Source organism: Mixophyes fleayi, chromosome 6 (assembly GCF_038048845.1).
Source record: "Mixophyes fleayi isolate aMixFle1 chromosome 6, aMixFle1.hap1, whole genome shotgun sequence".
NCBI lineage: Eukaryota > Metazoa > Chordata > Amphibia > Anura > Limnodynastidae > Mixophyes > Mixophyes fleayi.
This window is the reverse complement of record NC_134407.1, coordinates 203,454,416-203,561,978: the sequence shown is the minus strand read 5'-3', so window position 1 is coordinate 203,561,978 and position 107,563 is coordinate 203,454,416. Positions and strand designations below refer to the sequence as shown.

At 43.5% G+C, this 107,563-nt stretch overlaps 5 protein-coding genes across 5 annotated transcripts; 4 read left to right on the top strand and 1 right to left on the bottom strand.

Annotated features, from left to right (window-relative positions):
• Positions 1–1,982: 1,982 nt before the first annotated feature.
• On the bottom strand, positions 1,983–10,527 carry LOC142095232 (manganese-dependent ADP-ribose/CDP-alcohol diphosphatase-like). Its single transcript, XM_075178129.1, has 4 exons — positions 10,336–10,527; positions 8,984–9,591; positions 7,112–7,228; positions 1,983–4,844 (listed from the first exon to the last, which is right to left on the bottom strand). Exons 1-4 carry the CDS (start codon positions 10,347–10,349, stop codon positions 4,489–4,491), a joined length of 1,095 nt encoding a protein of 364 aa, XP_075034230.1. The 5' UTR covers positions 10,350–10,527; the 3' UTR covers positions 1,983–4,488.
• Positions 10,528–15,296: 4,769 nt separating this feature from the next.
• Positions 15,297–18,071, top strand: LOC142160556 (E3 ubiquitin/ISG15 ligase TRIM25-like). Its single transcript, XM_075215421.1, has one exon. It carries the CDS (start codon positions 15,473–15,475, stop codon positions 17,042–17,044), a length of 1,572 nt encoding a protein of 523 aa, XP_075071522.1. The 5' UTR covers positions 15,297–15,472; the 3' UTR covers positions 17,045–18,071.
• Positions 18,072–24,729: 6,658 nt separating this feature from the next.
• LOC142160555 (E3 ubiquitin-protein ligase TRIM39-like) lies at positions 24,730–26,328 on the top strand. The gene has a single exon (XM_075215420.1). It carries the CDS (start codon positions 24,828–24,830, stop codon positions 26,079–26,081), a length of 1,254 nt encoding a protein of 417 aa, XP_075071521.1. The 5' UTR covers positions 24,730–24,827; the 3' UTR covers positions 26,082–26,328.
• Positions 26,329–40,090: 13,762 nt separating this feature from the next.
• Positions 40,091–41,656, top strand: LOC142095428 (E3 ubiquitin-protein ligase TRIM35-like). The gene is made up of 3 exons (XM_075178373.1): positions 40,091–40,361; positions 40,446–41,267; positions 41,553–41,656. The coding sequence occupies exons 1-3, from the start codon at positions 40,091–40,093 to the stop codon at positions 41,654–41,656; spliced, it is 1,197 nt and encodes a 398-aa protein (XP_075034474.1).
• A 17,536-nt stretch (positions 41,657–59,192) lies between these two features.
• On the top strand, positions 59,193–62,094 carry LOC142095231 (nuclear factor 7, brain-like). Its single transcript, XM_075178128.1, has one exon. The coding sequence runs from the start codon at positions 59,243–59,245 to the stop codon at positions 60,830–60,832; it is 1,590 nt and encodes a 529-aa protein (XP_075034229.1). The 5' UTR covers positions 59,193–59,242; the 3' UTR covers positions 60,833–62,094.
• The last annotated feature ends 45,469 nt before the right edge of the window (positions 62,095–107,563 follow it).

The following is a 107,563-nucleotide window of genomic DNA, read 5'->3' as shown; positions in this document are numbered from 1 at the left end:
CACGATTCTGTGCCAGCCGTAACTGTTCCCGCACAACCCATTCTTGTATATCTACCACATGCTGCTTGTATGTATAATTGTTATTATGCTTACTGTATTCATGATTGTCATTTCTGTATGATGATGTCTTTGGAGCCCTGTGAATAAACATTGATGATGACAATGACAAGTAAATGTGTAAGAGCAGTAAGATACGATTTTTTTTAGGTGCAAAGTCTAAACTAATGCTATTTACTTTGTGTGTAGATCTAATAATTCTTACAAATTACAATATATGGGGGAGATTTACAAAGGTTTTGCAAAACCGCTCACAGTTTGCCCATTTAATGTGTGGTTTGGAAATCGTGAGATTTGCTTAAAGGCGCCAAGCAGCACATAAAATCTCATGTTTTGAAACGGCACAGTTTGAAACGGACGCCCCGATATTCTCAAATGGAAAATATTGAAAGTGAACGATTTATTGAATTGCAGTTTGCAAAACTGCTAGTTTGAGCTATCTCCCCTTTCAGTACAAGTAAAATAAATGCATAAATGGGAGACAAAAAAAAACTTCCATCTTCTACAAGCCCAATGCTACTATGGAAGTGCCAGCCTTTGGGAGACCTCATAGCAATGAAATATTGATCTAAATAATTTTTTAATAATTCATATTCATGTTTTGAATGCATCTGTGTATAAATTTATGCTCAGGTGAGTAAATGTATTTTTATGGTCCTATGAGGTTTGAGAGAAGAATTATTTCAGGCATAAGATTCCCAGCCGACACCGACCTCTTATAGTAACCTCACAGTGAAGGGGGCTGAAGTGACATGTTTAAAAAGTCACTATATGTGATTAAAAATAAATAAAAATTCTTGGGATAAATTTTGCTATTGAGGACCTGTTCCATATTTCAGCTTGGCCCAGCAATAATGTTGGTTGTAAGAAACTTGTTTGCATAATTGCATATTACTGTGTGTCATTATATTGTATACCTTAAGAATTGGGATATTTTTTCATCATACTAAGTTCCATTTAATGACATTCTGTCTTTGTGTTATTAAGGAATTCACATGCTACATAGTTTTGCTTTTATAAGCACTACATAACTGAAATACAGAGAATTGCTTGGTTTTACGATAACTGTGGTTAATTTAAGTTTTGATTGTAGTGCCTTATAAATTATGAAAAGAAAAAGGAACTTCCACAAAGTGTTAGCTTTGGAATTAAATATTGGTGGTGGCAGTATTGGGCATGGAACATAATGTAGAGCAGAGAGGCTTTGAATTGGTCCTCTGAGCTCTGTCTACATTGTGAAATCCTCCTTCTTTCCCCTCTGCCATCACTTGACATACTGAGAACTGTGAGCCTGTGTCTGTGTAGCAGATTGACTGTGTCTGTGTCTGGCAGCCATTTTTTGTTTACCAGGGAGCATTTAGAAAGGAGTTCATGATTTGTAGGAGGATAGCTAACAAATGCATGCTTAACTTAAAAGGTACTTATTTTGCTATTTAAAGAAAAAAACAATCTTCTATGTGGCATTGCCCCATTAAACTTATTTATTATTTGACACATTAGTGGAACTGAAAGCCAGCTTGCGTATGCGCATGCGTACAGTGGCCTGATGAAGCAGTAATGTAACCCTTACCATTCTAGGCAAGTATCACTGGAGAAGCAATGTTTTTTGGCTAAATTGCAGCTATAATTACAGACAGTAAAAAAAATCTGCCTTAGTACTGTCTATTGATAAATAGGCCCTGTGACTTCTTTCACATGACTCGGATCATCAACTGGGGCCTGCACATGTTGTTCACGGTGATAGTGAGATCCCTGGGTGTGAGCTACACAGCACAACATGTACGATTGTCTGTCCAGTCGGTCTATTCTGTGGGTTTTCCTACCCCACGTGTGATCAATGTTGATCTCAGAAAGCCCTAAAGATTATTGATCAATTGTAGAAAAACAAGAAAATTACACATCCGCGCTGACGCTTTTGGAATATATAAACAATGTCTTTATTGTGTACAACATTGAAATAGAATGTTAAATGTTAAAACAAACATGTTAAATATTAAAACAAATATTTTTACTGTAAATAAATTATCTGTAGTGAAACTCTGGGGATCAACTAAAAATGTTTAGTATGTAGTAAAGTGCTTATTTTGTATGGGAACCAGTGGCATATAGGTAACAAAGAGAAAATTAGGCTGTGTCTCGCTTTCTAGAGAAGATGTAGATAATCTTTGGCTCCCGGTCTGCTGGGAAACTACAAGTTCCGTCATGATCTGGCTGTCAGACAAAGGCATGCTGAGATTTGTAGTTCCACAGCAGCTGTAGTGTCACGGTTTGTCTAAGCCCTGTTTAGAGGACGAGTTTTGCCGGAACACTTATGTGGGAATTTCTGACCTAGAAAATTTAATAGTTAAATAATCAGACAGGGAATGGGCGTATTTCACATAAGGAGGAGTGGCGGATCACAAAACATCACAATAGATTCTATAGCTGTCACTGAAAACTCCATGTTAACTCACGACTAAGCCTCACCCTTATGTGTATGTCCAGTGCATCAAGTAGTATTATCAATATAAACATTTATTATTATTATTATTATTATTATTATTAACATTTAATTGTATAGCACCAGTATATTTCACAGGACTTTACAACTGGAAAGAAATATTGCAATAAAACAAGACTGAGTATTAACAAACAGACAAAGAGGTTAGAGGACTTGGCTCGCCAGCTTACAATCTTATAGGAGTATATATTATTATATTGTTACGTTGGAACATCATACACAAGACAAAGGGCTAGATTTACTAAGCTGCGGGTTTGAAAAAGTGGAGATGTTGCCTATAGCAACCAATTAGATTCTAGCTGTCATTTTGTAGAAGGTACTAAATAAATGACAGCTAGAACCTGATTGGTTGCTATAGGCAACATCCCCACTTTTTCAAACCCGCAGCTTAGTAAATCTAGCCCAAAGTCTGCTGACAACATGTGTGTTCTGTCTATGTCACTCCCTATAAGAAGGGTTAATGCTTTTTAATATACCACTTACGTTCTTGCTTCACTATTTTGCGATATAATGGTGGTTGAATTATCTCTACTGATGGATTATGCGGATACCTTTGGTATAATGACCCAATTGACTTTACAGCAAAATATAACAAATAAGCATCATCACTTATAATGGCTGGTTTCTAAACTTATCACATGGGTATAACCAGAAGTAACCTAGCCAGTAGAGATTAGCCTATTTTTGCACAAATCGAGCTTTGCGATAGGACAGGCCATACCGCAGAGATGCGAAGTACCGGTGATACAAACTTCCATTTCCGTTTTTGCTCACCATTGCGCGGAGTTTGTAAATTGTAGACAAATGGTGGCTTTTTCAGTTAATATAATTTTTTGTTATGCAGGTAAGTAGTCAACGGTACTTTAATAGTGGTTAATAGAGCTGAGTAGCTCTGCAATTAGGACAAAGGTCTTCTACTCTTTCATTATTTTCATAGTACACTTCTTTAATTGTGCACGGCGGTGGCAGAAAGTTTGTGAAACCTGTAGAATTATTTGTAATAGTTTGACCTAAGTGCTCTGATTTTTCTTTAAAGGTTTGAGGACAATTTAGTCTACAAGAACTAAACTGGAAAAAAATGTGTTGGTCCAAAACACATTTTCATCATTCGGATAAAAATATGAACAGGACTGTTGTAAAACGTATTCAGATGATGATCGTATTTCCCAACAGTCTCTATTTTCGTGAAACAGCCTCAATTTTCAGAGACCAAAAGGGTGCAGCCTGTCAGAAAAGCAGTATAACCATACTGAGAATTGGAGGTATATTTACTAAACTGCGGGTTTGAAAAAGTGGAGATGTTGCCTATAGCAACCAATCAGATTCAAGCTGTCATTTTGTAGAATGCACTACATAAATGACAGCTAGAATCTGATTGGTTGCTATAGGCGACATCTCCACTTTTTCAAACCCGCAGTTTAGTAAATCTTGTCCCTGGTGTTCACCTTGACTGATCAGATTACCAGCCAACAGTGTTACAGGAATCTCACATTACTGCTCTATGATGTTAATGTTTAGATTGTCGAATAGGCTACATGTTGCCCTTCACACATCAAACTCACCTACACACGGTCATGCCGGACTTAGCTGAGGTGAATTGCTCTGTGCTGCTGTTAACATTCTAATGCTGTGGTTGGCTAATGATTGTTCTAGCCCCACCCACTTCATATACTGCATGTCCCTGTGTTTATCCCGTCTTAGTGATTGGTTGTAATATGTGCTCTGACCCTAGACAAACACACTTAATAAAATAAATAGACCCTTGCGTCACACCTCTGACATTTCCCCTACATTTTGGGTATATTACAATGTTTTCCAACCTTCAGCCTGCTGCATTATTTATTACCACCATCCACCAAGTGAATAAGAGATGTGTAATTAAAACTTCTTCAACGTACTTGTCATGAATTACACGAACCAAAACTGAGCTCTTATCCTTCTTCCCCAGTGGTAGAGGAGCAAGAACATTTAAAACAATCATCCCTTTTTTGAGTGTGCCTTCGGTATGGAAGGAGTCTCTCTTTCACTCTGCCGCTTCCTCGAAGGACCATAAAATCTTCATACACATAGACCGTCCCAAACGCATTGGTGCCAGGTGGTGACTCGATGACCCCCTCCATTGTGATATGGTGTATCCCATGTGAGTCCAGGTAGTATCCCCCACTGTGGTCATGTCCAGCTAGATAACACACCACACACTCGTGTGACCGGATGACTTTGAGTATATCATCATAGTTCCATGCCAAGCAGTAACTGCGTTTAGCTGCTGGGTGGATGGGAATGTGGCCTGTAATGATATTTTGCCAACAAGACAATGTCATTGCTTTCCAAAAATAATATACATTTTATTTTACACTTATGTAAGTCTTAGACAGTATCTGAAATTTATTTAACACACAGCCAACCCTACAGCTTAATGTGAGTACCAGGCCACAGGGACAGTGTCCACCTTGAATACACATGTAGTTGGCCAAATTGGAGGGGATACGGCAGTGTAACTCCTTGGGCCGAGTGCCTAAATCACGCCAGCATCCTTGGGTTTAGATAGTGCGGACAACAGATAACCACAGACACAGGCCAATGGTGCTGATTTTCGGTCGTCATCCAACCACATTTACCAGCATGCCCTATTGCCTTATTGATTTCAAGCAACATCAAGGACATTTCCCAGCCACGTATGATGCGATAACGGGCCAATTACCCCACATCAACTGTGATATCACATTGTGTGACCAGCATTACAGTTCTATCTATATGTGCACATCGAGCCCAGAACTTTGTAGAAGCTACTGACGACCGTTTTTGAACATGTCCCGGTCAGCATTTGTACTTTTACTGAAATTTTCAATTTGTAACAAAATTATGTTCGCGCCACTAATTCCGCAGCGCTGTCCAGAGAACTCATTCACATCAGTCCCTGCCCCATTGGTGCTAAGAATCTAAATTCCCTAAAGTACACACACACAGACCGAGAGAGTCTAAGGGCAATTTAATAGCAGCCAATTAACCTACTAGTATGTTTTTGGAGTGTGGGAGGAAACCGGAGCAAACTCACACAAACACGGGGAGACCATACAGACTCCACACAGATAAGCCCATGGTCGGGATTTGAACTCATGATCCCAGTGCTGTGAGGCAGAAGTGCTAACCACTAAGCCACCGTGCTGCCCAAACTATTGGATTTATGTAGGCAAGTCTTTATTTTAGATTTACTTTTGATGTTCGATCCATATAAAACCAATATTTTTATGTGACCAAGAGTTTTTTGGGTTTTTTTTTCATTGTGTTGAAAAATATTTACTATCAATCACGAACAGTGTGAGAAATTCCAGCTAATTTTGCCTCATATTGATTGCATTCGGTGCAGGTTGTTACAGTAGAGGATGCGCACCCCAAATCATTTTGGTTTTGCACTTTAGATGTGCATGGTGCAGAACAGTAAACATTATTGTAAAGTCCATCCATCTACCAGCTTACAACCAAACTCTTCGTTAATTTAGACCTATAGGGCCTGATTCATTAAAGAAGGTAAAGCCGAAAAATGAGTGAATGTTCTCTAGGACAAATGTTACAATGCAAGGGGTGCAAATTTGCTTATTATTTACTACATAAGTTAAATACTGGCTGCTTTTTCATGTAGCACACAGATACTAGATAGCTTTAATTTTACATTGAAATTTAAAGTTGATCTAGGACATGCTCTACCCCAACTATAAATCTGCCATCACATTTTAAATTTACCTCCCCCTCCAATGCAACATGGTTTTGCCCAGGTACAAAGTTACTCCTTTTTTTTGCCTTACTTTCCTTAATGAATCAGGCCCGTAGACTTCTCTTCTAAAATACTTCTCATTTTAGCCTCATTTAAGGCACATATTATTCACAACAGATATTTTTTTTTGCATATTATTTTCTGCATATTAACTTTTGTTAATATGCAGAAAAACATTCAAACACACGAAAGAGAGACATTTAATAAAACCAGTCCAATTCTTATGATTAATAAATTAGACTAAACTAAGTAGTAATTTAGCAAGAAGAAAACTTAAAAGTTGAAATGAATGAAGGCTTACTCATATAGTGGCAGGAGGATGAACTTTGATTTGATGTATTTACCCATACTTGCCTACTTTCGGTAAGGTCTGTCTGGGAGAGGGGCACGGCCAAACGCGTCATTTTGGCCCCTGCCCCCGTGACGAAAAATGCCAGTTTGTCGCGGGGGGTGGGGCCAAAATGACGCGATTCACCGTAAATCGCGTCATTTCGGGAAGACAGTTGCGAAATGCGGGAGACTTGCCTGCTCTCCCGGGAGTCGTTGAGGCCGACCCGAATTTCGGGAGTCACCCGGACATTCCGGGAGAATTGGCAAGTATGTATTTACCATAACCACCAACCTGGAAATGTATGCACAGACCCCATTCCCAGGTGTGGTTACAGACATCGGATAAAGAGGGCTTGCACCTTAACACGCATTTAGCAGCCAGGTGTACTAACAAAAATAAAAACACACGCATTCTTTGCAGTTCGTAAATGAGCCTTAGAATGAGTACTTACCAGCAATTATTACTCTCTCGTTGTTTTGGTCAGAGTATGTGAGGACATTATCCAGCCATGCCAGCTGCTCTCTGCCCATCCCTCCATTAAACTCTTGCAAGTGTCGTTCGTCGGAGCCTACGTGGAGAATAATGCACAGTGACATTCACATGTTCCATATATAGAATTACAAGAAGTCATTGTTTTCTGGTGCAAATCCTTAGCCCCGTGTGGTGCATGGTGGTGGTGGTGGTGTTGGTGAGTGCGGCACTAGCAGGTAGTGGTGTTGGTGAGCGCGGCACTAGCAGGTGGTGATATTGGTGTGTGCAGAAGTAGCAGGTGGCGGTGTTGGTGTGTTGCAGCAGTAACACATTACCGTGATGGTACGTGCTACGGGCGGTGTGTGGCAGTAGCAGGTTATGGTGCTGGTGTGTGTGGCAGTAGCTGGTGGAAGTTTGCGGTGTGTGACAACAGCAGGTTATGGTGCTGGTGTGTGTGGCAGCTGAGGTGCAGGTTATTGTGTGTGCAGCGGTAGCAAGGATTAGTAAATAGTGGTGGAAATACCCTTTTTACTTACTTCTGACATTTGGCACTTTGCCGTAATATCATTATTGATCCCTCCTGTCAAATATACAGTGTTAACAGTATAATCATAGATGTATCATGTAACTAAATATTTCTTGCAAAAAGATTATGTCTGTCATTACGTGTTTCAGAGCAGGTCATTAAACTGTTTAATTAGGTATTATTTCAGCTGTTTCACTTCTATATAGCTTATGCTACTGTATTACACAAGTAACTACCAAATAAAGGAAACACTATAAATGAGGGATACAAAACAAACAAACAATCAAAATATACAAACAAACAAAATAACTGAGGGATACAAAAGTATACTAACAACAGTTTGTTTCCATCGGTTTTGGCTTCCCCTTTTTTGATGTCTAGTATAGAATGTGAACTACTTCCTGATGGCTAATATACAGTTCAGACATCTTTTTCTGGCTAGTGTAAAATATAGGTGCTTCTCCTCAGGGCTGCCACCAGACACTGCAGAGCCCAGTACAAATGTCTACACAACATTTGGCTCCCTACCCTGGTTCTATCTAACCCCTGCAGTAGTGTTACTTACCTCTCTGCTTCTCTTCTTCTTCTTGCTGGCTCCTTTCGTCTCCTCTTAGTGACACTGTAGGCTGCCTCTCTACCTTATTGCGGTTCTCGTTTTTGGATCTGGGAGCCTAGCGCTCTGGAATATGCGCACCTGGGGGATTAGGACTGGAGCGCTGTGGCGCCATTTCACATCTTGGGAGTGGAGGCGGATACGGTGCCTACAAGAGGACCCACTGCCGCATCCATTTATTTAGCGTGGAGACCCCCCCCCCACCCCTTCGCATTTCAGGAGCAGCTGCTGCCTAGGAAGAGAGCCCGCCTACTCCCTTAATACACCGCAAAGGCCCCTAATAAATGTGCTTGGTCCAGGGCTGGTCGGGCCCCTAACTGCAGTCAGGCCCCATACTACTTCACTGCATGTACCCACCCTTCCCCTGATGGCAGCAAGTGCCTCTCCTGGTAGCTAGTAGAGACTACAGACTCTTATTGATGGCTAGTCTATAATACAGATATCCTTCTCTAAAGCATGATATGCAGAGCCCAATACTCATTCTCTGTTGGTTAGTATAAATTAATAAAAGTTCACTGGTGGCTAGTGTTCAATACAGATTTTCTTCTTTGTACATAGTGCAGCCTGGGCACTGGTCCTCTTGTCTACTGCTAAAGGGGAGAGCAATGTGGTTACGTTTTGTTAATATTCTCAGTACAATTTGCCCAATATGCAGATTTGCCCATTTTATTTTTCATTGCTTAGCAAATGTGACATCTACCTTGCGTACATACCATTGCTGTTTGTTAGATATCCGCCGTCTAGGAAGGCTACAGATTCTTGTAGTACAGGGCAGTCCTTTGATCTGCCAAGTACGCTTAAATCGTAAGTGTCGATTAGAATGAAGCGGAATTTAGTGCAAGGACTGAAGTGGTAGGCATAATAATCATAGCCATCTGGACTTCCTCCATGGCTGGCTTCATTTTCACTATCTTGTAGCTTGTCCTGCATCCAAGTCGTATTTAATTTTGTGTCTCTTAAATAATCCCGATTGAAGTTATAGAACTCATGATTTCCCCAGATGTGGTGGAAAGGCATATTTGCATTCTTAATCTCATTTAAAACGGCGTCAAGTGATTTTTGAGATGTAAATAACCTATTGTTGGAACCGTCGATGATATCTCCAAGTTGCAGGACAAACTTGGGTAGAGTAACCTCCGCGTTCCACTGTTCGATGGCACTTCGCAGATGGAGGCAACTTTGCCTGTAGTATCTCATGGTTCTCCAGCCACTAAGCCCATCATCTCTATCCGCATATTGAATGTCTGCTATGACCCCAAAACTAAAATACGGTTCTTGGTTCTGGTAGCAGCTTGCCATATCTTGACGCGTTTCCCCAATCCTACAAAGCAAGATTACTATAAATGGTAAGTATCTCTATAGCAAAACAAACATCATAAATACTCTTAAATCTCATTATACAATGGTTATTATGTGAAATGAAAGAACTGCCAAACCTTAAATTCAAGTAGCCTTATATAAAAGATCAACTAGTATCATTCACCAACACGAGATGCTTGACGTTATACTTACATTTAAATATAATATTAAACCTGCCTCTCCCCTAGGAGCAGAAGACTAGCAGAACCCTTGTCTGACGTACTGACCCCTTGCCATTTGGGAGATACCCCAGGCACCTAAGTAATTCTCCTGTCGCAACTGGAAGGTGAATTTGGAGCTCTGCAGTCTGACGCATTCGGATATAGATATCTTCCACAATAATCCAGAGGCGTCAGGGTGCGTGAGTATCACCTAAATGGCCAGGGTGCTGTACATCCATCATCCATCCTTCTGCTAGTCAGGGAAAGGTTACATTAACTTTTAATATGTAAACATCTCCTTTAATACATAAAATAACCGTTAACCCGAGTCATCTCTGGCTTTTACACCAACTTAAAACAACAAGCGGTACATACAGAATCTTCATCATACAGGGGTTAAAATTGATATGTTCTAAAAAATCTGTAGTTTTGAAGTAGTATTTAAATGATATTAACTTGCTTTGTGCATATGTGTTATTGAGTTTTAGGTTTTGTCTGCATATATTGCTGTACACTCTCCAGATACAGACTATAGAAGTACGTACCTCTTACATGCCATCTCAGGAACTATCAGCTGTACTCTGATACGATGACTTCAGGCTGCGACAGTCACTCACTAAACTTCCTTCTTCATACACGACATGACACACCCATGCAGCAGAGAGGAGATATTTAAAGGGGAAGCGCCACGAGATTGAGAAAAAACTAACAGAATGGAACAGAGCGTCCTATTAAACATACATTGCAATTCCACCTCAAGAGATCTGCAGTGGAATTTATTTCCTTTTTAGCGAAACAGAATTAGGTGCGCTTGTTTAAATGAATGAAATGTGTACAAGTTAATAAAATCATTTGAGAAAGTGCAACCAGGACAATTAAGACCGCTGTGTATGTCGTTTTATCCCGATATAACTATATCCTCATCCTCATTAACATTTATATTGTACACAACATTCTATTTATGTATACGCTGACACATAGTGATTTATATTAAAATGCTTAACGGTTGAACATAACCATACACCCTTTGGTCTTAACCTTGACCTTTAGGTAATATAATAAAATACACCACACAATGGCTTGTTGGCAAATAAATCTTATCTATTTAAATAACCATTTGCTGTTATGGTGGCGGGAGAACACTGTACTCAGCCTTGTCTATACATAAGCGCACCCTAGTATCTGCACGTTAGTGGGACAACCGTCGCCAGGCATCCTGGAACCCTCTGGGCTAATCATAACGCACCGCAAGCCAGCCCAGAGGAGCTGTACTTGCAACGAACCTAAGTCAACTCTTCGAAGGGAACGAGTTCCAAACGCCTGACTACCATGAATGTGCACTTCACCCACCTTGCTTATCCTGTACCAGCACACTCGTACCATACCACGGCCTGCGCTCCAGGTTGGTCCAACCAAACTACGGGGCTGATCCAGCACACCCGTACCATACCATGGCCTGCACTCCATATTGGTCCAACCAACCTAGCGGGGCTGATCCCGCACACCCGTACCATACCACGGCCTGCGCTCCAGGTTGGTCCAACCAAACTACGGGGCTGATCCAGCACACCCGTACCATACCACGGCCTGCACTCCATATTGGTCCAACCAACCTACGGGGCTGATCCCGCACACCCATACCATACATGGCCTGCGCTCCAGGTTGGTCCAACCAAACTACAGGGCTGAACCGGCACACCAGTACCACACCACTAGCCTGCGCACCAAGTGGCTCATCACACCTCCGTGCCTGTACCAGCACCTGTAGTTTACAGAACCGGGCCTGCACATCAAGTAGTCACCAAAATTTGGCCCCTGCCATATTCTGTGTTAATGAATAAGGAAGGGCGGAGATGTGAAAGCTTAGGCAGCTATGAGGTCTATGTTCTAGGGCTAATATGGAATAAAGAGCTGTGCATATTCACTCTTCTCTCCATATTCACACAGCTGTCTAATGGAGGCGTTCCTGGAGGAAGAGATTAGTGGAGAAAGGGGGTGCACTCCTGTTAATAAGATTAATCATTATCATCATTTATTTAAAAATGATTAAAGATGTTCACTGACCCCCATGTTTTGGTTTTGGATCTGGATTAACTTCATGTTTTGGTTTTGGTTTGGCAAAACCTGCCTTCGTGTGTTTTGGTTTTGGGCCCCTATTTTTTTCTAAAATCCCTATATTTATTCTAAAATCACATCATTTGGCTCTTTTTTTGTTCCTACATTATTATTAACCTCAATAACATTAGTTTCCAGTCAATTTTTGTCAAGTGATAACAACACTGCTACCTCTCCTGTTTCTGTGTGAGAAATGGCACTGAGCAATGTCACTGGAGACTGGAGAGTGACAAGAACACTGCTACCCCTGTTTCTGTGTGAGCAATGGCACTGAGCAATGGCACTGGAGACTGGAGAGTGACAAGAACACTGCTACCCCTGTTTCTGTGTGAGCAATGGCACTGGATCTCCTGGGGAGGGAGGTACTTATGGAATCCAAAACCTGTGAGATCCGACAACGCAACAATGACGTTTTGCCTCCATTCAAGTCCGAGGAAGTGCAAAAGTACCGCAAGCATACTTGGATCCCCTAAGTTCGGGTGGGCTCGGTTTTCAGAAAACCGAGCCCGAGCATCTCTATAAATGATGCATAAAGGCCACAGGTTTCAACTTTGTTTTGTAAATAAATGAACAATGCGTTATTGTCCACTATTGCACCATGTTCCAGAAAACTACCATGCTCACTGGTCTTAGGTTTTATGAAAGTAAAGGGAACTGAAACGATTGTTGTTGGGCAGGAAATGTTTTGTAATGTATCTTATGCTTTGTTTACTTCTTTATTAAAATTATTTTGTATTCTTTGACTTGTTGTCGCTGGTCTGTTCATTTTATTTGAATAATTGAGGATCTATATATATATATATATATATATATATATATATATATATATATATATATATATATTATAGATAGACATTTATAAATATAAATGTATACACATAGATATATATGTATATATTGTATATATAGATATATAGATAAATTGCAGTTATTGCGGTTAGAATATGATGAACCCAAAAGAGCCACGATCACTCAGTACAAGATTGTATAATGCCTTACCAGAGGAGGGTTTCAATATAAACAAAATATTTTTTTTTCTTTATTTATGATAGTCCAAATGAAGTAAGAAAAATATAAGCTAAAAAAACACAAGCCATGAGAAATGACCTATCAAAGTAGAGATTGCCCGGGACTTCTTTTCATTGCCAGCCAATCACAAGCATTTTCCCATGCTTACTGGCAGTGTAGAGCATCCAATTACCTCCAAGTTACAGGGCAGTTGTTTGTTGTGGTTTTTGGGGGGGTGTTTTTTAATGGGAATTCTTCCCATTTTTGGATTTTCTTCCCAATTGAACTATGACGGATATAAATTTAATTTTATACTTAATAAAGTGGCAATTAGACTGGGACCATTGGGATGTCAATGGGCCAATCCAGGCATCACAATCTTAATTATCCTGGCACCCCCAACCCTGGGAGGAAGAGGAACTCTGCTGGGGTTTTTTTGCACTGCTGGGGTTTTTCTGCTTCTAAGCTTTCTGTGCATATTTCAAGAAATTAAAGATGTTTGTAATGGTTTTTGCTCCATTGTGAGTTATACACATTCAGGTACAATATTAAATTTCCTTGTTAGGCAGTAGCTACGGTCACATTCTGCTTGTATTGTTTCCTGTTACACCTGTCTGGTGGAATTTTACTCCATGTGTGTCAACACGTACGGGTATTTAATCGCTAAGGGCAAGGTCACATGGTCGATTTAGAACATGAAGATTTTCTTACCAGGAAACCGCAGTGTTCCAAAGTGCTGATGCTCATTGAGTGTAACATTAAAGGGAGTGGTAGGTTAAAAGACGATGAACAGCACTCAGATAATAAATGTCAGCATATAAAAGCTTACACATGTATCCAAATCTCAAGCATATCCATCTCTTTTTCAATGCAATATAAGACATAGTATTGGGCACATATAGACATTGTAACAACAACTGTGTTCACATTGGAAGCATGGTTATTATGACACAAATGGGCTAACAAAAGAAATGCTAAAAATAATAAATACAAATGTTTTAAATAAAAAATACATGAAAGTAGTAATAATAGTAGCCCAGTTAATTGTTATCTGTGCCGGATCCTCCTCACCTGTGTTCCAGGACGCTGCAAGAGCAGGAAGCAGGCGCCCTACTCCTTGCGCCGCTGGCTGTCTTCAATTGGCAAAATGCCACCGCAAGACTAGATTGCTTTTCACTGATGGTATGGAAAGGGCGGGCGGGCGGGTGTTGCGCCCCCACTAGGCATTGCGCCCTGGGCGGTCGCACCGCACGCACCGCCGTTGTTACGTTTCTGGTAAAAGGTATACTCAAGGGATCGGACTTTTGTAGACTTTTGTGTTCGAAATGGTAATTTAGAAGTGCCGGTCTGATAATTTTACAATGAAGGCGGCAGGAGAGGTTGGTATAGCATACCAGCCCACTACGGACAGTCATAATATATAATATTTATCTGTATGTATATATGGGTAAGTTGGTGTTTTATGTATTCAAGTATTATATTCCAAATTAAAACAATGATAACAGAATCGTGGAGAAGGTCAGTGGGCAGTGGTTTGTTATGTGTTAACAGAATACAGAAAATAGTATAAACAATATGCAGTTGCTTAACAATTAGTGAGCAGGAATATGTTCCATTTGTACACAGAATTAAAAACATTGATCAATGAAATATAATAAGCGTTTAAGTTTAAAGCAACTTTTCAAAGTAGAAAAGTCAATTGAGGAGTGTAATATAGAATAATGAATATGTTAAATCATGCTTGCCTACTCTCCCGGAATTTCCGGGAGGCTCTCGAATTTCGGGGAGTCCTCCTGGACTCCTGGAAGAGTAGGCAAACCTTCCGGATCCTATAAAATGTCAAAATTCATGGTATTGAAAAAAGGGGGTGGGCTTAATCCTGTCATTAAGCACCGCCCCCGATATTCAAAACCTTGAATTTCTATATTTGTTAGTGAAGGTGGGGCTTAAGTGACGTAACAATGTCGTCACGCCCCCTCCTACCCTTTGTCACATGACCTGTACTCCGGTACAGAGTTAAAAAGTAAGCAAGTGTGTGTTAAATCAGCACAGGATATTATACTTACCACTATATGGGAAAACATATTTGCAAAAGAATTCATCATGGAAATGCATACTGTACCTGTCAACCTGACACCGTTCCACAATGACATAATAGAGTAAAAGCAAGAAAGAGAGCACACACATAGAAAAGGAGGTTTCTGGGCATGTAAATGGCTAAACATTGTAGCTTGCTATTATATACCTAACTGTAGTAAAATGCATGCAGTTCATAGTTAAAACTTGGAAGCTAAAGGGTGTAAAATAAATCTACAGTAAGATAACACACCCAGTTGTGACACTAGAGATATTTAAGTTTCGTTTCCTAACAATGACAGAGCCGTAGCCCTGACACTAGGATATAGACTCATTCCTGCTCACTAACTCTACCCTGCTAAACCTTACGATCTAGGATTTCAGTTTCAAACTATGAACCTTATTTGCTGAGTAAATCACATGTACTAGGAATTTGTCACAAGCTTGAAAAAGAAATAGATTTCATTTCTTCCTGTTGTAGCCATGGCATCTGCAACTATGCAAGAAAAGCAGAGCTGCTTAATCTGCGAGAAAATCTGCTCAGACCCTGTAACTCTGAGATGTGGACACAACTTCTGCCGCCTCTGTATTGATTGTCAGCTGTATAGACAGGAGGGATCTGGAGATTACACCTGTCCTGACTGCACAGAAGATATCCCAGAGGATCCTGCACTAAGTGAGAACATAACTCTGTCTGATATAACAGAACATGTCCTGTATACTCAGCCAAAGCAGGAGGAGAATCCAATATTCTGCACAAACTGTATTCACTCTCCTGTTCCTGCTATTAAAACATGTCTACTGTGCGAAGCTTCTCTGTGCGATGATCACCTGAGAGTACACAGCAAGTCAGCAGAACACGTCTTAGCGGAGCCCACATCTCTCTTCCACAACTTAAAATGCTCTGTCCACAACAAAGTCATGGAATATTACTGCTACGAAGATGCTGTCTGCATCTGTGTGTACTGTGTGGCTGAGAAGCACAGGACACACGAATTGGAACCACTGAATGAGGCCAACAAGAAGCGAAGAGAGGAACTAAGGAATGTTCTGAACAAACTGACTTCAGAGAGAGAATGGACCGAGGAAAGAGTCCAGAGTCTGATGGAACGTAAGAATGAAATCCCCAGCAAAGTAGCTGTTATAACAGGAAAAGTCAGTGCCTTGTTTAGAGACATCAGGAGACAGCTGGAGGACCTAGAGAAGAGAGTCCAGAGTGAGATCTTCAGGCAAGAAGAGCAGGTTTTATTCTCCATCTCTGACCTGGTCCAGCAGCTGGAAAAAAAGAAGGACCAGTTGTCCAAGGAGATGTGTCACATTGAGGAGCTGTGTAACATGACTAATCCAGTGACTTTCTCGAAAGGATCGGCAGCAGACATGTGCGATACCGCAGAAGGAGAGAATGACATCAAAGAGCAAGTAGACAACAACGTCCACAATGCTTTGGACGTGAATGAGTTTCTAATTGCTCTTACTTTACATGATGGCTTAGACAATGTTGTTACTAAGACAAGGAAAGACTTTAATGTGCCTGAAACATCAGATGTATTACTAGATCTAGACACGGCTGCCAGTAATGTAGCCGTTTCAAGAGATTTGAAATCGGCATATTGGTCGGTAATAAACCAACGCCGTAAGGAAACACCGGAGAGATTTCAACAATATCAAGTTCTCAGCATAAAGGAATTTTTGTCAGGACAACATTATTGGGAAGTGGAGACCAGTGAATTGGAATACTGGATGGTGGGCATGACCTATGCCAGTACGAAAACCAAAGGGGAAAAGTCTTGGATTGGAAATAATAATAAGTCTTGGTGCTTTTGCAGATGGTATAATGAGTATTCAGTTAGACATGACAGTAAAGACATTCAGCTGCTTTCTGAAATGACCTGTAATAGATACGGAATATATCTGGATTACGAGGCCGGGCAGATGTCCTTTTATGAGTTGTGTCACCCGATCAGACACTTACACACCTTCAATGCCACCTTCACTGAGCCCCTCCATGCTGCATTCTGGGTAACAGATAATGGGTGGATCAAAATCAGACGATAAAGATACTGTATGGTGAGATGTATGGGTTATAATCAGGAGGTATGAACACTGTATGGTAGGATGTCTGGATGATAATCGGAAACACTGTGTATTAAATTCAATTTGATTTCAAAATGTTATTGGTATTAAAAATATGATACCTAATGCATTTTTTTTTCTTTTCAACAGTGATGGACAAATTTTACTATGAGCCTGAATAATGGGTTCCCAGTATGTTTTGTTCTGTATGGATGTATGCCCATCAATAACAGAAACGGCCTCACCATAGGCAAAGAGTACTAGCCTTATCTGTCAAGTACTTTGTTAGAAAATTGAGGAATTCATGTATTATCAGATTGTAAAGTTTGACAATGAAACACTAACGGGTATATTTACTAAACTGCGGGTTTGAAAAAGTGGAGATGTTGCCTATAGCAACCAATCGGATTCTAGTTCTCATTTATTTAGTACATTCTACAAAATGACAGCTAGAATCTGATTGGTTGCTATAGGCAACATCTCCACTTTTTCAAACCCGCAGTTTAGTAAATATACATATAAATCTTCAGATACCAACCATGGAGGACAGTTACAACCATGCAGGACAATTACATTTCAGCGTTAACCTGATGTTATAATGCAGCTCTGTTAAAGGGTAAATTGTAACCTCGCTCCACTAGAGAGAACTGAAACTTCTCCCACATCTTTAGGACAGGGTCCTGATGGGGTCAGAAAGTTGAGATTGCAGTCATTTCCGTTGCTGTTACATTACTGTCCTCCCCTGTGTATGAATCAACAAATCCACAACGTACTTTTCCACAAAGCAAGACTGCCAAGTCACTCTCACTCTGCCTGCTCTGTTACAGAATCTTCCTAACATTCCAACTTGTTCCAGGTTTGTGAAAGAGAACATAAGGAACATAGTTAAGTATAAATGCTCCAGCTATTTCAGGTATATTATTCAGCTCAGTTATACATAATCTCTGGTATATATCAATGTCAAATTGTGATTTTATGTTACCTTCCAGTTTTAATAAAATAATGTTGTCAAATGTTTGTCAATCTGCTATGGGTTTTATATTTGTAGCATTTGTAATATTTTTTAATTCTGTTTTATATATATATATATATATATATATATATATATATATATACTTTCCAGTGCAGGTGGTTATGGGGGGGATCCTTGAATGATCCCTTTGAGCAGCACGGTGGCTCAGTAGTTAGCACTTCTGCCTCACAGCACTGGTGTCATGAGTTTGATTTTCGACCATGGGCTTATCTGTGTGGAGTTTGTATGTTCTCCCTGTGTTTGTGTGAGTTTGCTCCGGTTTCCTCCCACACTCCAAAAACATACCAGTAGGTTAATTGTCTGCTATTAAATTGCCCTTAGTCTCTCTCTGTCTGTGTGCATGTTAGGAAAGTAAGACTTAGTTAAATTCGTAGAAAGAAAGCTTTCTTTACTTATATAAAGCATTTTTTTCTAATCGGAATAGGGACAAAATAATAACATTTTTTTTAAAATATTTTTTTACATTTTTTTGAGGGGTAGTGGAACCGGAAAAAAAGGACATGTATGCACAGATGTACCAAGACTCATCTTGACACTGCCAGCCAGTATCCCTCCGGCAATATTTTCTTGGTTAAATTGCATTGATAACTGATTTTCTATTGCTGCTATCAGTCGCAATAGAAATGGAATTGTTTGCCCTACCCACAAGCTAGCAAAGGCAAAAGAGACCATAAAAGGCCACCATGAACCCTTCACATTAGCATTAGCAGAGGATAACCAGGTAAGGATCTTTTCTTACTCTATCTGTGGATCAAGCCATGGAATCTTGGTGGGGTTGTAGCCTTTGGTGGGAGTAAAAAAAAGTATTTAAAAAGATAAAATAAACTACAATAACATGACACAACAGAGGAAATCCGGTTGTACATAAACAGCTGTATTTTTGTTACAAGGTCAAAATAATTGATAAACAGCTCCCTCTAAACAAAATGTCTACATCCACCCATGACTGCCATTCATAGCAGGGGGGAATCCAGTGGAAGTCCTTATTGATGTAGTCAAGGAGTCCAGGCCCCATGAGCCCAAGGGACCTGTCATGATTGCAATTTTCGCCAATAGTTTTATGTGTGTGAACACAAAGACAGTGTCCACATAGACTGTGTTGTTTGCCTAAGTACAGGTGTAGCAGTTAAAGGGAAAAAAAATGACACAAAAGTATTGTGGATAAAAACAGATGTATGTCTTAATTTCAAAGTCTTAAGATGTCATAAGATAATTCAATCTCCTCACTTCCTGCACTAACTGTAGCCTACCATTGTAGATAGCAGTTCCAAATTAGCTAAACAGCAGTGTTCCATAACACTTTACATAATGAGTATTACCGTTTATTTATAGGACACCACAAAGGGTCTGCAGCGCCGTACAGAGAGCATAGAACAAAACAGAACATAATACATTAAAAACAAAAGAATACAAATACCAAACATACTGATTAAACAAATTACACACAGATAACTTGGTAATGCAGATCAAGTTATTACAGGACAGTGAGTGAGAGTGATGGTCATTTCTGGAGTTGAGAAGGCCAAAGAGAAGGAATTTGAAGTTATCAAGGTGAGAGATTATGAGGCAGAGAATAAGAGTTTTGGTGGCTTCCATGGTGAGAAAGGGCCATATCTTGGATCTAGGTGTAGGTGACAGAAATTGGAGAGGGATTAAATGTGAGGTTTGAAGAAGAGGGAAGAGTTGACGAAGACTCCTAGGCAGTGGGCTTGAGGGACAGAAAAGTGGGTAGTGTTAAAAACAGAAAGAGAGATGGGGGATGTGAGGGAGTCCTGGAGGATGGGAAGAAGAATATTTCACTCTTGGAAACAGTGAGTTTAAGAAAAGGAACATACAAAATGAGATGGCTGAGAGACTGCAGGAGACACAAGACATAACCGAAGGAGGGAGGTCAGGGGAGGAAAGATAGATTTGGGTGTCATCAGCATACATGTGGTACTGGAGGTCAAATGAGCTCATGAGGTCTCCAATGGCGGAGGTGTAGAGGCAGGCAGAAGAGATGGGAGCCAAGAACAGATCTTTGGGGAACTCAAACAGGTAAAGGGAAGAAGGGAGAAGTGGAGTCGTGTGTAAAGACTGAAAAGGAGCGGTTGCTGAGGTAGGAGGAAAACCAGGAGAGGACAGTGTCACAGAGGCCTATAGATTGGATTTGGCAAAGAGAAGGTCGTTAGTGACCTTAGTGATGGCAGTTTCTGTGGAGCAGAGGGAGCGAAATCTTGATTGGGTTGGGTCAAGGAGGGGGTGAGATGAGAAAAAAGGAGGTGAAACAGTTGTAGACAACCCATTTAAGTAGTTTGGAGGCAAAAGGAAGGAGGGAGATAGGGCTGTAATTAGAGAGAGGAGGGCTCAAGCGACGCTGTGACAGCACCTGGGCTGGTACATCTGACGTCTTCCTTTAGATCAGGGTTGCTGTGGATGGTTTCCCCTGGTCTATCACATTGGCCAGAGCTGCGGGGTAGCAGACAGAGCGTTGGTACTGAATGCTGGGTTCCAACCTCAGAACAGCTGGATAACCGATTAGATTGGTCTAATCTGTAGGACACAGGACTTACAGCAGGTAAGTAGCCGTCAAAGCAGGACCTTGAAGCAGTGCTGTTTTATTAGCTCAAGTAGTCCCAATAAGGACAATTATCTGCCAGTTTATGGTACTAGTGATCTTTCCAAGAGTTACAGGTGGAATAATACATTACACGGTCAAAAAGAGCTCTTTTTATACAGATTCTGACACAAATGCTGGCAGGGGGTAATTCAGCCCACTGATCCAACCAGGCAGTGAAACGTCTGATATATTACATCAGATAATTTAACATCAGGATGTAATATATTTTCTAATCTTGCATTTAAACCCAATTTAACTTACAAAATTCACATCAATCTGGGATTTCCTAAAACTTACTGTCTACATTGTTCAGATCTTTCCTGTCTCTTTAACAAGGCACAATAACGGGTAACGGCCCCCTGCTGTGCTTTCAGGCTAGAAAGACGTGTTGGTCACTGAGATGTAAGGTCTAATTAACAAGATATTACCCGGCCTTCAGACAGCGTCAGAAAATACATTTCCTCCACACATATGTCTAATTGGGATATCCTCTAGAAAAGTTACAAAACCAAATCATGACGTACTGTCTCAGAAATAAAATCATTTCCATACAAAATACATCCCAATACAAAAATCAGTACATTTGTAATTATATAATTTGGAGCACTGCACTATTAATTTAAATAAATTTATACCATAAGTTATTTATAAGTGATCCAGCGGCAGGTGCCTTTTTAGTATAGGGGAAAGGACAGCATGTTTGAAGGAGCAGTAGAAAGCATCAGAGAGGAGGAAAAGATTGAGGAGGTGTCCAAGGTGGGAGTAGGCCAAGAGAGAGAGGGAGCGGAGAAGGTGAGAGGGGATGGAGTCATGTGGGCAGATGGAGGGGGGTGAGGAGGAAAGCAGGGTGTAGACTTCATCTGCAGATACCAGAGTGAAGGAAGAGAAGGTGGGTGGGCTAGCAAGTGGGGATGACAGGAGCAAAGTGTGCATATAGCATCCACAGAGGAGGGTTGGATGGGGGACAAGGTGGGTAGGGAGGGGGGAGAGTTTGGGACAAGAAGGGACTGATGGGAGATATTATGAAGCATGGACTCAATTTTGGAGGTTAAGTGGGAAGTAAAGTCGAGAGCAGAGAGTGAGGAGGGGAAGGGAGGGGAGAGGAGGGAGGTGAATGTGGTAAAAAGGCAATGGGGCCTTGAAGTAGAACTGTTTAGAGAGTGTTAGGGCAGAACTGTAATAGGAGAGAATGAACTTGAAGTGAAAGAAGTTAACATGTAAATGTGATTTCTTCCACAGCTGTTCCGTGCTATGGGAGCATTTTTCTGAACAAAGTGGGTAAGTTTGAAGTGCCAAGTTTGAGGTAGTTCCACACATTCTCAAATTCTTCTTTTGTGTCCTCTCAGCCGTACTCATCACTTACTTGACTCTGGTGCAATCTCAGGTACACTCTCAGCTTTTTCACTCATCCCACTTCTGTGGGGGCTATGTCCACTGGGATCCGGCACTTAGTGCAGTTCTCACAGTCACAACTGCTGACCCTCTGCTTTCAGGACATGCAGCGACCCCCTTTGGTGTATTTCTCTCTTTACTGCATGGGATCTTTACCCTTCTAAGGACTCTCTCTTGTCCTCCTCTTTCCTGGGTATTTGAAGAGCTCCTTCACCACTCAGTGCTGTCAAACTTCCATATGCATTGGTCCTCTCTCTCTCTCAACATGGCTCTCCCTTCTTACTGAAGGGACAGTAAGGTTGTCTTCACACAGCTTTGCCGCAAACCCAATCCTGGGCAATGCCAGGACGTTCTCTCCTTCGTCCCAGGTCCTAGACTATTTCATCACACCCTCTCATGCAGAAAAATGGAGTCTTTATAGAATTATATATTTATGATCCTATCATTGGCACTAGGCACTTTCACACCATGCTACTCGACTGCTCCCACTGACAGTGACACGGCTGCCATTGCAATCTTATCTACATTCCAGGGTATTTGCTCTATCTTGTGCTCAAATTTTTGTTCCAGAAACCATGCTCAATTTCTGGTTCCAAGTACCGTGAATTTCCTTTATTCAGAGGCTGTGCTCAGATACCTTAGTTCAGAGATCGTGCTGAATCTAGATGCAGAGATGTTATTTATTCAGTGCTCCAGTAACCTTGCTTCCATCTTACAATATTGTGCACTTGCTGCCATCCTGAAACTACTACCAGTGTTTCAGTTCCAGTAACCTTGTCATCACTGGGCTATACTGTACTGGAGAGACCACGACCAGTGTTTCATCCAGAGTTCCAGTAACTTTGTCATCACTGTGCTATTCTGTACTCCAGCAGGAACCGACTTGGACTTTAATTTTTATTTTTATTTTTTTTATTTTTTTTTTGGGGGGGGGGGTGATTTTGCATAATCACGTCCCTCCTTTACTCTGATTGGCTGGCCTACGTTTGGTCACGCACCTGTCTGTGAATGTCCCCATCCCCTCCCTATTTTGATCGGCATCTAGGGCCCAATTTAAAGATAGGCTTTCTGCTGCTGGGGGGGGTGGGGCGATTGCCCCGATCGCTGCCTCTGGATCCGCCACTGTACTCCAGAGACTACCACCAGTTCTTCTTCCAGAGTTTCAGTAACCTTGTCATCACTGTGCTATCCTGTACTCCAGAGACTACTACCAGTATTTCTTCCAGGGTTCCAGTAATCTTATCATCGCTGTGCTAACCTGTACCGGAGCTACTACTACCAGTGTTTCATCCAGTGTTCCAGTAACATTGTCATCACTGTGATATCCTGTACTGCAGAGACTACTACCAGTGTTTCTTCCAGAGTTCCAGTAACCGTGTCATCTCTGTGCTATCCTGTACTGCAGAGACTACTACCAGTGCTTCTTCCAGAGTTCCAGTAACCGTGTCATCTCTGTGCTATCCTATACTCCAGAGACTACTACCAGTGCGTCTTCCATGGTTCCAGTAACCGTGTCATCTCTGTGCTATCATGTACTGCAGAGACTACTACCAGTGTTTCATCCACTTTTCCAGAGATTTTGCTGCTAGTATGTATATAATACTTCAGAGACTGGTTACTGGTATTTTACTTTGTGTTCTTGACAACTACTACCCCCAACATCAGGGATGATTCCTCCAAGAAACTGTTTCTAGAATATCTTGTTTGACATTACAGATGGTTATTCTGGAGGCCATGAGAACTCAGTGTAGGGATTTGCACAATAGGACAAGTACAGTATATGACACAAAATCCATGTTTTCTGTGTCCCAAAAGCTGTCACTTCTTCTGGATTTTTGTGTGGCCCTAACATTTTGATGGCAGAAAAAAACCCTTAACTTTTAGGCCACAAAATAAATTTATTTGGTTAAAAGTTATTACTCCAAGTAACCCACAAGTGGCACACCCGTTGTGTTGGTTTATCTTTTACTCTTTATACTGTGATGAATGTTCATGTACGTGAAATCCATATATGTAGTGGATGTGATTGACCTAGGGATTAAGGGCTATAGACAATTATTTTAGAATGATATACTGGATATTATTTTTCAAGCAAGTCATCAGATGCATACATTCAGTAACAGCTGTTTACAGATCAGATGAGCAATTTGTGTTGAAAGCCTTTATTGTCTAGTTTGCATAACCACAGCCCACTTCTACGAAACTCTATGGGAACTTCAATGACTGTCTCCAAACCGCTGACATTATATTCTGTGAAGATAAAATATGATCAATTTAAGTGAAGCAAAGCAAAGCTAAAAAAAAATAATTTAAACTATCAAGTTTTTTTTTTTTCAAGCCAAATAGTCAGGAAGTTCCAAGGTATGTTAGTGTTAATAAGTAAACGAGACATTTAGTTTCATTTCCTTCTCCTGTAGTCAGTAATGGCGTCTGCTGATCTGAGAGACGAGCTGAACTGTTCCATCTGTCTGAGCCCTTACACGGATCCTGTCAATCTGAGATGTGGACACACCTTCTGCCAGGTCTGTATTAATCATTTTCTGGATCAAAAAACAGAATATGGAGAATATAGCTGTCCTGTATGCAGATTCGAATTCAAGAGGCGTCCTGAACTGCTGAAGAATATAACTCTACGTAAAATTGCAGAGCGTGTTCTGAGTTTACATCCAAAGCAGGAGAAGACTGGGATCTCCTGTACATACTGTATTCACTCTCCTGTACCTGCTGTTAAATCCTGTCTGATGTGTGAAGCTTCTCTGTGTGAGAATCACCTGAGAGTACACAGCAAGGCAGAAGAACACGTCTTATCTGATCCCACCACTTCCCTGGGGAACAGAAAATGCTCCGTCCACAAGAGAGTCCTGGAGTATTACTGTGCCAAAGATGCTGCCTGTATCTGTGTGTTTTGTAAGCAAGATGGAAAGCACCGTGGACATCAGGTGGAGCCGATATATAATGCGTCTAATAAAAAGAAGGAGAAACTAAGGAAGATTCTCAGACAACTGACCTTAAAGAGAGACGAGACTGAGAAAAATGTGCAGAGTCATCAGAAGAACAGAAAGAAAGCAGAAGACAAAGCAGCCGGTATAACCGAGAGAGTCACTGCTGTCTTTAAAGAGATCCAGGAAAAGCTGCAAACTCTTGAAGCCCAAGTCCTGGATGACATAACCAGAGAAGTAAAACAGAATACAAACCCTATATCTAACTTAATCCAGCAGCTGGAGATAAAGAGGGATGGACTATGCAGTAAGATCTGTCACATTGAGAAGCTGTGTAACGTGACTGATCCAGTGACTGTGCTACAAGAACAGGAATCAGGCAGAGGTGACTTTTGTAATGTTGAGAACAGTGATCACAAAACTGTCCCTGCTATAGCTGACATGAATGAGATTTTGCTCTCATTGAACTTGCACAATGGATTGGCTGATATTGTAGATAGCGCAAAGAGCCGACTCTACGTTCCAGAGAATTCAGAGATACTACTGGATAAAGATACAGCTGCTAGTAATGTAGTTGTGTCAACTGATTTAAAAATTGCATATGGCACAGAAACAAATGATGATATTGATGATACAGATAAGAGATTTGAATCTTACCAGGTCTTAAGTGAAACAAGTCTTTGCTCAGGACAACATTACTGGGAAGCTGAGATATATGGTTCTAACTACTGGAGGGTAGGACTGTCCTATGACAGTATAGTCAGGGAAGGTGTCGATTCAGTGTTTGGGAACACAGCAGAGTCGTGGTGTTTAGTTAGAAGCTATAAAGATTATTCATTTCGGCATGATGGTGGTCAAATTGTTCTTTCTCAGTCATTTTCTCTTAAGCAATCTATGCGATTGGGTATATATCTAGATTATGAGGCTGGACAACTGTCTTTTTATAATTTAGGTACCCCAATTACACTCTTGCACACCTTCAGTACTACCTTTACCGAGCCTCTCTATGCCGCAATCCGGGTGGGGTTGGGTGGTCAGGTGAGAATCGCTAAGTGAAACTAATAATATTATGTAATTGTTGGGTTAAAATTATTATCTAGAATCATTTAATACTGCTAAGTTTAAATCCAATTATGTTTTTAATAAGTGTGAGAGGATATTTCGGAATGTTCTGTGTTACATTTGTCACATTTCTACTAATCCATACACTTCTGCTACGAATGTTTGCAATCACACCTAAAATATATTCTGCATTTTATATATATATATATATATATATATATAGAGAGAGAGAGAGAGAGAGAGAGAGAGATAGAGAGAGAGGGGGAGAGAGAGTGATATATATATATATATATATATATATATATATATATATACATATATATATATATATATATAAATTGATTATATATTATGTAGTATATGTAATAATTGGATGAGAATCAGGAGCTAACTGATATAGTCACTGGGGCCGAAAATATAGGAAAACATTATTCCACCATTCCTAGCCTCAAGACTACACTTCACCACGTGATGATAAACAATTGCTTCTCATTGTAATTCTACAAAATGTTTTATATTCCGTCTTTATTATGTGATCAAAGGTTTTCAGACATCAAAACAATACTGTTATATACATATTGTGCTCTGCTTCTATCATATGATTTGCTGCTTTAGTAATGAATAAAATAAATAAATAAAAGATAAAGCGTAGACCAATGTATGATATCATCATAGAAAACAAATGTTTAGTGCTAGCAAACAATACGGTCATTAGTATAACTCAGAAAATATTTACAGGCAAAGTACAAGCTATATACAATATCTACATGGTCCTGGCAGGCCAGATACTGTTACAGAAATTCAGTCATTTAGTGACGTGTATGAAGTTTCTTAGGAAAGGTGGAGGACACAAACGTTTTAAGGACCACATCAAGTCTGTGGCCACTAGTTGGACAGTCCTGGTCTTACTTGTAACTGGATGATCAAAACTTATTATTGATTGGTTGCTATCGGTTGCTGTTTGCACTATGTTAGTAAATAAGGAGATAGCAATGGTGTCAAAGTCTAAAGGAACTGAGTCTTATTGTACTTGAATACAAATGAAATATTCTACATTTCAGACCACAGCTTCATCATAAATGTGTACTACAGCAGAAGGCTATTGCAGAAACCTATATAATATAGAAAAGTGAGACTCCAGAACGGTTTCGAATGAAACAAGAAAGTGTGCTATTTTAAAGGCCACTTTTTAAAATTGATTTTAACCTGGAAACCTCAATTAAACTTCTTCATGCTTCCACATGTGGAAATGTATCTCAGTATTTTCCATAGAGGTTATCTTTCACCCCATCGCAGACATAGAATAGTCTTCTCTAATGACATGACTGCCCCAAATGTGGTGAACCCCAGGCGGATTTGTTCCACTGTCTTTGGGCCTGTCCCATTATTATGGGCTTCTGGACCCATGTGTGGAGATTTGCAATGGCAGAATTGGTCATTTATATACTGTTTACACCCGAATGGGCAATTCTGGGTATTTTGGCAGATGAGAGAATGTCTCTGGGGAGCAAGAAATTACTAAAGGAGATATCAGCAGCAGCTAGAAAATGTATTCTCCACATGTGGATCCAGAGAGCTCTCCTCACACATTTATTTAAAGAAAAGATGTTTTATTTTCTGCAGATGGATTGGCTGGAAACATCCAGGGGCAGGCTGGGCTGGGGGGGGGGGGGGGGGGGGTGGGGCATCTGCCCCCCTAGCTGGTCCCATATTGGGCTACCATGGGCTGTGTCTCTGGGTCACCTAAATTTTCCTCCTTTAAAATATTCTTAATAGGCTGCTGACTTGAGTCTTGTTCCCTGGACTAAAATTTGCCAGCCCTCCCCTGGAGGTGTCTCTCCAGAAGCAAAAGTTATCTCGAAAGCTATATCACTACTTTGTCCACTCCCCTGAAGGGACAGCTTTATGAATGCTTCTGCCAGACGATTTTCTATGAAAGTAGAGTATTACTACAGGATTCTCAGATTTGTCTTTAATTGGTGTAGGTTTTCTCCCCTTCTGGTCTCCCTGTGCCTTAGGACTTTGGGTCTTTATTTGAAACTGCATGAAATATCTTTCCTTTTATTTCCTCTGTGACACTGAATTTGTGTTCTCCGTAAAATAATGTTATGGTTCTTATATTATGTCTATCATACTCTTGCTCGTTGCCTTCAATGGTAAACGTTAGCATATAAAGAATGATTTTACATCGCTACGCTTATATCTTTTGCTATTGTAATGAAAATTTATACATGTTTTACTTTACCTGCGATGACCCCTTTTATTTGTAACTACGTAATTTCCAATTTGTACTAATCTAAAGTTCTTCAATAAAAAATTTGGGAGAAAGAAAAAAATTGATTTTAAATGAAATAAATATATTTTACATTATTATTATTGCAAATAGTGGCAACATAATTTACATAACATGGTAGTAAAAAGTGTACATATTTTAGATATAAATCTAAAATCAAAACAAATATAGGCAGGTACAGAACAATGGTAGAAGAGTTGACATTATACATGCTCCAGCCTCAATCCAAAAGAGGCGAAGGTAGTCCCCATATGATACAACCACAGCAACACCGATAACATACAGCTTGTCACGACTCTGAGTGGTTTTGTAGATCCCTTGCCTCTGTCTATATAGGACTTGCCCAGGATTACGGAGTCTAACGGATAGGAGGTATTCACCAGGGATCCCCGCAAGGGGATATGGACTCCGCAGCTCCTATTCCGCAGGTTGCGGTCTCCCAGGCAAGGACTGAGAGAGGATAGTGGAGGCAACACACAATGACACGGTGGATGATGTAACACAGAGTAAAGAGTTCAGGATTCACAGGCTTCAGCAATAGTAATAATAAAACACTGGAGATGGTAGTAATGCTGTAAAATAGTATATTGACTGATGGTACAATGGAAATGGAAGAATTTAATATATATATATATATATATATATATATATAACGGCAGATATTGAATACACGGCAATTAGGACACAGACAGGATGCAGATCACATTATGCCACTTCATAATTGGTAACTCTTGACAACTGCATGGGATGAGTAAACAATAGTTCTAACATAGGATGACAAATGGAGAATGCGTGGATCCAATAATGTAACACACGGCAGATAGATGTGAATCACTGGTCAACAACAGTTCCAAGAGAATGAGAATGTAGAACTGTTGATCCGAAGATAAAGATGATTCTATGTAGCAGGTGGGTTACAGGTATCACGATAATTCTCAGAGTAGAACAGCAATAATCGTTGAACTAATGCAGATGACTGATGTCTTCCAATAAACATATCAATGAAGAAAACAGCACTGTTGGGTTAGCCGGGCAAAAGCAGAAACTTGAACCGTAGAACTAGCCTGAAGTGCAGCGGACAATTCACAGGAAAAAGTTCAACATGCAGGTATCAGCGAAGAGGAGCAAACGATGAGGCCACTGTGGAGTTGCAAGTGACAGACACCCTTAGCCGCAGGCCGTAGTAATTCAGCGGGTAGATTAAGCACAAGGAAAGTCTCAATAGAACCCAGCATGAAAATACAACAACAGGTGTGCAGGTTTAACCACAGGTGCAGCAATCAACTCCCAGTGGACTTTCAACATGAAGCTTGATAGCAACCGAGGAGTTCAGCAGACCAGCGTGGAACTACAGGTACCAGGTACAGTGGAGGTAGATTGCAGAAGCCCAGCGAGCAGGTAACAGCAGCGAGAAATTCAACGGGACAGCGTGAAACTACAAGTACCAGGTACAACGGTTGTAGATGCAGAAGTCCAGCAAGCAGGTAACAGCAACGAGAGGTTCAGCAGGAGACGAAACGGGAGGTCAAGTAGTGGCAGCCAGGACCAAGGCAGACTGAGTAACACGAAGAACAGGCAATGAGCCAAGGCCCATGGGTAGTTTAAGTAATACTGCAGAACCAATGAGAATCGAAAGGAGGTCCAAACAAAGCAGACAGGAACACCTGTGTAAAGGTAGTATCTTAGAAACAGGAATAGGCTCAATCACAGTTCCCAGAGGCAAGTCACAGTGCCGGCACCTATCTATGGGACCGGCGTGTGACACAGCTATAGTTACATACGTGACAGCAATATTGATGGACAAATCAGAACAAATAGGAAACACACCTGATCTGCGTCATTTACTCACTACCCCATCCAGGGCCGGACTGGGACTAAAAATCAGCCCTTTTATTTAAAGTACACAGGCCCACCTCAGTTCCAGTAGGAAATAAACTATGTGCCGCCGCTGCGTGGCGCCGCCGAAGTGGGCGTGGCCACATTGTGTTGTGGGTGTGACCAACATGGGGCATTGATACATACATTATAATAAAACATTACATTTATGAAACAGTGACCCAAATTCAGGACTGCCCCACCAGATTCAGCCCCCCTCCCCAAAATCAGCCCCATATTCAATTAATAGCCCTAAACCACCCCAGCATTAAATGAAAGGTTCCTTCCCCTCACTTTAAATAATTAGCCCCCACCTACACTCCACCATTAAATAGCCTACCTCCCACACTATATTAAGATCCTCCCTTTCCTCACATATTATATTAAAAAACTGCGCGCACACATACACGCACACTCTATGAACATGGGGCCACACAGACACACACTGTAGCCACACACACACACTAAGTAAAATGGTTCCGCGCTACCTTACCTAGTGTACATTGCTGCCTTTGGGAATGGTGATGGGGTGCGTCCCAATCCCCAAGAATAATAAATGGTAGATAAAAGATTATTTCCAAGGCGCAGAAGTAAATTGCTGAAATGTTGCATAAAATAAATTTATTTTAAACCAGTGCACTGGATTTGTTGAAACTAATCTGCATAAGCATATAAACACAATCTAATTGGAAGTGTGTGTTCAGCCACAATGTAGTATAACCCAAAAGAGTTGCTCCATTAAATAATACAATACAGCAAACAATCTCTAAGCTGATTAGTGGAATGGATTAAACTCAGACTAGTACACTTTGAAAAAGTCATCCAATGCTGTGAATGTCCGATATACACACACACAAAACGTAGTCAATAAACTGGTGCATAAGCAATACTGTTTGTGAGTGCCCGGTACTGTTCAAATTTCGAAAATCCCAAAATAATGCAAGTTACTGGTGTGCACATTACCATGCTGACAACCGCATGACAAGTGGCAATACATAACACATCCACTGTGTTGCCTATAAACTGCTATATCATACCTCAATAACTTTGTATGACATTTTCTGAGCACATCAATCAGTACCACACTATGTAAGGATAGTTAACAAAGGACACATCTGCACGCGTATAATGATCTACAGCAGTGGTTTAACAGACAAAATATACAAAAAGTGGGATAAACCGCGCTTCCTAAATGGTAGTGTGAAATGCTGCCTTAAATGGAAATACCTTGTGATAAGGGGGGATCCCTTCCCCTTTAGAAACAGATATGGCAAAATGGTTTAACCTGGCGCAAAAATGGAATATGAAACAGATGTAAAAGATACAACAAAAATGTATTAAAAATGATATATTACAAATGGTTATACCATTTTGCCATATCTACAGCAGTGCTTAGACTTTTTTTAAAGGTTACAATGTTTTCCTAAAACGAGGTACCCTCGTTAAGTTATTGCCTATGTGCTGCTGTTAGGTTATTCAATGATAGTACCCCACTCCCGTTGCACACTGTAGCCACAGACACACACTGTAGACATATACTACAACACTTACCTTATTACATCCTTCCTGCGCGCTGCTCGGCGGACGAAGAGTCAGTGACAGCCGCCTATGCAAGTAATCACATGGGACGGCACCTGTCACATGATGCCGTCCCATGTGATTACTCGCATTGGCGGCTGTCACTGACTCTCTGTCCGCCGAGCAGCGCACAGAGTGTTGCTGCTCGGCGGACCGGCCCATCTGACTATCGGCCCTTCTGGCATTTGCCAGAAGTGCCAGATGGCCAGTCCGGCTCTGACCCCATCTATTTAAGAGGAGGCCATGTCCCTTTAAGGTGCTAAACAGTGTTCTGGAAAAAGTCAGGGCTGCATGCAGATACATAGCTACAGTGGCCCACATAATAATATATAGCACAGTAGTACACAGTATAATGCAATATCAACCATAATGGGAAATGAGAAAAGGGGGGTGGTAGATATATGTATGTCCCCCAAGACAATTATGAGTGTTCTCTTTAAATCAAAGAGTAATCAGAATTGTACCTCCATGGAACAGTAAAGGTAAGTAGGTGAAGCTGCACTAACCCTTGATGAGGGGATATTCAGAATTTAAATAGAAAAGATTTCATACCATAAGCAAAAACAGATATATTAACCATTAAACGCAGGACTTTCAAGTAATAAACACTAAGGGGGTTATTCAATTGAGGGCGTGATCGCCGAAAATCGAGCGCTCGAAAAATATTACCGTTGATACGGTAATCTGCGCGTAAAAAACGTTAATACGGTAATTTACTCGCTGGGAGCTGCGAGCTGAAATTCACCGAGTAATTACCGTATTAACGGTAATATTTTTCAAGCACTCCATTTTCGGCGATCACGCCGTCAATTGAATGCCCCCCTAAATGACCAGTCAAAATGAGACAGTCCTGATCAACGCAATATAGAACCTGTGTCTTCACTCTGGATGAGAAAGAAAATTATCACCACAAAAGGTTATCACATCCGCAATACATAATTATATTAGTATCTTGTCAGAATTATATTAATGCTTGGGTGGTGCTCCCAGAACATTAGAAGATACATGTTCAAAAAAGAAAAAAAGAAGAATATGTTCTATATGGGGCACTCAGTGAACTAATTAATAATTGGAATAAAAACTTGAATTTTATTATTATTATTAATTAAATTCTAATTTGAATTAATAATAATAAAATTCCAAGTATTAATTAGTTCACCGAGTGCCCCATATAGAACATATTCTTTTTTTTTTCTTTTTTGAACTTCGCTCTGAAAGAGTCAGACTCGGACCAACTCAAGTTCAAAATAGTGTTTCATTATGTCTCTCTTTATGTTGGATTCAAAGTCTCCGCTCCTTGTGTAGATTTATGACTGTTTGTTCCTCTGAATCGTTTGTCATTTCTCACTTGGGTTGAATGCCAGTGGTTCCAGGTTTGAGTATGACTAATGCCAATCTGTTAAGGGGACTTGTCAAATGGTTTAACTGTCAAAAAACTGGTTTAATTCTGAAGATCTGTATAAAGTGACTTATTTTCCAGTATGTATAGCCTGGATGCAAAGAGGAAATCCCTAGCTAAATTTTATGTTTTTGAGACCAATGTGCAGAGTGCTCTGGAAAAGTTCAGGTTACGGCTCAAAGCCAATGACGACAAAACCTCTCACCAACTGAGACCATTGTCCCAGGGGAGGGCGTCCGCATCCAGACCCCAGTCGGGTTTGACAGAGTCAGGACTGTGCAAGTTTCCTCCAACAGGCCCAACAGTTACGTGGTGCAATCTGACGGTGCACTGTATGAGCGCAACAGGCGTCACTTCCTAGGGGTGTGTGAGCGAGCACCCCAACCCCACAAAATATCACCTGAGGGTGTCATGCTGTCTCATCAGAGTTTGTTAGGAGTTTATTAGGACACGTGGATGACACAAACATTTTAAGGACCACATCAAGTCTGTGGCCACTAGTTGGACAGTCCTGGTTTTCATCATCATCATCACCCTTTATTTATATAGCGCCACTAATTCCGCAGCGCTGTACAGAGAACTCATTCACATCAGTCCCTGCCCCATTGGGGTGTAGAGTCTAAAATCCCTAACATACATGCAGACAGAGAGAGACACACAGACAGACACAGACTAGGGTCAATTTGTTAGCAGCCAATTAACCTACCAGTAGGTTTTTGGAGTGTGGGAGGAAACCGGAGCACCCGGAGGAAACCCACGCAAACACGGGGAGAACATACAAACTCCACACAGATAAGGCCATGGTCGGGAATTGAACTCATGACCCCAGTGCTGCAAGGCAGAAGTGCTAACCACTACGCCACCATGCTGGTTTTACTTGTAACTGTATGTTCAAAACTTAATGTTGATTGGTTGCTGTGTTTGCACTATGTTAGTAAATAAGGAGAAAGCAATGGTGTCAAAGTCTAAAGGAACTGAGATTTATTGTTATTAAATACAAATAAAATACTCTACATTTCATACCACAGTTTCTTCTTTATTGTGTACTGCAACCGAAGGCTACTGTAGAAACCTATATTTAGTGCATGATAATTCTACTACATGATATAAAAGCAAGACTCCAGAAAAGTTCGTAATGAGATAAGAACGTGTTATTTTAAGGGACACTTTTATAAAATTGATTCTAAATTAAAAGAAACATATTTTTAAAGTTCAATTATTATTATTATTATTATTATTATTATTATTATTATTAATAACATTATTAGTATTGTTATTATTAAGTATTATACAGCTTACAAAAAGTGACAACATAATATACATAGCACGGTGGTAAATGGTGTACGTACATACTTTAGATATAAGTACAAAATCAAAACAAATACAAGGAGGTATAGAACATTTGTAGGCGATTTGCCATTATATATGTTTCACCTCCATTGGTGAAAATGGCTGGGAAAAATCAGACATATTACATATTATATAGTCACAGTGACCCACATAATATATAGCACAGTAATACGCAGTAATGTGCAATATCAACTATAATGGCAAATGAGAAAAGGGGGGTGGTAGATATATATATATGTCCCCCAAAGCAATTATGAGTCTTCTCTTTAAATCAAAGAGTAATCAGAATTGTACCTCCACGGAATAGTAAAGATAAGTAGGTGAAGCTGCAATTAACCTTTATGAGCGGACATTCAGAATTTTAATAGAAATCGAAAAAAGATTTCCCACTGTAAGAAAAATCATATATATTAAACATTAAACACAGGGGGGCATATTCAATTCGGATCCCGATCCGCGGGATCGCGCCGGAACGGCCGCGAACCTAATCCGCGGTACCGCAATAACGTGGATTTTCGTTCGCAGCCCATAGGGCTGCGTACGAAAATCCGCATTATTGCGGTACCGTATTACCGGCAGTACTGCGCATTTTTCGCGGTAACGCGCGTTATCGCGGATCGGATCGGAATTGAATATGCCCCAGGGAATTTAAATAATAAACACTAAAGTATCAGTCAAAATGAGAGATAGTCCTAATCAACTGAGTATAGAACTTGTGTCTTCGCTCTGGATGAGCCAGACTTAGACCAACTCAACTTCACAATAGCCTTTCAATATGGACCTCTTTATGCTGGATACAAAGTCTCGGCTCATTTTATAGATCTATGACTCTGTTCCTCTGAAATGTTTGTCACTTGTTACTTGGGATGAATGCTGGTGGTTCCAGGCTTGAGTATGACTAATCATAATCTGCTAAGAGGACTTGTCAATAAAATGTCATCAGGACTTGTTCTCCAGTATGTGTAGCCTGAGATGGGTTTTGTGCTTTGGATATCTTTGATATAAAGTTGTGAGGGAAACAATTTGTGATTCTAATGGAGCTTTTTTCAGTTTTTTTTCTAGCAGAAGTCAAGTTTACCTTCCCATAGAACTTAAGGAGAATTGTCTTGGTTGCTATTGAAAGAAACAAACTTTGAGTAGACTTTGAGATGGTGGTTATGTGTTTCTGTTTAAGTAGTAGGGTTTCATCAAGTCTCCACTTCGAAGGGGGAAAGAAGAGCTAGGAGTTGTACAGGTCCTCAGTAGCAAAGAGAATTTCTTAGATACCTGGGAAGAGCTCAGACGTAGGACGGAAACACTAGAACAATCATGTTTGGTGTCCAAAGTAGTATTAAAGGCGCCTCCTATTATAATTTTACCCTGAGCCGCGCTAGATCATTGGTTAAAAAATCTGTTAAAGGAACTTGACTAAGGAGAAATTATTTAAATCCTCTCAACAGTACAAAGGTTCTGCAGATCGTCACCCTAAAGTGGTTCCAATTCTACACCTTGGGGATAAGGTATGTCTCTCCACCCAGAACCTCAGGCTTCGGGTTCCTTCCATGAAGCTGGTTCCACACTTTATTGGACCCTTTAAAGTTATCCAAGTCATCAATTCCGTGACCTACAGGCTTTGCCTCCCTCCTTCTCTTAAAATCCATAAGACCTTTCACATATCATTGCTTAAACCCCTGGTGCTCAACAAATTCTATCGAATTCCCTCCCACCCATCTCCCATTCTGACTACAGCTGACAATGAATATGAGATTAGCCACATCCTGGACGTTCGCTGCTTTCATGGGCGCTCACAATACCTGGCCCATTGGAAAGGCTTTGGTCCCAAAGAGAGTTCTTGGGTAGATGAGGAAAATATCCACCCTTCCCCATCTTCTGGCTGGCTTCTTGTAGAGACAATCCTTGAAAGATCCACCTACTGTCAGGCACCATCCACGCACCTCCGTTAAGTGCCAGGCATGGTCCCTTCTCCGTCTGTGCAGTCGCGTCACACTGCCTAGAACAGGACACTTCTCTTCCTTCCGGCCGGGCGTCCTGTGGGCGCATGCGCACTACGGCCGTGTCTCCGTTGCTAGGCAATGGAACTCTATTCAACTCTCCTGTTCCACTGCCCACCAAACTCTGCACCCCCTAGTTTAGCAGCGTCAATACCAGCAAGTAGACTTCTGTCCAAGCAAGCTCGTGACATAAGTGAAGAAAGTTTTAAGCGTGCGTGACAGCCACCAGAGATGTTCCACGTTTTAAGAGCATTTTTAAACATAGCAGGTTTGGAGTTCCAAGGTTGAGGTGGGGACAGACAAAGCTTGATAGTGATGACAGAGTCAAGTGCAGTGGTAAGGGTATGATAATAGAAGAAGACAGCCTGATTAGGGCAAGAAAGGCTGTGAAATTCACAGTTTACAAATTAAGCAATTCAATTGCATATCTCAGTAAACAATACGATAGCAATTACAGCAAAATCACTGCTCTACATAAGGTAATTCAATGCATACTTAGCTTTTTTAAATTAGTTATTTTAGCAAACATAATTACATTTGTATGCACATCATTTTACGTACAACATTATCCTGGGCACTGTAGTCCTCACGTTCTAACATTCTTCTTTTGTATCCTCTCAGCCAGACTCACCACTCACTCTGTGGGGGTGATATCACTAACTTGGCTCTGGTACTATCATAGGTGCACTCTCAGCCTTTTCACTCACCCATCCTCTGCGGGGCAATGTCCACTGGCATCTGGTAATTCTTCACTGTGCAGCTCTCAGCCCTTATAGGTCACATTCACAACTGCAACCCCCTTCCGCTGGCGTCTTTCTCTCTTTACTGCATGGGACCTTCCCCTTTCTAGATACTCTCTCTTGTCCTCCTTTTTCCTGGGTAATTCAAGACCCCCTTCCAGAGCTGGATTTAGACCTCATGGGGCCCTAGGCAAGGTACTGGTTTGGGGCCCCCTCCCTGAAAAAATCCATAGCACTATAGTTTTTTGCATAACATATACCCCTATTCAGGGGCTGGCTGGCAGACTTTAGCCCGGGGGGGCAAGCAAATAGCACTGGGAGGGCTCTCTGGGGACCGCTGGGCCCTAGGCAATTGCCTAGGTTGCCTAGTGGTAAGTCTGGCCCTGGCCTCTTCCACTTTTAGTGCTGTCACGTTGCCACATGCATCGGTCCTCCCTCCCTATTGCGAGGACTCTATTTAAATTGGGCTCTTCCCCTTCTTACTGAGGGGACAGTAAGGTTTGTCTTGAGGCAACGTTGCTGCAAACCCGCTCCCAGGCATTCCTGGGACCTTCTCCCCTCCATCCAGGGTCCTACACTGTTACATCACTCCTCCTAATGCAGGAAACCTGGAGTCATTACCCACAAGATCCTCCTATCACTAGCACTGGGCACTTTCACACCATACCACTTGTCTGCTCCCACTGGCAGCGACAAGGCTGCCTTTGCAATCTCACCTACATTCAGGGCCGGATTAAGGAAATGGAGGCCCCTGGGCCAAGAAGACCTCCATTCCCCTGTGAGGGCCCCCCCCGTGATCTGAGCCACCCTCCCCCCCCCCCGTGATCTGAGCCACCCTCCCCCCCCCCCCCCCGGTGAGCCGAGCCGCCCCCAAGGCACTTACCTCCTTCTCCTGGCATTGCAGTCCTTCCCCGGCACGCTGTACGCTCTTTACTGAGATCTCATGAGAGTGAGACTCACGAGATCTCCTCAGTAAGGGGAAGGACCGCAGTGAAAGTGCTCAGCCCGACCAATCAATACTGCTGCTGAGCACTTTCAAGGGCCCCCTGGATTCCTGAGGCCCCTGGGCTGTAGCCCCGTTAACCCTAGGGTTAATCCGGCCCTGCCTACATTCCAGGGACTTTGCTTCATCTTGTGATCAAATCCTTGTTCCAGGTAATGTTTAATTTCCCTGATCCAGAGACTGTGCTCAGATTCCTTGGTCCAGAGATCGTGCTGAAATCTAGATGCAGAGACCTTGTTTATTTAGTGCTCCAGTAACCTTGCTTCCATCTTACAATTTTGTGAACTTGTGACTTTGCTGCTACCCTGCACTCCAGAGACAACTACCAGTGTTTCAGTTCCAGTAGTCTTGTGATCATTGTGCTATCCTGTACTCCAGTAACTACTACCAGTGTTTCAGTTTCAGTAGTCTTGTGATCATTGTGCTATCCTGTACTCCAGTAACTACTACCAGTGTTTCAGTTCCAGTAGTCTTGTGATCATTGTGCTATCCTGTACTCCAGTAACTACTACCAGTGTTTCATCCAGAGTTCCAGTAACTTTGTCATCATTATGCTATTCTATACTCCTGTAACTACTACCAGTGTTTCAGTTCCAGTAGCCTTGTCATCACTGTCCTATCCTGTCCTCCAGGGACTACCAGTGTTTCAGTTCCAGTAGCCTTGTCATCACTGTCCTATCCTGTCCTCCAGGGACTACCAGTGTTTCAATTCCAACAACCTTATCATCACTCTACTGTCCTATAGTCCATAGACTACTACCAGTGTTCCATCCAGAATTCCAGTGACCTTGTCATCACCGTAGTGCCATCCTGCATTCCAGAGACTATTATCAGTGTTTAATCCACAATTCCAGAGATTCTGCTGCTAGTATAGTACTTCAGTGACTGACTACTACTGATTACTTTGTGTTCTTGACAACTACTACCCCCAACATCAAGGACGATTCATGTAATTGTTTTCTAGAATATTTATCTGGTTGGATATTACAGATTGTTTACTGTTCATTATTGTTACCATTTTGGTTCTGCTCTCCAGCCATTGGGTCTCCTCTATGCTATTATAAAGATTGTTGTATTTAGAGACTTCTTAACACTTGTGATAGCAGTAACACATAGCTTTGTGACAGAGTGTGAGTAATTTGAATTCTATTCTGGATGCTTTGGGAAGCCAGTGTAGTGATTTGCACAGTGGTGAGAGTACAGTATGTTACTCAAAATCCACGTTTTCTGTGACCCAAATGTTGTCACTTCTTTAGGATTGTTGTGTGGTCCTGAAAAAACATTTACTTTTAGGCCACAAAATAAATTTGTTTGGTTTAAAGTTATTACTCCAAGTAACCCACAAGTGGGACACCCGTTGTATTGGTTAATCTTTTTCTCTTTATACTGTGATTGTTGATGCACAATACCCTGAGTATGTAGTAGATGTGATTGGATTAGCAGGGTTAGGGATTAGGGACCATATTATAGTCTGGGTAATTATTTTATGACATGCTGGATATTATTTTTCATGCCTTCATTGACTATTTTGCATAACCACTGCCTACTTTTGCAAAACTATATAATGACTTCAAAGACTGTGTTCAAACCGCTGACATTATATTCTATGAAGATAAAATATGATCAACTTAAGTGAAGCAAAGCAAAACTAAAAAAAAATCATTTAAACCATCAAGTTTTTTTTTCAAGCCAAATAGTCAGGAAGTTCCAAGGTATGTTAGTGTTAATAAGTAAACAAGACATTTAGTTTCATTTCATGCTCCTGTAGTCAGAGATGGCGTCTGCTGATCTTAGTGACGAGCTGAACTGCTCCATCTGTCTGAGCATTTATACGGATCCTGTCAATCTGAATTGTGGACATAACTTCTGCCGGGTCTGTATTAATCGTGTGCTAGATACACAAAGAGGATCTGGAGTTTATACCTGTCCTGAATGCAGATCAAAATACAAGAGGCGTCCTGTACTGCAGAGGAATATAGCTCTATGTAACATAGCAGAGCGTTGTCTATCTAGTCAGCCAAAGCAGGAAGAGACTCGAATCTTCTGTACTTACTGTATTCACTCTCCTGTACCTGCTGTTAAATCCTGTCTGTTGTGTGAAGCTTCTCTGTGTGAGAATCACCTGAGAGTACACAGCAAGTCAGAAGAACATGTCTTATCTGATCCCACCACTTCCCTGGGGAACAGAAAATGCTCCGTCCACAAGAAAGTCCTGGAGTATTACTGTGCCAAAGACGCTGCCTGTATCTGTGTGTCTTGCAAGCGAGATGGAAAATATCGTGGACATCAGGTGGAGCCGATATATAATGCATCCAATAAAAAGAAGGAGAAACTAAGGAAGATTCTTGGACAACTGATCTCAAAGAGAGAAGAGACTGAAAAAAATGTGCAGCGTCATCAGAAGAACAGAAAGAAAGCAGAAGATAAAGCAGCCGGTATAACAGGGAGAGTCACTGCTGTCTTTAGAGAGATCCAGGAAAAGCTGCAAACTCTTGAAGCCCAAATCCTGGATGACATAACCAGAGAAGTAAAACAGAATACAACCCCTATATCTGACTTAATCCAGCAGCTGGAAATAAAGAGGGACGAGCTATGCAGTAAGATCTGTCACATTGAGAAGTTGTGTAACATGACTGATCCAGTAACTGTGCTACAAGAACAGGAATCAGGCAGAGGTGACTTTTGTAATGTTGAAAAGGGTGATCACAAAGCTGCCCCTGCTATTGATGAAGTGAATGAGATTTTGCTATCATTGAACTTGCACAAAGGATTGGCTGATATTGTGGATAGTGTTAAGAGCCAATTTCCAGAGAATCCAAACTTTCAACTGGATAAAGATACAGCTGCTAGTAATGTAGTTGTATCCACTGATTTAAAAATTGCATATGGCACAGAAACAAATGATGATATTGATGATACAGATGAGAGATTTGATGCTCACCAGGTCTTAAGTAATACAGGTCTTTGCTCAGGAAAATATTACTGGGAAATTGACATATATGGTTCTAAAAACTGGAGGGTAGGACTGTCCTATGATAGTATAGACAGGGGAGGGGTTGATTCAGTGTTTGGAAATACAGCAGAGTCGTGGTGTTTAGTTAGAAGCTGTAAAGGTTATGCATTTCGGCATGATGGTGGTGAAAGTTTTCCTTCTGCTGCACCTTCTCCTAAGCGATTTAGGCGATTGGGTATATATCTAGATTATGAGGCTGGACAACTGTCTTTTTATAATTTAGGTACCCCAATTATACACCTGCACACCTTCAATACTGCCTTTACCGAGCCTCTCTATGCCGCAATCCGGGTGGGGTTGGGTGTCTGGGTGAGAATCATTAATTAAACCCAATATAGGTTTGGAGTCTGGGTGAGAATCATTAAGTAAAACTAATATACTATGTAATTGTTATCCAGAATCATATGCTATTGCTAAGTTTAGATTCACTTATGTTTTTAATAAGTCATGACAGTGAATGGATATCGGGACTGTCTTTATTTTGTGTCACCATGGCAACATGCTAATCCATGCGCTTCCACTACAAATGTTTGCAATCATATCTAAATATACAATATATTATACATAAAAATATACATAGTTATATATTATCAAAAAGGGCTGAAATTTGGTAGGGCTCAAACTCATTTTCGTGAGGTAATTTTACCTCATGAACACACATGTGTAGAGGCGTTAGAGGCGTTAGTGTGTGTGTGTAAAAAACTATTTTCTCAGAAAGGGCTCATCCAATTGACCTGAAATTTGGTATACTGACATTATTTGACAAAAAAATTAGAATAGTCAAGTCAGTTAACTTCCATCATCCCCCCTTCCCCCCGTGGGAGGGGTAGTAAAGGCTAAATTTATGAGTTGAGGGGTCAAACTCATTTTCGTGAGGTAATTTTACCTCATGAACACACATTAAAAAGGCTGCTTGCGTCGGGAAGTAACGCTCTTCCCCTGAGGAGGCCTGGGCTAGGTCCAAATGCATGACAAGAACCTTTTTAAGACCTTAAGTAGCTTGATTTGACTAGAATGCATGAGTATCATGCATGGGTTAACTTGTATAGAATATGTAATCACTGGGTGAGAATCAGGAGCTAACTGTAGCAATCACTGGGGCTGAAAAATTACTATCCTCAACATCAAACTTCACCACTTAATATGATGATATGCAATTGCTTCTCATTGTAGTTCTACAAAATGTTTTATATTCATTATATATTATGTGATCAATGGATTTCAGTCATTAAAGCAATATTGTTATATATATATTGTGCTCTGCTTCTATCATATACTTTGCTGGTTGAGTAATGAATAAAAAAAAAATAAAAGATTAAGCATAGACCAATGTGTGATATCATCATAGAACCCAATTGTTCAGTGGTAGCAAAACAATGGGGTCATTAGTATAAGTCAGAAAATATTTACAGGCAAAGGGCAAGTTATATACAATATCTATATGGTCCTGGCATGCCAAATACTATTACAGAAATGTCATAAAATAAAATGTATGGAGTTTCTTAGGAAAGGTGGAAGGCACAAACTTTTTAAGGACCACTTCAGTCTGTGGCCACTAGGTGGACAGTTACTTGTAACCAGTGCTTTTTTTGTAAAAAAAAAGGTGGTGGAACTCACATCTTGTTAATATTTTAGGAAAAAAAAAATTATATATTAATGTCTAAACATACCTTTAATGTATTGTATTTCAGGCAAATGTTCATAGTAAATTCCATAGTGAATTCCAAATTCCCCGTTACTAACGGGGGACATAAAAATTATTAGGGGCACTGGCACAGGATGAACACTAACGGGGGACATAAAAATTATTAGGGGCACTGGCACAGGATGAACACTAACGGGCCGTTAGTGTTCATCCTGTGCCAGTGCCCCTAATAATTTTTATGTCCCCCGTTAGTGTTCATCCTGTGCCAGTGCCCCTAATAATTTTTATGTCCCCCGTTAGTGTTCATCCTGTGCCAGTGCCCCTAATCATTTTTATGTCCCCCGTTAGTGGTTATCCTGTGCCAGTGCCCCTAATAATTTTTATGTCCCCCTTCAGTATTCATCCTGTGCCAGTGCCCCTACTAAATTTTTGGTCCCCCTTGAGTTTTTATGCTGTGCCCCACTAATTTTTATACCCCCCCCCCCTTCCCCCCACCCTCATGCTGGCCTTTTTAATTATTTCTTTCACCATTTATTTTATTGTCCACTTTCTTTTAAACGGCGCCCCATTTTTCCTTTAACTTACCTCTATTGCATCCTTTTTCCTCTTCACTTCTTTTCACTTTTCTTTTCTGGCGTGGCACTCCTCTTCTTAGGTTGAATATGCTCCTCAGCTCACACCTCCGTGAATGAAAGGCGGGCGCGACATGCATGATGACGTCGCGCCCGACAGTCATAGCAAATAGAGAAGGGAGGAGGGCGCAGCCGCGCCGGAGAGATGTCATTTTTTTTTTTTTGTTTTTTATTGTTAAAGGCCGGCTGAGAAGCCACCGCTATTAAAAAAAAAAAAAGGTCCCGGAACGCCGTTCCCAGCGTTCTATGGGAAAAAAAGCACTGCTTGTAACTGGATGATCAAAACTCATTGTTGATTAGTCAATGGTGTCAATGTCTAAAGGAACTGAGATTTATTGTCATTAATTACAAATAAAATACTCTAAATTTCAGACCACAGTTTCTTCATAAATGTGTACTTCAACAGAAGGCTACTGCACAAACCTTTATATTTACTGCATGATAATTCTTCTACATAATATAAAAGCAAGGCAGAATGGTTTGTAATGAAACAAGAAAATGCGCTATTTTATGGGACACTTTATTAAAATTGATTTTAAATGAAAGAAACTTATTTTTAAAGTTTTATTATTGTTGTTGTACGTTAGTAAAAAAATATACATAGTTTAGATATCAATACAAAATCAAAACAAAGACAGGCAATGGCAGAAGAATTGCCATTATATTTGCTTCACCCTCAATCCAAAAGAGGCAAAGGTAGTCCCCATATCATACAACCACAGTGACACCCACAACATACAGCTATAGTAACATACATGGCAGTATTATTGATTAAAAAATGTTAAAAAATAGGAAACACACCTGATCTGTCTAATTCCCGTCCCTACCCTGACTATTTAAGAGGAGGCCATGTCCCTTTAAGGTGCTAAACAGGGCTGGTTGTAGACATATTACATATTATATAGCCACAGTGGCCCACATAATATATAGCACAGTAGTACACAGTATAGTGCAATATCAACTATAATGGGAAATGGGAAAAGGGAGGTGGTAGATATATGTATGTCCTCCAAAACAATTATGAGTCTTCTCTTTAAATCAAAGAGTAATCAGAATTGTACCTCCATGGAACAGTAACTCTTACCTTTAATGAGGGGACATTCAAAATTTTAATAGAAAGATTTTTTCATCAGTCAAATTGAGAGACAGTTCTGATCAACAGAGTATAGAACCTGTGTCTTCGCTCTGGATAAGTCAGACTCGGAACAATTCAAGTTCACAGTAGTCATTCATTATGCCTCTCTTTATGTTGGATTCACAGCCACGGATCTTTGTGTAGATTTATGACTGTTCCAGGCTTGTCAAATATCTTGTGTCAAAAAAGTGGTTTAAATCTTCAGGACTGTATAAAGTGACTTGTTTTCCAGTATGTGTAGCCTGGATTCAGGGAGGAAATCACCAGCTAAGGTTTATGTTGTTTTGTTTGAATTCATTTTTGGCAGCACAGTGTCCTAGTGGTTAGCACTTCTGCCTCACAGCGCTGGGGTCCTGAGTTCAATTCCCGACCATGGCCTTATCTGTGTGGAGTTTGTATGTTCTCCCAGGGTTTGCGTGGGTTTCCTCCGGGTGCTCCAGATTCCTCCCACACTCTAAAAACATACTGGTAGGTTAATTGGCTGCTATCAAAATTGACCCTAGTCTCTCTCTATCTGTCTGTCTGTCTGTGTACGTTATGGAATTTAGACTGTAAGCTCCAATGGGGCAGGGACTGATGTGAGTGAGTTCTCTGTACAGCGCTGCGGAATTAGTGGCACTATATAAATAGCTGATGATGATGATCATCTGTGGGTGGCTTCAGCATCCGTCTCTGCTGAAGAGTATCCTAGGATGACTCCTGAAGTATCAAGACCATAAGACCATTGAAATCTATTCTTTCCAGTTTCTTCAGTCTCCTAAGGATTTCTTCTCGTGCTTTATGGTAATGTAGTCTGCATATGATATGATGAGTCACTTTGAAATCTATGAGCCCAATAAGCTCTATCCAATATAACTTGTGATCTTGAGTCTTACTTCAGTTTTCCATTATAGATTTTCGAAAGTACATCTGTAATATTCTATGTTCTCAGGAATGCCCTTTAACCTTAAGTTATTTTACGGACCCCGTTGTTTGGGCCATTTAAGCAGCATTGAACTCAGGGTTTTATGGTGCCCTTTTTTTGCGTCACCTTCTTGTACTTCCGTTAACAAGCCATAGTGTTACAGATGACATCAGGGCTGATGCAATGTTTCTTGTCATCCTGGGCAAATGATCAACCATCCAACCTCCTCCCCCAATACCCACACTAGACTTTTGTAAAATAAAAACAATAACTTGCCTTCTCCTGGCTGGCAGGTAAGGCTGCAATTCAGGTGCACTGATGTCTGATGCAGAACGCTGGGGCGGGACAACTGTAGGGGGGAGTGGGTTTCAAATGATAGATTTCAAAACAAAAATAAATAAATAACTTATGACAATAAGCTGGCAACAACCCCACCCCTCACCCCACACATTACACCAAAACCACCCCCACCCCTCTCCCCCACACATTACACAAATACCTCCCCTTCCACTACTACCCTTGCATAACAATAATACCACACCCACCCCTCTCCCCACACATTACACCAATATCACCCCCACCCCTCACATTACACCAATATCACCCCCACCCCTCACATTACACCAATATCACCCCCACCCCTCTCCCCACACATTACACTAATACCACCCCCACCCCTCTCCACACACATTACACCAATACCACCCCCACCCCTCTCCACACACATTACACCAATACCACCCCCACCCTAATCCCCACACATTACACCAATACCACCCCTACCCCTCTCCACACACATTACACCAATACCATCCCCACCCCTCTCCACACACATTACACCAATACCATCCCCACCCCTCTCCCCACACATTACACCAATACCACTCTCACCACCACTACTCACACATTACACCAATACAACCCCCACCCCTCTCCCCACACATTACACCAATATCACCCCCACCCCTCTCCCCATACATTACACCAATACCCCCCCCCACCCCTCTCCCCACACATTACACTAATACCACCCCCACCCCTCTCCACACACATTACACCAATACCACCCCCACCCCTCTCCACACACATTACACCAATACCACCCCCACCCTAATCCCCACACATTACACCAATACCACCCCTACCCCTCTCCACACACATTACACCAATACCATCCCCACCCCTCTCCACACACATTACACCAATACCATCCCCACCCCTCTCCCCACACATTACACCAATACCACTCTCACCACCACTACTCACACATTACACCAATACAACCCCCACCCCTCTCCCCACACATTACACCAATATCACCCCCACCCCTCTCCCCATACATTACACCAATACCCCCCCACCCCTCTCCCCACACATTACAGCAATACCATCCCCATCCCTCTCCCCACACATTACACCAATATCACCCCCACCCCTCTCCCCACACATTACACCAATATCACCCCCACCCCTCTCCCCACACATTACACCAATATCACCCCCACCCCTCCCCACACATTACACCAATATCACCCCCACCCCTCTCCCCACACATTACACCAATATCACCCCCACCCCTCTCCCCACACATTACACCAATACCACCCCCACCCCTCTCCCCACATATTACACCAATATCACCCCCGCCCCTCTCCCCACATATTACACCAATATCACCCCCGCCCCTCTCCCCACACATTACACCAATACCACCCCTACCCCTCTCCACACACATTACACCAATACCACCCCCACCCCTCTCCCCACACATTACACCAATACCACCCCCACCCCTCTCCCCACACATTACACCAATACCACCCCCACCCCTCTCCCCACACATTACACCAATACCACCCCCACCCCTCTCCCCACACATTACACCAATATCACCCCCACCCCTCTCCCCACATATTACACCAATATCACCCCCGCCCCTCTCCCCACATATTACACCAATATCACCCCCACCCCTCTCCCCACACATTACACCAATATCACCCCCGCCCCTCTCCCCACACATTACACAAATATCACCCCCGCCCCTCTCCCCACACATTACACCAATATCACCCCCGCCCCTCTCCCCACACATTACACCAATATCACCCCCGCCCCTCTCCCCACACATTACACCAATATCACCCCCGCCCCTCTCCCCACATATTACACCAATATCACCCCCGCCCCTCTCCCCACACATTACACCAATATCACCCCCGCCCCTCTCCCCACATATTACACCAATATCACCCCCGCCCCTCTCCCCACACATTACACCAATACCACCCCTACCCCTCTCCACACACATTACACCAATACCACCCCCACCCCTCTCCCCACACATTACACCAATACCACCCCCACCCCTCTCCCCACACATTACACCAATACCACCCCCACCCCTCTCCCCACACATTACACCACTACCACCCCCACCCCTCTCCCCACACATTACACCAATACCACCCCCACCCCTCTCCCCACATATTACACCAATACCACCCCCACCCCTCTCCCCACATATTACACCAATATCACCCCCGCCCCTCTCCCCACACATTACACCAATATCACCCCCACCCCTCTCCCCACACATTACACCAATACCACCCCCACCCCTCTCCCCACATATTACACCAATACCACCCCCACCCCTCTCCCCACACATTACACCAATATCACCCCCACCCCTCTCCCCACATATTACACCAATATCACCCCCGCCCCTCTCCCCACATATTACACCAATATCACCCCCACCCCTCTCCCCACACATTACACCAATATCACCCCCGCCCCTCTCCCCACACATTACACCAATATCACCCCCGCCCCTCTCCCCACATATTACACCAATATCACCCCCGCCCCTCTCCCCACACATTACACCAATATCACCCCCGCCCCTCTCCCCACACATTACACCAATATCACCCCCGCCCCTCTCCCCACATATTACACCAATATCACCCCCGCCCCTCTCCCCACACATTACACCAATATCACCCCCGCCCCTCTCCCCACATATTACACCAATATCACCCCCGCCCCTCTCCCCACACATTACACCAATACCACCCCTACCCCTCTCCACACACATTACACCAATACCACCCCCACCCCTCTCCCCACACATTACACCAATACCACCCCCACCCCTCTCCCCACACATTACACCAATACCACCCCCACCCCTCTCCCCACACATTACACCACTACCACCCCCACCCCTCTCCCCACACATTACACCAATACCACCCCCACCCCTCTCCCCACATATTACACCAATACCACCCCCACCCCTCTCCCCACATATTACACCAATATCACCCCCGCCCCTCTCCCCACACATTACACCAATATCACCCCCACCCCTCTCCCCACACATTACACCAATACCACCCCCACCCCTCTCCCCACATATTACACCAATACCACCCCCACCCCTCTCCCCACATATTACACCAATATCACCCCCACCCCTCTTCCCACACATTACACCAATACCACCCCCACCCCTCTCCCCACACATTACACCAATACCACCCCCACCCCTCTCCCCACACATTACACCAATACCACCCCCACCCCTCTCCCCACACATTACACCAATACCACCCCCACCCCTCTCCCCACACATTACACCAATACCACCCCCACCCCTCTCCCCACACATTACACCAATACCACTCTCACCACCGCTACTCACACATTACACCAATACCACCCCACCCCTCTCCCCACACATTACACCAATACCACTCTCACCACCACTACTCACACATTACACCAATACCACCCCACCCCTTCTCCCACACATTACACCAATACCACCCCCACCCCTTCTCCCACACATTACACCAATACCACCCCCACCCCTCTCCCCACACATTACACCAATACCATCCCCATCCCTCTCCCCACATATTACACCAATACCACCCCACCCCTCTCCCCACACATTACACCGATACCATCCCCATCCCTCTCCCCACATATTACACCAATACCACCCCACCCCTCTCCCCACACATTACACCAATACCATCCCCATCCCTCTCCCCACATATTACACCAATACCACCCCACCCCTCTCCCCACACATTACACCGATACCATCCCCATCCCTCTCCCCACATATTACACCAATACCACCCCACCCCTCTCCCCACACATTACACCAATACCATCCCCATCCCTCTCCCCACATATTACACCAATACCACCCCACCCCTCTCCCCACACATTACACCAATACCACCCCACCCCTCTCCCCACACATTACACCGATATCTTTGTTTTATCGCGGCCTTAATTTTCTTCACCATTTCGGCGGACAGAAGGGGATGGCAGGTGGAGCGTGGAGGGGAGCGCCCCTCTACCTTGCCTACCCTGCTCGCCGAGTCTGGGGGGGCCCTCTGGGGTCCGCTAGGCCCTAGGCAGTTCACTAGCGGTAAATTCGGGCCTGGTACCACCCCCACCCCTCTCCCCACATATTGCATGAAGGCAATGGCAAATTTTAATCTGGGGGCCAAGCACACAGCAGCGGTCCATCGTAAGTAAGCCCCAAATCCTCAAAAATGACCCGTCATGATAATTAACCACCTTCATCAATCAATCCTGTCATTAACCTCTTCAAAATCATTAAATGTCTCATCATAATAGCCACTTTATCAACAGTAATCTCCTCATCATTAATTAACCCACATTACAAATGATCCCCCTTATAACCACTAATTCCCACATTATCCCCCTCAGAGTCATTAATCCTTTAGCATCATCATAACCCCTTCAACATCATTAACCCATTTATAGTCATTAACTCCCTCATCACCATAATTCATTTACATAATCCCTTAATTATTAACTTCCTCAGCCTCATAAAAAGCACCCCATTAATCCTCTCACCCTCATAATTAACTCCCTCATTATGCCTAACCCCCTCAACATCAACTTCCCGCCAAGTACATTAAATCCCCCTCCATCCCCACTTACCTGTTGCTGCTCTGTCCTCCCTATAATAGTCAGAGGGGAACTGATCACCTGTCAGTTCCCCTCTGTGAGCTTTCTGTCCCACAGCGCACCCTGCAGGTCAGAGGTGAAAAGGCAGCTGGGGACAGATAGGAGCAATGTGATCTGTGCCAACTGCCTTCCGTGCACTCCTTCACCTATGAGCGAAATTTCTTCTTTCTGTGCGGCAATAGAGCCCCAAAAAGCCCGGCGCCCTAGGCAGCTGCCTAAAGCTGCCAAATGTTAGTATCGGGCCTGGATGATTAGCTTTGATTTTAGGAGTTAGCTGTCAGAAATCATTTCCCATATATAGCTTAGAGAAGCTTCATATTCTTATCTGAATGTACCATGTTGATGTAGTTTCAGAGCGTGAATAGCAATGAAAGAGATTTGAAGGCTTCACAGATCCTGTGAGGCCCTCTAGTGGCTGCAGAGAGAAATTATTATGGTGGAAATGTATTCTCTTGCACCTTTTAGATTTTAAATGAGCAAGTCTCAAATATATTCCTGAACTCACAAAAGATGTTGAGCATGTTCCCTTATTGCTCTCTTATTATTTACTGTGCAAACTGGACTCCTCAAAATGGAGCAATGTGCCAACATAGATGTGGCATAAGTGTTCTCTCCCAAAATAACATTTGAATACACTCACCACTGTTAACTTGAGGAACAAATGGGGTTTGTGAATTGAAGTCAGACCTGTCACTGCCTTTCAGAGAGGCCTGGATGTATCTTTAACTCTGAATAAGGTGTATATATACGCATGCATTTGCGTGCAAATTTTTCAATCAAATAGGAAATCCATTTTTTTCTTCTTCTTTTGACTATATACAGGATAGTACAGCCTAGAGGTCTGTTATACATTGGCCTACAGTGATTAGTTGTCTGCTCTATACAGGCTAGCACAGACTGGAGTTATGAGGCCTGTGCAAAATAACAGTAAGTGGGAGTCCCAAAACGTCTATTCCATCTAGAGCCCCATTCGGTCTTAATCCAGTTTTGCTTATTGCTGTAAATGTTGTACAACACTGTGGTACTTATGTTTAAATAAAGTTGGATAATCCAGTTTTATGTAGTTCAGCCTGCGGCAGAAGCCTAACAAACATGGATGCAGGGGGGAGTGGTGACTATGAAACCCAGAAGTGATGGGGGTCGGCAATGCCAAATTGACCCCACCTTTGAGGCCCCCACTCCCCTCACACTTAATGAGGTCTGATTTAATTATCACTAATAGGGGGAAAGTTTGCTGCATAAAGTTAATTATACGGTTTGGTAATGTATATTCAAAGGTATTCTTTTAATTTTTTACATCAATAGTTTTTATTAGTAAAAAAAAAGGGGAAAGGAACCTCAAAAGGACAAAAATGGGGATACATAATGGGGGAAGTACACAATAATATTCATAATGCAAAATGGACAAATATAGCACCATAAATCAAATGATACATAGCAAAAATTAAATGTAGAGACCTAAGGCGAGGAAGTTCCTGGGGATGCCTGATAACAATGTAGTCTCATACAGTCAGCCACGAACTCGTGTCAAGTAAACCACTTTATTAAGGGTGAAGATGCTGCGGTAGAGTAGGGATCTCCCCAGTTCTCCATCTCAAAGCTGAGCTGAACCTTAAAAATTATCTTGTGTGAGGAAGGGAGTGTAGACGTCTTCCAAGATGGCGGCATGAGTGGTGATACAGATATGGCCAATCACATATCTGTCAGCAGAGTGGATTTGCGGAGGGAAGAGGTGAAAAGTCAGGGAATAGAGGGAGAGCATGGTGGGTTATGCCCTAGCTAGGTTGAAAACTTCTATCCATAAAGAATAAGCCACCGGGCAGCTCTAAAAGACGTGGACGATGTCCCTAATCTCGCCACAATTACACCAACAATACTTGGAGAAATGTGTAAAAGTCATGAGCCAGTAGGTGGTATTGGTTTCGCAACTGGGCAAAAGACATAAGATCTTCCGCGGAATAAAGATGTTTGAGAGAGGTTATACCGTTATTGGACCAAGAGGAAATACGGAGATCTGGGATAAGTTTGGCCAGTGCTAGCAGCAAAATATTAGACGTGGGGAGAGAGGTGTCTTTATCAGCCTCAATGGCTTTATCCTAAATAGCTAAGGAGTCTCTAGTAAGTTTAGACAAAGCGGCGGTAGGGGGGTCACCATTCTTTAGGAACCCACAAAAACTCTGCAATGGGAAAGGAGGGATTGAGGGCCTTCTCCAAGTCCACCCGGGGTTTATGGGAAACAGGCAGAGACCAATCTCTCAAGTTGGGCTTGTAAAGATGCCTCCTGGTATTTAGCCAATGGTGAGATGGCAAGGCCATCTAGCTTTTTCTGTTAAATCGTGAATCTTATTGCAGGGAAGATTCAGATCTAAAATTTCAGATTTGTTAGAATTGATTTTCTAATTAGAAAGTTTGTCATGAGCTAATTCTGATACCAGATATGTCCGGGTTTTACAGCTAAAGGCTCTGGGTCTGATTCATTAAGGAAAGTAAAGCAAAAAATTATTAAGTTTTTTCCTGGACAAAACCATGTTACAATGCAAGGAGTGCAAATTAGTTTATTATTTTGCACATAAGATAAATACTGGCTGTTTGTTCATGTAGCACACAAATACTTGATAGCTTTATTTGTACACTGAAATTTAAAGTTGATCTAGAACATACCTTATCCCAATTATAAATCTGCCATCACATTTAAAATTTGCAAAGTTACTAATTTTTTTTGCTTTACTTGAATCAGGCCCTCTATCATCAGAGCAATGATTAAGGGAGACAGCCTTGTCCAGTACCGTTACGTTTCTGATAAGCAGAAGATTTTTGTCACGCACCAGACTCTCAAGTCCTGTTACTTAATCCCCTGCTGTCTTTCTAAACTGTCCCTGTGGTCTGCTGGTCTCCGATGTCTCTGCAGGATAGCACTCTCAGAGTTCCCTCCCCAAACAATGCCTGGGCGCAGCCATCTTGGATCAAATCACCTGATCCCTCTCAGCCAGTCAGAGTGCTGCTTCACATCAGCTGACCACAGCCCCCAATTAGCGGACAGCAGTTACCATAAAAAGACTTTCTGAAGCCCTAACCTGTAGCCAGTGCAACGTTGATTACTCAAACACCAACCTGTCCTCTAGCAGTCTGCAGTCTACTCAGTTTCTTCTGCCCAGACAGCGCAGCCTGCGTTTCGGTTCCAATCCCAACATTCCGGTTCCAGCATTCCAGTTCCAGCGTCCTGGTTCCATTCCGGTCTCAGGATTCCAGTTCCAGCATTCTGGATCCAGTCCGGTCCAGCATTTCGGTTCCAGTCCGGTCTTCTTTGCTAATCTGATCACCAACTTGCTACTCTTGACTTCTTTCCAATCTCCGGTGCCACTCATACTTAGTAATCTCCTGAACTCTCAGCAACCACCACCTACACTTGCTTTTTCCCTCTCATGCAAAAGGACATAATCGGGCCAGCCAGCTTTGTGCACGTAGCCACCAGTTCAGCTCCAGAGACACAACCCAGTCCGGGCACAGACAAATCCCCAGGTGTGACAATTTAAAATCATTAGTAAGGATTGACGCTGTGGGGTTGAAATAAACAGCAGCTATGCCTCTAAGAAAAGGGCTCCCCTTTAGCGGCCCTGCGATCCTATATCTGGTTTATTGCCCGGATGGAACAGATTACATACCACCTGCATGATAGGGATGATAAATTCCACCAGATTTGGGCTCCTTGGCTTTACTTATAACCCCATACCTCTTGTACCAACTCCTTCCTCTTAAAAAGACTCCCCAGGTTCATAGGTGGCTGATTCTTGACTCTCGATGCTGTTTCCCTTCCCAGAGAATCTAAGTAGTAATCTCCTCTGAAACTTTTGTTGCCCCTCTTTTATTTATTTGTGCCCTCCCTCCCCCTCACATTATATTGTTATAAAATGGTATAGTTCCTTGAGTATTCTGGATTACAATTGTATACTCACCTGCCTGTTTATTGACAACCTCTGGCTATTTTATATATTTGCTACTCAAATATTTTCATTTTCATTGACATATGCCCATCACATGTACTGTTCTCTGTTTTTGTCTCTTGCCCTGCAAATGTACTAATTGTTGATTCTTATCTGTACATGATTGCTATTTTTCAAAATAAATAGTTAAAGAAAAGGGCTCCCCACAGTTGCTAGTGTTTGGTGCATGCAGTCGACCATCATTTCTGCATCTAGAGCTACCATCAAGATTGAAAGTTTTTGCTTATTAGCGATACATATATTGTGTGTGTGTGTGTGTGTGTGTGTGTGTTAGGGAATTTAGACTGTAAGCTCCAATGGGGCAGGGACTGATTTGAGTAAGTTCTCTGTACAGCGCTGCGGAATTAGAGGCACTATATAAATAAATGGTGATGATGATATAGAGGGTATTCAATTAGTTTTCCGGTTCGTGAAGGCACTGCAATAACGTGGATTATCGTGCGCACCCAATAAGGTTGCAGAGGAAAACCCGCGTTATTGCGGTACCGTATTACCGCCAATACTGCGCACTTTTCACAGTAACGCGCGTTACCGCGAATGGGAAAGCTAATGGACTATGCCCCATATTGTCTATGGGACATCAGGTTTTACCAGAGACCTGTCTACCAGGGATAAATCCCACTTGGTCAGGATAAACAAGTGTTGTGATTCCTTTGTTCAGTCTGATAGCTAAAATTTTTGCAAACAGTTTAAGATTCGTATTTAATAAAGAGATCGGTCTATAGATGCTACAACAATCAGAGTCACAACTCGCTCTTGTGGTAACTGGATCAAATTTACGGCCTGTGAGGACAAAATTTAATCACCACAACATCACGGGAATGAGCTAGGATGAGAATCTTTTATAATGTATAAGAGTGAGTCCGTCCGGACATGGTACTGAAGTTCTTGGATAGTTTCATTTTTTAAACCGTAATATCTTTGTTTAAGAAGTCATTCTGTGTTGAAGACAATTTGGGGATTGGGATCAAATCTAAGAATTTTTGTATTCGTAAATTTAAGCAAGAAGGGTCTGTTGTAGGCGACTCAATATTATACAGTGAGGCATAAAAGTCTCTAAAAGACTCGCCAATTTTTTTTAGAATCTAATATCAGGTCACCTTTAACAGGTCATAATAGGACTAACGAGATATCTAGCTCATTTCTCTCTTAGGGCTAGATTTACTAAACTGCGGGTTTGAAAAAGTGGAGATGTTGCCTGTAGCAACCAATCAGATTCTAGTTATCATTTATTTAGTACATTCTACAAAATGACAGCTAGAATCTGATTGGTTGCTATAGGCAACATCCCCTCTTTTTCAAACCCACAGTTTAGTAAATATACCCCTTGGTCTGTCTGCTCCGTCTCCCTTTTTCATAATACTTTTGCTGTTGCCACAGCATAGTTTTAGCAGCTTTTTTTCAGATATTATTTGGATAACTTGACTTTTGAGAGCAACGAGTCTGATATGGGTTTTGCGCTTTGGATATCTTTCATATAAAATTGTGGGGGAAACAATTTGTGATCCTAATTCAGCGCCTTTTCAGCTTTTTTCCTAGCAGAAGATAAGCTTATCAGTGTGCCACAAATAGTGGCTTTGTAGGCTTCCCATAAAAATATTGAGTATAATTTGAGATGGCGGTAAAGTGTTTCTGTTTAAGAAACAAAAGAAAACACTTCCTGGCGCTTAACAGGCTATGGTTCAGAAAATCACCAATTGTATGGGGTCTGCACTCCCCCTAAAAACAAGTATCAATGTAAAAAATAAAGTGCAACAGTGACTGGTAAGCAAAACGACACCTCTAGCTTGTTTTAAATGTGTTTACACTGAGGAATTTGTTTGCTAATGAGATTCTGAACTCACACCGGTTTGTATAACAACCTACTGGTTAATCTTTGACTCGGACTTTGGAGAATTTATGTGCTGTTCGTTTGACTGATCTCAGCTTCATTTTGGATATATTGCATATATGATGGGTTTTATTTGATAACTATTTACCCTGCAATTATCTAACAGCTAGGTGTACTATTGTTTATATCTAGTCGTCAGATATACAACAACACACCATTATCTTGACTAGCAAGTGATATCTATTTATATATCCAGGCTTATATATTTTATGTTGAACAGAATCTGTTTTAATCAGATAAATATGTGATGTTTTATATGTACTTGTGCTAATAAATAGTTTGCTTTATCCGTAGTTCACTTTTATGTCTGGTGGTCCTTAAATCACTGTTACACTTTATTTTTTACATTGATTTCTATTTAAGGAGTAGGGTTTCATCAAATTGGGGAAGGAGAGCTAGGAGTCGTACAGGGCATGAGACTTCAATTGCGAAGAGAGTTTTTAGATTCCCAGAGAGAGCCCATACGGGCTTGGGGTCATATTTGGGGTCCAATGTGGTATTAAAATCGCCTCGTATGATAATTTGACCCTGGGCCGTGCTAGATAATTGGTTAAAAATATCTATGACACTCTGTCCAGCATTTGGGGCATAGACAGATGCTATTGGAACGCTTAGTCGAATCTAAGGTACCAATAATTCTAATATTTCTTTACTGAGGCTGAGCTATAGTGATATCGACTAAAAGATGCGTTTTGCTGTGTATGAGTATAGCAGTAGCTCTATGTTTGCTGTCAGTTGATGTGTAGAAAATTTGTAGGTAGACTTTGTTATTCAGCTTGGGGTATAGGATCTTAAAGTATGATTCCTAGAGAAGGGCTATATCTGCACAATATAGTTTAAAGTGCCAAAGAGCAACTGTAATACAAATATAACTGTAATTAAGGCCTTTAACATTAAGAGATAAGATTAAGAGACATGGAGGATTATAAAGACAAGAGTGATTCATTGATGGATGCGACTCCATAGGGAAAAGGTGACGGTAAATAAGGGAAGTCGAGTTGAGCCTCCCTGTGAAGGGGGCAGGTCCATACAGAGTAAATGGTGTACAACAAAGGTACCGGAAGTCAGGGGGGTACTCTGCGGTCTCAAGTATGAGGAGGAAACCAAAATATAACCAAATATCTATATGAGGCAGAAGGGTTCAAAGTTCAAAGGGGCATGGTATGAGGTAGATTGAAAACAAACACTATGGGCTAGATTTACTAAGCTGCGGTTCTGAAAAAGAGGGGATGTTGCCTATAGCAACCAATCAGATTCTAGCTGTCATTTTGTAGAAAGTGCTAAATAAATGAAAGCTAGAATCTGATTGGTTGCTATAGGCAACAGCCCCACTTTTTCAAACCTGCAGCTTAGTAAATCTAGCCCTATAGGTTAACTATGTTGAAAATAGAAGTCAGCAAAAAATCAAAACAGATAGAAGAATAACCTAATGGGTTGTTTTTTTTTACAAGAGGCAACAAGGAGGAGCAGCAGTAAGTGGCAAATATAACTCAATTCTTTAATAAAGCTTGGTTAGTAAAAAAAAAAAAAAAACATAACGAGATGTGCACAGTGACTCTGGAATGATTACTACAGAGGAGCCCAAACTGGATATTATTTTTCCTGCTAGTCAGGAAGTCCATAAACTCAGTAACAACTGTTCACAGATGAGCAGCTTGTGTTGAAAGCCTTCATTGGCTATTTTGCATAACAACAGCTCACTTTTGCAAAACTATATGTGGACTTCAAAGACTGTCTGATTGCAACCTGCTGCCCTTATCCCTTACGTAACCCCCTGTCACAGTGTGTAGTGCTGAGGTGCATAGGTTAGGCCAGTGTTGGCTAACCTGTGACACTCCAGGTGTTGTGAAACTACAAGTCCCAGCATACCCTTCCAGCAATATGCTGCTATTTTTTTAAAAAAATTTTTGCAAAGCATGCTGGGACTTGTAGTTTCACAACACCTGGAGTGTCACAGGTTAGCCAACACTGGGTTAGGCAGTGCACCCCCTGACTAGCCTGCAGGGCTACTGGCTAGTTTGTGGGCATGTGTGTAAATGACCAGGGGGTCCCCGCACATACAGTATATGTTGTTCAACAAAGTGTCTTTGATAGTGGAGACACACAGGTCTAGTAACTTTGTGGTGCAATGCTATAATATAATATAATGGTCACCAGACCAGCTCTATATTTCAAAATAAACTATTTATTTATACTCCTCTTCTCTGCTGCATATTCTTAGTTGGCTGCTGCAAGTCAATATGTACATTTCATAATATATACACTGTTAATAAGTCCATTCCTACATCCAGGGCTTTTCTCTCATCTGCAGTCCTGACACAATCTATATGAACTCCTCACTGCATCTCACCCCTCCTCTGCAGCAGTAATACCTCACTTGCTCCGGCCTCTGACACTTTCTCTCTCCTTTTCCCACACTTTTCCTTGATCCTCCCACCACACAGATCTCCTCCATTCCTCTCAGTAACATTCCTCCTGTGTCTCCCTCCTCTGGGTCCTAGTGTTGGGCTCCACATTCAGTCAGGGTGAGGTATGAACAAGGGACACCAGAGGGAGCATTACATTCATTCTAAACCATGAAGGGGTTTGGTTTTTTTCAAGCCAAATTTGCAGGAAAGGTAGGAAAGTGTTAATAAGAAAACAAGACTTTTAGTTTCATTTCCTGCTCCTGCAGTCAGCAATGGCGTCTGCTGATCTGAGAGAGGAGCTGAACTGCTCCATCTGTTTGAGCATTTACACCGATCCTGTCAATCTGAGATGTGGACACAACTTCTGCCAGGTCTGCATTGATAGCGTGCTGGATAAACAATCAGAATATGGAGTTTATAGCTGTCCTGAATGCAGATTAGAATTCAAGAGGCGTCCTGAACTGCAGAGGAACATAACACTACGTAATATTGCAGAGCGATTTCTGTCTGCTCAGCCAGAGCAGGAGGAGACTGGGATCTTTTGTACATACTGTATTCACTCTCCTGTACCTGCTGTTAAGTCCTGTCTGATGTGCGAAGCTTATCTGTGTGCGAATCACCTGAGAGTACACAGCAAGGCAGAAGAACACGTCTTATCTGATCCCACCACTTCCCTGGGGAACAGAAAATGCTCCGTCCACAAGAGAGTCCTGGAGTATTACTGTGCCAAAGACGCTGCCTGTATCTGTGTGTTCTGTAAGCAAGATGGAAAGCACCGTGGACATCAGGTGGAGCCGATATATAATGCATCCAATAAAAAGAAGGAGAAACTAAAGAAGATTCTTGGACAACTGATCTCAATGAGAGACGAGACTGAAAGAAATGTGCAGCATCATCAGAAGAACATAAAGAGGGCAGAAGACAAAGCAGCCGGTATAACCGGGAGAGTCACTGCTGTCTTTAAAGAGATCCAGGAAAAGCTGCAAACTCTTGAAGCCCAAGTCCTGGATGACATAACCAGAGAAGTAAAACAGAATACAAACCCTGTATCTGACTTAATCCAGCAGCTGGAGATAAAGAGGGACGAGCTATGCAGTAAGATCTGTCACATTGAGGAGCTGTGTAACATGACTGATCCAGTGACTGTGCTACGAGAACAGGAATCAGGCAGAGGTGACTTTTGTAATGTTGATAACCGTGATTACAAACCTGTCCCTGCTGTTGATGAAGTGAATGAGATTTTGCTATCCTTGAACTTGCACAGAGGATTGGCTAATATTGTGGATAGTGTTAAGAGCCGACTCTACGTTCCAGAGAATTCAGAGATACTACTGGATAATGAAACTGCGGCTACTAACGTAGCTGTGTCCGCCGATTTAAAAATTGCATACGGCACAGAAACAAATGATGATATTGATGATACAGATGACAGATTTGAATCTTACCAGGTCTTAAGTGAAACTAGTTTTTGCTCCGGACAACATTACTGGGAAGCTGAGATATATGGTTCTAACAACTGGAGGGTAGGACTGTCCTACGACAGTATAGACAGGGAAGGGAACGATTCAGTGTTTGGAAACACAGCAGAGTCGTGGTGTTTAGTTAGAAGCTATAAAGGTTATGCATTACGGCATGATAGCAATCAGATTTTTCTTTCTGCTGCACCTTCTCTTAAGCGATTTATGCGATTGGGTATATATCTAGACTATGAGGCTGGACAACTGTCTTTTTATAATTTAGGTACCCCAATTATACACCTGCACACATTCAATACTGCCTTTACCGAGCCTCTCTATGCCGCAATCCGGGTGGGGTTGGGTGTCTGGGTGAGAATCATTAAGGAAAGCTTATATATTATGTAATTGTTATCTACAATCATATAATACTGCTAAGTTTATATTCATTTATGTTTTTAATAAGCCTAGAGAGTGAGAGGACACCTGGACTGTCTTTATTATGTGTCACATTTGTACAAGTGTTTTTAGTTGGTAGAATTGTGCTTATAAGTGCACTTTCAGGCATAAAGTGATTCAAAAGGAATCTGATTGAAAGTCATAAAAAGCTTGTTTGACACCTGATATATGGCACATTAAACGCTATGCTGTAGGGCTAAAAAGGCCTTATGTCCACCCACTAATTCAGCATCCCTTCAAAATACAGAATCTCCACCCCTATCTTATCCAGCAACACAAGGGTGTATACTTACTAAATTGCGGGTTTGAAAAAGTGGAGATGTTGCCTATAGCAACCAATCAGACTCTAGCTATCATTTTGTAAAATGTACTAAATAAATGATAACTAGAATCTGATTGGTTGCTATAGGCAACATCTTTACTTTTTCAAACCCGCAGTTTAGTAAATATACCCCAAGATATTGTTTTTGCATGTAGACACAATACAAAGAACATTTCTCAATATAGCAGCAAAGTGACGCACCAGCATTCCCCACCATAGCGACACGCTAATTCATGCTCTTCTATTCATTATATATTATGTGATCAAAGGTTTTCAGTCATTAAAACAATACTGTTTTATATATTGCACTCTGCTTCTATCATATGCTTTGCTGGTAGAGTAATGAATAAATAAAATAAAAATAAAAGATTAAGTGTAGACCAATGTATGATATCATCATAGAACCCAAAAGTTTAGTTCTAGCAAAACAATGGGATCATTGGTATAACATAATATGTACAGACAAAGGGCAAGTTATATATAATATCTATATGGTCCTGCCAGGTCAGATACTATTAAAGAAATGTCATATAATAAAGTGTATGTAGTTTGGCACAAAAGGTGGAGGACACATACATTTTAAGGACCACACCAAGCCTGTGGTCACTAGTTGGACAGCCCTGGTGGTACTGTTACTATCAGGGGGGGCAGAACTCTGCCTCATGTTTTTTGTATTGGTTTTGGTTATGTTGTTAATTTTAACTTTCCATATTTCTGGAATTTTGGAACATTGTTAGCCTCTCTTTGCTAATTCCCCCTCCTCCTAACTCTTGCCAACCTAACATTCCCTCTACCTTTAAACATGTTTTTATTTGTATTCTTGCTATGATTGTTTACCATGTTTCTAATCATATAAAACCTAATAAAAAAGTATTTGTTAAAAAAATAATGTGTACTGCAACAGAAGGCTACTGCACACACCTTTATATGTATTTCCTGCGTGATAATTCTACTACATGATAGAAAAGCAAGACTCTAAAATGGTTTGGAGTGAGACAAGAAAATGTGCTATTTTAAGGGACACTTTATTAAAATTGATTTTAAATTAAAAACATTTTTAAAGTTACATTATTAGGGGCATATTCAATTGTTGGCCAGAAACGCCAAAAATCTCGCGGCGTGCGCACTTTTACCGTTATTACGGTAGTTTTCTCGCTGGATTTCAGCTCGCGGCTTAGGGAGCTGCGAGCTGAAATCCAAATTACTATTACCGTAATAACGGTAATAATTTTAACGCCGCGGGGATTCAAAACAATTGAATATGCCCCTTAGTATTAATTATTCTACAGCTTGCATAAAGTGGCAACATAACACATACTTTAGCTATAAGTACAAAATCAAAACAAATATAGGCAGGTACAGAACAACGGTAGAAGAGTTGACATTGTAAATGCTCCAGCCCCAATCAAAAAGAGGTGAAGATAGGCCCTATATCATACAACCACAGTAACACTCATAACATACAGCTATAGTAACATATGTGGCAGCATTATTGATTGAAAAATCAGAACATACAGGAAACACACCTGATCTACTTCACCCCCCTACGCAGATTATTTAAGAGGAGGCCATGTCCCTTTAGGATGCAAAACAGTGTCTTGGGAAATCAGGGCTGCTTACAGATATATTAAAAAGCCACAGTGGCCCGGATATTATATAGCATATAGTGCAATATCAACTATAATGGGAAATGAGAAAAGAAAAGGGGGTGGTATATATATATCTTATATATTATCTTATATATTACAATTTTTTATGTGGATTTACTGAGATGTTCCTGATTTCATAAAGAGTGCTAATTTGATGTTAAATATAGCAAATTGCACTATGTTTTTTTCATTTGCTTTGAGTTTCAGTGTCACATCAGACGGTCCATATTAAGCCCTGGGAATGTGTTGAGGAGGACTATGGTACTTCCAAAGTTATACATCAGATAAGCGCATATGTCTTGTTTTTTGTTAAGCGGCCACTTATTTACACTAAATTATTCATGGTGTTTATTGATTTAAACTATGTATGGCGCTTCTGTCTTTTGTGTTTTATTCCAGGATGTGCATCTGCAAATAGATGTTGTAAGATGTGAAGCAGCCTACTGTATGTGTTGATTACATTCATTATTTACACATTTGTTCACTGAGCGCCTTCAAATGTACTAAAAAAATGAATTAATCTCCAGTCTTGTTTAGTGACCTGGCACGTCAGGGGCGCACCCAGGGGGGGTTTGTTAGTTCCCAGAAACCCCTGTCCTATCTGGGATTCTGTATGATTACAGTGGCTGACCCCTCTCCCGGGACCAGCCACTATTGCTTGTAGCTTGGGAGGATCCTCTCCCAGTCAGCTCTCTGCCGGCAGTGTGGCCCCGCCCTTTCCTCCCACACAGCCAGCATGGGTGTAATGCAGAAGGCAGCAGAAGAAGATAAGAATGTGTGTGTGTGTTTGTGTATGTGTGTCAGTCTGTGTTTGTCTGTGTATATGACAGCTTACATGTCTGTGTTTGATCCTGTGTGTTTATCTGTGCTTATCTGTGTATATGGCAGTTTATTTGTCTGTGTGTTTGATCTAGGGATGTGCACCGGCGACTTTTGAGGTCTCGTGTTTTGTGTTTTGGATCCGGATTTTCGTTATTTTTGAGGTTCGGATTTGTCTCGCAAAACACTTGACGAAAGGTCTCGGTTCGGATTTAAGGTATTGGATTCGGATTTTTTTTGAAAAAAACATAAAAAGTTTAAAAATCAAGTTTTTGGGCTTATTTTCACTCCTAGGCTATTATTAACCTCAATAACATTCAATAACAAGCATTTCCACTAATTTACAGTGTATTCTGAACACCTCACAATATAGTTATTAGTCCAAAACGTTGCAACAAGGTATCTTTCTGGACTGCGTAGAGGAGTGGGTCACCACAATATATATTAAAAACCCTGAACTTTTATGATTCGCACCAATAAATGTACCTGGACTGCGTAGAGGAGTGGGTCACCACAAGATATATTAAAAACCCTGAACTTTTATGATTCGCACCAATAAATGTACCTGGACTGCGTAGAGGAGTGGGTCACCACAATATCTATTAAAAACCCTGAACTTTTATGAATCGCACCAATAAATGTACCTGGACTGCGTATAGGAGTGGGTCACCACAAGATATATTAAAAACCCTGAACTTTTATGATTCGCACCAATAAATGTACCTGGACTGCGTAGAGGAGTGGGTCACCACAATATATCTTAAAAACCCTGAACTTTTATGATTCGCACCAATAAATGTACCTGGACTGCGTAGAGGAGTGGGTCACCACAATATATATAATAAGAAAACCATCAACTTGTATGATTCGCACCAATAAATGTACCTGGACTGCGTAGAGGAGTGGGTCACCACAATATATATTAAAAACCCTGAACTTTTATGAATCGCACCAATAAATGTACCTGGACTGCGTAGAGGAGTGGGTCACCACAATATATTAAAAACCCTGAACTTGTATGATTCGCACCAATAATTGTACCTGGACTGCGTAGAGGAGTGGGTCACCACAATATCTTAAAAACCCTGAACTTTTATGATTCGCACCAATAATTGTACCTGGACTGCGTAGAGGAGTGGGTCACCACAATATCTTAAAAACCCTGAACTTTTATGATTCGCACCAATAATTGTACCTGGACTGCGTAGAGGAGTGGGTCACCACAATATCTTAAAAACCCTGAACTTTTATGATTCGCACCAATAATTGTACCTGGACTGCGTAGAGGAGTGGGTCACCACAATATCTTAAAAACCCTGAACTTTTATGATTCGCACCAATAATTGTACCTGGACTGCGTAGAGGAGTGGGTCACCACAATATCTTAAAAACCCTGAACTTTTATGATTCGCACCAATAATTGTACCTGGACTGCGTAGAGGAGTGGGTCACCACAATATATATTAAAAACCCTGAACTTTTATGATTCGCACCAATAATTGTACCTGGACTGCGTAGAGGAGTGGGTCACCACAATATATATTAAAAACCCTGAACTTTTATGAATCGCACCAATAAATGTACCTGGACTGCGTAGAGGAGTGGGTCACCACAATATATTAAAAACCCTGAACTTTTATGATTCGCACCAATAATTGTACCTGGACTGCGTAGAGGAGTGGGTCACCACAATATCTTAAAAACCCTGAACTTTTATGATTCGCACCAATAATTGTACCTGGACTGCGTAGAGGAGTGGGTCACCACAATATCTTAAAAACCCTGAACTTTTATGATTCGCACCAATAATTGTACCTGGACTGCGTAGAGGAGTGGGTCACCACAATATCTTAAAAACCCTGAACTTTTATGATTCGCACCAATAATTGTACCTGGACTGCGTAGAGGAGTGGGCACTGGGCACCACAATAAAATATATAAAAAACCTTCAACAGATCTGCATTACACTACACATACGGCTGCTCCTCCATCCTCTCCATCATATACATGTTGGAGTTTTAGCGTGTGACAACCTCTTGTTTTTGATAATGTCAGTGCATTTTGAATATTTTTCAATTTGCCCCACACCACTGAATGTACTTTATCTATGATACGCAATACGCATCTATCTATCTTGACTGCGTAGTGTGGTGGCCCCGGTACACAATTTGGTACCGAGGCCACAATATAATTAAAAAACCCTCCACGTGTCTGAATTCCACCAAACAAGTATCTGGACTGCATAGTGGGGTGGCCCCGGTACCCAATTTGATACCGGGGCCACAATACCTCCTCCAAACATGGTACAGACAATTCGTCATTGAGAGACCCCAGACAGACAGGGTCGAAGTGTTATTGTTTGACTTTGTAAACCTTCAACTCCCTCCTTTCTCCCCCCTCTCCTCCAGTCCCACTTTCCCTCACCGCTGCTGACTTCGCCATTTTTTTCACTTCCAAAATTGAGGCCATCAGACTTAACATCTCTTCTTCCTCCCCCTCTCCCCCTGCCCCTATTGCTCCACCCCCATCCAACACGCAACTCTGGTGCTCCTTCCACCCCACATCTGGCGATGAAGTTCGCTCCCTTATTCTTTCCTCTCCACCCTCCACCTGTCCGCTTGATCCCATCCCCTCTAACCTCCTTCGTTCTCTCTCTCTTACTGCCTGCTCCTACCTTGCACACCTACTCAACTTATCACTCGCCTCAGGTGTTGTACCCTCCTCATTCAAACACGCTCTCATCTCTCCCATCCTCAAAAAACCCAATCTTGACCCCACCTCCCTCGCCAACTATCGCCCCATCTCACTTCTCCCCTATGCCTCCAAATTACTTGAGCGGATAGTCTGCTGTCGTCTCACCAATTACCTCTCAGACAATTCCCTCCTCGACCCTCTCCAATCTGGCTACCGCCCCCTCCACTCTACTGAAACCGCCCTGGCCAAAGTCACCAACGACCTCCTCTCAGCCAAATCCAGGGGTCACTTCTCCATACTCATCCTCCTCGACCTCTCTGCGGCCTTTGACACTGTGGATCACCCCCTCCTTCTGCAAACTCTTCTCTCTCTTGGCCTCTCCGGTTCTGTCCACGCCTGGTTCTGCTCTTATCTCGCCAACCGCACCTTCTCTGTCTCCACATCTGGCTCTGCCTCCACCCCTTCCCCTCTCCCGGTTGGTGTCCCCCAGGGCTCTGTTCTCGGCCCCCTACTATTCTCGCTCTACACTTCCTCACTCGGGACTCTCATCTCCTCCTATGGTCTTCAGTATCACCTCTATGCTGACGACATTCAGCTCTACGTATCTTCTCCTGATCTCTCTCCCACTCTCCTCTCTCGTGTATCTGACTGCCTCTCTGCCATCTCCTCCTGGATGTCCTCGCGCTTTCTCAAAATTAATATCTCTAAAACTGAACTAATTGTCTTCCCTCCCCCCAGGCTCCCCTCTCACCACAACCTCTCCATCGTGGTTAATAATTCAACCATCTCCTCTGTCACCCAGCTCCGCTGCCTGGGTGTCACCCTTGACTCCTCTCTCTCTTTTGTCCCCCACATCCAATCTCTAGCCCAAACCTGCCGCTTCCAGCTGCGTAACATTGCCCGCATCCGGCCCTTCCTCTCACAAGATGCCACCAAAACCATCATACATGCTCTCATCATCTCCCGCCTCGACTACTGCAACCTTCTCCTTACTGGCCTCCCCCTCTCCCACCTCGCCCCCCTTCGCTCTGTTCTTAATGCGGCCGCCCGACTCATCTTTCTCTCACGCCGCTCCTCCTCCGCCTCCCCTCTCTACCGTGCCTTACACTGGCTCCCCTTCCCCTACAGGATCCTTTTCAAGCTCCTCACCACCACTTACAAAGCCCTCTCCCAGTCTACTGCCCCCTACATCTCCAACCTCCTCACCATTCACACCCCTGCCCGCTCCCTGCGCTCGGCCAACGACCGTCGCCTCTCCTCTACTCTGATCACATCTTCCCACTCCAGAATCCAAGACTTCTCCCGAGCTGCTCCCCTCCACTGGAACGACCTCCCTCGCTCCATCCGTCTCTCACCCAGTCTGTGCTCCTTCAAACGGGCACTCAAAACTCACCTGTTCCTCAAAGCCTACCAACAATCCACTTAACCCTTACCTCGTTGCACCTTCGCAAACATCCTTCTCTTGTTCTCCCCTCTCTCCACCAGCCCCACCCTTCTCTCCCTTACTTTAATGGCTCCCTCCTGTACCTGTTTGTCCACCCTCCCTTAGGATGTGAGCTCGTATGAGCAGGGCCCCTCTCCCCTCCTGTCTCCATACCTGTTCTTCTACTCCATCTTCACTCATATGTCTGCCCGGAGTTCTGAAGTATTGGTACTTTGTGTTTATTGCTGTGTACTATGTCACCCTGTATGGTCTCCTGTTTGTATTATGTACGGCGCTGCGTAAACCTTGTGGCGCCTAACAAATAAATGATAATAATAATAATAATAAACCCAAAAAAATGTCCCTGTTGCACATAGTCGTGCAATGAAGACTGACTTTTTCATTTAAAGGCACGATCTTTAAAGTGTAGTGTTTGTAAGTCTAAGTCATATTATACTTTTGGTAAAATTGGTTTATTTTGTTCCTCTTTATGGTAATTAATTAGTAATAGAATTAAAGTAGGAAATAGAATTAAAGTATGAAATAGAATTAAAGTAGGAAATAGAGTGGTATAGAGTTGTAGTGTGGTATAGATAGAGTGGTCCACACAATATAATAATAAAACCCTCAACTGGTCTGAATTCCACCAAACAAGTATCTGGACTGCATAGTGGGGTGGCCCCGGTACCCAATTTGATACCGGGGCCACAATACCTCCTCCAAACATGGTACAGACAATTCGTCATTGAGAGACCCCAGACAGACAGGGTCGAAGTGTTATTGTTTGACTTTGTAAACCCAAAAAAATGTCCCTGTTGCACATAGTCGTGCAATGAAGACTGACTTTTTCATTTAAAGGCACGATCTTTAAAGTGTAGTGTTTGTAAGTCTAAGTCATATTATACTTTTGGTAAAATTGGTTTATTTTGTTCCTCTTTATGGTAATTAATTAGTAATAGAATTAAAGTAGGAAATAGAATTAAAGTATGAAATAGAATTAAAGTAGGAAATAGAGTGGTATAGAGTTGTAGTGTGGTATAGATAGAGTGGTCCACACAATATAATAATAAAACCCTCAACTGGTCTGAATTCCACCAAACAAGTATCTGGACTGCGTAGTGGGGTGGCCCCGGTACACAATTTGGTACCGAGGCCACAATATAATTAAAAAATTGGGCATCAACTGTCACCGTTGTTTAATATCTGATACACCTAAATATGGACTGCACAGTGGAGTGGCCCCGGTAGTAAATTTGGTGCCGGGGCCACAATACCTCCTCCAACTTCCAAGTTTAGTGTTTATAAAGACACACAGCGTCGAAGTGTTATTATTAGTTGACTTTCTTAACCCTAAAATTGTCCCTGTTGCAAATATTCGTGCAATGGACAGTTACTTTTCTATTGAAAGACTCAAGCTTTCAAGTGTAGTGTTTATAAAATATAAACAACAATACAGTAGTTTTAGAGCACGTCAATACCTCTTGTTTTAAATTATGACACGGCATTTTACTTTTGGTTTAATTTCTTGAATTTTTTTACATTTGGTTTTACTTTTTGAACATGGCAAACGACTGTTGCTTGGTCATATAATGCAAAAAAAAAAGTTCCAAGATGGAATTGTCCTTGGGCCCTCACACCCACCCTTATGTTGTTGAAATAGGACATGCACACTTTAACAAACCAATCATTTCAGCGACAGGGCCTACCAAACAACTTTGGCTGAAATGATTGGTTTGTTTGGGCCCCCACACCAAAAAAGCTATTCATCTCTCCCTGTACAGACTAAACAGGCTCTACTGAGGCAAGATGTCGTCCTCATCCTCAACCTCTGATTCCTCTCCCCCTACAGTGTGTACTTCCTCCTCATCACACATTATCAATTCGTCCCCGCTGGACTCCACAACCACAGGTCCCTCTGTAGTATCTGGAGGGCAGTGCTGTACTTCATTGAGGAATGGATTATTCATTTTTATAAACATCATTTTTTCAACGTTGTGAGGAAGCAACCTCCTTCGCCGCTCACTGACCAGGTTCCCCGCTGCACTAAAAACTCTTTCCGAGTACACACTGGAGGGGGGACAACTCAGGTAAAATAGAGCCAGTTTGTACAGGGGCTTCCAAACTGCCTTTTTTTCCTGCCAGTAACAATATGGACTGTCTGACATGTCTACTTGGATGGTGTCAGCAAAGTAATCATCCACAATTTTTTCTATTGTGACAGCATCCAATGCAGCGAGAGTAGACATGTCTGCAATGGTTGGCAGGTCCTTCAGTCCGGACCAGATGTTATCAGCATCCCCGCCAGTGCCTCTTTTGGGAAAACTGAGCTTTTTCCTCGCAGCCATAGATGTGGAAGAAAATGAGGGTGGAGCTGTTGGCATGTCACGGTCCTCTTCAGAGGACAATCTCCTGACCAGCAGGTCTTTGCACCGCTGTAGACTTGTGTCCGCCGGAAACAGAGACACAACATACGCTTTAAACCGAGGATCGAGCACGGTGACCAGAATGTATTCCTCTGACTTTAAAAGAGTGACCACCCTCGGATCCTGGCAAAGCGTACGAAGGGCTATATCCACAAGAGCTACATGCTTGGTGTAATCGCAATGGCTTACCAGCTCCTCCCTCACTTCCTCCAGCTGCTTCTGCAACAGCCTGATCAGGGGAAAGACCTGACTCAAGCTGGCAGTGTCGGAACTGACTTCTCGTGTGGCAAGTTCAAATGGCTGCAGAACCTTGCACAACACGGAAATCAGTCTCCACTGCGCTTGACTGAGGCGCATCCCCACTCCTTTGCCTATGTCGTAGGTGGCTGTGTAGGCCTGAATGGCCTTTTGCTGCTCCTCCATCCTCTGCAGCATATAGAGGGTGGAGTTCCAGCGCGTCACAACCTCTTGTTTGAGGTGATGGCAGGGCAGGTTCATGCTTTTTTGATGTGCCTCTAGTCTGCGGTAGGCACTGGCTGAATGCCGAAAGTGTCCAGCAATTTTGCGCGCCACCGCAAGCATCTCCTGCACACCCCTGTCACTCTTGAGGTAATGCTGCACCACCAAATTAATGGTGTGGGCAAAACATGGGACGTGCTGGAAATTGCCCATATTTAATGCCCGCACAATGTTACTGGCATTGTCTGACACCACAAATCCCCATGAGAGTCTAAGTGGGGTAAGCCACTGGGAGATAATTTTCCTCATTTTCTCTAATATGTTGTCAGCGTTGTGCCTCTTATTAAAGCCTGTAATGCACAATGTTGCCTGCCTTTGCATGAGCAGCCATTTTGTAGATGCTGCTACTGATGCAGCTGTTGCTGTTGCTGCGGAAGGGGATGCATCTACCCAGTGGGCTGTCACAGTCATATAGTCCTTCGTTTGCCCAGAACCACTTGTCCACATGTCCGTGGTTAAGTGGACAGTGGGTACAACCGCATTTTTAAGAGCACTGAGGACACTTGATCGTACTTCTCTGTACATTTTTGGTATCGCCTGCCTAGTGAAGTGGAATCTCGAGGGGATTTGGTACCGGGGACACAATACCTCCATCAACCCTCTAAATCCCACTCCACTGATGGCGGACACCGGGCGCACGTCTAACACCAACATTGCAGTTACAGCCGCAGTTATACGCTTTGCAATAGGGTGACTACTATCGTATTTGGTGGTCATGGCAAACGACTGTTGGACGGTCAATTGTTTTGTGAAAGACTTAGCGGTCTTACGACTTCCCCTCTGGGAAGATGACCGACTAACAGCAGCAACAGCAGCAGTGGCAGTAGTAGGCGTACCGCTGCAGGATTCCTCGGATGAATCCCGTATTGAGGAGGACTCAGTCTGGCTGCTGACTTGGGCTGCAGGACTGAATCTGATGGAGATTGTGGAGGAAGTTGACGAGGAGGGTGTTGCTGGTGTGTATCCAACTGGACCACGGGATTTAGGTGTCCCTGTACCGATGAGGGTCCTAGCCCCAGTTCCTGAACTAACCACTGAACTATGAAGGTTATTCAGGTGACGTATAAGGGAGGATGTTCCTAGGTGGGCAAGATCCTTACCCCTGCTTATTTGAGCTTTACATAAGCTACATATTGCCATACATTGGTTGTCTGGATTTGGATAAAAATAACTCCAGACCGAAGAGGTGCATTTTTTGGTCTTCTGACCAGGCATGACGATGGGCTTTTTCATCCCATGGACATCAGCTGTTTCCCCCCCTGGTGCCTCATTTACAATAACCACATCACCATCCTCATCATCAAGTTCCTCCACAGCGCCAGCTACATCATCAATAGCCTCCTCCCGAGCCACCTCTTCCCGTACAGTGATGGGAAGGTCAGGCTTGACAACCACCAACACCCTTGGACTCGCCTTGGGGATTTGTGATAATTTCTCTTTAGAAGGCAGAGTTGTTTGCTGTTTTGTTGCTGACAGCATAACTCTCTTCAATTTTTTGTAGGGGGGGGGAGGAGGAGGAGGGCTAAGATCCGTGGGTGAAGCTGAACCACTAGTCATGAACACGGGCCAGGGCCTAAGCCGTTCCTTGCCACTCCGTGTCGTAAATGGCATATTGGCAACTTTACGTTTCTCCTCAGATGATTTTAAGTTTCTCTTTTTGCTACTTTTTCTTAACTTGGGCTTTTTGGATTTTACATGCCCGGTACTACGAGATTGGGCATCGGGCTTGGAAGACGACGTTGATGGCATTTCATCGTCTATGTCATGACTAGTGGCAGCATCTTCAGCATTAGGAGGAAGTGGGTCTTGATTTTTCCCTACTTTATCCTCCAAATTTTTGGTCTCCATTATATGTAGCACAAGATACTGCAGAATGTGTGAACTTGGTAATATTGCAGTACCAATGGACTTATACTGCTGGATTGGTTTTGCAAATTTGGTTATAATTATTATATATTTTTTTTTTTTTTAATTTTTTATTTTTTTTTACTTTTTTTTATTTTTAAAAAACTTGGGAATAGTGGGGAAATAACTATGCCCTTAGAAGCACAGAGCACAGGACACAGCACCACTGGACTGAACAGGACACGGCACAGGACCCAGCAGCACTACGGAACTCAGCAGGACAGAGCACAGGACACAGCACCACTGGACTGATACTGCAGAATGTGTGAACTTGGTAATATTGCAGTACCAATGGACTTATAAATTATAATGCTGGATTGGTTTTGCAAATTTGGTTATAATTATTATATATTTATTTTTTTTACAATTTTTTATTTTTTTTTACTTTTTTTTTATTTTTAAAAAACTTGGGAATAGTGGGGAAATAACTATGCCCTTAGAAGCACAGAGCACAGGACACAGCACCACTGGACTGAACAGGACACGGCACAGGACCCAGCAGCACTACGGAACTCAGCAGGACAGAGCACAGGACACAGCACCACTGGACTGATACTGCAGAATGTGTGAACTTGGTAATATTGCAGTACCAATGGACTTATAATGCTGGATTGGTTTTGCAAATTTGGTTATAATTATTATATATATTTTTTTTTTTTAAATTTTTTATTTTTTTTTACTTTTTTTTTTTTTTTTTTAAAAACTTGGGAATAATGGGGAAATAACTATGCCCTTAGAAGCACAGAGCACAGGACACAGCACCACTGGACTGAACAGGACACGGCACAGGACCCAGCAGCACTACGGAACTCAGCAGGACAGAGCACAGGACACAGCACCACTGGACTGATACTGCAGAATGTGTAAACTTTGTAATATTGCAGTACCACTGGACTTTTACTGCTGAATGTGTGAACTTGGTAATATTGCAGTACCAATGGGCTTATACTGCAGGATTGGTTGTGCAAATTTTGTGGTAATTAAAAAATATTAAAGTAGTTTTTGGTATTTTTTAAAAAAACTTTTTTTTATTTTTTTAAACACAGGGGAATATTGGGGAAATAACTATGCCCTTAGAAGCACAGAGCACAGGACACAGCACCACTGGACTGAACAGGACACAGCACAGGATCCAGCAGCACCACTGACCTCAGAAGGACAGAGCACAGCACACAGCACCACTGGACTGATACTGCAGAACACAGCACAGCACAGCACAGCACAGAACTAAACAGCACAGAACTAAACAGCACAGAACTAAACAGCACAGAACTAAACAGCACAGAACTAAACAGCACAGAGGACCACCTAACACACCCTCCCTCTACCCTGATCAATGCCCGAGTGAAGATGGCGGCGACTAGCGGGGAATTTATAGGATCCGAGTATCGCGAGATCCGACAACGGGATTATGAGTCAGAGCCTCAGTTTCACTTTTGAATTTGGCGCCAATACCCGGATCTGTCTCGGATCCGACTCGGATCCGCAACGTTCGGGTGGGCTCGGATTTCATAAATCCGAGTGCGCTCATCCCTAGTTTGATCCTGTGTTTGTTTGTGTATGTGTGTGTTTGTGCTTAACTGTGTATGTGGCAGTTTACATGTCTACGTGTTTATGTATATGTGAGTCTGTGCTTGTCTGTGTATGGGACAATTTACATGTTTGTGTGTTTGACCCGATGCGTTTGTAGCCACGCCCCTACACATGCTGGTCACGCCCACTGGTATCGTGGCGTGGAAACCCCCCTCATCGAATCCTGCGTTTGCCCCTGCACGTGGGTATAACATGTTTAACTACAATAACGTGATATGAAAAAGGAATTTTTAAGGCTATGAATGGGCTGGGAGATAAATAGCCTTCTTATTGACGTTACACATAGCTTGTTTTGCAGTGTTGCCCTTTTTAAGGAATAATAACACAGTACAGTCTGCCAGTTGATAAGTCCAAATAATGATACCAATCCCAGTAGACAGTGAGCTTCGCAAGCCCATGATTTTTATAAACAAACATTCAGCTCCATTAAACAGGACTCTAATTCTTTTAATCACTGACTTCAATTGCTGTATCTGACATGTTAAATAGAGGGATTTAAAGTTATGTTGGATATGTAAACACCAAGAATTGTGGCGTACAGTAGTTCTCCATTCATCAGTCCCCGGCAATTCTTTAATAATGTTGTCATGTGCCTAAGGCCCAATTGTAAGTTAGACTCTTGCCTAAATTCATTCTTTTTCTTCATTTTTACTTGCCCAAGGTGAAACAGTAAGCTGAATTTGAAAATGTCTATTAAAGAATTCTAACAATTCCTGAGGGGTAGATTTACTTAAACTTTCAAAAAGGGAAATTGGAGGTGTTGCCCATAGCAACCAATCAGATTTTAGCTATCATTTATCTAGCACATTCTAGTAAGTCATAGCTAGAATCTGATTGGTTGCTATGGGCAACACCTCCACTTTTCCTTTTTAGATGTATTAAAATATCTACCCCCAAAATGTGATAAAACTTTACAGTTAGAGATGAGTGAATTATTCACAAATGTTAAGTGAAATTTGCTTCAGTCTTCCTCAGCATTTGGTAACCAGTCTACCTTAACCACACCACACAATGGAATTAGTTGACTTTCGCTGTCCCAGCTTAATTACTTCAGGAAAATGGTAGTTTACAAATACAAACCAGGGAGTATATTAACTAAATTGGAGATGTTGCTTATAGCAACCAATCATATTATAGCTGTCATTCTGTAGAATGTACCAAATAAATGATAACTAGAATCTGATTGGTTGCTATAGGCAACATCTCCACTTTTTCAAACCTGCAGTTTAGTAAATATACCCCTAAGATTGTCTACTTCTCTGCTTGGTTCCACCATCCTTGATCTACTTGAGATTGATTGGCTGGAAGAATGTTCAGCTGATGACGTTTTAGCTGAATTTGCAGTAAGTAGACTTTGGAACTGAAATATTAGGCTTGTGGGTTTTATGGTGCACTTTTTTGGTCCCCTTCTTGTACTTCATGTACTTCCCCATTAAAAAGCCATTAGAGTTACCTGTTAGCCATCATTCCCCATACATGGCTTAGGGAAGCTTCATATTCTTATCTGAATGTAACATGTTGATTTAGTTATAGAGCTTGAATAGCAATGAAAGAAATTTGGAGGCTTCATAGACCCTGTGAGGCCCTCTAGTGGCTGCAGAGAGGAATTATTATGGTGGAAATATATTCTCTTGCACTGTTTAGATTTCAAGAGAGCAAGTCTCAAATATATTCCTGAACTCACAAAAAATGATGAGCATGTTCTCTTATAGCTCTCTTATAATTTGCTGTGTTCTCTCACAGAAAATAACATTTGATTACACTCACCACTGTTAACTTGAGGAACAAATGGGGTTTGTGAATTCATCATCACCATTTATTTATATAGCGCCACTAATTCCGCAGCGCTGTACAGAGAACTCATTCACATCAGTCCCTGCCCCATTGGGGCTTACAGTCTAAATTCCCTAACATACACACACAGACAGAGAGAGGGAGACTAGAGTCAATTTGATAGCAGCCAATTAACCTACCAGTATGTTTTTGGCGTGTGGGAGGAAACCGGAGCACCCGGAGGAAACCCACGCAAACACGGGGAGTACTTACAAACTCCACACAGATAAGGTCATGGTCGGGAATTGAACTTATGACCCGAGTGCTGTGAGGCAGAAGTGCTAACCACTTCGCCACCGTGCTGCACCAATTGAGAAGTCAGACCTGTCACTACCTTTCATAGAGAGCCCTGGATGCATCTTCATCTCTGAATACGTCATACATACACATACACTTGCGTACAACCTTTTCAATCACAAGTTACGCTTGCAATCAGGTACTCAGTGCCTCCAATAGGAAAATCCTTTTTTATTCTTCTTCTTTTGTCTATATACAGGCTAGTACAGCCTTGAGGTCTGTTATACACTGGCTTTCAGTGATTAGTTGTCAGCTCTATACAGGCTAAAACAGACTGGAGTTATGGGGTCTGTGCAAAATACCAGTAAGTGGGGCCCTAAAACTGCTATTCTACCTAGGGCCCCATTCGGTTTTAATCCAGTTCTGCTTAATGCTGTAAATGTTGTGCGACATTGTGCAACTTATGTTTAAATAAAATGGGATAATCCAGTTTTATGTAGTTCAGCCTGTGGCACAAGAGTAACAAACGTGGCTGCAGGTGGTGGGGGCTACAGGACCCAGAGGGCAATGCTAAATTGACCGCACTCCCCTCATATTTAAGTCTGATTCAATCATCTACAATAGAGGGGAAACGTTTGCTGCATAGAGTTGATTATATACGTTTTGGTCAAGCATATTCCAAGGTATTTCAACTTTGGAGGTTGCCAACGAAAGTCAAAGTTGGCTGTTAATCCGTGAATCTTATCACAGAGGAGATTAAGGTCTAAAGTTTCAGATTTATTTGAGTTGATTTTATAATTAAAAGTTTGCCATGGGCAATACCTGATACCAGATATGTCAGGGTTTTTGACGAAGATTTACAGCTAAATTCTCTATCATCAAAGCAAAGATTAAGGGAGACAGGGGACAGTCCTATGTAGTGACCTTACGTATCTGATAAGGAGAAGATTTAAAACCATTGGTAAGGATTGACATAGTGGGGTTCAAATAAACAGCAGCTATGCCTCTAAGAAAAGGCCCCCCCATGGTTGCTAGTGTTTGGTACATGCCTTTTTTGCATCCAGAGCTACCATCAGGGTTGGAAGTTTTTGCTTATTAGCGATACATATAAGGTCTAAGGGACATCTGGTATTACCAGAGGCCTGTCTACCAGGGATAAATCCCACTTGGTCAGGATAAGCAAATGTTGTGATTCCTTTGTGTAGGCCCTAGGTTCCCAAACTGTGCGCCGCGGCCAGTGCCGAATTAAGGGAATGGAGGCCCCTGGGCTAGGGGGGCCTCCATTCCCCCGTGAGGGCCCCCCCCCCGTGATCCGAGCTGCCCGCAACCCCCTCCCCCCTGGCACTTACCTCCTTCCCCGGCGCGCTGTACGCTCTTTACTGAGGAGGTCTCATGAGAGTGAGACTCTCAAGATCTCCTCAGTAAGGAGAATACAGCGCGCCGGGGTAGGACTGCAGTGAAAGTGCTCAGCAGCACTGATCGCGCCGGGGGCGCCCCCGCCCCTGACCGATCAATACTGCTGCTGAGCACTTTCAAGGGCCCCCTGGATGTCATAGGCCCCTGGGCTGTAGCCCAGTTAGCCCTATGGTTAATCCGGCCCTGGCTGCGGCTCCCAGGGGTGCCGCGGCGGTGTCACAGGGGTGCCGTAGACAGGAAGAAAAATAATAAAAAAAAATAAATCACGCCCGACATATTCAGTGAGAAGCGGCAGGAGAGAGGATGCTGGGTCCCGGGCGCCGCCGGATTGGTAATTTTCTCTTTTTTTTTTTTTCTTTTTCTTTTTCTTCTTGTCCACGGCGGGATACAGAGGGGACAGAGCGAGGGGGTACAGCACGGATGCAGAGGGGGCAGAAAGGATGCAGAGGGGGCAGAGCGATGGGGCACAGCGCGGATGCAGAGGGGGCAGAAAGGATGCAGAGGGGGCACAGCGCGGATGCAGAGGGGGCACAAAGGATGCAGAGGGGGAAGAGCGCGGATGCAAAGGGGCACAGAGTGTGTAGATGCAGAGGGGCACAGAGTGTGTGGATACAGAGGGGCACAGAGTGTGTGGATGCAGAGGGAGCACAGAGTGTATGGATGCAGAGGGGGCACAGAGTGTGTGGATGCAGAGGGGGCACAGTGTGTGTGGATGCAGAGGGGGCAGAGCGAGGGGGCACAGCACGGATGCAGAGGGGGAAGAAAGGATGCAGAGGGGGCAGAGCGAGGGGGCAGAGCGCGGATGCAGAGGGGGCAGAAAGGATGCAGAGGGGACAGAGCGATGGGGCACAACGCGGATGCAGAGGGGGCAGAATGGATGCAGAGGGGACAGAAGCGATGGGGCACAGCGCGGATGCAGAGGGGGCAGAAAGGATGCAGAGGGGGTAGAGCGAGGGGGCACAGCGCGGATGCAGAGGGGGCAGAAAGGATGCAGAGGGGGCAGAGCGAGGGGGCACAGCGCGGATGCAGAGGGGGCAGAAAGGATGCAGAGGGGACAGAGCGATGGGGCACAGCGCGGATGCAGAGGGGGCAGAAAGGATGCAGAGGGGGAAGAGCGCGGATGCAGAGGGGGCAAAGAGTGTGTGGATGCAGAGGGGGCACAGAGTGTGTGGATGTGTGTCACCTGTTCCAGTATCCTCTCACATAGCAGTGGTACAACTTGCTAACGCAGACCACTGACTCCCCGGATACCTCCACTTGGATTCCATTCCTTCACTCAGACAGCGGTACAACTTGCTATCCGCAGACCGCTGACTCTCATCACCTCCTCGTTTCTGTTGGACATTCCTCCTCACTATAGCAGTGGTACAACTTGCTACTGCAGACCACTGACTACCCTCACGTGTCCTTTGTCCATACAGTTCCTCGTGTATTACTACATCCATATTACCAGTGCTGCTAGTCATAGACTTTCCTGAGCATCTCTATCATTTGCTATTTCCTGTTCCGTGATCACCCTGCTACCAGAGTACCATATTACCATCTATACTGCTCTGGTAAGCCTATCACCTGGTGATCCCTGGGTAAAGACTCCTAGTGCCCGTGACAGATGCTATTGTAACCCTTAGTCGAATCTAAGGTACCAATAATTATAGTATATCTTCCATAAGAATCAGCTTTAGTGACATCAACTAAAAGATGGGTTTTGCTGTGTACGAGTATAGTAGTACCTCTCTGTTTGCTGTCAGTTGATGTGTAGAAAGTTTGTGGGTAGACTTTGTTATCCAGCTTGGAGTATTGGACCTTAAAGTATGTTTACTGGAGAAGGACTACATCTGCACGATGAAGTTCTGAAGAGCTATGTTGCGGCAAAATGAGGGAAGTCGAGTTGAGCCTCCCAATGAGTAAATGGTGTACAACAACGGTACTAGAAGTGAGGGGGGTGCTCTACATTCTCGAGTGTGAGGCGGAAACATGAGGTAAGTGAATACCAGGAGGACAGGGATTATATAGAATTTGAGAGAAAACACGTAACCAAATATCTATGTGAGCCAGAAGGGTTCAAAGTTCAAAGGTGCATGGTATGAGTTAGAGGGAAGACAAACACTATAGCTTAACTAAACTGTAAATAGCAGTTAGCAAAAATTCAAAACAGATATAAGAACATCCTGATAAGTTGTTTTTTACAATAGGCAACCACAATGAGATAACCGGCGATTTTAAGTGCAAAAATGCCATATGTATTAAGTAGTGATTTTGAGCCTGATCTTCAAAAAAGCTGTTCATCTCTCGCGATTTGCAGCGATTTGAAACTTGCCCATGTTTACCAAACCTTGCCCGTGTTTAGCTGAAAAATCGCCATTTCCAAACCAATACTCATTTGTGATTGGTTGCAAGTTTTACATGCAAAATTCATGTGATTTTGACCTCACTAACATTATAAAAAGCAATGTATTTCCTTATTTGAGTTGATAGGGGTTTCAGGAGTTAGAGAAAGAGGAATGGTAAGTCAAGGAGAGTGTAGTTGGTGTGTAAAGGAGTGAGGAAAGTAAGTTTTTTTTCTGTGATTTTATTTATCTGCCCTTGTTTACCTTGTCTGTGTGTTGATTAATAATTATTATTTTGGTGAGTGTTTTTTTTTTTTTTGCTGTGTACCATTTTCCCCCTGTCCTTGCTTGTGAGTGTATTTGTTTGTTGTTTTGTATTTCCCCTGTGTTATATTTGTCAGTCTATTTATTTTTTTGCTTGTCTTTAACCTGTGTGTTTGTCTGTCAGGATGTTGAGAAGAAGAACAGATGAGAAGGCTAGAGAGAGTGTGGAGGAGGAGAGAGAGGAACTAGGAGGTGAGGAGGCTAGGGAGAGTGGGGGGGAGGAGGAGAGAGAGGAGCTAGGAGGTGAGGAGGCTAGAAGAGTGGGAGGAGGAGAGAGAGGAGCTATGAGGTAAGGAGAGTGGGGAGGAGGAGAGAGAGGAACTAGGAGGTGAGGAGGCTAGGGAGAGTGGGGAGGAGGAGAGAGAGGAGCTAGGAGGTGAGGAGGCTAGGGAGAGTGGGGAGGAGGAGAGAGAGGAGCTAGGAGGTGAGGAGGCTAGGGAGAGTGGGGAGGAGGAGAGAGAGGAGCTAGGAGGTGGAGGCTAGGGAGAGTGGGGAGGAGGAGAGAGAGGAGCTAGGAGGTGAGGAGGCTAGGGAGAGTGGGGAGGAGGAGATAGAGGAGCTAGGAGGTGAGGAGGCTAGGGAGAGTGGGAAGGAGGAGAGAGAGGAGCTAGGAGGTGAGGAGGCTAGGGAGAGTGGGGAGGAGGAGAGAGAGGAACTAGGAGGTGAGGAGGCTAGGGAGAGTAGGGAGGAGGAGAGAGAGGAACTAGGAGGTGAGGAGGCTAGGGAGAGTGGGGAGGAGGAGAGAGAGGAGCTAGGAGGTGAGGAGGCTAGGGAGAGTGGGAGGAGTAGAGAGAGGAGCTACGAGGTAAGGAGAGTGGGGAGGAGGAGAGAGAGGAACTAGGAGGTGAGGAGGCTAGGGAGAGTGGGGAGGAGGAGAGAGAGGAGCTAGGAGGTGAGGAGGCTAGGGAGAGTGGGGAGGAGGAGAGAGAGGAACTAGAAGGTGAGGAGGCTAGGGAGAGTGGGGAGGAGGAGAGAGAGGAGCTAGGAGGTGAAGGAGGCTAGGGAGAGTGGGGAGGAGGAGAGAGAGGAGCTAGGAGGTGAGGAGGCTAGGGAGAGTGGGGAGGAGGAGAGAGAGGAGCTAGGAGGTGAGGAGGCTAGGGAGAGTGGGGAGGAGGAGAGAGAGGAGCTAGGAGGTGAGGAGGCTAGGAAGAGTGGGGAGGAGGAGAGAGAGGAGCTAGGAGGTGAGGAGGCTAGGGAGAGTGGGGAGGAGGAGAGAGAGGAGTGCAAATGTTTTTATTTTATGCTGAGACATTTATCCTGCAGAATATAAAAGTTTGTTTTTTCTGCACAGTGCAAACAAAGGCCTGAACGTTTTAAAATAAAATTGTGCTGAATGTTTTTTGGACAATAAAACAATATTAATTACAAACATTTTACATTTTTGTACACACAGCCTCCGCCCAAAAGCAGACACTACCTGTGCCAGCAACAGCAATCACTAGCCAGGAGGAGGTTGACTCCTTAGAAGGTAGATCCACCTATGGTGCAGTGGAGGGAAAAAAATGCTATTAATCATTTGCCTGTAATGAAAACCACCTGTAACTGCTATTGTACAAATAATGCTTGTTAATGATTATTCTTTATTTTCAAAGGAACATCACAAACACACGAATGCAGTGTCACAGTTGGAGACACCGAGGATACAGATGCACCAGACGTCCAAAGCGAGGTGTAAATCACCCTTGAAAGTGTGCCAGTGTCAGCATTCTGAGTCTGCACCACCAGCCACTCCAGAGAACCTCCCACAGAGCCAAGGAGAACAGTAAACTGACCCTAATTTGACATAGTCCATCCGCCAGTTTAGCGAGGTGTAGGCAAATTTGGTCCAATTTCACCAGGACCCACTGAGGGGGATTCTAAAGCAAGTTACCAAAGAATTTATGTATTTGTGTAATATACAGGACCAGCAAATTAGGTTATGTATCACTATGGAGCGCATAGACACTTCCTTGGTACACATCATCAATGGCATAAATAATCTCACTGGGGCTGTCCGTGAGCTATCCTCTAATTTAAATGCTATTTGTGGCCAAATAATGGAACATCTCCCGATGCCCCCAACTTCAGGTGGTAGCAGCCAGACCACTACCCCAAGCCTATTATTACCCGTTATTCCAATGCATAGCAGTGGGAGAACCAGGGGTGTCAGACGGCAATCCACCAGCCGGGCCAAATCTCTAGTGTCCGCAGCTAAGAAAAACAAAAAAAACATTTATTTGTTTTTCAGTTATGGCAAAGTGGTTTTTTTTTATTGTGCAACACAGACTGTTATTTATGTTTATTAAAATTTTGTTAGGAAATAAATATTTTAGTTTACACACTGCTGTTGTTTACTTTGGTAATCTGGGCACACATATATAATAAAAAGAAAGAAGAAACAATTGCACTAATTGTAGGGAGCTGAATATACTTCATTTCTAAGAAATATATATTTTTTTTTTTGCAATATCTCTTATATTTTTAAATTCAATGTTTATATATGCAGTCAGATGTTTGTTACACAGGGTGCAATCTTAAACTTATAATTAGAGATGCTCAGGTTCGGTTCCCCGAGAACTGAACTGTCACGGGCACTAGGAGTCTTGCCCAGGATTTCACCAGTTGACTATGCTTACCAGAGAGGCGGAGTTTGCACAGCGGTCCTCTGGCAGCAGGGTGAATAGTGGAACGTATATAACAGCAGATGGAGAGAGGATGCCAACGGAATTGATGATAGTCAATGACTTGCAGCTATACTGGCAAATGAGTCAGCGACTTGCAGCTATATTGGTAGATGAGTCAGCAACTTGCATCTATAGTGGAAAGGCAGGTTTGAACCACGGAGACCAGGATGGACGTGAGCAGATGAAGGAAGGTAACAGGAGAGTCAGTGGTCTGCGGATAGCAAGTTGTACCACTGCTGTGAAGGGAAGACTTGTCCAGGTGCAGGTAGGTAGCGGGGAAGTCAGTGGTCTGCGTACATCAAGTTGTACCACTGCTGTGATGTGAAGACTTGTCCAGGTGCAGGTAGGTAGCGGGGAAGTCAGTGGTCTGCATACAGCAAGTTGTACCACTGCTGTGATGAGAAGACTTGTCCAGGTGCAGGTAGGTAGCGGGGAAGTCAGTGGTCTGCGTTTAGCAAGTTGTATCACTGCTAGTAAGTGAGGAGTAGTTCAGGTGCGGATGAGTGGAGGCATGAAAAGAGTCAATAACGGTATGAAGACACTGAGAGCACAGAGGAACTTGTTCCAAACAGATATGCAGCGTTTACAGCTAATAGTCTATAACGGTATGTATACCGCTGCTGAGTAGAGAGGCTTGCACAAGCGGATATGCGGGATAATAACTGATAGTCAATCACAAGTATGCATATCTCTGCGGAGTAGAGAAGCTTGTTCCAAACTGATATGCAGCGTAACTACAAATAGTCTATAGCGGGTATGGATACCGCTGCTGAGTAGAGAAGCTTGTCCTAGGTGGATATGCAAAGTAACAGTTGATAGTCAATAACAAGTAAGCATACCGCTGATGAGTAGAGAAGCTTGTCCACGAGGATATGCAGGTACAGCGGGAGCGCTGAACTGCTGTAGCGGGTATGGGAACCGCAGGTGAGCAGAGCAGGTAATACAGCAGACAGCTGAGGACACGAGCAGGATACAGGAGTCTGTAGCGGGTATGGGAACCCCAGGTGAGCAGAGCAGGTAATCCAGCAGACAGCTGAGGACACGAGCAGGATACAGGCATCTGTAGCGGGTATGGGAACCCCCGATGAGTAGAGCAGGTAATCAGCAGGAAGCTGAGGACACTAGCAGAACACAGGAGACACCTTCAGAGACTCACAGGGAATGAGACTCAAGATCAGGCAACGAGGTAATAAGCACAGGTGCCTTAAATAGGGAGAGGTGCCTGATCCACCAATTAGATTAAAAGCAAAGGTCATAAGTTCTTGGATGCTGCGCATGCGCAGTGGATCAAGATGGCGGACGGCCACGGCTCAGGACAGGCACCGGCAGGAAAGCTAGACAACCACGCACCAGCGCAGAGGCACTCACGGTCCGGTGAGTGACAGTACCCCCCCTTTTAAATGTGGGCACAGAACACTTGGAGCCGGGTTTGCCCCGATACTTGGAGTAGAATTTTTTTAGAAGAGCTGGAGCGTTGAGATCATCTGCGCGGATCCAAGAACGTTCCTCTGGACCAAAGCCCTTCCAATGCACAAGAAAACAAAGAACTCCTTGCGAAATTTTAGCATCTAAAATATGAGTAATTTTAAACTCTTCCTCTTGATGAACTTGTACTGGCCGAGGTGCTGAAGGAGGAACAGAGAAACGGTTGATGATAAGAGGCTTGAGTAATGACACATGGAAGGCGTTGGAGATACGAAGGTTCTTAGGTAATAGTAGTTTGAAGCACACCGGATTTATCACCTGAGTGATCTTGTATGGACCAATGAAACGGGGAGCGAACTTCATGGACGGAACCTTCAGGCGAATATTTTTGGTAGAAAGCCATACGCGGTCTCCAATCTTAAGTGGTGGAATAGCTCGCCTCTTTTTATCCGCAAAACACTTTGTATCTGGCAGATGTCTTCTTTAGGCAGGATTTAACCTGAGACCAGATATTTTTGAAACTATGACATACACTCTCCACCGCAGGAACTTTTTAGGAAATTCTGGGAAAGATGGATGGTGACCGTAGACCACAAAGAATGGACTTTTAGAAGATGACTCGTGATACATGTTGTTATGGGCGAATTCAGCCCATGGAAGTAAATCTACCCAGTTGTCTTGGTTGGCTGAGGAGAACATACTTATAAAAGTCTCAAGATCTTGGTTGACTCTCTCGGTCTGTCCATTTGATTGAGGATGGTAGGAGGATGATAGTGACAATCGAATACCCAAGGTCTTGCAAAGGGCTCGCCAGAATCTGGAAACGAATTGCACTCCTCTATCCGAAACAATCTCAGATGGACATCCATGAATTCGGAAGATCTCCTTGATAAAATGGTCAGTCAGAGTAGATGAGGAAGGTAAACCGGTCAAAGGAACGAAATGTGTCATTTTCAAAAATCTATCCACCACTACCAAGATGGTATTGTACTTTTTACTTGGAGGAAGATCGGTGACAAAGTCCATACTAATATGGGTCCAAGGTTTGGAAGGAATGGGTAGTGATTGAAGTAATCCCGCCAGTGTTCTGCGGGGAGTTTTAAACTTGGAACACACCTCACACGCGGCCACAAATTCTTTGACATCTCTCCTCATAAAGGGCCACCAGTAGCTTCGAGAAAGGACTTCTAAGGTCTTGCGTTCACCCGAATGTCCAGAAAAGCGTGAGTGTCACTCACCAGACTGTGAGTGCTACTTCTCGTGTGTTTAGGAACCATGGTCGTCTGCCATCCTGAGGGTCTGCGCATGTGCAGCCCTTTCAAGCCTTCAGTACCTGTTGCTTTTCATTAATTGGCTGATCAGGCAACACTCCCTATTTAAAGCACCTGAGGTCAATACCTCGTTGCCTGATCTTGGAGTCTCATTCCTATGAGCCTCTGAAGGTGTTCCTGTGTTTCCTCGTGTATTCAGCTCCTGCTGATTCCTGTTATTCGCTTGTGGTTTCCAGACCACTTCAACTCCCTTGTGTTCATTGTGTCTACAGCAGCTGATTCCTATCCGCTGCCTCCGTTGTTTCTACAGAGTTCCTACTCACTTCAACTCTCCTGTGTTCATCGTGTCTGCACCAGCTGATTCCTATCCGCTGCCTCCGTTGTTTCTACAGAGTTCCTACTCACTTCAACTCTCCTGTGTTCATCGTGTCTACAGCAGCTGATTCCTATCCGCTGCCTCCGTTGTTTCTACAGAGTTCCTACTCACTTCAACTCTCCTGTGTTCATCGTGTTTGCAGCCAGCTGATTCCTATCCGCTGCCTCCATTGCTTCTACAGAGTTCCAGCTCATCTCAACTCTCCTGTGTTCATCGGGTCAGCGTTCCGCTGCTACCATCTATGCTACTGGAGTTCAGACCGCCTCAACTCTCCCGTGTTCTTCATGTTCCAGTACCTTTTACTACTGCTTCCAGAGTATTGCCTCGTTCATGCTGGTTTACTTGCCGTGCGCTGCACCAACTTGATTACCGCTTCCACCTTCCAGTGGTCTCTCCTCCTGCCGGCCTTCAGTCGTTCAGGTATCCCTGCACATCTCTCTGACAGCCTGCTCTCCTGAACCGCGGTATGCATACTTCTCATTGACTTTGCTTGTGATTGCATATCTAGCTGGACTGAGTTGTGTTCTCCTCCGGAGTCCTTTATCCACTGAGACTATCGCTACCATTGACTTTGTTTCCTATTTGCCTGGATTGTTATTGTGACTTTGTATACTTTAGCAGTGCTGCTCCGTTATCATTGTATTGTGATATCATCGTGGGATCAAGTCTTGTGTGCCCGTGTATACTCTGCATAGCATTCATCTCCTCGTGCTCTCCTCACATATATATTTCAGTGGTACAACTTGCTATATGCAGACCACTGATTCCTGTTCCCTGTGACACCAGTTTCCAGTATCCTCTCACATAGCAGTGGTACAACTTGCTATCCGCAGACCACTGACTTCCCTGTTATTTACCTTCACCTGGATTCCATTCCTTCACCTATACAGCGGTAAAACTTGCTATACGCAGACCGCTGACTCTCACTGCCTCCTCGCTACCTCTGGACATTCCTCCTCACTATAGCAGTAGTACAACTTGCTATACGCAGACCACTGACTATCCTCACGTTTCCTTGTCCATCTGGTTCCTCGTGTACAGTTATATACTCATTACCAGTGCTGCTAGTCATAGACTTTTCCTGAGTATTCTCTCACCATCTGCTGTTCCTCTCGTTCCGTTGTCACCCTGCTACCAGAGTACCTATTACCACCTATATTACTCTGGTAAGCCACCATCTGGTGATTGCCTGGGCAAAGACTCCTAGTGCCCGTGACAGTAAGATCAGGCCATGACAGACCCAGATGCGGAACCTACAGCTAAAGAGATGCTGCAGCATCTGGTTTCCCGAATGGAACAACAGGATGCTCGCCAACAACTGTTGCTGCAATGTTACCAGGCGTTAGCCTCCCAAGGAACGTCTGTGCAGAATATCACAGCTACTATTGATGCTCCTGTGCTTTCCTCCGTTTCCCCAGTGCCATCCCAGGTGTCTACGGCTTCCACGCTTCACCTGCCTACTCCGTCAAAATATGATGGAGACCCCAAAACATGCAGGGGGTTTCTGAATCAATGCTCAGTTCATTTTGAGCTTCAACCTCACAATTTCTCTACTCATCGTTCCAGAGTGGCCTATCTCATTTCCTTGTTTTCCCGACAAGCTCTCGCATGAGCTTCCCCTCTGTGGGAAAGAAATGATCCATTATTACAAGATAGTGCCAAATTTATTTCCACGTTCCGAAGTATATTTGATGAACCAGGTAGTGTTATTTCCGCTGCATCCAGCATCCTCCGTCTACGTCAGGGTTCTCGTACAGTAGGCCAGTACGTCATTCAATTTAGGATATTAGCCTCTGAACTTCAGTGGAACACTGAAGCGTTAATTGCCGCCTTCTGGCAGGGGCTTTCTGTTAAAATCAAAGATGCACTGACTACTCAAGAATTACCTACTTCGTTAGAAGATTTGATTTCTCTTTGCCACCGTGTAGACATGAGATTTCGTGAAAGAGAGTCTGAAAGAACAACTTCAGTTAAAGCACCTCTTCGTTCAAGTCCTCAACCTCGTCTAGCTTCATCTCCGGTGATACCCATGGAGATAGGTCGCTCCAAATTGATTTCAGAGGAGAGGGACCGAAGAGTAAAAAATAGACTTTGTATCTATTGTGCTGATTCCACGCATATGCTCAATTCATGCCCCAAAAAAATCGGGAAATGCCAGGCCCTAACCAGTTCTGGAGAGGTGAAGTTAGGGTCCCTGGAGTCCTCTCCTTGTTCTACGAAATTAAAAGTCTGTGCTTTTGATGTTACAGTTTCCTTTGCTACCAAATCCTTTAAGTCCCAAGCACTTATTGACTCTGGAGCTGCGGGAAACTTTATTTCTAAATCCCTCGTGAATCAATGGTCCCTACCAGTGATTACTTTAAAGACACCTATTACTGTGACTGCTATCGATGGATCACGCATTGTCAATGGTCTCATCACCCAGAGTACGTCTCCAGTAACCCTTCAAATTGGTGTATTACACCAAGAAGAAATTTCATTTTTAATTCTTCCTGTTACTACAAGTCCGATTGTATTAGGCCTTCCATGGCTTCAACGTCACTCTCCCCAGATTGACTGGCACACTCCTCAAGTTACGTCTTGGGGAACTGAATGTCATCATCGTTGTCTCTCTCAAGTCGTTCCTCTTAAAATACAGCAATCCTCCATTTCACCTTCCTCACCGGGACTTCCTCCTCAGTATGCTTCATTTGCCGATGTATTTGATAAAACTCAGTCTGAACGTCTTCCTCCTCATCGTTCATGGGACTGTCCGATTGACCTTCAACCTGGCAAGACTCCTCCCAGGGGTCGTGTGTATCCACTTTCGTTACCTGAAACTCAAGCTACATCTGAATACATTCAAGAGAATCTCTAGCGAGGATTTATTCGACCTTCTACCTCTCCCGCTGGAGCCACGTTTTTCTTTGTAAAAAAGAAGGATGGATCATTACGCCCCTGCATTGATTTCCGTGGACTTAATGCCATAACTATCAAAAATCGGTATCCCATTCCACTTATTACTGAGTTATTTGATCGTATTAAGGGAGCTCGGATCTTTACCAAGTTGGATCTTCGTGGTGCCTACAATTTAATTAGAATCAGGTCCGATGACGAATGGAAAACAGCTTTCAACACCAGAGATGGGCATTATGAATATTTAGTAATGCCCTTCGGCTTATGTAATGCCCCCGCTGTTTTCCAGGGTTTCGTTAATGAGATCTTTCGGGACTTGTTATATGTTTGTGTCGTCATCTATCTGGACGACATATTGATCTTTTCGCAGGACCTGCCTTCTCATCACCAACATGTGGCAGAGGTCCTTTCCAGACTCCGGAAAAATTAATTATTCTGCAAGTTAGAAAAGTGTTCATTCGAGTTGCCCCAGATTCCATTTCTGGGATATATTGTCTCCGGAGTTGGTTTACAAATGGATCCAGAAAAGGTGAATGCTGTGTTACATTGGCCTCAGCCAACTACTCTTCGTGCAATTCAGCGTTTTTTAGGTTTCGCCAATTACTATAGACGCTTCATTCAAGATTTCTCCTCGATTGCATCTCCTATTGTGGCCCTAACTCGTAAAGGGGCCAATACTAAGCAATGGTCCTCTGAGACCCTTCAAGCTTTCCAGGTTCTTAAAGAGTCCTTCTCCTCTGCTCCTATTCTTCGACAGCCTGATGTGACTCTTCCTTTCTTCCTAAAGGTAGATGCCTCTAATGTTGGTTTAGGAGCCATTCTCTCCCAAAGATCGGAGCAACAAAAATTCCATTCTTGTGCCTTTTACTCTTGGGGTCTTCTGCCTGCGGAGAAGAATTACACCATCGGGGACAAGGAGTTGCTGGCTATTAAAGTAGCATTAGAGGAGTGGAGATACTTGTTGGAGGGAGCTCGTCATCCTGTGACAATTTTTACTGATCATAAGAATTTGTCATATATACAGTCTGCTCAATGTTTGAATCCTCGTCAAGCAAGATGGTCTCTTTTCTTTTCTCGTTTTGAATTAATCATAACCTTCAAACCAGCTGCAAAGAATAAAAAAGCAGATGCTTTATCTCGAGCTTTTGTGACGTCCTCAGATGTTGAAGATGGTCCCAACCACTCTATATTAGACCCCAAATGTGTTTCTCTGGCTGCTTCTTCTACTAAAGTGCTACCATTTGGGAAAACCCTCGTGCCTCCTGCTCTTAGGAAGAAAAATCCTTTCGTGGTTTCACTCTTCTCGTTTTTCTGGACACTCTGGTGAACGCAAGACCTTTGAAATTCTTTCTCGAAGTTATTGGTGGCCTTCTATGAGGAGAGATGTCAAAGATTTTGTAGCTGCATGTGAATTGTGTTCCCAGTTCAAGACTCCCCGCAGAACTCCAGCGGGTTTGCTTCAACCACTACCCATTCCGTCCAAGCCGTGGACCCATATTAGTATGGACTTTGTTACTGACCTTCCTCCTAGTAAAAACTGCAATACTATTTGGGTAGTGGTGGACAGATTTTCGAAGATGGCGCATTTCGTTCCCTTGACTGGTTTGCCTTCTTCTTCTACTCTGGCTGAGTATTTCATCAAAAAGATCTTCCGTATTCATGGATGTCCGTCCGAGATTGTTTCAGATAGAGGAGTACAATTCGTTTCCAGATTCTGGCGGGGCCCTCTGTAAGACCTTGGGCATACGATTATCACTCTCATCCTCCTACCATCCTCAATCAAACGGTCAAACCGAGAGGGTCAATCAAGATCTTGAGACTTTTATAAGAATGTTCTCTTCAGCCAACCAAGACAACTGGGTAGAATTGCTTCCATGGGCTGAATTCGCTCATAACAACATGTACCAAGAGTCATCTTCTAAAACTCCATTCTTTGTGGTTTACGGTCACCATCCATCTTTTCCGGAATTTCCTGCCCTCCCTCCCACCCAAGTTCCTGCTGTAGAGACTATTTGTCAAACCTTCAAAAATATTTGGTCGCAGGTCAAAACCTGTTTAAAGAAGACTTCTGCCAGATATAAGTCTTTTGCAGATAAAAAGAGACGGGCTATTCCACCACCGAAAATCGGAGATCGTGTTTGGTTATCAACCAAAAATCTATGAAGTTCGCTCCTCGTTTTATTGGTCCATATAGGATCATTCAAGTGATAAATCCAGTTTGTTTCAAACTTCTACTTCCTAAGAACCTTCGTATTTCCAATGCCTTCCATGTGTCTTTGCTCAAACCTCTTATCATCAACCGCTTCTCGGTCCCTCCTTCAGCACCTCGGCCAGTTCAGATACATCAAGAGGAGAACTTTGAGATTACTCATATATTGGATGCAAAAATTTCGCGAGGAGTTCTTCGTTTCCTCGTTCATTGGAAGGGCTTTGGTCCTGAGGAGCGTTCATGGATCAAAGCAGAAGATATCAACGCTCCATCTCTTCTTAAGAAGTTCTATTCCAAGTTTCCGGACAAACCCGGTTCCAGGTGTTCTGTGCCCACCTTTAAAAGTGGGGGTACTGTCACTCACCAGACAGTGAGTGCTACTTCTCGTGTGTTTAGGAACCGTGGTCGTCCGCCATCCTGAGGGTCTGCGCATGTGCAGCCCTTTCAAGCCTTCAGTACCTGTTGCTTTTCATTAATTGGCTGATCAGGCAACACTCCCTATTTAAAGCACCTGAGGTCAATACCTCGTTGCCTGATCTTGGAGTCTCATTCCTATGAGCCTCTGAAGGTGTTCCTGTGTTTCCTCGTGTATTCAACTCCTGCTGATTCCTGTTATTCGCTTGTGGTTTCCAGACCACTTCAACTCCCTTGTGTTCATTGTGTCTACAGCAGCTGATTTCTATCCGCTGCCTCCGTTGTTTCTACAGAGTTCCTACTCACTTCAACTCTCCTGTGTTCATCGTGTCTACAGCAGCTGATTCCTATCCGCTGCCTCCGTTGTTTCTACAGAGTTCCTACTCACTTCAACTCTCCTGTGTTCATCGTGTCTGCACCAGCTGATTCCTATCCGCTGCCTCCGTTGTTTCTACAGAGTTCCTGCTCACCTCAACTCCCCGGTGTTCATCGTGTTTGCAGCCAGCTGATTCCTATCCGCTGCCTCCATTGCTTCTACAGAGTTCCAGCTCATCTCAACTCTCCTGTGTTCATTGGGTCAGCGTTCCGCTGCTACCATCTCTGCTACTGGAGTTCAGACCGCCTCAACTCTCCCGTGTTCTTCATGTTCCAGTTCCTTTTACTACTGCTTCCAGAGTATTGACTCGTTCATGCTGGTTTACTTGCCGTGCGCTGCACCAACTTGATTACCGCTTCCACCTTCCAGTGGTCTCTCCTCCTGCCGGCCTTCAATCGTTCAGGTATCCCTGCACATCTCTCTGACAGCCTGCTCTCCTGAACCGCAGTATGCATACTTCTCATTGACTTTGCTTGTGATTGCATATCTAGCTGGACTGAGTTGTGTTCTCCTCCGGAGTCCTTTATCCACTGAGACTATCTCCAGCAGATATCTCCACTCCTCTAATGCTGCTTTTATGGCCAACAACTCCTTGTCCCCGATAGTGTAATTTCTCTCCGCAGGTAGAAGACCTCGAGAGTAGAAGGCACAAGGATGGAATTTTTGTTGCTCCGATCTTTGGGATAGTATGGCCCCTAGGCCAACATTAGAGGCGTCTACCTCCAGGAAGAAAGGAAGAGTCACGTCAGGCTGTCGAAGAACAGGAGCGGAAGAGAAGGACTCCTTGAGGAACTGGAAAGCTTGAAGGGCCTCGGAGGACCATTGTTTAGTGTTAGCTCCCTTCCGGGTCAGAGCCACTATTGGAGAGGCGATGGATTAAAAACCTTGAATGAAACGTCTGTAGTAGTTTGCAAAACCTAAAAAGCGTTGGATTGCATGGAGAGTAGTTGGCTGCGGCCAACGTAGTACAGCGTTCACCTTTTCAGGATCCATCTTGAGACCAACTCCGGACACAATATATCCCAAGAATGGAATCTGGGATAACTCAAAGTAACATTTTTCTAACTTGCAGAATAAAGAGTTTCTTCGGAGTCTGGAAAGGACCTCTGCCACATGTTGATGATGAGAAGGCAGATCCTGGGAAAAGATTAATATGTCGTCCAGGTAGACGACGACACAGACATACAACAAGTCCCGGAAGATCTCATTCACGAAACCCTGGAAGACAGCGGGGGCGTTACACAACCCGAAGGGCATAACTAGATATTCATAATGGCCATCCCTGGTGATAAAAGCTGTCTTCCATTCGTCTCCAGACTTGATCCGGATTAAGTTATAAGCGCCTCGAAGATCAAGCTTGGTGAAGATCCGAGCTCCCTTAATGCGATCAAAGAGCTCGGTAATTAGTGGAATAGGATACCGATTTTTGATGGTAATGGCATTGAGTCCATGATAATCTATACAGGGTCGTAATGATCCATCCTTCTTCTTCACAAAAAAGAACCCTGCTCCAGCGGGAGAGGTGGAAGGTCGGATAAATCCTTGCTGAAGGTTCTCCTTGATATACTCAGATGTTCCTTGAGTTTCTGGTAGCGAGAGTGGATACACACGACCCCTAGGAGGGTTCTTGCCAGGTTGTAAGTCAATCGGACAATCCCGCGCCCGATGGGGAGGAAGGCGTTCAAACTGAACCTTATCGAATACATCCGCGAAGGAAGCATACTGTGGAGGGAGACCCGGCGGGCAAGGTGAAATGGAAGACTGATGTATTTTGAGTGGAACAACTTGAGAGAGACATCTATGACGACAATCGGGACCCCAGGAAGTGACTTGAGGAGTGTTCCAGTCAATCTGAGGGGAATGAAGTTGAAGCCTTGGAAGGCCAAGTACGATGGGAGTGGTGGTAACAGGAAGGACCAGTAAAGAAATTTTCTCTTGGTGTAAGGCTCCAATTTGAAGGGTCAATGGAGACGTACTTTGAGTAATGAGTCCATTAATTATACGTGACCCATCGATAGCAGTAACAGCTATAGGTGCTTTTAAAGGAATCACTGGTAGGGACCATTGATTCACTAGGGAACTAGAGATAAAATTTCCAGCAGCTCCAGAATCTAGAAGTGCTTGAGACATAAATGATTTGGTAGCAAAGGAAACGGTAACATCAAAAGCACAGACTTTAGCATCCGTAGAACATGGAGAGGACTCCAGGGAAGTCTCCAGAACTGGTTAAGACCTGGCATTTCCCGACCTTCTATGGCATGAGTTCAGCATGTGAGTAGAGTCAGCGCAATAGATACAGAGTCTATTCTTCACTCGTCGCTTTCTCTCTTCAGATGTTAATTTAGAGCGACCTACCTCCATTGGTTCTACTGGAGGTGGAAGATGACGAACTTGGGATACTGAGCGAACAGGCGCTTTGGAGGAAGTTACTCTTTCGGAATCTCTCTCACGAAACCTCATATCTACACGATGGCATAGAGAAATCAAATCATACAAGGAGGAGGGTAACTCTTGTGAGGTCAGTGCGTCTTTGATCTTGTCGGCAAGCCCCTGCCAGAAGGTGGCTATCAGCGCCTCAGTGTTCCACTGAAGCTCAGATGCAAGAATCCGAAATTGTATGACGTACTGAGCTACATACCGAGATCCTTGGCGTAGTCGGAGAATACTGGAAGCTGCAGAGATAACACGACCAGGTTCGTCCAAAATTCTTCGAATCATAGAAATAAACATGGCACTATCTTCCAGTAAGGGGTCATTTCTTTTCCACAGAGGGGAGGCCCATGCGAGAGCCTGTCTGGAAAACAAAGAGATGAGATAGGCCACTTTGGAACGATGAGTAGAAAAGTTATGAGGTTGGAGTTCGAAATGAATGGAACATTGGTTAAGAAAACCCCTACAGGTTTTGGGGTCTCCATCATACTTAGAAGGAGTAGGCAGGTGTAGCGTGGAAGCGGTAGACACCTGGGATGGCACTGGGGAAGAAGATGTAGGTACTGGAGGATCAACAGTAGCTGCTACATTTTACTCAGGGATTCCTCGGGCGACTAAAGCCTGACAACATTGAAACAACTGTTGCTGTCAAACATCTTGTTGTTCAATCCGAGTAACCAGGTACTGCAGCATCTCTTTAGCTGTTGGTTCCGATCCTGGGTCTCTCATGGCCTGATCTTACTGTCACGGGCACTAGGAGTCTTGCCCAGGATTTCACCAGTTGACTATGCTTACCAGAGAGGCGGAGTTTGCACAGCTGTCCTCTGGCAGCAGGGTGAATAGTGGAACGTATATAACAGCAGATGGAGAGAGGATGCCAATGGAATTGATGATAGTCAATGACTTGCAGCTATACTGGCAAATGAGTCAGTGACTTGCAGCTATATTGGTAGATGAGTCAGCGACTTGCATCTATAGTGGAAAGGCAGGTTTGAACCACGGAGACCAGGATGGACGTGAGCAGGTGAAGGAAGGTAACAGGAGAGTCAGTGGTCTGCGGATAGCAAGTTGTACCACTGCTGTGAAGGGAAGACTTGTCCAGGTGCAGGTAGGTAGCGGGGAAGTCAGTGGTCTGCGTACAGCAAGTTGTACCACTGCTGTGATGTGAAGACTTGTCCAGGTGCAGGTAGGTAGCGGGGAAGTCAGTGGTCTGCGTACAGCAAGTTGTACCACTGCTGTGATGAGAAGACTTGTCCAGGTGCAGGTAGGTAGCGGGGAAGTCAATGATCTGCGTATAGCAAGTTGTATCACTGCTAGTAAGTGAGGAGTAGTTCAGGTGCGGATGAGTGGAGGCATGAAAAGAGTCAATAACGGTATGAAGACACTGAGAGCACAGGGGAACTTGTTCCAAACAGATATGCAGCGTTTACAGCTAATAGTCTATAACGGTATGTATACCGCTGCTGAGTAAAGAGGCTTGCACAAGCGGATATGCGGGATAATAACTGATAGTCAATCACAAGTATGCATATCTCTGCGGAGTAGAGAAGCTTGTTCCAAACTGATATGCAGCGTAACTACAAATAGTCTATAGCGGGTATGGATACCGCTGCTGAGTAGAGAAGCTTGTCCTAGGCGGATATGTAAAGTAACAGTTGATAGTCAATAACAAGTAAGCATACCGCTGATGAGTAGAGAAGCTTGTCCACGAGGATATGCAGGTACAGCGGGAGCGCTGAACGACTGTAGCGGGTATGGGAACCGCAGGTGAGCAGAGCAGGTAATCCAGCAGACAGCTGAGGGCACGAGCAGGATACAGGAGTCTGTAGCGGGTATGGGAACCCCAGGTGAGCAGAGCAGGTAATCCAGCAGACAGCTGAGGACACGAGCAGGATACAGGAATCCGTAGCGGGTATGAAAACCTCCGATGAGTAGATTAGGTAATCAGCAGGAAGCTGAGGACACTAGCAGAACACAGGAGACACCTTCAGAGAATCACAGGGAATGAGACTCAAGATCAGGCAACGAGGTAATGAGCACAGGTGCCTTAAATAGGGAGAGGTGCCTGATCCACCAATTAGATTAACAGCAAAAGGTCATAAGTTCTTGGATGCTGCGCATGCGCAGTCCATCAAGATGGCGGACAGCCGTGGCTCAGGACAGGCGCCGCCAGGAAGGCTAGAGAACCACGCACCAGCGCAGAGGCACTCACGGTCCGGTGAGTGACAGTACCCCCCCTTTTAAAGGTGGGCACAGAACACTTGGAGCCAGGTTTGCCCGGATACTTGGAGTAGAATTTTTTTAGAAGAGCTGGAGCGTTGAGATCATCTGCGCGGATCCAAGAACGTTCCTCTGGACCAAAGCCCTTCCAATGCACAAAAAAAAAAAAAACTCCTCGCGAAATTTTAGCATCTAAAATATGAGTAATTTCAAACTCTTCCTCTTGATGAACTTGTACTGGCCGAGGTGCTAAAGGAGGAACAGAGAAACGGTTGATGATAAGAGGCTTGAGTAATGACACATGGAAGGCGTTGGAGATACGAAGGTTCTTAGGTAATAGTAGTTTGAAGCACACCGAATTTATCACCTTAGTGATCTTGTATGGACCAATGAAACGGGGAGCGAACTTCATGGACGGAACCTTCAGGCGAAAATTTTTGGTAGAAAGCCATACGCGGTCTCCAATCTTAAGTGGTGGAATAGCTCGCCTCTTTTTATCCGCAAAACACTTGTATCTGGCAGATGTCTTCTTTAGGCAGGATTTAACCTGAGACCAGATATTTTTGAAACTATGACATACACTCTCCACTGCAGGAACTTGGGTGGGAGGGAGGGCAGGAAATTCTGGGAAAGACGGATGGTGACCTTATACCACAAAGAATGGACTTTTTGAAGATGACTCGTGATACATGTTTTTATGGGTGAATTCAGCCCATGGAAGAAAATCTACCCAGTTGTCTTGGTTGGCTGAGGAGAACATCCTTATAAAAGTTTCAAGATCTTGGTTGACTCTCTCGGTCTGTCCATTTGATTGAGGATGGTAGGAGGATGATAGTGACAATCGAATACCTAAGGTCTTGCAAAGGGCTCGCCAGAATCTGGAAACTAATTGCACTCCTTTATCCGAAACAATCTCAGATGGACATCCATGAATTCGGAAGATCTCCTTGATAAAATGGTCAGCCAGAGTAGATGAGGAAGGTAAACCGGTCAAAGGAACGAAATGTGCCATTTTCGAAAATCTATCCACCACTACCCAGATGGTATTGCACTTTTTACTCGGAGGAAGATCAGTGACAAAGTCCATACTAATAAGGGTCCAAGGTTTGGAAGGAATGGGTAGTGGTTGAAGTAATCCCGCCGGTGTTCTGCGGGGAGTTTTAAACTGGGAACACACCTCACACGCGGCCACAAATTCTTTGAAATCTCTCCTCATAGAGGGCCACCAGTAGCTTCGAGAAAAGACTTCTAACGTCTTGCGTTCACCCGAATGTCCAGAAAAGCGTGAGGAATGATACCAGGACAATATTTTCCTCTGTAGAGATGGAGGCACAAGGGTTCTCCCAAATGGTAGCACCTTGGTGGAAGAAGTGGCCAGAGTCACACATTTGGGATCTAATATAGGATGATTAGGACCATCTTCAACGTCTGAGGACGCCACAAACGCCCGAGACAAGGCGTCTGCTTTTCTATTTTTGGAAGCTGGTTTGAAGGTTATGATAAGCTCAAAACGGGAAAAGAAAAGAGACCATCTTGCTTGACGAGGATTCAAACATTAGGCTGCCTGCAAATATGACAGGTTTTTGTGATCCGTAAAAATAGTTACAGGATGACGAGCTCCCTCCAGCATATATCTCCACTCCTCTAATGCTGCTTTTATGGCCAACAACTTCTTGTCCCTGATAGTGTAATTTCTCTCCGCAGGTAGAAGACCTCGAGAGTAGAAGGCACAAGGATGAAATTTTTGTTGCTCCGATCTTTGGGATAGTATGGCCCCTAGGCCAACATTAGAGGCGTCTACCTCCAGGAAGAAAGGAAGGGTCACGTCAGGCTGTCGAAGAACAGGAGCGGAAGAGAAGGACTCCTTGAGGAACTGGAAAGCTTGAAGGGCCTCGGAGGACCATTGTTTAGTGTTAGCTCCCTTCCGGGTCAGAGCCACTATTGGAGAGGCGATGGATTAAAAACCTTGAATGAAACGTCTGTAGTAGTTTGCAAAACCTAAAAAGCGTTGGATTGCTCTTAGAGTAGTTGGCTGGGGCCAACGTAGTACAGCGTTCACCTTTTCAGGATCCATCCTGAGACCAACTCCGGACACAATATATCCCAAGAATGGAATCTGGGATAACTCAAAGGAACATTTTTCTAACTTGCAGAATAAAGAGTTTCTCCGGAGTCTGGAAAGGACCTCTGCCACATGTTGATGATGAGTGGGCAGATCCTGGGAAAAGATTAATATGTCGTCCAGGTAGACGACGACACAGACATACAACAAGTCCCGGAAGATCTCATTCACGAAACCCTGGAAGACAGCGGGGGCGTTGCACAACCCGAAGAGCATAACTAGATATTCATAGTGGCCATCCCTGGTGTTAAAAGCTGTCTTCCATTCGTCTCCAGACTTGATCCGGATTAAGTTATAAGCGCCTCGAAGATCAAGCTTGGTGAAGATCCGGGCTCCCTTAATGCGATCAAAGAGCTCAGTAATTAGTGGAATAGGATACCGATTTTTGATGGTAATGGCATTGAGTCCATGATAATCTATACAGGGTCGTAATGATCCATCCTTCTTCTTCACAAAAAAGAACCCCGCTCCAGCGGGAGAGGTGGAAGGTCGGATAAATCCCCGCTGGAGGTTCTCCTTGATATACTCAGATGTTGCTTGAGTTTCTGGTAGCGAGAGTGGATACACACGGCCCCTAGGAGGGATCTTGCCAGGTTGTAAGTCAATCGGAAAATCCCACGCCCGATGGGGAGGAAGGCGTTCAGACTGAACCTTATCGAATACATCCGCGAATGAAGCATACTGTGGAGGAAGACCCGACGGGCAAGGTGAAATGGAAAACTGATGTATTTTAAATGGAACAACTTGAGAGAGACATCTATGACGACAATCGGGACCCCAGGAAGTGACTTGAGGAGTGTTCCAGTCAATCTAAGGGGAATGAATTTGAAGCCATGGAAGGCCAAGTACGATGGGACTGGTGGTAACAGGAAGGACCAGTAAAGAAATTTTCTCTTGGTGTAAAGCTCCAATTTGAAGGGTCAATGGAGACGTACTTTGAGTAATGAGTCCATTAATTATACGTGACCCATCGATAGCAGTAACAGCTATAGGTGCTTTTAAAGGAATCACTGGTAGGGACCATTGATTCACAAGGGAACTAGAGATAAAATTTCCAGCAGCTCCAGAATCTAGAAGTGCTTGAGACATAAATGATTTGGTAGCAAAGGAAACGGTAACATCAAAAGCACAGACCTTAGCATCCGTAGAACATGGAGAGGACTCCAGGGACCCTAACCTTAACTCTCCAGAACTGGTTAGGGCCTGGCATTTCCCGACCTTCTAGGGCATGAGTTCAGCATGTGAGTAGAGTCAGCGCAATAGATACAGAGTCTATTCTTCACTCATCGCTCTCTCTCTTCAGATGTTAATTTAGAGCGACCTACCTCCATGGGTTCTACTGGAGGTGGAAGATGACGAACTTGGGATACTAGGCGGACAGGCTCTTTGGAGGAAGTTACTCTTTCAGAATCTCTCTCACGAAACCTCATGTCTACACGATGGCATAGAGAAATCAAATCATCCAAGGAGGAGGGTAACTCTTGTGAGGTCAGTGCGTCTTTGATCTTGTCGGCAAGCCCCTGCCAGAAGGCGGCTATCAGCGCCTCAGTGTTCCACTGAAGCTCAGAGGCAATAATCCGAAATTGTGTGACGTACTGAGCTACAGACCGAGATCCTTGGCGTAGTCGGAGAATACTGGATGCTGCAGAGATAACACGACCAGGTTCGTCAAAAATTCTTCGAAACGTAGAAATAAACATGGCACTATCTTCCAGTAAGGGGTCATTTCTTTCCCACAGAGGGGAGGCCCATGCGAGAGCCTGTCCGGAAAAAAGAGATGAGATAGGCCACTTTGGACCAATGAGTAGAAAAGTTATGAGGTTGGAGTTCGAAATGAATGGAACATTGGTTAAGAAAACCCCTACAGGTTTTGGGGTCTCCATCATACTTAGAAGGAGTAGGCAGGTGTAGCGTGGAAGCGGTAGACACCTGGGATGGCACTGGGGAAGAAGATGTAGGTACTGGAGGATCAACAGTAGCTGCTACATTTTGCTCAGGGATTCCTCGGGCGACTAAAGCCTGACAACATTGAAACAACTGTTGCTGTCGAACATCTTGTTGTTCAATCCGAGTAACCAGGTACTGCAGCATCTCTTTAGCTGTTGGTTCCGATCCTGGGTCTGTCATGGCCTGATCTTACTGTCACGGGCACTAGGAGTCTTGCCCAGGATCTCACCAGTTGACTATGCTTACCAGAGGGGCGGAGTTTGCACAGCGGTCCTCTGACAGCAGGGTGAATAGTTGAACGTATATAACAGCAGATGGAGAGAGGATGCCAATGGAATTGATGATAGTCAGTGACTTGCAGCTATACTGGTAAATGAGTCAGCGACTTGCAGCTATATTGGTAGATGAGTCAGCGATTTACATCTATAGTGGAAAGGCAGGTTTGAACCACAGAGACCAGGGTGGACGTGAGCAGGTGAAGGAAGTTAACAGTAGAGTCAGTGGTCTGCGGATAGCAAGTTGTACCACTGCTGTGAAGGGAAGACTTGTCCAGGTGCAGGTAGGTAGCGGGGAAGTCAGTGGTCTGTGTACAGCAAGTTGTACCACTGCTGTGATGAGAAGACTTGTCCAGGTGCAGGTAGGTAGCAGAGAAGTCAGTGGTCTGCGTATAGCAAGTTGTACCACTGCTATGGTGAGAAGACTTGTCCAGGTGCAGGTAGGTAGTGGGAAAGTCAGTGGTCTGCGTATAGCAAGTTGTATCACTGCTAGTAAGTGAGGAGTAGTTCAGGTGCGGATGAGTGGAGGCATGAAAAGATTCAATAACGGTATGAAGACACTGAGAGCACAGAGGAACTTGTTCCAAACAGATATGCAGCGTTTACAGCTAATAGTCTATAACGGTATGTATACCGCTGCTGAGTAGAGAGGCTTGCACAGAGCGGATATGCGGGATAATAACTGATAGTCAATCACAAGTATGCATATCACTGCTGAGTAGAGAAGCTTGTTCCAAACTGATATGCAGCGTAACAACAAATAGTCTATAGCGGGTATGGATACCGCTGCTGAGTAGAGAGGCTTGTCCTAAGCGGATATGCAAGGTAACAGTTGATAGTCAATAACAAGTAAGCATACCGCTGATGAGTAGAGAAGCTTGTCCATGAGGATATGCAGGTACAGCGGGAGCGCTGAACGGCTGTAGCGGGTATGGGAACCGCAGGTGAGCAGAGCAGGTAATCCAGCAGACAGCTGAGGACACGAGCAGGATACAGGAATCAGTAGCGGGTATGGGAACCTCCGATGAGTAGATTAGGTAATCAGCAGGAAACTGAAGACACTAGCAGAACACAGGAGACACCTTCAGAGACTCACAGTGAATGAGACTCAAGATCAGGCAACGAGGTAATGAGCACAGGTGCCTTAAATAGGGAGAGGTTACTGATCCACCAATTAGATTAACAGCAAAAGGTCATAAGTTCTTGGATGCTGCGCATGCGCAGTCCATAAAGATGGCGGACGGCCGCGGCTCAGGATAGGCGCCGGCAGGAAGGCTAGAGAACCACGCACCAGCGCAGAGGCACTCACGGTCCGGTGAGTGACAACGACGTCTCCTCCTTCAGTTTCTCAGGCAGCTACTGCTCGGGAAAAATTGCACTTTCCAAAGAGAGGCCGGGATGACGCAGGTGGCAGACCACAACAGTTTGACATCTGGGCTGGTTTGAAAGATTTTACCAAAAAGAAGTGTGACCTTGCCCATAACTCCATCCAATCCTACTATTAACATGCAAAGGATGGTGGAGGATTATTTTCAAGAGTTAATTGATATGAAAACATCAGACAGTCCCTTTCCATACTGGGAGGAAAAACAAGCCATTTGGAAACCCATGTACAAACTTGCTTTGCAATACCTAAGCTGCCCACCCTCCAGTGTGTACTCAGAAAGAGTATTCAGCAGAGCCGGGAACTTTGTCAGTGATCGATGTAGGAGGTTACTTCCTAAAAATGTGGAAAAGATGATGTTCATCAAAAGGAACTACATCTTCCACAAGCAGGGCTGCCAAGAGGAATTCAGGGCCCCGGTACAACAAATTCTTGGGGCCCCCCCTTATAGTTGAGTAAGCAAAAAAAATTTGCGCCGCCAAATTTTTCATGTGTATGGTCGCACAATTGGGGGCGTGGCAATGCGCCGTTGGGGCGTGGCTAGCACTATAAAATCAATAGGTCCTGAATTCCGCGGAGCGTGACATTTGTCCAAGCATTCCTGACTTTCAGGACATCTAGCACCCTTGTGTAGTATAGGAAGAATGCAGTGTGCACACAAAGAGTTCAGTCTTGGCCTGCGCCCACTGGACTCACCAAACATTGGCATTGTCCCTACTAGAATCACAACATTTCACACACTATGCTGCTCTGTCCTACCTGTTCTTCTCACTTTTACCACATGTGGCTGCAGATATCTTTAGTTGCGGCTTGTCTGCAGGCCCGGCGCTCCCATTAGGCAACGTTAGGCAGTTGCCTAGGGCGCCGGGCTCTGGAGGGCGGCACTGAAAAGGGGGACCCAGTGATAATTAAATAAATGCTCTCGCCCGATCCCCCGCCCGCCCGCCCGCCCGCTCGCTCGCTCACCCGCCCGCCCGCTCGATCGCTATAATGCGGTGCTGCACTATAGCAGCACCGCATTTTAAAATTTACCCGGCGCCTGGCAGCGTCGTGACGTCACGACGCACGACGCTGCCAGTGTAGAGGAGACAGAGAAAGAAGACAGAAGCGAGAAAGAAGACAGAAGCGAGGAAGAAGACAGAAGCGAGGAAGAAGAGAAAGGAAGGAAAATGAAGAAGTTAAGGTGAGTACAGGAAAGAGGAGGCTACAGATAACAGGAGGGGACGGGGGACGGATGCTATACATAGGGGGGAGAACGGAAGCTACAGAAAGAGGGGAATGGAAGCTACAGTAAGGAGGGAGAATGGAGGCTATACAAAGGGGGGAGAATGGAGGCTATAGAAAGGGGGAGAATGGAGGCTATACAAAGGGGGAGAATGGAGGCTATACAAAGGGGGGAGAATGGAGGCTATACAAAGGGGGAGAATGGAGGCTATACAAAGGGGGAGAATGGAGGCTATACAAAGGGGGAGAATGGAGGCTATACAAAGGGGGGAGAATGGAGGCTATACAAAGGGGGAGAATGGAGGCTATACAAAGGGGGAGAATGGAGGCTATACAAAGGGGGGAGAATGGAGGCTATACAAAGGGGGGAGAATGGAGGCTATAGAAAGGGGGAGAATGGAGGCTATACAAAGGGGGAGAATGGAAGCTATACAAAGGGGGAGAATGGAGGCTATACAAAGGGGGAGAATGGAGGCTATACAAAGGGGGAGAATGGAGGCTATACAAAGGGGGAGAATGGAAGCTATACAAAGGGGGAGAATGGAGGCTATACAAAGGGGGAGAATGGAGGCTATACAAAGGGGGGGGAATGGAGGCTACAGAAAGAGGGGAGAATGGATGCTACAGAAAATTGGGGGGGGGAGGAGGTGGCTGGAGAAAATAGGGAGACGGGGATTACACTTAGAAATGTCCTTGAGTTAGAGACTATGGGGTCTTTATACTAAAATAGTGCCGTGACAAAATGCAGCGATGCATAATGAAGCACAGCTTTAATTCACCTTGCTGGGGCTACTCTAGGATAGTTCAGGAACCATTTATGTGTATTAGTATTTGCCCTCTATTTGGCTCTCCTTTGTTGCCCTCTATTAGCATAATTAATTTTACATCTGCAGAGTACATTAACAAATGCAAATAAAATAGAACAGTCTGGATTATCTGTCATTTAGATTACCTTTCTCTATTTATTTGCATGTGTTAGTATATTTAATATATCATCTACAGAATACATTAATAGACAGCAACAGAGGAGAGCAAAGTAGTGGCCAAATACTAAAAAAAAAAGCCAAGTAGTGGGCAGGGGGGCATGTGAGTAAAGCTGGTGTCGCCTATGCGGCTGGCATATGTGACACAAGCTGATGGGCAAGGGGTGACATCTGTGAGAACAGCTAGTGGGCAGATGGGCATGTGTGAGTGAAGTTGGTGGGCAGCGGGGTACATGTCAGTGTGTAACAGGTGAGTGATGTCATGTTTTCTTTTCTTTCATTTGTTTTGTTCTGAAGTCTAGCATTTGGAACCTCCCCTCTAGATATCCTGTGTTTGCTCCTGGGCAGCAGTGAAGCCTGGACAGCATTCTGCATCAGACATCAGTGCTGCGTCAGACATCTGGACTGCATTGTAGCCAGCCAAGAGGAGGTAAGAGTTATTATTTTTAAGTGTGTTAGTGGCTGGGAAATTAGAATTTTTTCTATTTGGGGGGGGGGGGGGCGGCAATCTTAAGCTTTGCCTAGGGTGCCGGGCAACCTTGCACCGGCCCTGCTTGTCTGGATCATGGAATGGTGGAGGACCTATTTGGGAAAAAAATGGCTACATTTAGAAAATTACAGCCAGCCCCACCGTTAAATCAATAACATCCATTATTAATAATTAGGCCTTCCTCCAGCCCCAACATTAAAATAGTATTCCCATTACCCCGCAAACAAAATAGCAGCCATTAATTAGCCACCATCTACCTCACACACACTACATTGCCAAAAGCTCCGTGCCATCACACACACATTACTGTGCCCCTTTATCATCACCACGCTATGCCCTCTTATGTTCACACTGCGCCCTCCATGCTGCCTTTGCCCCTTTCTTTAACCCCCTGTGCCATGCTGCTTGTCCCTCTTTTCTTTAACCCCCTGTGCCATGCTGCTTTTGTCCCTCTTTTTTTAACTCCTCTGTCATGCTGCTATTGTCCCTCTTTTTTTAACCCCTCTGTGTCATACTGCTATTGTCCCTTCTTTTTTCAACCCCTTTGTGTCATGCTGCTATTGTCCCTTCTTTTTTTAACCCCTGTGTCATACTGCTATTGTCCCTCCTTTCTTTAACCCCTGTGTCATGCTGCTATTGTCCCTTTTTCTAACCCCTCTGTGTCATGCTGATATTGTCCCTCTTTTTTTAACCCGTGTCATACTGCTATTGTCCCTCCTTTCTTTAACCCCTTTGTGTCATGCTGCTATTGTCCCTCTTTTCTTTAACCCCTTTGTGTGATGCTGCCCCCCCCCCCGTTTTTTAACCCCCCCCCGTTTTCCTCCCTTCATTTACCTTTACTTCTCTCTTCCTTCTTGTCTTCTCTGCTGCTCTGTGTTCCATTGCTCCAGACTGACTGAATGCTGGGCATGACATGATGATGTCACACCCGGCATTCAGTCAGCCTGTAGTAATGGAGCACAGAGCAGCAGAGAGGAGGGACGCCGGCGCCGCAATCACGTGAGTATGGTTTTGGTTTTTTTTACTACCCTGCTCCCCCCACCAACGACCGAGCCCCCCCCCCCCCCCCCCCCCCCCCCCCCCCCGCCGAAAAAAAGAAAAAAAAGAAAAAAAATTGGTTTTGAAAAAAAAAATAAAATTAAATAAAACAAAATTGTCTGCGCGAGGGCCCGGGCCCCCTGACATGCCCGGGCCCGGGTAATTAGTACCCGCTCCTCCTCCCTCTCGGCGGCCCTGCATACAAGTACTGACACTTCTCTAATGGCGGATTCCAGCGAAGATGAATTGATAGTCTGTGATGATGATGTACACATTGATGAGGGTGAGGATGATGCTGAAGATGATGATGAATTCACTTCACATCACTGTTGGTCTAAGATGCCTTTAGGCCATTGATAGCTTTTTTACGGAGGGCCTAGCAGGGATTAAACTGTATTTTTCTGAATTTACACTAATAAGTGTAGGGTGTAATATACACCCAAAGAGAAAAGGTGCTTTGGGCATTTTGATTTATCGTACAGTCTTTGCAGGCTGCTTTTTTGTAACTTTCACTAGAAGTGTAGGGTGTAATATACACCCAAAGAGAAAAAGTGCTTTGGGCATTTTGATTTATTGTACAGTCTTTTCAGTCTGTTTTTTTGTAACTTTCACTAGAAGTGTAGGGTGTAATATACACCCAACTGGCTTTTTACTTTGGATTTCAATAGCTCTTTTTAGTGCGTTGTCTGGCACCCTGGATTGGTGTGTGTCTGATAAAAGCACACATCCCGGGGGGGTCAGTGTTCGTTGACATTTATTAGCTATAGAATTACCTCACTTATCCAAGAAACAGGTGGATCGATCGACCGTTGCCATGTTTTACATGTAGAATTAACACACTTATCCAAGAAACACGTGAAGCGCTTGTTGCAATGTTTTCTAGATGTGGTAGAAACTGCCGAGTTTGAGTCATTGCTCTGTTGCTTACCATCCAGCCAGATCGCTGCAGTATTGGGCTGTATGAAAAGCATATTGTGACCTGTGAGATGGTTAAAATTGAATGTAAATGACTGGAAATTAGTGTTAGTGAGGTTAATAATAATGAAGTTACAAAATAATACCTAAATAATGTTATTTTAGCCCAAAAAATGGAATTTTGTTAAAAATACCAAAACAAAACCAAACAAAACCAAAGCCAAAACATGCAAGGGCAGTTTTGGCAAACCAAAACCAAAACACGAAGGTAATCCAGATCCAAAACCAAAACTAAAACACGGGGGTCAGTGAGCATCTCTACTCATAATGATGTTGGTGTTACAATAATTGTTAATATTTAAATTCAAGGTTACTGGTAATGACACAATAATTACACTTACTTTAAAACCATTCTCAACTAAAAAATAATTATTGATGATCCTCTATGACCTGGCTCCCCCCCTTCCCCTCTGTATTATGAACATCAGCTGCTGGAATTAGCCTGCTTTGTTAATGTATATTGCCGGTGTAAGGGGTAT

What these genes read in the sequence shown, in the direction of transcription:
- LOC142160555 (XM_075215420.1), top strand. Translation starts at nt 24,828, where the DNA reads ATGTGTGAAGCTTCTCTGTGTGAGAATCACCTGAGAGTACACAGCAAG.
- LOC142095231 (XM_075178128.1), top strand. Translation starts at nt 59,243, where the DNA reads ATGGCGTCTGCTGATCTGAGAGAGGAGCTGAACTGCTCCATCTGTTTG.
- LOC142095232 (XM_075178129.1), bottom strand. An exon ending in ATATCTAACAAACAGCAATG is followed by an intron (nt 7,229 to 8,983) that starts GTATGTACGCAA and finishes TTCTCCACGTAG; the next exon opens with GCTCCGACGAACGACACTTG. An exon ending in CGAGAGAGTAATAATTGCTG is followed by an intron (nt 4,845 to 7,111) that starts GTAAGTACTCAT and finishes ATATCATTACAG; the next exon opens with GCCACATTCCCATCCACCCA.
- LOC142160556 (XM_075215421.1), top strand. Translation starts at nt 15,473, where the DNA reads ATGGCATCTGCAACTATGCAAGAAAAGCAGAGCTGCTTAATCTGCGAG.
- LOC142095428 (XM_075178373.1), top strand. Translation starts at nt 40,091, where the DNA reads ATGGCGTCTGCTGATCTTAGTGACGAGCTGAACTGCTCCATCTGTCTG. An exon ending in GGAAGAGACTCGAATCTTCT is followed by an intron (nt 40,362 to 40,445) that starts GTACTTACTGTA and finishes ATCACCTGAGAG; the next exon opens with TACACAGCAAGTCAGAAGAA. An exon ending in TGATGCTCACCAGGTCTTAA is followed by an intron (nt 41,268 to 41,552) that starts GTAATACAGGTC and finishes TTTATAATTTAG; the next exon opens with GTACCCCAATTATACACCTG.